Genomic DNA, 144,179 nt, shown 5'->3' with positions numbered 1-144,179 from the left:
CTCTTATTTTCTTTCATCCCATCCTTCTATTTCTCTTCCCTCCTATGATTGTGCTATTTTCTTTCTTGTCTCTCTTCCACCTTTTCTCATGCCTCCTGTCTCTCATCTCTGTCTTTTGTCTCTCTTCTCTTCTTTCTGTTTCCTCTTCTTTTCTAATTTGTATCTCTTTGTCTCATTCTCTCCTCTCAATCGCAAACCTTCTTCACCCAGAAATACTACTCCATTGAGAACCTCAAAACAAAAGCACTGAAGAGGAACTTCAAGAATACACAATTTATACAGCCTCATTTAACACCCTTCACTGTGTTTAAAGATCATGTCTTATTCCCTCTTAGTTCCCATATCCCTCCACATCCTTTTCATACTAACTTAGATGTGTTGTGGTTAGTTTTGCTTTTGACTTGAAAGGTTGATACTTTCAAAAGCTCGTCCTTAAAATGAAATGTTTGTCCAGTAAAAAGATATTATTTCATATTGCAGTACTAATTTATTTTACATCAACTTGAACTTAAAATGCTGTATAGAATTATATAGGTTAGAAATGTATAGGCTAGCATTTTATTTTCGCCTTTGGTTCCAATAGACTTTCTTGTTTATACATCTATAGAAGTTCATAATTGGGTCCACTGGGAACAGGCAGTAAAAGGCAGAACTGGAATAAAATGCGGAGGCCAAGACTGGCCACACCAAGTCTGCATATCTATGGATAAGGCATACTTGGATGTGTATCCAACCTCTGCTGTATGTACATCATCCCCAGTCTATCCCTGTAGCTGTTGGTGTAATTGTCAAAAATCCTAATCATAATGTTTGCATCTATAAATTATTGATGTCAATCTCTAAATGAATGTTTAAATTATCCACCAAATCTAATTCATTACTTGAATATTGCTTACAAAAATCACCAATACTGATTATATCATCTTAATATCAAAAAATGCGTCAATAAAATGATTGACCAGAATATGTTGACATCTTTGATATTATGAAACATGAAACCTTTCTGGAATTATAAAAAGTGATATCCTTCAGGTTTTTTTTCACGATTTCTTTCTTTAAATGTGTACACCTGGGAGGTTTGACCTATTATTAACTGAACATCTATTTAGTGAAGTAGGGTTCCACCTGCCGTGATGTCCCTATTGGGAAAGAGTATGATTTACTCTGTAGAACCAGGTAGAGCTGGGAAGGTTCTTGTGCATCATTTAAGGACTGTCTAGTCATATTAAATAAAATCCCTGTATAGAATATGAAGGAGGCAGCTCTAGACTGTGCAAACTTTAGAATTACCATTTGCCCTGGGACCATCTCTTTGCATGTTTCCTGATTTCTATTTTGTAACTATATTTTTTTTTCTACAAGAGTACTTCAAACACTGGAAAAATGGATAAGGGACACATGGCAAAGAACAGACTCTATGAAAAAAGCACCAACAAAGAAGGGCCAGTTCCCCAATAAGCAAACACCTAGGGTGCCAATTGGCAGGGTATATGACCAGTGAGTGGCCGCATGGAGCAAGACCAATCCCATGCTAATGGGCCCTGCAGGATTTGAAGAGAAGAAAACACAATGAACATAAATGAGGTCTGCCAGTACAGATCTTTAAACCAGCCCTGAGATGCCCTGATCGTATAAAACTACTGCACTGTCTATACCCAAACTGTGTCTAGGACTGGCACTTGTGTGTCTAAGAGGCTGATCTGTTAAGCTGTGTGGAATTTATAAGAAAGCTGCTTTTCTAAATGAGATCAAATTCCTTTGAAGATTAAGCACTAATTCAAATAAACGTTAAACACTTAACAATTAGTGGGAACTGATTGAACTAGTAAAATAAATTTCCCCTCAGTTGCACATGTAAATTCAGTTTATATAAAAATGATTGAGGACAGAATTTACAACTGGTAGCAATTAGTAGACGTCAGAAGATCCTTGTGAATAGTGTGTTAAAGTCCCATTAAACTACCCTTTTGGCAGCCAAAGTTAGAAGCTGTTTACTGTAGCCCACTGACACAGTGATCCAGTCACTCACCCTCCAGCACTCAGAAAAGGATCACTCCAGGTAAGCAACGTGCCCGGCAGGCTCATGTTAACATACATTACATGAGTCCACAGTAGAAATGTAGAAGCTCTAAAGAGCAAGCAAGCTGCACTGAACATAAAGCCTCGATGAGAGGCAAGACGAGGAAGGGTAGGTGAGAAAGGGAGGGAGAACTGTGACGAGGGAGGTAGAAGAAAAGCTGTGAGTGAATGTCAGCGTACAGTATCAGAGTGACTAGGTGTTAGATCTAATGTCAACTGCCCCCTTCCAGCTGCAAAGGAAGGTGACAGACTTCCTGCAGATGGCCCACAATACAAGTGGCACAGCTTTGATATAACCTTATTAGTAAATTGAAAAGCAGCTGAATATTTAAGGCTTTGGGAATATTTATTTTGCTTTTTTTTAATTGTGTGGCACATTTCACAATTAATGTAGCGCATTTTGCCAGATCTTTTTAGAACCTAGAAATGGCTGTTGGTTCCTGGTAAGTAATTGTGAGAAAACACTGAGCTCTTACATTTTTAACATTTTACTCTCATGGCAGTTACATGTTGTCGCCAATGTCAGGCCCAGCAAAAATCAAGTTACATGCTAGGAATTCTGCCATGCCCGACACCTCTAGTGGTTAAATAGGTGCTAGAGCACTAATTACAGTAAGTGTTACTACAAATAAAGAATTGAGCTGCTTTCATTGCTGGTGTGGACCTCATAAGTACTTGATTTGTGACCTCCTTCATGCAAAAAAAAAGTGAAGGATGTATTTTTTTTAATTATTATATCTTAAATGGTGTTATGTTATGTTTGTTGTGCTTCTTTATCAAATGGTTTAACCTTAATTTCAGTGGTTGGGATGAGGACAAATGTTTTTAATGTGGTATTTCTGGCTAAAGCACAAAACACATTACAGATGCTCTGGTCTAATGAGAAGCAGTGATGACGTTTTAGGATTAATACTTTAATGGTACTTTGTTTTGGTTGGGAAACTACCATCATTTCCCAATGTTATTGATTTCATTATATTTTTTGTGTTTATTGATCGTTTACTCCATGCATGTGTAGATTTTGCACGGAACACTGTATTGCAGACATTAAGACAGAGGAGAGGTCTCACCAAGTTTGGACATGCCCCCATTCCATGTACTATCAGTGCCAGAAGGGGAGTGGAGAGGATAGAGTGGGGGAGACAGTTTGCTATTCTCTTAACAGTCACATGAAAACCTGGTGTAAATGATAAGCATGTGACACATGCACTGAGTGGATAAGAGGAGCCGTGAGGGCTGTCAGCTAGCACAAGATCATATAACTGAAAAAGGGATATGTAAGGAGAGGCGTGCAGAAAACAAAGTTGGATGGGTAAACTATGACAGAACCTATCCAAACCCAAGGATCATATCAGTTTTAAAGATAAAGTTTCTTTTAGAAGCGGGGACAGTCAGAGAAGAGGTCCTGGCAGGATGGCTGCCTCTCGTGGTGTGTGGTGTTTTCTGGTATCCTGTGTGATAGTGGTCCTCCTTGGAGTCACAGTCACCCTCTTACTTGTACTGAGGCCTCAGAGAACTGGGTGCTATGGGGGCTTCCTGCATGGAGCTGTTGCTGCAGATTCTGCTGTCTGTTCTAGCATTGGAAGGTAAGTGCAGACTGCAAGGCATTATTATTGTGTTATGATCATCCCTGATCAATTATATGTTTGTGCTATTATACAATAGTTCTGCGAATATGGTTTTTTTTCTGAAGCAGTGGTACCATGCTGTAGCTGCTGAAGTTAGCTTCTTATTCAAAATATAGAATGTATAATAAAAAATATAACATAACACCTGGAGCACGGAGCACAGAGAAGGTTTCGCTTCATCAAAATGGTCAAGCCTCCGCTCTCACCCTTTGCCAAAGCGGGGCTTTCTGTCTTGAGTCCCAGCCAGCCTCTGATAGTGGTGTCCGGATCATGAACGAATCGTTCATTTGATCCGGTTCTTTTTAGTGATCCGGATGAATCGGTTCACTAGACTGAACGATTCATTTGTAGCGGTTCAGTCTGTGAATCATGCAGCTGTAACCTGATCCTAGAGCTGTGAGTCATCTGCAGAGCACTCAGACACAGACTCCGGGGTCAGGTTACAGCTCATTAATTCACACAGGAACGATGACTCATAGAGTCAGAGAGTCGTTCAAAGAGTCGAATGATCCGAAGAGTCGAATGATCCGAAGAGTCGAATGATCCGAAGAGTCGAATGATCCGAAGAGTCGAATGATCCGAAGAGTCGAATGATTTGAATCTTACAGGGATCCGAATCTTACAGGGATCCGGATCTTACAGAGAATATTACTGATACCATACTTTTATAAATAAATACATTAATAATGTTCACACTGCCCCCAGGATTTAGATTCCCCTGAGTTTGCCCCCCTTTACCTATAACTGCACCTACATTTAACTTTATTAAATTAATTAAATTAACCCTCAGTCATCAGCATAAAATTAACCCTTATACCCCATCAACCATAACTGCCCCTGAAATTAACCGTAAAGATCCCATTAACCATAACGGCCCCTGAAATTAACCCTAAAGACCCCATTAACCATAACGGCCCCTGAAATTAACCCTAAATACTCCATTAACCATAACTGCCCCTAAATTAATTGCATGTACTCCAGATAAATTGCCTAATAAATTGGTATGGTTGATGGGGTCTTTAGTGTTAATTTGGGGGCAGTTATGCTTAATGGGGTGTTTAGGAATAATTTAGGGGCAGCTATGCTTAATGGGGTCTTTAGTGTTAATTTAGGGGCAGTAATGCTTAATGAGGTGTTTAGGGTTAATTTGGGCGCAGTTATGCTTAATGGGGTCTTTAGTGTTAATTTAGGGGCAGTTATGCTTAATGAGGTGTTTAGGGTTAATTTGGGGGTAGTTATGCTTAATGGGGTCTTTAGTGTTAATTTAGGGGCAGTTATGCTTAATGAGGTGTTTAGGGTTAATTTGGGGGCAGTTATGCTTAATGGGGTCTTTAGTGTTAATTTAGGGGCATTTATGCTTAATGGGGTGTTTAGGGTTAATTTGGGGGCAGTTATGCTTAATGGGGTGTTTAGGGTTAATTTGGGGGCAGTTATGGTTAATGGGGTGTTAAGGGTTAATTTTAGGGGCAGTCATGGTTGATGGGGTGTTAAGGGTTAATTTTAGGGGCAGTCATGGTTGATGGGGTGTTTAGGGTTAATTTAATGGTGAGGGTTAATTTAATAAAGTTAGCTTAAGGTGCAGTTGCAGGTAAAGGGGAATGTAAATCCTGGGGGCAGTGATTATTAATGTATTATTTATAACAGTATGGTGACATTCTCTGAATGATTAGAATGCCAATGAAGGAAGAGAGTCGTTCAAAGATCCGGATCTTACAATGATCCGGATCTTACAGTGATCCGGATCTTACAGTGATCCGGATCTTACAGTGATCCGGATCTTACAGTGATCCGGATCACTGTAAGATTCGGATCCCTGTAAGATCCTAATCTTTGAACGACTCTCTGCCTTCATTGACATCACTGGAGGCAGGGGGGAGGATTCATAATGAAAGGGGCGGGGCCAATCGTTAGTGTGCCTGCACGGAGGCGTCTGAGCGAGTGAATGAGAGCTCTGAGTGAAGGATGCTTCCACCAATCAGGAGAGACTTCTCAATTCTGATTGGCTGAGAGTTCAGAAGCCTCTCCTGATTGGCCAAGTCTCTTCTTCACTTAAGCTCAGTGTAAGAAACTTACTGCGTGTGATTGTGCGTCTATGTGTACTATGTAATGTCCGATGATAGAGGAGTTAATTTTCTGAAACTACTCATGTCTGGCAATGACTGTGTGGATATAGATGTTATTATGAATATAGTATTAAATCTGTAATTAACAAGGTTTTTAAGGCTTTCTATATATAAATGTATATAGAAGTATACAGCGTGTCTCAACTTAAAATGCAATTGTGCGACAAATGTGACATAAGATAATCAATGTAGATCCAATAAAAAGAACAATGTGTAGCCACCATTGACACACTTAACAAAATAGAGAGTTCAATTAATGTTTTGTCTAAAAAGAAAAAAATAACAATACAACAATTGCACACAATGCTAGATGTAACAACCCCAATTTGGAATACAAACCCAATATACGTGGTAGGTAAACTAGGACCATATGTATATCTAGTGAGAAGTACAACAAAATATACAAACAATATTTTAAAAAAATATATATTTATTAAAAAAAATATTTAAAACGTTTTAAAAGTGTAAAAATAAAAAGTGAAAAAAACTTGTACCATTTTGTAATTTTTTTGACCACTGGTTTTGGATGAGGGTAGCGGGGAAGTGAATACACTTAACTATGTAAAAATGGCAATTGTGCAATATCCTGGATTGTCTACGCTTTAGAAACAGGTAGTGGTTTTGAGATCTGTGAGTTGGGGCCCAGAGTAACAATTTTGAAAATATTAAAGTCTTAAAACAAATGCACACCTTTTAATAAATGCCCTATAACTGCTAAAATAACTGAAAATCCTGGGCATGTGAGGTGTATCCAAACTCAGGAGTGGTATCTCAATAAATGTGGGGGGTTTATTTCTCATTTGCACTGTGTACAATTTATAGGTAACACTTCTATAAAAATCACTGTTTATATAATTTTTTCATACTAAATGAGGAATTATATAGATTAATACAGTTTATCAAGAAAACCCTATTTGTCCACAAAATGTATATAATTTGTGTGAGTACACTAAGAAAAGGGAAATTGAAGGTGTAGAAATGCTCTTGTCCTTGTAGTCATACAAGCCACGTTATTTCTAGTACGAATGAAACCCCCGGATTTCTTATAATTCTGTACATGGTAAAGTAACTTCTTCTTGAAAAAAGTTTATTGTTATGATTGTGTAAATCATGTGAACTTTCCTCGCTGTGCTCTACACATTCTCACAATAACTTCACTTTACATTGCAAAGTTCAATTTTAATGCTAAGTTATGCTTAATGTTGCTGGAATTTTAGCTCCTGTCAAGTAAGAAGAAAACATCAATTATCATTTTCTTTGGTTTTGCTGAGTTCTTGTTTGGCTTAGTAAGTTAACTAGACATATACAGCAGTGAACTCTCACAATGTTTTCTTATTATCATGTGACATGTAAAGTGATATTATAGACTAATGTTCTTCCTTCACACAGAGATATATTAAAGCAAGGTGGGTCTCCTGTGGATGGGGCTATTGCAGCCCTGCTGTGCACCTCGGTAATGCACCCTCAGAGCATGGGGCTTGGAGGAGGTGTTATCTTCACCATATACAATGCTTCCACAGGTATGTGTTAATTAAAACAGGACATTTGTACAGTCAGGGAATCAATAGTATATTTGTGTTTCAAGGGCATTCGATCTTTTGGTTTAGGGGGATTGTAGAGAAGTGATCTGTCCCCATTAATGTGTCTCTCAACCCCAGGAAAAGTCGAAGTTATCAATGCTCGAGAAAGAGTCCCCAGCAGGATCATCCCAGACTTCATGGAGCATTGTACAAGAGGTGGCTCCATGAAATTAGGTGAGCATTGCATGCAGTGGTGAAATAAGTAGCTTTATGGTATTTCTAATTCTGCTTACCACATCGTTTCCAATTATTATAACAAAATGATGGAATCTCTTAACAAGCATTTCTGGCAGAAGGATCGAAAAGTTGTTCATTCCATCAGTTGCCCCTGCTCACTGGACCTTTAAATTGGTTGCTGAGCTGCTCTTTGTAAATAACAACTGGTGTGCAAATAAGATGGGTCATGCACTCAAAGGAGAATTACATGTATTTTTGATAAATTGTGGATTAGAAATGTTTACTGGGATTTATAGTAAAATGTGATTTCCTAATTATCGTAAAAGTGTTTTTGAATGTGTTTTTGAATTTTACAAGACTTTACGAGAATTGTTCAGCGTAGCTGCCAACATTTGAAATGCCACGCTCTACTTTTAAGTGTGGCTAGACATGTGGCCAGTAGTGCAGAATTTGTGACCCATTATTTATAGTTTAGGACTTTATGTAACTGAATTAGACATTTAGAACAATTTCAGAAACATATTTACTATACACATTGGATAGGATTGCAGAACACTGTGATAGACTCATGCCCACCCAAAATCCCTAGAAAAGAGGGATATTAGGTGATTTAAAGACTGAGTGAGTGTGTCTTACTTAGTAAACGTGACCCAAATCCAGGTTTAATTGAATGAATCTCTTTTTAAAGAACAAGGTATGGCATGAATGTTCAATACTTTGTGCAAGAGCACAGTAGAGTCATGCTTCATCGGCCATGTTTCAAGAACACATCAAATTTTTACAGGTCTGCACATGTTAAGTGTAGCTCTGCAGTCGTGGAAGGTATAAACTCATGGAATGGAATCTGTTACTCAGTTATACATACCGTGTTGCTAGTCAGCAACATACAAAAATGAGATGTGTCTTGGTTAACATGGCCGAAGTGGTCACTCTAGGTCACTGACAGTATTGTAGGCATCCAGGTCCAGACTGGTGATTAAAATTGGTTCTGGGACATTAGGGCCAGTGGCTGACACACTGGACACATGTAGCTAGATTCTACGCTTTTACAGTTTTGCAGTGCTCTAAGACACCTGTCCACTGGCTATTTGCCCAGTTTGCCTGATGGCCAGTATGGGCCAGTAAGCATTCCTAGTGCATTTCTCACATTAATATGGGTTTAGATCTGAATCTACTGGTGTCCTGGCATCAGCACAAATTCTCACTACACAGTGGAAGGTACCAACGTAAGCAAAGGGGAAAGCTAATGCTTATGAGGGAAGCAATCCGTGAACACTTGGATTAGGTCTGCAGTTCTTTTAGAATAATAAAGATACGTATTTGAATTATTAGGTTAATTTTGTCTTGAAAGTTTTTTCAAAATTTTATATAGTTAATGCTTCAAAATAACACAAAATCTGTTCCACTGATATAATTTCTGACAGCAATACTTTTCTGTGTGCATGTCGATTTTGATGCAATTTGACAATATCTGTTGTTATATTGGGTAACAGGGGTCCAATGGATTGGGGTTCCTGGGGAGCTCAGGGGATATGAAGCAGCCCACCAAAGACATGGACGTTTACCATGGAAAACACTTTTTGAACCAACAATTAAACTGGTAAAAGAAGGGGTAAAAGTTCAACCAGTCTTGAGCAAGTACCTGGAGTACAACCTTATTAAAAAACATCTTCAGAATAGCTCGGTGTGGTAAGTAAGAGGTAAGGTGTACCCTGCCGGCACTTACAGAGGTGCATCCTATTGAGATTCATATAATGTTTTTTATCATGTGACATTGAAACATGATGATGCACAGACAGAAAAGAAAATTATCCTTGGGGATATTAACTAAAATTGTATTTAATGCTAATTCAGCAAGATGGTTACTTGGCACCCTGGAGTAAATCTCTACCTAAATAGTCTGTAGATCACAACCCACTGCGTGCTGTATGGTGGTTACTTGTGTATTGCAATTTAAGGAATTGGGGTCTTAAATTTTCCATGTATATATATAAGTGATATTGTGGTCACCCAACACATATTAGGCACATTTCTGTATGAAACGGATCAAGATGTGTCTGTCTCTCAGCCAGCTGTTTTGTAAGGACGGAGAAGTGTTGAAGTATGGAGATGCTGTGAATTTCACCCAGCTTGGACAAACTCTGAGTACTGTGGCAGATGAAGGAGCAGACGCTTTCTACCAGGGTATCATAGCAGAGAAAATGCTAAAGGACCTGCAGGCCCAAGGTGAGTGTTTCCAAATCTGAATACTAATTTACTACCCCAATAATTGGATATCTGATATCTTTTGGTTGGTCATTCTCTGGCAGATTCTATACCACTTGATGGAAAGACAACAGCAGTTTCAGTCTCCTGCTCTGTCTCTGAAAGATTGCTACTAAATAAATAAAGACACACATTCATTCTTTGTGTGGCGCTTAAGATTTTATATTATTATTTATTGTTTAATATAGCGCCATCATATTCTGCAGCATTGTACAAAGGGTAAACAGGACATGACAAGCAGTATATAACATAACAATGGGACTTACAGAAACAAAAGGTGATGAGGATTTTATAAACGAAATATTTGTATCTGACGAAAAGCTATTTTTTTCACATGTTAAATGAACCAATGTCAGGCAACTGCATGTGAAAATTAAAAATCTGATTTTAGCGTTTGACCTCTGTGTCATGCATTCTGTCCATGAGTGCAAGTAAAATAGGCAAATTCCTCAAAAGGATGCTTTCTGATGGTAAGGTAGGTGTTGGATAGTTAGCAAGTGTGTGGCTGGAAGAAAATATGATTCCAATGAGACGCTTGGATATGTGGACTAGATTTCCAGGAGAAGGGGCATGTTAATACAAAAGGGAATTTGGGTATGCGCGGGATAGGCATAAGGGTATCTTGGACATAAGACAAGACCAAGTAAGATTTGAAGTCAAAATATAATCACCTTAACATATGTACTACTAAAGTGCACCATGATTTTTTTATTGTTGGTGCACATTATGCCCATGCCAGTACACATAACTGTCTATATAGGTTTCTTTTCTAATGAGTTTTCAAATTTGTTTTACTATATTAGGTAGCAGTCTGACCCTGGATGACTTCAAAAATTACAAAGTGGAAATAGTGAAAGCCCTAAACCTGTCTTTGGGTGACTATACCTTTTACACGGCTCCTCCACCAGCAGGGGGTGCATTACTCAGCTTCATCCTCAATATTCTTGCTGGTAAGATTTCATTACTCTCTGCTTGTTATTTTTAAAACCCTTTGTGGCAAAGTTCCAAAATGCTGCTAGTCTCTTGATGCATGTTATAAAATTTGCCAAAATGTTTCTAGAGGGACTTATCCAATGATGGAGTCATCTAGATATAGCTGCTTCCTATAGGGTTAATAGAACAGTTGCTCTAATATTGAAAAATATGATGAATTACCTATTCACTAGAATGTCCAAAAAGAGTATTATTGTTCTTTAGTTGGAAGGGCAGTTGACAGCATGGCATATCTTGGTTGTCTTTATGTGTCTCAGTTACTGGATCAGCAAGTCTTCTCCATTATAGTAATTATCCAATTAACAATTGAATGCTTTAGTTGTATTGCATTTTAGTTTATAAGTAATAAACGTAACTCAGCTTATCAGTGAAACCCATATAAGAGTTAAACCAACACTTGCAATGGCAGCAGAGTTCGGAAATTAATGAAAAAGAGAACAAGACATCACTGTGAACCCAGGGCCAGCTCTGTTGCCCACAGCTACTGTTTTTTGTTCAACCTAATGCAACACAAAAGCTGATAGAATTGAATGGCACATTTAATTTATGTTGCAAGTATTTAAAGGAACACGAGTAACTTGGTTCCACAGTGACATGCAGTCTATGGTAGACTTAAAATACAATTGCAAAATGTTTCAGATATTTTCTTGTAGGGTTAACCTTTTGTGTAAAGATCCCCTCTTTGGTATTGATTGACTGTGCAACACAAACATTTGTTTTTGGTGGTAATGGGTTGTTTTCTGATCAGTGGAAATGTCGAATAGCTTAATGTATGTTTTTTATTAATATCAGAATTATTGAGATAATTAAAAAAATATGTGTAGCACTGATCCAGTTATTTTGATTTTGATGTGTTTAATAGTTCATAGTCTAATGACATTGAGTCTGCCATTTTTTCGGCCATCTAGAGATATTGTTGTACCTTCAAAAATGTATTTAAGAACTTTGAGTTATCTCAGAATCATGATTTCTAGCATTTTAAATGAGTATTAACGGAGGCCATTATGTTCCCATGTTGTAATATTTATATGGAATAAGCTACATCTACAAAAAAATGATGGAATTAAATAATTTAATGAAGACATGAATATTCACCCTCAAAAGTTTCAGCGCTTCCAACTAGGCTGGGTCGATAGAGCGAATGAGCTTTTCAATGTAGCTATGTTGCAGTCAGCCATAATGTTGTTTTAGCTTTAAAATTTCAGCCTAAAATGTGAACTTTATCCTGCTTTTGTTGGAACTTACAGTGTAGATGTACATTTTTAAAAAAATAAATAAGAAAACTCAGTTAAAATAAGTCAAAACAATGCATTGCAGTAAATTATTAATAATCCACAGGTCATAACTGCCTTGAGGTCGAAACTATGTTCAGGTTCAAGAGACTTATTGGGTTGCCAGGTGTATGCTCTTTGTTATAATAAAAAGTATGAAAATATATGGTGCATCTGACTTTTTGTAGGGTATCACTTTTCGGCAAACTCCTTGGAGGATGACAATGCCCGAATAGAGACTTATCACAAAATTGCAGAAGCTTTTAAATTTGCTAATGGGCAGAAGGCAAGACTAGTAGAATCTCTGAAAACTCGGAACATTAATGAGGTTTGTGTGTGATGGGAGGGTCACACAACAACATAAAACACAGCAAGAACTCAGCACATTTCCAGTGAATACCATTAAAAAAAAAATCTAAGGCATAACATATTAGGGATTCCGTCACACTATATGGCCATATATTGCTTAGCCGGCCACTATGTCCTATCTAATTTTTTTATGGCTATATTGCTTACCAAGGAACTGAATCAATGCAACTGATACTTTTTCTACAAATGTCACCAAACAATTGCTCTTACAGCAGGATTGTTGTATTTCATGCAGTCACACATGGTTAAAAATACATAAAGTTGAAATAAAAAGTGATTATTTACCTTTCCTATCAATATATGTTCATCTACTCTTGTATTCTTTTTTCAGTTTACCGCCTCTCTGCTTTCCCAGAGCTTTGCGCAGAACATACGTGGACGGATTAGTTCCTTTGGCAATAACTCTCTAAGTTATTATGATGTCTCTGTTCCACACTTGGACACTTATGGAACATCTCATCTGTCTGTCATTAGCAGTGATGGAAGCTCAGTGTCTGTCACCAGCTCAATTAATTTTATGTAAGATATATATATATATATAGATATATATATATCTATATATATAGAGAGAGATATATATATATATATATAGATATATATAGATAAAACATGCATTGATTATGTAACCCAGAAAATAAGTGTTGCTAATTGTCCTTTCTCTTTCAGATTTGGTTCTATGGTGTATTCTCCCAGCACTGGGATCATATTTAATAACCAGCTTGCAGATTTCTGCTCCTTTTATCCTAATAATCAGACTCCCAATGAGGGTGAGCATACTCGACCCTGGTCTCTCTCCAGTCTCTGTCTCTTTTTTGAGCACTTATACCTTTTACTTTTCATTAAGTAGTCCATGGATCAGCTCAACAAGGCCCCGTGATTCACCACAAAGCCCTTAAAAAAACAGTAATGATTCTATAGAGGGGGCGAGCGGAAAGGCCACCTCCCCTGGGCCGGTCTTCAGGGGACTGCCCATGCAGCGGCACGATTGTTCTCTCCCCAACCAGCCCTGCTCATCAGGCGCCCCCGTGGGCAGTGCGCACCCAGGCACCATCAGTGCTGGTCTGGGGTGGAGGTGTCCGATGAGCAGGGCTGGTTGGGGATATCACAATCCCCCTCTAACCGGCCCAACATTAGGCAGCGCGAGGTCTGTCAATTTAGACCTCTGCTTCCGTTCTGCCTAATCACTACACGCTGGGATATGATGCAGAGCGCCAGGATATGACATCGCCTCAGTGCTCTGCATCAATAGCCGGCGCATAGTGATGAGGGAGCAGAGGCCTGGAGTGACAGACCTCGTGCTCCCACCACAGGATGGAAGATAGGAGATGATGGAAGATGAGAAAATTAAAAGATGGGGAGAAAGGGGTATAAGGGCTGTGTATATGTGTGTACATCGGCAGTGTGTGTGTGTGTGTGGGCAGTGTGTGTGTATGGGCAGTGTAGGTATTTGTGTGTTTGTAAGCTAGTGTGTGTATATATGTGTGTGTGTGTGTAAAGACAGGGAAGTGTGTGGGCAGTGTATGTGTATACGCGTGTGTATGGACAGGCTTTTGTAAGGGCAGTGTATGTGTATAAATGTGTTAATGGGCAGGTGCGTGTAAAGGCAGCATGTATGTGTATTTATGGACAGGTGTGTGTAAAGCAGTGTGTAAGGGCAGTGTAGGTATTTTTATGTTTGTAAGCTTGTGTGTGTTTATATGTGTAAAGGAAGTCGTGTGTAAGGGCATTTTATGTGTATATGCGTATTAATGGTAAGGTGGGTGTAAGGGCAGTGTATGTGCATATGTGTGTTTATGGCAGTCGTGTGTAAAGGCAGTCTATGCGTATATTGGTGTTAATGGGCAGGTGGGTGTAAAGGCAGCGTGTATGTGTTTTATGTGTGTTTATGGACAGGTGTAAGTAAAGGCAGTGTGTAAAGGCAGTGTGTAAGGACAACCTCTGTAAAAAAAAAATTTTCATTCTTGCTTCGGGTGCAAATAGATCTAGCTACGGCTCTGTGTATTGCCATACTCCTATTTCTAGCCTTTTTTCAGCCTTTCTCCCCATGTTATTTGTTATTGAAAAGTTTCAATGTAAATAGTAATACAACAAAAAAGAAGAGAAAAAACAAGTGTACTGCTTCATATGAAAAAAAACTGAGCCAGTATTTTAATTCTCAAAATAAGCATCAAACAGTTCAAACAATACTGGCAGTGCTGGGTTGTGGAGCCTGATTGTAACTTTTGATTTCTGAGATTAAGGGTAGTTTAATTTTAATTTTGAACTAGAACATCAAGACAAATAATCATTCATGTGATCTGTAAATGTTAGTATGGCAAATACCCACAAAAATGGCAAGCAAAAAAAAAATTTAGAAGTTATAGCGTCATTTCAGGTGTTAGTTTAGATGGTTGCGTTGGGTGAAGACAAAAGTTCCTTTCCAAGCTATATATGAGGGCAGTTCCACCAGATATGCAGCACTCACCCTGATTCCCTTTTTGGGAAAACATTCAGAAACATTTTATGTAATCAAGTGGGGCATTAATACCAGAGAGATAGAACTTTCTTTGTCACCTCTAAGTGGTTGGTAGATTGTGAGATGCTTATTTGTAATTTAAATCTATTTGCAGCATATGACCCATGATTGTGTAAGAAGAATGTCAAGACAGACCAATTTGGCACTAACCGTCATTAGATGTCGTGCTTTATTAGCACTTGTTGATTACTTTTATGCTTTGTATCCTAGGGGAACATCCACCGTCTTCCATGTCTCCTAGCATCCTCCTGTCTCACAACACAAAGTCTCAGTTGGTGATTGGTGGGTCTGGGGGAAGTATGATCACAAGTGCTACTGCATTAGTAAGTAATGATGTATCTGTGAGCAAACTGACTTTAAACTGACTTTAACATGAGGGTACCAGTGCCTACTGAAAGGTTGCCTACCACCCCTTTGGACAGTGGGCCTATTGGGTGTACCACCAATGGATGCATAGCAGTAGCTGTGCAGGCCACTGTAGTCGAGAGTTGGTGGGCTGAGTGGGGTCATGTTATGTGCCCCCCAGCCCTAGTCCTTAATTCAGCACTTCTTTAAGAAATGAGATCTTAGGAATTGAGAGTACAACAATTTACTTATCCCTTGGAATTATTTAAGAAAAAGCCACCCTTGTCTACAATGTTCCCATCTTAACTTTTTATTACATTTCAAGCATTACAGTCTTTAGTTTTAGGGCTCACACCCTGTGTAACATAGTAACATAGTAACATAGTTCATAAGGTTGAAAAAAGACCAAAGTCCATCAAGTTCAACCTATATACATATTGTGTCCCTACTGTGTTGATCCAGAGGAAGGCAAAAAAACCCTTATGAAGCAGATGCCAATTGCCCCATACCAGGGGGAAAATTCCTTCCCGACTCCAAATATGGCAATCAGAATAAATCCCTGGATCAACGTTCTGTCCCTATTAATCTAATATCCATAACTTGTAATATTATTGCTTTCAAGAAACACGTCCAGGCTCCTTTTGAACTCTTTTATTGAGTTTGCCATAACCACTTCCTCTGGCAGAGAGTTCCATAATCTCACCGCTCTTACTGTAAAGAACCCCCGTCTGTGCTGGTGTAGAAACCTTCTTTCCTCCAACCGTAGAGGATGTCCCCTTGTTATAGATACAGTCCTGGGTATAAATAGGTCCTGGGAGTGATCTCTGTACTGTCCCCTTATATATTTATACATAGTTATTAAATCCCCCCTAAGCCGTCTTTTTTCCAAACTAAATAACCCTAATTCTGATAATCTTTCTGGTTACTGTAGTCCTCCCATTCCCCTTATTACTCTGGTTGCCCGTCTTTGAACACTCTCCAGCTCCACTATATCTTTCTTGTACACTGGTGCCCAGTACTGTACACAGTATTCCATGTGTGGTCTGACTAGTGACTTGTACAGTGGTAGAATTATTTCCTTGTCGTGGGCATCTATGCCCCTTTTGATGCACCCCATGATTTTATTTGCTTTAGCAGCAGCTGCCTGACACTGGTCGCTACAGGTAAATTTACCGTTAACTAAAACTCCTAAGTCCTTTTCCATGTCAGTTGTCCCCAGTGTTTTCCCATTTAATACATATTCCCAGCCTGGATTTTTCTTCCCCATGTGCATAACCTTACATTTATCTGTGTTGAACCTCATCTGCCACATCCCAGCCCAAGCCTCCAACCTATGCAGATCCATTTGTAATCGTGCACTGTCCTCTATTGTGTTAACCACGTTACAGAGCTTAGTATCGTCTGCAAAGATTGATACTTTACTATACAATCCCTCTACAAGGTCATTAATAAATATATTAAAAAGAATAGGACCCAAAACTGACCCCTGTGGTACCCCACTAGCAACAGTAACCCACTCAGAGTATGTACCATTAATAACCACCCTCTGTTTCCTATCACTGAGCCAGTTACTTACCCACATACACACATTCTCTCCCAGCCCAAGCATTCTCATTTTATGTACCAGCCTTTTATGTGGCACCGTATCAAATGCTTTGGAAAAATCAAGATATACGACATCCAGCGATTCACCCCGATCCAGTCTTGAGCTCACCTCCTCATAAAAGCTGATCAGGTTAGTTTGACAGGACCGATCCCTTGTAAACCGTGCATTGTATGTGTTTCTTGGTTTCCCCAGCGGATTTCATATTGTTTCAGGTTATCATATTTATAAGTAATAAAATGGAGCGGTTCTAGTGCTAAATTTGGAACAAGCACCAGAGAAACAAATTAATGTCTATGTTCACTGCTTCAAATTTGGCACCAGAATTACAACAGTTTCCCATTCATTAGCATTTTAAATAGTATGCACCCACAGCAGTCCAGGCTTTAGTTTTGAGTGATATATGGTCAAGGACACAGTGTGTGCATATGCTTGAAATGAAGGTTCACACACTACCTCTTTTGTGCTATCCATGTCCCTTTTATAGTGTAACTCAACAATAGCTCTGCTTTAATTTTTTACTTTTGCTTTGTAATCAGTTATATTGTTTTTTTTTCCTGAATGCACTGATTTTACCTATCATGTTGTCTATGCTTTACATTAACTTCCAATACTGTGTATGTATGAGAATAAGAACTTGCTCTATCTGTATTATACCAGCCTGTGTTCTGCGTGGTTAGCACTGCTCCTTCCAGCTTGGTTTGTTTAGGCTGACAGTCAGTGTTTGCACAAGACATACCTGCGTTTGATAAGTTTTCTGTACTTGCCTGTCAGTTCTTGTCATGTTGGGCCTGATTGCATATTGTCAGTGAGAGGGAAGTTTGGCACTCTGTACTGTTGCATCATATCGTGGGGGCTTTCTGTATAAAGAAGCATGTACGTATGTAACCTGTAACACTTTTTTTTAGGCCATAATGAATAAACTTTGGTTTGGCTTAAACCTCACAGAAGCCATCGCCTCTCCAATTCTCCATGTTGTTAATGGCAACAATCTCAATTTTGAGCCTTCTTTTAATAAGGTAAGACTAGTGGCGTAACTACAGGTTACGACCACTTGTTTCTCCTCCTACTGGTTCAAAATAGTTTAGAAAGGGCCCTTTGTAAGTTATTTTGAACTGGCACAGGGAATGTATCAGGGTCACGTTACATCATGTGACTCCATGGTGTGAAAGCAGCTGGTGCGGTGAGAGGTAAGTGAGAGTACAAGGGAGAGGGTATGTTTGTATTTATGTGATCATGAATGTCTATGTATTGATGGGTAATTGTTTGTGTGAGTATGGATGTGTAATTGTGTTTGAGCATGGTTGTGTAATAATGTGTGAGCATGGATGTGTAATAGTGTGTGAGCATGGTTGTATAAGTGTGTGTGAGCATGGTTGTGTAAGTGTGTGTGAGCATGTATGTGTAATGGTGTGTGTGAACATGGATGTGTTAGTTTGCATGTGTGTGTGAGCATGGATGTGTAATTGTGTGTGCGAACATGGATGTGTTAGTGTGTGTGTGTCCATGGATTTGTAAATGGTGGGTGATGGAGTGTGTGTTAACAAAAGTGGTTTGAGAGTGGATGTGTGTGTGTGTTAGTAAGTATCTGTAAGTGTTTTTACATATGTGAGCTAGAGTGTATGTTGGAAGGGGGAGGCAAGGGTCAGAGAAGACACAGTCACAGACAAGTTGTTTAAGGGTAATGGTGGCACATACAAGCCATTTGAGGGTAATGGTGGCACAGACCAGCTGTTTTGTGGCAAAGATAGCACAGGTAAGCTGTTTGCGGGTACCGACAAGCTGAGGGCAAAAGCATTCACAAGCTGTTTGAGGCAAAGGTGGTGCTCACAATCTATTTAGAGCAAAGGTGGTACAATGGGACATGTTGCTTGGCGAAGTTTGGGGACCCCAGGACACTATTCCCACAAGGGCCCTGTTGTTTCTAGTTACCCCCCTGTGGAAGACAAGTCATTTAAAGTGGGTAGGAGACAAGGACTTCCCAGGAGAGCTTTTATTTTTTATGAGAGAAACACCTAGTGCTACTGTTACATTATCTGTAGGCTATCCATATAAGATACTTTGTCCCTTCACACTTAATTATTCTTGGACCCCAAAAACTTACCGATTATTGTGCGTGCACAGACGCTTTTCACAGAGCATGCATGAATGGCAAAGTGAGTGCCTGCCACATTATACGCTTCCCCAGCCAATCACCCCCAAGACTGGACTCCCAAAAGGTTAGAGATATGCCATAACATTTTAATATAGTACCCGAACAAATATTATTCCTACTATTTTGATTTGAAGAATTAAGAATAATGTGAGGTTCTACATCTGTTGTGCAAACAAGTGGTTGTATGGTCTTTGCCAATTTGACTTAATGTGAGAAAACATGCATGAAGAAACAAGAAGCTTATATTCACTGTGGTCTGATGTCCAATGGGTGGAGTGTCCTTGATTAAAAAATAATAGTTGTATAACCAAACTTTGCCTTAACATCTGTATCTTGGATGTTTCAGGCTGTACAAAGAGGTCTTCAAGAAAGAGGCCATCAACTCGAAATTAACCCCTTTTTCATGAATGTTGTCCAAGGAGTTTCCCAAGAAGGAGTTTGCTTGTTTGCCCATTCTGATCACAGAAAGATGGGAAAAGCCACTGGATACTAGACAATAGACTTGGAAATACTAGGCGGACTCAGAATTGGGATATTGACTGATACAAACTGACAAACGATCCACATAGACTACCCCAACATGTTTTCTAGTTACACCTTTAACCCCTTCAATCCCCTATAGACGTACCGGGACGTCCAAAAAACGCCCACAAAGAAACCCCTATGGACGTCCCGGTACGTCCAGCCCTTCGTGCAGCGTCAGGGACACATCCCTGCCGCTGCATGGGAGACCAGGCTGTCGTTTGACAGCCTGGACTCCCCACTGACAGCAGAAGCCGGCTTTGCCGGCTTTCTGCTGTCCGATCGCCTGTAACAGCTTCCAGCATGAAAGCCGGTAAGCTATTACCGGTAAACTGCCCGATCGCGCAGTTGCAAACGCGCGATCGGGCATTCCCTTCCGGGTTACGTCACTGCTGACGTAACCCGGAAGGTCATCAGAGGACAGGATATCCCCTGCGGGGATATCCTGCCCTCCGATGAGGCACAGAGACGCTGCGATCTCTATGCAGGTCTGTGAGGACCTGCATAGAGATCACAGTGTGATCGGTGCAGGGGGATCGCGGGGAGGGGAGTGAGAAACCATCTCTCTCACTCCCCCTCCCGGCCTGTAACAGAAAAGCTGGAAAAAAAAAAGGTTAGTCATTTAAAAATAATATTAAATAAATCATTAAAATAATAATATAAATAATACTAAAAAAAATTATAATATGAGCTGTGATGTCACTGTGACATCACTGGTATGTTCAGGAGGTCCCTAGGAGGACCTCTAACCATTACTGTGTAAAAAAAAAATACAAAAAATGTAAAAAAAATTAAAATCAAAAAAAATGTAAAAAATATATATAAAAAAAGATAATAAAAAAAATTCTTAAAAAAACCTTACATCCCGTTGCCCTAGCATAACATCTAGCCAGTATAACCCTCCTGCCCCCGTTCACAACCCCCAAACCCGTTAAGCCATAGGCATAAAAATTATACAAAATTGTACACCTGATAGTATGCTCCCTGGTGCTGGGAAAGTCTGGAAAATCTATATAAATTAGGTATTTATGAAATCAGGACACCTGAATTGATAAACTTGGAGGGGATTTTCCATCACTTTACCTAATTTTGTGAGGATTCAGAGGGAAAATGTAAAAAAAAATTAGTTTATTTTTCTAATCTTCGCTAGTTTTTACTAAATTTCTCATTCTAAATTTTCAGCTAATCATCCAACTATGGTATCAAATGAAAGCTCTATCTCTCCTTGAAAAAACAATATATAGTTTACATGGGTACACTATTCACAGGAAAAGAGAATCATCGCTAAACCGACATACCCCAAAAATGGCAAAATTGCTCTGGGCTTTGAGGTACCAAAAACCCCTGGGATTGAAGGGGTTAACTGAAAGTCTAACATATCAGATATATTTTTCTTTACTTACTGAATTTTGTAGGTTAGATATCATGTTAGCACAGATAATCAGATGATTTTTTTTTGGTTTTCTTTGTTCTGTTGAGCAAATATATTTTGACATTTTATAATGTATGTCTGCAATGTGATCATTTGTTCATGTCCAAAACAATGCATTTTTCTCATTTAAGAAAAAACGCTCTTTTCATGCATTATAAAGCATACATAATAAAAAGATCTGTGAGGCCATCTAGTGTTAAGAGAAGGAATTGTATGAGCTTTATTTCAAGAAACAGTTCTTAAGAGGTCCTTTTATTATTATTATTTATTATTATCTTTTATTTATATAGCGCCAACAGTTTACGCAGCGCTTAATACAATACATAAATTCAAGGGATATGACAAGACAAGAATTGACAGACTAAGACAAACCGATACATTTGGTGGAGAGAGCCCTGCTCGCAAGCTTACAATCTAGAGGGAAATGGGGTGACAAACATAAGGCATAGAGAAAGGGTGACGCATGCCCAGTAGAGTTAACATTCTAGTCAATGGAAGCTGAACACTGATTTTTGCTAGCATGTGATTGCCATACCTGGGAACTTCTGGGCTCCGGCCACCCGGAGCCTTCCCTTGCGGGAAGCAGCCAGCACTGCACACTGACATCGGCGGACGGTTCCACTGACGTTAATGGGAGTTCCTGCTGACGTTGAGGGCCTTCCCGCTGACGTCGAGGGCGTTCCCGCTTACGTGAGGGGAGTTCCTGCTGACGTTGGGGCGTTCATGGTGACGGCAGCAGGAAACACCCCCATTTAAAAGAAAATTGACGGGGAGCGGGGCGTGTCAAGACCCCGCTCCCGCGGCGCTCACCCGGCAATCACCAGGTATGGTGATTGCTGCTGAGTTAAGGAGTGTGGCTTAAATTGGTGCCTACCCCTGCTTCCTGCTTGAAATGCCCTTTCTAAATTATTTTAAACAGGAATGTATTGGGGTCACGTTACATCACCTGACCCTGCTGTGAAACCGAGGCTGCTCGCATACTGAGAAAGCTGCATGAGAGGTAAGCGTAAGTGGATATGAATGCTTGTTTGTATATATATATATATATATATATATATATATTTATTTATTTATACATATGTGTGCATGTATGTATGTGAGCATGGATGTATAATTGTGTGTGAGCATGGATGTGTAATTGTGTGGGAGCATGGATGTGTGGGAGCATGAATGAGATGGAGTGTGTGTTAGAATGAATGTGTACGTGTGTGTTAGTATGTATAAGTGTGTTTTTATATGTATGCCAGAGTGTATGTTGGGGAGCAAGGGACTAAGAAGGCACAGACCAGCTGTTTTGGGGCAAAGATGGCACAGATAAGCTGTTTGGGGGCACTGACAAGCTGGGGCAAATATGGTACAAACAAGCAGTTTGTTGGTTAAGATGCCACTGATAACACCCTGGTTCAAGTCTCCTTACTAAGACGTATTATTGGATATGTGGTATAAGCCGCCAAGATAAGTATTAGGAGTTCATACAGTGAAGGAATTTAAACATCCATGTCATAGGTAAATTAGCTAACAATAATTGGAATGGCAAGGACTGTTCGGGCTAATTTAAGGACAGTGTTTTTCAATGACTAAAGTAAGCAGACAACGCATATTCCTTAACTCTTCTTGGGTTGTTTGTAAGCGTATTGAGTGGGGCAGCCTCTACAGGAGGCCCATGCAATACCCAACAGAAACGTTCATTCACATCTAAGGAAGTCTAACAACTAAGTTTAAATTATATATTACTTTAATGGACGGAGACAATGGATTCAATGTTTCATACAAATGTTCCCGATGGGTGAACTGGAAATGTTTTTTAACCACCTTTTGCATAAACTCAGAGAGAATTCCTACATTTTGACAAATAGTGAAAAGTCCATAAAAGGCACAGACTGAGGGCATGGCGTTTTGGACCAGCTTGTTCAATGTCTCTTTATCATTCATAAACATATTCAAGTATTATCTTTTGAGCAAGAATCTCTTTAGCAGGAGCTGGGATTCGTTAAATTTTCTAAACAGTCAGTGGAATCTTGTCCCTGAGCCAAGTTGTAGTAAAATGGTTTAGAAATCCACTGATGTAGAGTAGAGTGTTAAAGAACACCAATGACTTAGCCAGTAGTTCATCAGAGGTCCTTGGTCAGTATCCTGCTGGATAGCCTCCCTTCCGAGTATCAGATGCTGCAGCCCATTTACTCCCAGTCCGTAGAACAGCCTGGACTACTGATCCTGATCTTGCAGAGTACACTACATTGTGGTGACGTGCCAATAGCTCCTTTTCTACAGCCTGCAAAACAAGGTTAAAGGTGGGAAACGTTAACTAAAATGCAGAATATCATGTAGTTTTCTAAAGGAATATTGCCAAAATATTCTGCTACTCACAGGATGCATAGTATTCTCCAGGGTAGTGTCATTGGGGAAGAGCTGATTATGCACTCGTGCCTCCTCCACTGATTTCTTTACATCATATCCAAACCAGAGGGCATTCATTATGACCTACAAGAAAGACGATCATACAATATACATGCACTGCTATTTGCAAAGCTAAATGCAAGTTAAATTTAGCTGCAACTAAAATGATTTTTTTTCCTAAAATGACCCTTAACAAATTCTTATTTTACTGGAGAAAAAAAGTGTGTATGCGTTGGCAATATACATACTGTACATTCTGTGGTTACATTATAACATTGGTAGACAAGACATCATTGGCTTCGGAACAGGGGCCTGAGAGTGGCTACTGCACCTTTGTCCCAGATGTAAATGAATCTGTGATAATAGCAAAATAAAAACTAACAATAAGGCCGTTACTGTTAAGCCAACACCTGCAGCTAGTCACAGCAATGGCAGGAATCAATTGGTGCGTTGTGTATGTACAACCAGTTGGCATGCTGTTTATAACACTATTGGACCATACCACACAAAACATTGTGAATCTTGAGAAGTATGAAATAAATGATTATATGTGGGGAAAATATAAAAGCATAGGAGCACTGAATTTGACAGCAGATAAGAACCATTTGGCTCTTCTAGTCTGCCTCTGTTTCCTGATTCAAACATAAATCGGTCCTTGGACTCATCTGAGGATAATGCTATATCTATCCCATGAGTGTTCCTCACTGTATTAGTCTCAACCACCTGAGGGCTATTTCATCTATTTACCACCCTCTCAGAAAAAGTTAAAACATCTTTACATTATATGACAGGGGCATCCAACATGCGGCCCGCGGGACCTCGAGGTGCGGCCCGCGTGAGATCGGCAGCCAGGATCACAAGAGCCCTGCTGCTTACTTGTGGGAGGGTCTATTGTCCTGTACAGAGGAAGCGGGAGGCCACGCCCCCTACTGAAGTCTGTGAGCGGCATCGAGAGCTGTAGTGCAGGTAAGGGGGTGGGGGAGGGTGTTTGAATGAGTATGCGTGATTGAGGGAATTAATCTGTGAATGAATGAATTTGTGTGTGTGATAGCATGGATGTGTAGGTGCTGGAACCTAGGCATGATGGGACTGTGATTGCTGTTATCAATCACACTCCTATCATGCCAAGTCAGCCAGTACATGCTGAAACCTGGCTAGCTGCCCCCTTGTGTATTGATGCTGCCAGCAGTATGGGGTCTGCACTTACAGACACCCTGTACCAGCATGTACTGGCTGACTTGGGATGATAGGAATGTGATTGCTAACAGCAATCTGCTAACAGCAATCACAGTCCCATCATGCCTAGGTTCCAGCATTTACTGGTTGTCTGGGTATAAAAAGAGTGTGTTTGCTGTTAGCAATCACACTCCTATCATGCCAAGTCAGCCAGTACATGCTGAAACCTGGCTAGCTGCCCCCCCTTGTGTATTGATGCTGCAAGCACTTACAGCCACCCTTTACCAGCATGTACTGGCTGACTTGGGATGATAGGAGTGTGATTGCTAACAGCTAACAGCAATCTGCTAACAGCAGTCACAGTCCCATCATGCCTAGGTTCCAGCATTTACTGGTTGCCTGGGTATAAAAAGAGTGTGTTTGCTGTTAGCAATCACACTCCTATCATGCCAAGTCATATTGTTGATTTTTTTTTTCCAATTGTGGTGTGTTAACGCACTAAAATTGGACAAAAAATACAATAACTATTAATTTATATATGATTGTTGACAGCACTCCTATCATGCCCAGCCAACCAGTACATGCTGGAATCTGGGTATTGCTGTTAACAATCATAATATATAATTTTTTTGTACAGTTTTGGTGTGTAACTTACTTTTATTAAAAGTGTGGGATTTTTTAACATCTTAACAGCTTACCAGGGCAGTTGCTGTGGTAATTTTGGTCCCTCCAGATGCACCAACTACCATATGCACTTTGTTGTCTTTGTTCAGAATTATGGAAGGACACATGGAGGAGACTGGTCGCTTCCCTGCATTAATAAACATATGGATTTAATAAAAAATATATATCTACTTACCAAAGAAAGTTCCGCAATCTGCCTTATTTACATGTTTGTGAAAGTATATATAAATGGCAAACATTCTCTCCAAAGAATGGACATATTATACTTCTATGAATGAGAACCAGGTTTACAATTTCAAAGCTTGCTGTGCCTACAGAATGGGTTTGTCCGTCTTTACATTTTCAGTTGCTACATGATTCTACGTGCAATTGTCACAAATAGTAAATAAAGTCCTCTTTTTATATAACATCAATGCTGTAGCCCATGGAACCAGCATAGCTAAGTGAAAGGGGCCTTGACTGGGTGAGGAGGTGGGCTTAGGATAATGGGGTTAAGGGACATTGGTTAGGGGACTTTGGGAACTCCTGTAAAAAAGGTCCCTCCATTTTTAATTAGCTTTTCTTATCTGAATGTCCCACCCTCCCTCCCTATTATTAGTAGGATGATTGAGGGTCTTCTTGTCAGTGTCACAGTGATGGGGCTGGTCAGTGTAAGGTGGGGGTGGAATAATGGTTAGTTAATAGGAAAGAGTGTGTTTCTGGTTTGGTTGGTGTTGGTGGTTTCGAGCTGGTCGGTGGCTCAGAACCTGGTGTGGTAAAGGTGTGCCTCGTTGTGCTCTTTCCACATTGGTTTTGTTGTTGTGGTTAATGGACGTGTTATATGTATGGGAAGGGGGGTGTCATTGTCAGGGGGATGATTGGAAAAAAATGGGGAATGTGTGGTATTTGGTGGGTTAAGGTATTGGATATCCGGGGTCCACGAAATTGGCGATTCCACAGTCAAGACTAGCAGTGAAGGGAGAGGTACCTGGTCTAATGAAATTTGCAGGTGATGGGGGAACTCCAAATCCATTAGTAATGAAAGAAGAACTGAAATCATCCATCTCATCATTATATATGATTCCTGTCACATTGGAACGAACCTTGGACCCAAAACTGTAAACAAAAAAATATATATATATAGACATCAAGATGTATTCACAAAAGAGAGTTTTGACAGTAGAGTTTGTGAAAGGGTTGTGGTTGAACTCCTTGGCGTCCTTATATTCCAGCATTAAAAAAATACAAATTTGGAGGGTAGACTATTGTTTTCAGGCAGAAAGTCAAATGAGCTTTTGAACATCCCCTGAAGAATGCTGGTCAGCTAAAAGTTATCACTAACATTTTTTTTATTGTGAAAGAATACAAGGAATGGTGATTGAGGATAGATATGCGGCACCAAGATATTTAACAATTCTTATCCTTAAGTGTGATAGCCCCAGGGCCATGCCAATATAAGTGTGATGAATTGCAATTATTGCTTAAATATTTGTGGCCATGTTTTCACATACATGTTCATTCACTCATTCACAGATATTCATTCATTCCCTTATTCAGATACTCATTCATTCACTCAATCTCACATACTCATTCATACAGCCTCCCCCTTACTTGAACTGCAGATGTCTCTGTGCTACTCCCAGACTTCTGCAGGGGCCTGCTGCTTCCACTCTGTGCAAACAACTTGTGTTTTAGCTGCCTTGTGAAGTAGGCGTGCAGCAGGGTCATGTGATGTACGTGATGTGCGAGACATGACTCCGCTGGGTACCTGCATTCCCTTGGCAGTACAAGTGAGCAATGCACAGGTAAGTAGCGGGCCCTTAGAGTCGCAGTTGCGACCCCCGCGACCAGGGTTGCTGTAGGCTCAAGGAGCAGCTGCCCCTTTTGCCCTGCGTTAAAGACGACCTTGGTAGCTGCATCGGCCACGCATAGACCCAGTCAGTCCGTCCCTGACTGGGCCTTTCTTCAGGTAGGGGCCTGGAGCTGCAGCGCCATCAGCCCCTATGTTAATCCGGCCCTGGCAAAAGGGTATTAAGGCATACGTTTGTAGACATCCTTAAAAACCTTTATTTTTACTCCTTCTAGATTGTAAGCTCCTTACATTTTGTTTCTGTAAGTCAGATTGTTATGTTATGCAGTACTTGTGTCCTGTTTATAAACGCGCTACAGAATATGATGGCTATATGATCGCTATATAAACTAATAATAATAACCCCTGCCTGTCCACACAAGTGTGTGTGTGCAGTCCTGTGAGTTAAAACAAAGGGGCAGGTAACATATTTTACTAGCGTTAAAGGACAAAATCTCCCACAACCACCACTCCCTCCCCCAGTTCTTACTAGAGGTTGATAGTGCTGGTAGCAGAGACTGCGTTGCCATCCTCATCTACAATCGACGCATGTGCAGTGCCGTGATTGTCTGGTATGTAGAACATTGGCTCGTAGTAATCTGATGGGTGAGTGGTATTATCTGTGATCTTCTCTCTCAGTCCAGAAGCAAAGTAATCAGAAGTCAAGTTCTTTATCACCTGTGATGGAGAAAAAAAGCTAACCTATATCGTCAGACCTCTGACACAAAAGCTATAAAACACCCAAAAACCATTCAACACACCACGATTATTTCATGTGTGAATACCTTACAGCTTTTGATCACTATGTTTGTATAAAATGTACAACTAAATGTAGCCCTTGTTACTCTGGTATTGCCCTCCCGTGAACAACAGCATTTTGACAGTGAGCCTGTGAGGAGAAACAGCTTACATGGCCTAAACATCATACAGGAAAACCATGAGGCTGCCTTGGGCATTAAATTGGTAGGTGGCACCTCTACGGAATCTTTTCTAGGTTAACAAGCAAGTATACACAGGAGGTGTAGTACGCCGTCGGGGTCCGTCTAGAAACTCTAGGCTGACCCTGATGGCGTACTGATTTACAGGGACATGCACCGGACATGAAGAAAAAAAAAAGGATATTGAAAATTACCTCAGTAACATTGGCAAAGTTGGGATCACCTAATAAAGTTCTCTTTGCATACGCAAATCGGAAAGCCTCTACAATACGATGATAGGTTAGCCCACGGTCACTGTCTGTCTCAATGCTTTTACTAGAAAAATTAAAACCTGAAATATGATAAAAGGAATTGGAGGATTCACTTGAATAAAATATTACTATAGTAATATGTTTGCTACAGACAGGCTGGCCTGCCATTTAGTTTTCAAGAACCAAATTCAATAATTACATTTTTAAGAAAGTTTTTCTACTGCAACAAAGACCTTCTTCTAAGACTCACTTGAGTTATGCAGCTACAGACCAGAATTAATATGGTCTGTCGAAAATATGAGGCATTGAATAGCTTTATGTCAGGACAACATACTTTAAATGTATGGTAAAGTCTCCAATCAATGGAGACATGTTGCAATCAGTTGAGGAAAGGTAGCTGCTCTTTGAAATTTAACTGCTTAAAAAATAATAGATGTATTAAATATAAGTCTCTTTAGCAACCATTAGTGTTTATGAACTAGAAACCCTTAAATTTCAAAGTATCAGGAATGGGAAATTTATCATTGAGGTAAAAACAATTGTTGCTATTAGGAATGTTTGGTTGGGTTTGAAATAAGACTGAATCCCAATGTATTCCTTTCTACATAGAATGGTAGAAAGCCTGATATAGTTCTCTTTGGCACATCAAGCCAACTCATGCTATGCCTAGAGGGTAGTCACCTTTCAAAATGTTGAGTATGAGGCCGAGAACAGGTCCACTCAGTGGGGAGGTAGGACTAAGCAAAGTAAAGTCTCCTAGTTGGAAACGAAGTGGACTTTCATAGAACTCCACACTATACATTTGCAGGTCTTCTTCTGTGATTATTCCACCTACAAGACAATGTTAAGAATAAAAGAAAGATCTCTCCACCACAAAAGAAGGTTTTATTCAACAGTCAGTGCCATGTTCTAGGTGCCTATCTTGGTAGCTACAGTGTATCAAACTCCCTAATTGCCACATCAAATAAAAACTATTGAGATGAGGCTCCCTTGATTTCAGATGGATCATGAGATTCCACTAGAATTCACAGCCAAATCCCAAATGCACTTAAGTTAATGTTTACTATTAGCTAATACTATATTTCACAAATATTGATTGTGAAGCAATACCCCCTTTGGTTTAGTGAATAAACCATCAGATGACTACTCTACAATGCCCGCTCACATCTGGTGCTTGTTTATTCTGCCCCTTTTTGCACCAATCCTTTACTAAACATTGTTGGCATATGCCTCAAGCCTCAATCCCATCCCCATGGTCTCACCTGCATCTTGGATGTCTTTCACCACTTGCTTGGAAAGGGAACCATTGTAGAAGGCATCAGGTCCTTCATCTGCCAGGATTTGCAGAGTCTGTGCAAGTTTGGGTAACTTCACAATGTCTCCTTGCTGTAGCACCTTGCCCTGGGCATTACAGAACACCTCACTGTGGGGAAGAGGCAAGGGACTGGATTACAGTATATTGTATGTATACTGTATTACAGTATATGTTCCATGTAATATATTCAACAGTACTTATATACAGTATATGCCAGTAATACTGGAATACGTATTGTCCTACTGTATTCCTCAAATGAAGTTGAATTACCGTATATAATGAGAAGGCAGTTATTCTGAAGAAGCCTTTTTCAAGTTCAGTTTTAGGCCAGAGCCAAGGGCGCAGTTGGATATTTTTCTTTTTCTGTCATTATTTCAATGTTTTTGGGATTGAGGGAAAAGTAATTTAATAGTAGTTTAATTAAAAAGAGTTGCGGAAAGCATGACAGAATATTAAGCAGGCTGAGGAACCATTTTGGATCTGAAAGGTATGGGAACATGTAGGATAAATATTTATACCATAATGGAGAACACTTAACATTTGAAGCAAGCGTGGGAAGAGACCTTTATGGGCAGAAGTATTGAGTTCTACAGAGTGTGCAAAGAAGCTTGCAGTGGAGATACAGAGGATCTAAAATTCCTTACCAGAGCGATATGTCCGACTCAATAACAGCCTTGCTTGAATTTAGACCTTGGAAAAGTCCCAATCCAACAGAGAAGCCTTCTCTTGCCAGCTTAATGCTAGGTTCAAACAGCCTTTTCCATGGTAACCTTCCATGCCGTCTATGTGCTTCCTGGTACCCACGGATCTCTCCGGGAACTGCTATTGACAGTCCTCCTAAAAGAGAAAGCAGCAATGGAGGAAACCAAGACACACCAAAACACCAAAACACCAAGACACCAAACAGACAAAGGGGCACAGAAACAACTACTGAAAATGAAGTCTATGACATGTATTGGTGTTAATATGCCATGAATGCTTGTTAGAGGTTTTTTAAGATCTTTAAATTAGGAGGGACTACATTATGTTATTAGGCAAGTATTTTCTTAAAAATGGATCCTGAGATATAGTTGAATCCCAGAAAAGAGAAATTAATCATAATGTGGGTCTCGCCCCCATGACTTTTTCATTCTTTTTTAACTCCTACATTTAGAACCATATATTTTTTTGCTCTTGTGATATACCGTATTTGCTCGATTATAAGACGAGGTTTTTTCAGAGCAAATGCTCTGGGGTCGTCTTATAATCAGACCTCAAATAGGTCTGACTATGAGACGACTAAGATCCAGATCCCCCGCAGCTGCAGGGGACCTGGTGTCACGTCCTTCCCAGGCTGCGGAGCTGCATATCTCGCTCTTGTTTCAATTTCCCTGTTTTGCTTCAATCCATTCCTGGATTTTCTTTTGCTCTGTTCTGATCTTCCACTCCTTGCTTCTGCTTCAGCTCTTTGCTTAAGCTCTGTTTCCTTTATAAGGTGTGCCCCACCTGTGTGTTCTGTTTGTCTCAGTCTTCAGTCTAGGTATGTCTCAGTGCTATGTGTTTGGATTACATGTTTAGTTTGTTTCTTACCTCTGTCAGCAGGGATTAGCGTTAGGACCCACCGTCATTGGAGTACTTTGGCGTAGTGGTGGGCTAAGCATACTATGGCCATAAGATGTGACAGAATCTCCAATAGTTATCATACAGTCCTAGGCTAGTTTCTGTATTTATGTGTGTCAGTCTGTCCTGTATCCCCGGCCGCGGGGTGTCCTGTCTTGTTCCCTGTTGTGCCCTGTGTTTATGTATATCTTGTCTGGTTATGTTTATTCCTTGTCTTGTTCACTGTTGTGCTCAGTAACATGTATATCTCGTGCCTGGTCTCCCTGTCCCTTGCTTATGTGTCTGCTATATTTCTCTGCTTAGCTTCCATACTCCCAGCCTGCAGCATCCTGCATGTGATTCTTGTGTGATGCCTCATGCCTGATCCAGGGTGCCTGCAGGATTTCACTTTGTTCTGGACTACATCCGCTGCCATATCAGGGCGCTGGTGTTTGGCTGCACTACCCTAGGTGCTCAACACCTGGGTGAGTGTGGTCACCCTGCAACCAGGCCCTGTCCAAACTCCACTACTGCATACTGAACTCCTGAACACAATCTTTGGGCGCGCTGGGTCTTTTAGTCATCTGTTTGGACCCAGTCCGTGACACCTGGATCCTCCTGTCTACCCCCCCCCGCCCCACTTACCGGTGCTTCTGAGTCCCCGGTGTATAGCCGGGGCAGTGTGTAGATGTCTACGCGATTCGCGTAGACAATTTACCGTGCAGCCGATGGACACAGACAACCCCCGCTGCTAGCCACACCTCCTTCCAGCTGCAGCGTATGTTGTCTACGCGAATCACGTAGACATCTACACGCTGCCCCGGCTGCATGACGGGGAGTCAGAAGCACCGGTAAGTTTGGGGGGGCGGGGGAGTGTTAAATGGGGGGCATAAGGCATTTCTGAAATGCCTTTTTAACCCCCTTAATGCCACTCTGCCTCCTGAAATGCCTTAAACCGCCTTATATGCCACTCTGTCCCATAATATGCCTTTTAACCCCCTTAATGCCAGAGTGACATATAGGGGTATAAGGCATTTCTGGAGGCAGAGTGGCACATAGGGGGTCAAAAGGCATATCATGGGGCACAGTGGCATATAGGGTTAAAAGGCATATCATGGGGCACAGTGGCACATAGGGGGTATAAGACATTTCTGGGGCAGATGTGCATAACTGGGGGGGGGCAGGCTGGAAAATAGAAGGAAATAAAACCAAAATATTTTCCTCAATCATAGCTTTTATTTAAAAAAAATAGTTTACATGAATTAACATTTACTGTAAAAAAACTTTTTTCCTATAGGATCGTCTTATATTTGGGCTTTTTCTTTTTTTTTCCTAAATTAATATTCAGATTTGGGGGGTCGTCTTATAATCGAGCAAATACGGTACATTGTAGACCTGTGGAACATTTTAAGACCAGGATAAAGGGTTCTTTGTGTAATACGCATTACTAATTCAGGGATCAGATTATGACAAGGTTTTTTGTTATTACAGATCCTCAGATGAGATTTGGATATATCACATTTTCGTTTGACTGCTCTGGACATGAATGACATGAAACTCTTTATTTCTGAGCACTGCTATGTTAATGAGGGCCATAGTTATAATTTGCTAACCATTAACAAGGTGCTGATGGGTATCATTTAATTTGCCTGCATAGTATAATATTCATAATTTAAACAGAAAAGAATCTGTTGCTACAAGGTTAACCAGGTTAATCCAACATATGTCCACAGAAGACTCCTGTCAGAAACAAACATTTACAGGCTGAAGGCAGGAACATGAACACGTGATCACATACACACTAATTCACTTATGCACACACTGTCACATACACATAAAATGCATTTTATATTATGTACCGGTATATCTCACTGATTCACGTATGCACACGTCACATTCACATAAAATACATTTTACATTATATATATATCTCACATACATACTGATTCACATATACATACCGTCACATACACATAAAATACTTTGGTCATGTGGTCAGCCTAGTCCAAGCCTCGTGAAAAAAAGTAGTATTGTGGTTTTCACAGGTCTCCATAAAAGCTACACAGGTCTGCCCTGTGGTTTTATGGTACAGTCATTTTCGCCAGATGTTCCTGACCTGGACATACGTTGCAGGAGCTCATGCTTTAACCTCTCCTTGATATACAGTAGATGTATGAGTGACTTGAAGAAGAAGATGGTGGAGAGAGACTTTCTAATGTTTGATTACTGAAGACTATACCTTCATTTGTTTATTCACATGTTATTTATATTAATGAGATTTATTTTTCTACTGTGTAGGTCTGGTGTATGGTAAAGTTTTTTTTATATAATCAAAGTCTGTTATTATGCTCTGATATGTGCTCTGAGATGTTATAGTGTCCCCTGGCATGGGTCCGCTGGGGCACTCAGCACTTGAGTGGTGTGCGGGGGTACTTTTTATTTTACTCACAGTGCACAGGTTGGTAAGAGCACTATATTCACCAGGATCCCTTTGCTTGATGCACTTTTTATTTTTACCCACCCCTAAAATTGCCCTGACCTGTGGCTGATGGAAGGGGGATTTTTTTACTTAGTTATTGCACCTGCACCTTCAGAAGACGAAGACTGGGGACTCAGCTTCTACTGTGGCCCTACCGCTTTTGGAGAACGATCACCCTTTCTTCACAAGTGCACGGCAGTAGACGGACAAAGAACAAATTAATCCTATAGTAAACACCTAAATGCCTATTTCTGGCTTTTATATCTTGAGAGGCTCAGTCTTCCCCAGTCTCCTTACCTTTCTGTGCCAACTGGCTGTTATTCCCAAACATATTTTCCGTGGCATTTAATGGGGCCACTTCTCTGGCATTGATAACCTCTGTCTTTCCTGCAAGAAAAGGGAGAAGATTATAGCGTTTACATGGAACGCGGCAACACATACTTCAAAGATGCAAATCTTATTTGTCGTCTTGCATTTTTGATTGCTTGGGACTGGCTACATATTTTAGGGCTGGACATTTTATCATACATTTTAAAGGACGACAAACTATAATCAACTGCTATACATGACGTGACGTTATTCATACTGCGCTCATTAATGCATTTTTTGGAGCATCCTACTTTCAGAAGCATTCAAACTCTTGTGTAAAATTGATTATTTTGTGCTATTAATTTATTAATTTGGCCTTGCTTCTGTGGTTTGAGAACAGGCCATGCTGGCCAGGGGAGGGCTGGCAGCCTAAGGCCTGGGGGGCAAGTCTAGTCAAGTGGCCCATTGCGCCACCAAAGCGGCTGCGAGCGACATTGATAGCAGTCACTCCACCGGCGCCTAATGAAATTAAAGCGGCCGGCGTGCACGCACCTATATACCCATGAGACATATACTTCTATTTTCTGGATTTCATTTGGATGCAGCTGTAACGTTTTGGAACTGTTCAGTTGATTTGTTCATTAGTATAGTAAGCAAAATAAAAATATGAAATATATACTTTTGGAAATATGGATATGTTTAAGGTAGGAATATAAAGACACAGGGTATGTCACTTTTTCATTATTTACCCATTGCTACTGGGCTTTCTTACTTGCATCCACTTGCTGTTTTGGACACAGCTTTGAGCAAAGCATAGTGTCTGAGCATTCTACTTACATATACAGCTGTTAGGGCCTTATTATATTTCATCAGTGCAGGAAATAAACTACTCTGGCTCAACAAGTAAATCTGAAAATGTCAAGTAGCCACAGATTCAGTATGCCTTTAGCAATTCTAGTAATTCTTGTTAGCTATGTAAATGTTGAGTAAGTCAGATACTAACCTAGCGTTGGTTAAGAAACTAAAGAACGTTAAGAATTGAAAACAGGGCCAGACTGGGACTGAAAAGCAGCCCTGGAAAAATTTGGAGACCAGCCCCATATAGCTTATCTCACGGTGAAGCTCTTATACCCACACGCACCCCTTATACATACCCGCGTCACACTATTCGCCATTCTTTTTATCTCATTATTTGTCACTCTGCATCCAGAAATGCCTTATACCCCTATATGCCACTCTGGCATATAGGGGGTTAAAAGGCATATCATGGGACAGAGTGGCATATAGGGGGGTATAAGGCATTTCTGGAGGCAGAGTGGAATAAAGGGGGTTAAAAGGCATATCATGGGGCACTCTGCCTCCAGAAAAGCCTTATACCCCCCTATATGCCACTCTGCCTCCCTGATATGCCTCAACCCTCCTATATGCCACTCTGTCCCATGATATGCCTTCTAACCCCCTATATGCCACTCTGCCATATAGGAGGTTAAAAGGCATATCATGGGACATTTTTGTTTACTTTATATGGCAAGCCGATCCAGCTTGCCATATTAAATAAAAAATAATATATGCCACTCTGTCCCATGATATGCCTTCTAACCCCCTATATGCCACTCTGCCATATAGGGAATGTCACGGAGCTGGCTAGTCCGACTGACTACCTCCGCTGTCTCGTGCTCCCTTAGCCTGGGACAACACACTTTCCCCGGTTCCCCAGTCACTAGCCGAGACTCAGTGTAGGGTAAAACCAAACGAAGACTGATTTATTTTGGACACACAGGACTGGATATATCCAGCAACACACATTAACATAAAACAAGATATTGGGACACAAACCGCCCCCTTAATCTGCCTCTCAGAGACAACAGGGGCAGTAACGGGATTAACAATACAATAGGTGTGTGGGGGGGGGGAGACTGATTTATACAACATTAAACATCAAAGAATGGTGGTCACTCCCTGGTGGCAGATCCTGGCTGTCTGCTGGAGATAATCCCCTCAGCCAGTGATGAGATGATACTGCTGGGGGTAGCCACAGAAGTCTCTACAAACCCAGGGCCCATAGTCAATAGGGAGGAGGCTGGCAGTCAGGCTTCTCCAGTGGCCCCAGTGATGGAGGCTTCCGTCACAATTCTTCCCCCTCCGAATTGGACTGACATAGGATGAGACCCCAAACGGGTTGACTCCGTAGTCAGTCAGTTTATTTGGCCCATCAATGCCCTCCCAAAATTGTTGCTCCTGCTGCTGCTGGGAAGATGGGCCGGCTGCGCCATCTCCCGGGTACCGCTGGGGAGGGATGCCTCCTGCATCCCCTCCCTGGTGCTCCTGCTGCCGTTGAGGAGGGAGTTCAGGTTGATCCGGTCCCAGAATTAGGTTCTGCCGCTGGGGAGATGGACCGGCTGTTCCACCTCCCTGCTTCTGCTGGGGGGGCAGGTCGGCCGCTGTATCTCCCTGAATTCCTGCAGCTTTGGTAGGTGCTGGGCAGAGGCCAGCGATGCTCTGCCCTGTTGCCAGCACTTCAGCTGGGGTTAGGGCATCTTGTGGGTCGGCCTGCCGCTGGGGAGGGAGGGCCGCTTCCTCCGCTCCCGGACATGTGAGCTGCCGCTGGGGAGAAGGGCCGGCTGCCACATCTCCCTGGATCCCTGTAGTGATTGCAGGTGTGGGGCAGTAGCCAGCAGCGCTCTGCCCTGTTGCCAGCTCTTCAGCTGGGACTAAGAGATCTGGGCAGACTGCCCAGCATTCTGAGGACCCAGGTGTGGAGACTGCAGTGTTATCCACCCTTCTTGGGTTAACATCCTCAGACAATAAATCAAATAAATCCCCAGTCTCTGGTTGTGGTGTAAAGTCGCACAGCTCCAGTATTGGATCTGGATTAGCTGCCCAGCATCCCTGTGACTCAGGGGTGGAGACCGCAGTCCCATCCACCCCGCCTGGGTCAACATCCTCAGCTGACCACTCAATCACATCCACAAAATCCACACAATCCCTGGACACTGGGGCATTCTGTTGAACGCGTTAGAACAGTTTTTTATACGCCTTCTCCAGTTCCCACTCCTGTGTAATTAAAAAGTCTAAATCACCTTTAAATTCTAGTGCATCTGGGAGGTCCCACTCCCTGAAATCCCGGATGTCCTCAATCCGCCACTCCGCTGTGCTGCCGAAGTCTGGATCCTCCTGAAGACTATCCCATAATAATCCCAGGCCACCGAAGTCATAGCCCTCTGGAGAACATTCTTTCGCAGTTCCCCAATATGCTTTCTCTGTATACCACTGCAGAGCCCTATAGTGATCTTCCAGCTCTACCTCCTGTTGGACGAGCTTGTCCAATTCGGATACCCATTGCTCCTGGGGTTGCTGTCCCAGGAATGACATCCGTAGTTCCCGCTGGTCTCTAATCTTTTGTTCGGAGCTTGGAAGACACTGACCCCGGCGTATAACAGCCCTCTGCCATACTGACCGTCGAACCACTTGCCTCAGGTTCTGGTATTGTTCTGTAGGCAGGGCAGTGGTGTAGCAGGAGAGGATGGCCCGCAGCAGCCCCTGGAATTCTGATACCACATCCATGTCCTCGTCAAGGCGACCGAAGTCTGCCGTCCTGTCGGTTAATCCCGGTAGAAAGTAAGTGTCCCTCGGACTAAGAAGCAATCCCACCGCTGCCACCAATGTCACGGAGCTGGCTAGTCCGACTGACTACCTCCGCTGTCTCGTGCTCCCTTAGCCTGGGACAACACACTTTCCCCGGTTCCCCAGTCACTAGCCGAGACTCAGTGTAGGGTAAAACCAAACGAAGACTGATTTATTTTGGACACACAGGACTGGATATATCCAGCAAAACACACATTAACATAAAACAAGATATTGGGACACAAACCGCCCCCTTAATCTGCCTCTCAGAGACAACAGGGGCAGTAACGGGATTAACAATACAATAGGTGTGTGGGGGGGGGGAGACTGATTTATACAACATTAAACATCAAAGAATGGTGGTCACTCCCTGGTGGCAGATCCTGGCTGTCTGCTGGAGATAATCCCCTCAACCAGTGATGAGATGATACTGCTGGGGGTAGCCACAGAAGTCTCTACAAACCCAGGGCCCATAGTCAATAGGGAGGAGGCTGGCAGTCAGACTTCTCCAGTGGCCCCAGTGATGGAGGCTTCCGTCACAGGGGGTTAAAAGGCATATCATGGGACAGAGTGGCATATAGGGGGTATAAGGCATTTCTGGAGGCAGAGTGGCATGAAGGGGGTTAAAAGGCATATCATGGGGCACTCTGCCTCCAGAAAAGCCTTATGCCCCCTATATGCCACTCTGCCTCCCCAATATGCTTTATACCCTCCTATATGCTCCTCTGCCCCATGATATACCTTTTAACCCCCTTTATGCCACTCTGCATCCAGAAATGCCTTATACCCCTATATGCCACTCTGGCATATAGGGGGTTAAAAGGCATATCATGGGACAGAGTGGCATATAGGGGGGTATAAGGCATTTCTGGAGGCAGAGTGGCATATAGGGGTACACACTTACATACACACACATGCCGATTTTTTTTGTTTTTAACAAATACAAAAAACATTATACAGTACAAAAAATACATTATTTTACTCACCTTCTACTTCTCTTGACTTCCTGGTAGCTGCACACCGTTCTCCTCTATGCTGACAGGATGCCACTGACCTGACATCCGGTGCTGCAGCAGTCTGAGTGCGAGGGGGCGGAGCTTCCACCTCACGCTGCTCCCATCACTATGCAGCCATCAGACTGCTGGGAATGTAATCTAAACGGCCGGTGCGTGCTGATGCCGCCGGCCGGAGCTACTTTAACACTTTTTTTTTATTTATATGGTAAGCTGGATCGGCTTGCCATATAAAGTAAAAAAAAAGTATTGAAGCAGAGGCGGCCGGCGGCATCAGCACGCATCGGCCGTTCAGATTACATTTCCAGCAATCTGATGGCCGCATAGTGATGGGAGCAGAGTGAGGGGTGAAAGGTCAGTGCGAGGTGGCGGAGCTTTCACCCCTCACACTGCTCCCATCACTAGACGGCCATCGCACACGGCCGCTGGGTGCTGATGCCGGCCGGCCGGCCGCGTCAGCACCCAGCGGCCGCTTTGATTAGATTTCGGGCAGCCTGGGGGGCAATTGCCCCCCTGCCCAGCCCGCCCCTGGCACCGAGGGAGGCGTTCAATGCCATTTGCAGCCGCTCAGCGGCTGTCTTCATGGTTAGTCTGCCGGCCGCCCAGCCCACGGACCTTCCGGCCCACCGGGAAATTTCCCGGTATCCCGGTGGGCCAGTCCGGCCCTGATTGAAAAGGTAATTACCCATTATTTTGAGAATAGTTTACTAAGACCATAGGCTTTATTCACTATTAAGATGAGGTTGGCAGGAGAGGTTTCAGAAAAGGTGTGATTTCAACTCCCTGGATTCATTATTAATTATACGGTAATTAAGGAGGCTCAAGAAACTATGGTTCATAAGGGGCCTTCCAAGCTATTCTTAGAGATGGAACCCACTGGGGTTGGCCCTTCATAATGTTAATCCAATGGGCTAGATTCCGTTCTGAGGACAAATCTATCATAGGGAATTCAATTAAAGATGTATTGGCCATAATGCATTAACTGAGATAAAACTTACAACCCATTACAATCTATGGAAAGAATAATATTCAGTTGAATGATTGATTTATTGCAGGCACTGAATCCAGACCAAGACCTCCAGAAGCCTTAGGTCCATGCTGACTACTTCAATGCGTGGCTGAGGTCTAAACATAGAGCACACTTGAAGAGATGGGGTTTGTTGTAAAAAGAACCCCTAATATTATGGTCATATGCACTAATAACCTTAGAACCTGAAAAGTCAGTGGTTTTCAGCTTTTTAAACTGTGGTCACTTATGGTTTATTTTGATCATCCAGAAATGAAACACATAGCCTAATTATACGATTCCTAACAGTCACCTAAATATACGCATGAAGGATTTTGGTAGTGATATATGTGTTTGCAAAGTAGTTATGATGTGTTGTCTATTCAATTGAGAATAACACAACTCTATTTGTGCATATTTGTCACAATCAAATGTTTCAGATAATTAAACTAATTTCAATATTAGAGATAACCCGAGTAAACACAAAATGCACTTTTTAAATTAAAATAATTCAGCCAAGAAGAGTGGGCTAAAATTCCTAAACAGCAATGTAACGCTCATTGCTACTTATCGCAAACATTTGATTGCAGTTGTTGCCGCCATGGCGGTACAACCAGTTATTAGGTTTAGGGTACAAGTTTTGATGAACTCTTTACCTTTAATAAAGAAATGATCACATTGTCTTTGTCTTATAATAAACTTAGCTGGATGATCTGAATTATTAAAATGTGACAAAAAAGCAAATACAGAAGAATTTCGGAAGGGAGCAAATACTTTTTCACAGCACTGTAATCTTCTTGTAATACCAAGTCAAATACAAAAGCTCTCTATATATGTTTAAAGACACATTGAAACTATAATGCAGTCTGGAACGCGTCTGCAATTTAAGATTACTTCCACTTCTATGAAACCTACTGTGAGTTCCAACAGGTGAATGCATCTAAAAACAGGTAATTATCCCACTCCTTAATCCATTACACTATTTTACCTCTCACCTGTTTTGGAATCATGTATAGTGAAGATCATACCACCTCCAATGCCCATACTGTGAGCGTTGAGAAGTCCAACACACAAAAGTGAAGCTATAGCTGCATCTACTGCTGAGCCTTTCTCCTTGAGGATATCCCTGTAACAGTAACAAATAAGTTATTAAAGTATATTCGAGTATATTATTATAGTGATATATATATATATATATATATATATTTATACATATATTTCTACTGAAAAAATCTAAGCAATTGTCTCGCACAATAGACGAAACATTGCAATCTGATCACAATGACAAGTGAGCAGGTCACTTGTAACAAAACCTTGAAATAAACCCATGGTCATTAAACACTAAAAAGATCCACAATAAGTGTCTGCAGGCAAAAGGTGTATACCTCTTCCAACAATCTGCAGGCTGCCTTCCAATGGCTACTCTAGTGGACATTAAGATAAAATACTAAATGATTTTAGTTGGCTAATTATTATGTATCTTTTTGGTTGTTTATTTTACGTATATATATGTTGTATATAATTTATACAGATATACATAGTAGCTTAAGGTTTATTGTATGGTAAAGGCAGTGTAAGACAGTACTGTTATGCAGACATTTACATTAATTTTACTATTAATTCAAAACAATTATATGGGGACTCACCTTCCAATTTCTGAGCACTTTCCAGCATCTGTAGCTACAGCAGCTCTTGCATAGACGTGTGAACTGGGACCAGACTGAGAACGTAACCCGAAAAACAGACCAAGGAACAGGACAAGAGCCACCAGCAAGCCAGAGAGAAATCCTATAATCAGTGTGCGATTCCGCATGGTTCTGGGATGGGACACAGACACACAAAATAAAAGATCATTCAGCTGTTGCACTTGATGACGTGTTGTCTATTGACATATCAGTTCTGGGAGCCGAGCTAGTTTACATGACTTCAATTGCCAGTGTTCAGAGAGAGGGAACTGATCTGCAGCCTTTGGACAAGTAATTATCAGAGTTCACTTCACAAATTAAGGTGGAAAGAGCCAAGTGCCCACTTTTCCCTGTCACATCTCCCATTATCTGCCTTTATTTTAGCCTGTGCTGTGTTTATACAGCATTATTAGTTTTCTTGTGCTTTGAAGCAGTTCACATTGCCAGCATGTCTTTGTCTCTCTGGAATTCAATCAGCAGTGGCACTCTTTAAACCACTGTAAAATCACATGAGCACCATGTTTTCCTAAGGAAATCATTCTTCTCCTACATACATTTCCAACTCTGTTCTGCCTTATTCATCTTGTTTTTTTTGGCAATCACATTTTCATGACACGACATCTTTTTGTCAAATTACCCAAATCTGATCTTTTATTGTGTTTGTGCCAACAGGAACTCTGCCCAGAGGGTTTCACCATCTAAACACAGGCCTAATGAGTAGGTTGGCGAGCAGCCAATGCCGGACTTTTGATAAATAAGGACAAATTTACTCAGATCAAGACAATGCTTACTAAAATTCTGTTTTAAAATGATTTTGTTAAACTACCCATTCTGCTTGGAGGCTATTCATCTGCCTATCCTGGACAGAGAAGACTGTTTTTTTGTTTTTGTAAAGGATTATTTTGGAAGTAGATTTCCCAAAACAGGGAAAGAAGAGGTCTCCTTATTAGAAATATATTTGAATATGTCAGTTAAATACCATAGAATATGTTACAAACAATTATTACAGCATATATTATATATCCATTCTTTTTATACTGAGAAAAAAAACATATTATTAATTCCAGGGCAGCATTTGCAGTGGCTAGATTTATGATGTCAATAAAAATAAAGTGTCTTAGCTCATAAAACAATGTCCATGACAAGGCGTCTAGAAGGCAATGGTACCTACGGGACATATATATGTAAATGTATTCTACAACCTAGGCATGGAGGTAGAAGCCATATATACAGTCTCTATTGGGACAAAATAGTTTGCAACTTCTGTTCTAGAAGTTTACAATACCTAGACATTTTCCAAACCATATGAAACTGATTAGCATGAGAAATAGAGGCGCAACATTGTCACATTTATAGGCTGGATGTATAAAAAGCAATATTGTTGCCATGTTATAAATGTGGGGACACCACTTTACACATGAATACCTCTTCCTTCACTCCAGTTAATCCAAACCTAATACAGTACCCCCTAAAAAGAGTCAGAGAACTGCAACTTTCAATATATAGTTACTTATTATATGAGGATCAGTAGCATACTCCACCAATAGAAGAGTGAAAGCACAAAGTGAAGTGGTTGATCAACACACATTTATTGTAAATAAAAATCCATGAGCATGGCAGGTGGATGGGCAAAGTAGGCCAGTCAGTTTTACATATGTTGTGTTAAGCCAGTATATACTGTTAACTATTGCTCTCCTAAACCTTTACTAATTACGGGCTTCTCTGTATATGGCACATTCTACTGTTCTGTGCCTGTCCAGAGCTTTAGACACGATTGTCAGCTGGTTGCCAAGTGTCCCCTCACATTAAATATACTGTATGTCTGGAGTGTCAAATAAAAAAAACCTTGCCTAATGACTGCTAGAATGGAGCACAAGTTGAACTTTCATTGCTGTGCTGATAAGTATGTATTCAATTGTTCTGAGATTACTTAGCACTGTTTACCCCACAGCGATCAAAATAATAAATTGATGAACACTTTCAGGTTTAGTGACTGGTGAACAAAACTACCACATATGGCCTCCAACAACTCTTTTTTGTTGTTCTCATGGAAACGCCAATCATTGTCAAATATACAGATTTTTTTTTAAATCCTCCATAGAATTATTAATAAATTAAATTTCATTTTTTTTGTTGCAATCAAATTTGCATCAAATCTAATCTTAAAAATCTAAACAAATTGATATAAACATTTGTCATCCATGGTAAGCAAACAACTTTTTGCTGACAGTTGCCATAGGAGCAAAGTAACACTTGGAGTTGATTATTTAAAGCGATAGTGATGTTATGTTTAACATAAAGTTAATTTAACAAAAAACTTCCTGGTGTCCTTAATCTTACAGAAAGATATAACAAGGCTGATAGGTATAAGAACCTGACGTGAAGCCTTGCAGGCCGTCAACGTCTTGTTGTCCACATAATGCAAACACAAAAATCTATCTTTGTAAATGTGCTGTGGAACATTACAAATGTGTCCATCATCCAAAACTGCATAAAAAAGAACTTAGTTGAGATGTATTAAACATGTATTACATATTCCATTTTGGGAGTCAGTTTTACCCTTTGCTGAAAAGTAACCATTTAATAACTCTGGGTCTTAATTTGAATAAGATACAACTTTACTTTCTTACTTTTTATTGTTTTGTGTTGTTCCAGACTTTCAGACCCTACAGGAATCTTTAAACCATGTAAACATATTGCCTGTGATCGCTTTCCCCTGGTTGTACAATATTTTATTTTGCATCAAGTAGGACCCCCTTTACCACAAAGGGGGGCAGATTATTCTTTGCATGATGCGAGTTTCTCTGGCAGAGCATGGGTTATTGCATCTAAAATACTGTGAGGATGCTACAGATCCCAAATGCAGTGCTATGACAAGCACACTGAGTGGGTGGCAGTGCCATCTGTTCTTTCAACGTGAGTACTGACAGCTCCCCTCGCTCCCTATGCACCCCCCCCACCTCACCCTCATAGGAAAGAAAATGTTGAAGAGCCAATGAAACAAGAGGAATATTTTGCATTAAATTAGGAAACGGTTGGTGGAAGAAGAGAACATTAAAACAACCTAAGGCAGAGGAACAGTGTGATCCAGATATTAGCACTGGAAAGGCTGGGGTTTTTCAGCCTAGAAGAGCAAGCCCAAGCAAGAAGTAATATAGTAATGTAGTTTTCCAAAACTGTTCGCTAACAACATGCTCAATCTATTTTAGTTATTTTTCTCTTAAAGCAGAGATATGTACATCACTCTCTTTTGTCCAGATGCAGAGCATGGGAGTCTCTGGTGGGACAGCACTCAGCGGCAGCTGTTGAGCCACCTTTTGGAGACCCCTGGTATAAAGATCCCTGCTGATATCAAGACACTTCCACAAACATACAGTTTTAATGTAGTCGGACTGTACAAAGTAAACGACTACTTCTGTAGTGAATCACTTTTGCATAAAGTAGCTATAACTGTTATGCAGGGTACGGTGATAACGGGGGAACCGGACCCATAATGCAGAATCGGTTAATTAATACTAAAAATTGGTGGTTTACAATCACTCTCCCCTAGAGGTTGCGCTCTAGGTTCGAGCAACCATTGGGTCTTGTGCAGCCCCAATAAAAATACAATACAGAAGGAGTAGGAATAAGCCAAAGGCAAATAAGGAATTCCGAGGTCGGGGCTGGCAGCACAGGTGCAAAGTCAAGGGTTTCCAAGGTCGAGGTAGGTGGCAGGAATTGAGGTCAGTAGACAGGCAAAGGTTTGGTACACAGTAGACACAAGAACAGCAACAGCAAGCAGACAAAAACACAGAGAGTAAACCTCAGTAAGACTTTTTGATCGGGACTGAAAAACTGGAACTCAGCGTTTAAATGATGAGAAAAAGATGAAAAGAACCAATGAAACAAAAAGTCAAAAGTAGGTGACGTCTTCACAAGCGTGGCGGATATTTAGCATCATTGCCCGCGTCATCACTCAAGCGTTGCGGACGTATAACATCACCATGCATGATATATTGCAAAGTTTTCAGGCACCGCGACATAGCATGCATCACTAATGCGTGAGAGGCAACCCACGTCCGGCAAGGTGTAACATTAACAGAAGTGATATGGCTGTACAGTTCTATTTAGAAGCTTGACGTTTCAGGTACCAACCATAATAAACCACTGATATTTATTAAATATATATATATATATATATATATGCAAAATTATTATTTGTAGGAAAGTGATATCCTGACTATAAGACAAGACCAAGGACTGAGGCTCACCAGGGCTAAGGAATATTTATATGTTTGGATGCCATCCAAACTGCTGCTATTGCAGCTCGTATTCCTACAACTGGGTGTGTGCCACTCACAAATCCCCTCTGTCAAAAATTTAAAAGCTGAGGAAAGATTTCCTGCAACCTGTCTGCCAATATTTTCGCCATTATTTTAACTTCTCGATTTATTAATGTGATTGCCTGATAGGAGTTTACCCTATCTGCCAGCTTGTTAGGCTTAAGAAGAAGGATTGTTCTCGTAGTGGTCAGGGTATGGAGGGGCATTTCTCTCAACACAACCCTATTAAATAGCTTGGTTAGCGTACCCATCCGGTGTGATCGTAAGATCTTATAAAATGTATTAGTGTATCTATCTGGGCCTGGGGATTTGCCATTTTTGAGTCTCTTTTTATGGCCTGTCTCACTTCTATTTCCTGTATTGGGGAATTTTATATTTCTCTTTGCTCGTTTGCAAGCTTGCACTTTGTACCTTGCGTTGTATCATCAGGGTAAGCTTCACACAGCGGCTGATTAATGAAAGTATACAACATAAACTCAGTTTATACAAATTACAATGAGAAGGTGTGGGCACTATTCAAATCAAAAATACGCAGGTGACACCAGCAATATAAACATAACGTAAATGGAAAAAATATCACTATGTTTTGCCAACCTGGATAACAAGTCCTTTCTTTACTACATGGAAAATCTGATGGTTCCCCACATCTGCTCGGTTTACTAAGATGTCACAAGCACGAGAACTTTTGGAACATTTCAGCATTAGATATAACAAACAGCAATTGTATAATATTGCAGTAAGATGTAAAGCAAGATGTATCAACATAAGCAATAAATTGAGGTTAATCAGAAACGTCTAAATTTGTGTCCACATAAAGGATAACAGATCTATCTCCATTTGATTTAAAGCATTGTAGCATGGAGAAAGAATTTGTGGGGGTACGTAAAGTTCTTTTTAAAGAAATAAAATGTAGATTTTAAAGAACAGATGTTCTTTAACACCATTAAAATAAAACATGAAACATGAACACAAGAATGTGCTGGACAGGATGTACTTTTTACTAGGGTTCACCCACTGACAGTTTTTGAGGTAAGCAGGGTAGTAATCTGGTAAATGTCAAGAAGAGTATTCTGTCTATCATTCTCATATACTGTATAGTTTCTGTGTCTGGTACTATCGTGTTTTAAATTAACTTGCAGGTAGGCAGAAAAAAGTAAATGATATACAGTAGTTATCTTCATCTGAAATAAAGAAGGTTAAACACTATTGGGGAGAAGGACATAACATAGGCCATAACTGAACAGGGAGGCTTTGTACATATATTTTGAATTGTGTAGCAGTTTCAGCGATGTTATCCAGAGTGAATAACTTAACAAAGGGGGACAAAAGGTTTAATATAGAACAACTGCTCCACTGTCAGAAATCGTGGGCCCAGTCTCAACTTAGGTGCCATCTCTAACTCTATCACAGCCTTTCAAGTCCATCTCCCAAGGTGCCATCCATGTTACAAATCCCCCCAAACTGCATCTCTCATGACCCTCAAGTCCTTACACTGAATACAATCAATCTTACCCCCCCACCCTCATTACAGCACCACTTGGAGCGATAATGGCCAGACTATGTTAACACAAATTTAAAGATGCTGTTCTACTTGCTCTTATAAGTGGACTGACCCATCGGGCATTCAAGCATGGGCCTGCGAGGGTCAGGGAAGTCTGCAGGAGCAGGGCCGGTTAGGGGGAGATCATGGATCTCCCTCTAACCTGCCTAAACAGTCATGACCACTTGTTCAAAGGGCCCATTCGACACACTATAGGCTGACACAAACAGTCTAACACTGTACACTGACACATATTGTACACAGTTTCATTTGTACACTGTCACCCCCATACCTATTCTAACACTGTATATTGACAAACACATTTAACCCTGTACACTGACACTCACACACACTCATTTTAACCAAGGACAAGCACAAAAATGGTTCATGGCAGACATTTTCACAGTTGCTGGACTCGCCCTTACGAAAAAATTACTGCAGTTTTTCTGAAGTAATACTGCAGTTTTTTGGACATGAAAAAACTGCAATACTGCACTTTTACTGCAGTATTACTGCACATTGTACTTCTCTGTACTGCACTTTTACTGCATATTTACTGCGCTTTTTTTTATATTGCAAACCTACAGTTGTACTTCAATGTACTGCAGCTTTATTGAATTTGTACTTCCGTACAAAAACAACTGCAGTAAAAGTGCAGTACAGTGAAGTACAAATGCAGTACAACTGCAGTAAATGTGCAGTAATACTGCAGTAATTTTTTCATAAGGGCGGCGAAGGACATATACTTAAAACAATACTAAATACTAGTGCCCCTGAGTTACAGGTGTGCTACAGTGAATCAATATATTCCCATTAGGGCTAAAACAATAATAGTATGGATAGACTGTCAAAAGCAACAAATATACACACACTGCCCTTACAAATCCCTGCCCATACACACAAACATACTGGCTCACACTTGCCTTTGCAGCCACATAATTACTTGCCCTTAGACATACTTGCCCTAACATTCACACACTCCAAACTCTTGCTTGCTACCCCTCCCCGATTTTCTTTATCCTTTCTCCTTATCTACTCTTCAATTATTCTTTATCTATCCCTATCTCTCTTATTTCTCTATATCTCTCCTCTTTCTCCCTCTCCTTTATCTTCTTTAAGTCCTGGTGTGGGAGAGTGAGGTCTGTTTCCTGAGACCTCTTCTTCAGTGCTCCCTTGCGGTGTGTGCGGCTTCAGTGCTGACCACTGCTTAAAGCAGCATGACATAATACTATTAATATGAATTTGGGGACATACTATTTCATCTTTCATGATGAAGGGGTTAAATGAAACTTCTGGTCGCCCTCCTGGTAATACATGCAGAAAACTGCACCTCCCAAAAGAAGCCCGCATTTAAGTGATCTATTTGCCTTGGAAAGAGAGGAATAATTGATTAGGGCCAAATAAATTGTTGCCCGTAAAACATTAACCAGAAACTGCAATACTACTAATCAGTAAAGGAATGCAAGTATAATGCTAAAAAAAAAAAACTGTGTTAGGGATTAAATAAATCTGAGCTCTTTAATCCCATCAGAAAATAGGCACAGTATGAGTGCCAAATGGACAATAACTGAGGCATGATTTTTGGTTTCTAACCTACACATTTACAGCATATGGAAATGAAAAAGCAGAAGTGTCATCTTCACAGCTTTAAGTATAACTAAATGAATTGGTTAAACTACCCAGTGAGAGATGATGCCTCTGTAGTACTGGATTGTGAGATGCCTGGCTCCGGGTCATGCAAGGGCTCTCATTGCTCGGAAAACTGAATTGTGCAATACCGATCACTGCTGTATCCTCTGATTACTGCAATCTAAATGTGTTTTAAGCACCGCTGTATTACTGGGCCATTTGGCTGAGCTTGCCCTGTTGGCAAAACGTATGTATGTGATGTTAGGGCACTGGGTCACAATATAAAAAGTTTGAAGAACACTGCAGGTCTATGATCTTGCCAACAAGCACACAGTGGATGTCTATCTGTCCTTGGTAAAGTGGGGCGAGGCTGCCAACCCAAGACCCGCCACCATACCTGGAGACAGAGACAATTTAATGGGGAGGAATACTCATGCAATTCCTGAAAATAGGAAGTTTATTCCTGGATTATACACATAAATTGAGTCTAATTTATGAGTCTAATTTTGAGTCTAATAAATCTGTAACCCCAATTGCATAGGATAATTTATCGTACTGAATTTCAAAATGTAGATTTGAGAAAAGCCCTGGATTTGTTTCAAGTCTGGAATTAGCATTTTAGTGGTTGCTATGGTGATAGCACTTTTAAAGCATTGCATCAGAACTAATCTTTATAAATAGCTCCCTGAGTGTAAAACAGCGTAAGAGACCTGGACTCCCAGATGGAAAAATAAGAAAAAGTAGTTTGATTGTTTGAGAAAGTAGATTAAATGACATTATCACATTACAGTTTATTTGTAGAGCGCCAGCAGATTCCATAGTGTTTTTCAATAGGGTAAGAGTGACAATGAACAATCCAAATTGTATTACATTAACACAACTTAAGACATGTAATACAAAAAATAACCTTCTGGTCTTGAAAGCTTACAATCTATTAAAGTAGAAAAACTAAGCATTGAGATTAATATGCAAAAGTCAGCAGTCAGCAGGCTATGTACAGCAGAGGGGGAGTCATTAATTAAGGACACCTAGCAGTGTAAGGGAAAATTTTCAATTTAAAGTGAGTTAACTAAGAGAGTACAAGTGAGTCCATAATGAGAGGTATCAAGGACTGCGAGAGCAGGAGGGAGCACCTAACAACACACACTCAGCAAAGTGACTAAAGGCAAAAGTCCTTAAATAAAGCGGGACTGCAGGTAAGAGCTGGAGATGATGCCTACCTAGAGGCAGAAGGCCAGCAAGCAAGGGCACCAAAGAGGTACAATAGAAGAGATTACCAACTGTATGACACCCTGCATAGTCAGAACAGGAGAAAATGCCTGGCATCAACTGGATGAGAACAGAGACACCCTAAGAAAAGGCTGAGATCATGTCAGAAACTGTATGGAGATACAGAGCAGGGTGAGAGCAAAGGGAACTTTAACTAGAGTGACAGATCAGTCTAAAGTCTACCTACTTATAAGCATCAAGCAGGTTGAGTACAGGACAAAGTTCCTGATTAATGTGACCCAGCAAGGTCTCTTTTACTAAGATCAACAGGCTGTAAGAAAAGGTCTATAACACACAAGCAGTGAACAGTGTGAGAGTGTCAATAAGTTCATAACTTAAAGCATGTAAGAGACACAGAAGTGCAGATATACACCTATACAGACTGTAAGAGAGAACGCACCTTTAATACAAGTTGTGTATTAACCTGTTGTTGTCAAGGTACATCATTTATAGCTACACGGAATAAGGATATACAATGGACAGGTAGTGTACTATACAAAGAGACTTATAAAGTCATCTAAATACCATATGTGATCTAGCCTAAACGTGTAGTGCTCCTACAGAAAACCAGAAATAGTTATTACTCACCCTCTATTTAGTACCGCTGGTAGCGGGGAGGAAGAAGTAAGGATGGCAGACACTTGAAACTACAACTCCTTAAGTTCTTTAGGGACTGGTTATAGAAAGGAGGAGGAAGAAGAGGAGGGACAAAGTCAAGTATCCATTCCAGAGAAACTGAATCAGGTGTTTATTTACTCAGTTCCTACTACTACCCTAAACCAGGTATTGGCATCAGTTAACATACTAGAAGATTTAAACTACAACTCACAATACCCTCAGCTTTCTGTGACTATGCAGGCACCTGTTACCATATGTAAATTAGGCAGTTGTTTAAGTGCCCACTGAAAAAACACACACAACCTAACTATACACTGGAGGTAATAGCAACAACCTGACTTACAATAACAAGTCGCGCTGAAGCCGGAATGGACCCTCCACTTACCCCTGCAGAAGAAGACGCAAGGATCACTCAGCTAGGTTAGCAGGAACAGATAATTCTCCTTCCACGGACCCCATTAGGAAACAAGGAAGATGAATCAAAGTTCATTGCACATGGAGGTTGTTATTTCACAATTAGAGGAAGAATGTGTGCGTAGATAGCTGTGTTTTGAGCAATCCAGCAAAAATTAAAAACAAAAAGCGAACATGCAAAACCAGAATGAAAAACTGCATTTTTTCATTACTTTTGGTTTACCTGGGTGAGCTCAGTCCTTGATTACAGGTGTGGAACAGAGCCAATGTCTAGGATTAGCAACCAGAAACTTCACCAAGCCCACTAAATTCCATCCCAGAGGAGACGTTCTCAGTATAACTGCACTCTGATACAGGTTTCTCATATAAGTACAGTATATACACCTATCCTCAGTACTACTGCACTCTGATCCAGTTCTCTCATATAAGTACAGTATATACACCTATCCATAATATTACTGCACCCTGATCCAGTTCTCTCATATAAGTACAGTATATACACCTATCCTCAGTATTACTGCACTCTGATCCAGTTTTCTCATATAAGTACAGTATATATACACCTATCCTCAGTATTACTGCACTCTGATCCAGTTCTCTCATATAAGTACAGTATATACACCTATCCTCAGTATTACTGCACTCTGATCCAGTTCTCTCATATAAGTACAGTATATACACCCGTATTACTGGACTCTGAGCCAGTTCTCATATAAGTACAGTATATACACCTATCCTCAGTATTACTGCACTCTGATCCAGTTCTCTCATATAAGTACAGTATATACACCTATCCTCAGTATTACTGCACTCTGATCCAGTTCTCTTATATAAGTACAGTATATACACCAGTATTACGGCACTCTGATCCAGTTCTCTCATATAAGTACAGTATATATATACACCTATCCTCAGTATTACTGCACACTGATCCAGTTCTCTCATATAAGTACAGTATATACACCAGTATTACTGCACTCTGATCCAGTTCTCTCATATAAGTACAGTGTATACACCTATCCTCAGTATTAATACACTCTGATCCAGTTCTCTCATATAAGTACAATATATACAACAGCATTACTGATCCAGTTATCTCATATATGTGCAGTATATAACCTATCCTCAGTATTACTGCACCCTGATCCAGTTCTCTTATATAAGTACAGTATATACACATATCCTCAGTATTACTGCACCCTGATCCAGTTCTCTCATATAAGTACAGTATATACACCTATCCCTAATATTACTGCACTCTGATCCAGTTCTCTCATATAAGTACAGTATATACACCTATCCTCCGTATTACTGCACCCTGATCCAGTTCTCTGATATAAGTACAGTATATACACCTATCCCTAATATTACTGCACTCTGATCCAGTTCTCTCATATAAGTATATACAGCTATCCTCAGTATTACTGCACCATGATCATGTTCTCTCATATAAGTATGTAACCTATCCTCAGTATTACTAGACTCTGATCCAGTTCTCTCATATAAGTACAATATATACAACAGCATTACTGCACTCTGATCCAGTTATCTCATATATGTGCAGTATATACACCTATCCTCAGTATTACTGCACCCTGATCCAGTTCTCTTATATAAGTACAGTATATACACATATCCTCAGTATTACTGCACCCTGATCCAGTTCTCTGATATAAGTACAGTATATACACCTATCCCTAATATTACTGCACTCTGATCCAGTTCTCTCATATAAGTATATACAGCTATCCTCAGTATTACTGCACCATGATCCAGTTCTCTCATATAAGTATGTAACCTATCCTCAGTATTACTGGCCCCTACCTTAAAATAGACCCAGTAAGGACCGGACTGACTGTGCCTATGCAGCCTCTATGGCCGCATTAACGCAGGACATAAGGGGCACCTGCCCCTTAAGCCCGCCGCAACTGCGACCGGGTCCGCCACTCTAAGGGGCCGGGAAGCCCCCACCAGGGCCGGCCTTACGGGAGTGCGGCCGCACAGGGTTTAAATTAAAACATCAGGTTTTTTGGTTTTTTTTACTTTATTTAACATCCTCCATGTTAAATAAAGTTTTTGTTAACTTTATTTAACATGGAGGATGTTAAATAAAGTTAAAAAAACCCCCGATGTTTTAATTTAAGCCCTGTGCGGCCGGAGACCCTTAAGGCCGGCCCTGGTGGGGTCTTCCCGGCCCCTTAGAGTGGCGGACCCGGTCGCAGTTGCGGCGGGTTTAAGGGGCCCTGCGTTAATGCGGCCGTAGAGGCTGCATAGGCCCAGTCAGTCCGGTCTTGACTGGGCCTATTTAAAGGTAGGGGCCTGGAGCTGCAGCTCCATCAGCCCCTAAATCAATCCGGCCCTGCCGTGGGCCCAGTCGCAGTTGCTGCTTGCTCCGGCAACAAGGTAAGTAGGGTGAGGGAGGGGGGTGCAGTGAGAAGGGGCAGAGGGGGGTTTGATAGTGAGAAATGGGGAGAGGGGCAGGGGAGGGCTGGCAGCCTAAGGCCTGGGGGGCAAGTCTAGTCAAGTGGCCCATTGCGCCACCAAAGCGGCTGCGAGCGACATTGATAGCAGTCACTCCACCGGCGCCTAATGAAATTAAAGCGGCCGGCGTGCATGCACCGCGCCACCCAATAGCCGTGCCTCAGCTCTTTATCCCACCCCTTTTAAGACGTGGGACGAAGAGCTGAGGAATGGCCATTGGGTCTGACTGCCGCATGATGCAGGGGGGTACCTAGAGTATTTGGCACCTGTGGCAGATCCTGTATGTGGCACCCCCCCACACACACACTTTAAAACTGCATAGTTTCTATGGTTAGGCAAACATTGACAGGGGTACAGCAAAATTGTTATCATTATATACTGAGGCACACATTGACGGTGGTACAGCATAACTGTTATCATTATATACTTAGGGATTACGCTGTACCACTGTCAATGTGTGCCTATACATTGAGCCAGACACTGACAATACTGCAGTACAACCCCTATCACTATATACTAAGCCAAACATTGATGTGGTGTAGGCCAACCACTTCAGTGACCGGCTTAGTATATAGTAGGGATGCACCGAAATTAAAATTCTGGACCTAAACTGAAAATTCAGCATTAATTTGGCTAAAACCGAAAATAAAAACGTTTAAAATACTTTATTAAAAGTAACACACCAAAATTAGACAAAAAAAAATCAATAACAATATTAATATATATATATACATATATATATATATATATATACATATAATTAACAGCAATCACAATCCTATCATGCCCAGGTTCTAGCATGTACTGGCTGACTGGCTGATTGCTGTTTGCAACCATATATATCTATTAATACTGTTATTGAATTATAGGCCGAAAAAAAAAAAAATTGATAACAGCAATCACACTCCTATCATGCCTAGACAGCCTCCCTATGCCATGCTATCCCCCCACACTTCCATGCAATCTGAAACCATCATTCACAAACATTCATCATAAACTACAGCATAACACCCATCACTCTCACACACTTACTAATATTTTCCTACCTTTCCTCTGGCACTGTCACTTTTCCTCCTCCTCTTCATTCTTCCTCTTCTTCTTCCTCTTCTGTGTCCTGTCCTTCCGGTGTGCGGAAGACGGTGGGCGTGGCTTCAGTGTTGTGCGCCGGGATTTGACATCAAGTCCCGACGCATAGCCACAGTTGCCGCGCGCATCGTTTTCGGAGGAGTGCCAGCACCCCTCAGTGAGCGGCACTCCAGGCGGACCACCCCCCACCAGGTACGCTACCGGCACGGCGGGCAATCCCGGTGGCAGCCGCTTAGTTTTTAACTTTGCGGCTGCCATGAATGGTCGTCTGCCGGACGCCCGGCCAGCCTGCCGGCCCGGATTCAGGGCGGCCTGGGGGGCAATTGCCCCCCGGCCCAGCCCGCCCCTGGAGAGGGGATAGATAGTGAGAGGGGGTACATATTGAGAAGTGGGGAAGGGGGTACATAGTGAAAAGGGGGAACATAGTGAGAAGGGGCAGATAAGATGGGGAGAGGGGGTAGTGTGAATGCGTATGAGAATGAATGAATAAATGTGTGGATGAATTGTGTGAATGCGTATGACAATTAATGAATTCATGTGTGTATGAATTGCTTGAATGATTTGTGAGACTGCATTAATGAATGTGTTAATGATTTGTGTGAATTAGTGAGTAAATGCAAAGATGGTACATGAAGGGTGGGCTTTAACAATAAATAAATAAATAAATAAATAAAAATGGGCTGCTCAGGCTTAAATGCCCGGGCCTATTTTTTGTCCCAGTCCGGGCCTGCATATAAGTATATAACCTATCATCAGTATTACTGCACTCTGATCCAGTTCTCTCATATAAGTACAGTATATACACCTATCTTCAGTATTACTGCATTCTGATCCAGTTCTCTTGTATAAGTATATAACCTATCCTCAGTATTACTGCACCATGATCCAGTTCTCTCATATAAGTACAGTATATACACCTATCCCTAATATTACTGCACCCTGATCCAGTTCTCTCATATAAGTACAGTATATACATCTATCTTCAGTATTACTGCACCCTGATCCAGTTCTCTCATATAAGTACAGTATATATACACCTATCCTCGGTGTTACTGGACCCTGATCCAGTTCTCTCATATAGTGTATATGCACCTATCCTCAGTATTACTGCACCCTGATCGAGTTCTCTCATATAAGTATATGCACCTATCCTTCGTATTACTGGACCCTGATCCAGTTCTCTCATATAAGTACAGTATATACACATATCTTCAGTATTATTGCACTCTGATCCAGTTCTCTTGTATAAGTATATACACCTATCCTTGGTATTACTGCACCCTTGTAAGAAATGAAGGGTGCCTTAAAAAAAGTGATATTACATTTGATACATAATGTTTTTGGGGAAGATTTGGGTTTCTGTAAGTTGAGCTATCTGGTTTTACAATGTAAGGTAATTTGCACTACAAAGGGTTTGAAACAAAGGCTCCAACAGAGGTGGGGTTAGACACCTGACGCAGAAGATGTATTAGATGTGTGTATTTTCACATAGACTTTCTGTCTCCTCCATAAATGGGTCATACAGGAAATCTCTGGAAAAAGGGATCGGGTGAACCACTTTCTGTGAGGTACAAGAAATTCTGGATTGACTAGTTAGGGGCTGCAATAGTCAGAAGACTATCCCCGGGAAGGGGAAATGGCTCATTGGACTATTCCCAGGGAAGTTTCTGTCGCTCAGGGTCCTGATGTCGGATCACGCCGCTTGGAACATAACATCCTCGGACCTTGCGCTCTCAATTGGTACCAGGATTGATGCTACTTCCTTGGGATCACACAAAAATAGTGGCTCTTTGTCGGGTGGGCATTGCTGGCCATAAAACTGTATGTCGGCGCTGGGCTGTCTGGTGGTTGATGAGATTATACTCCTAATCCTATTATGTGTATACATATCTGTGCTATCCTCAATAAACTCAGTTCTGTTCTACCCCTACACTAAGTCTTGACTAGTGCTTGGGGAGAGAATTACAGAGCATCCCTTGAGCAACTGAGCATTCACGGCAAGGAGGATTTCTATGGCAGAGCCACTCAGTCCAAGTACGGGTCTCCGTCACAGTGGGCTTTATTTGTTAAGTATGTGAGAACACACTCACACATTTTTATTTGTAGAACCTGTGTTTACCTATGGGAGACAATTGGTGATTCTAGGGACAGAGGGAGTGGTTGGGTAAAATGGTAAAACCTATAGTGTATATTGAGTGTGGTGGGTTGGACTGTGGTATGAGGGAACAATGTCCTCCGTGGGTGAACCAAGTCCTTCATGCAGGGGCAGCACAACATGACCCTAAATACTGGTACTCGGCCAGCTCAGGTAACACAATTTTAAATAGCTCCTTATTGGTGGGGCACTTAATGACAAATGAGTAGCCTCACGCTACCTATACTTTTGCAGGGAGCAACTGCATGTATCCATCAGGTGAGCATGCGCTAAAGGATCACATCGGCAACCAGAATATATTTAACATTAGGTGGGAGGTGCTATTGGAAATCAGACTTTTCCCCGGTGTGCCTGATGGCCAGTCTGGGCCTGCTTCTATGAAGGCCCTCAGAGAGGTTCCACAGTGATGTGAAACCTAGATAAACGCCATCCTCAGAGATAATTCTTAAGTATTATTTCTGTTCATGTTATTGCTTGTGTTGTGTAATTTTACTGTACTCATTGTGTTTATGTGGCAAAGATTTTAACTGATAGACTGTAACACTGGGCTAATTTAACTATCAATATACTTATTTTGTACATTAGTGTGTGTCTTATTTTGTCACACATTCCCTACAGAACAAACTTTGTAAGGGGGTCATGATTTCCATGTAGGTGAAATAATGCCATGTAATTAATATGTATGTTCAAATGGTAACCAGTGGCAATGACTTATTTACACTTTTTACACATGAAGTCAAATATGTGGACATTCATAGATTATTGTTCTGAATACCTTACTCAGTAGTTCAATAGGACAAACACAGTAAGACATTTTTTTCTCTAAAACAAATTAATGTATACCAAGGGTAACATAGGATGCATTGTCAGAAACCAAGTTTGGATATTGTGTTGTGTCCCTATAGGGTATGAACATTTTTTTCCTGTGCACTTTAGGCCCGAGTATAGTCTTTTTTTTTTTTATTTACTGCTGCTGCCTATGGTGCAGAACAGTATTCCAAATTGTGGGCACATTACAAAAAAAGTGCTTTGTCAACATTATTTTAAATAATAGAGGAAGAAGAGAAGATAGACACATTCAAATACATAAAAGGGTTCAACAAATTTTAAAAATCAAGTACAGTCTAAAACTGGAGGGTCTGAGTATTAGACCTAGCATAAGGAAGTTGTACTTCACTGAGTAGGGGAGACGATTGTAACAGCCTTCCGACAGAAGTCGTAGATGTTTATATGGTGAGGGAAATCAACAATTCACAGGACAGGCATAAGGATATCCAAAACACAGGATAACACCAAAGATCAATTAAGATTTGAGGTTTTCATAGCAGGTCAAAAATGGGCAGATATGAAATAAAATATTTTGGATGAAACATTTTTGTAAGAGGGAGAACTACTACATGTGACGTTAGATACTTATTTCACAAGGACACCTGGAGCCATTTAACATAGCATATTCTTAAAAACTAAGACATTAAATAAAATACAGTTTGTGAGAGTCATTATTTTGGAAGTTAAGCACTGAAACGATTGTGAACTTTATGGTATTGACAAATACAATATTAATAAGTTAGAATTTAGCACTTGTAGGGATTCCTTGATGTTGCTGATGAGCATTTATGCTGTGGGCAAAATACAGTACTAAAGCCTCATGTTTATTGAAAGTGTGACTTTGAAGGTTTGGAACTGAGTGCTGGTTGTGTCCTTCTTTATGGTATTGTGGTTACATGCAGTCTACAATATGTTATCAGAGACAATCTGGTAACTGTATCAATGTGATCTGAAAATATAGCACTTGTAAACACATTTGTCATACACAAACTACAAACTACTCATGGTCAATGTCTACTGAGTGGACCTGTGTGAGACACACTCACCAGTAGATACTGCCTATAGAAAGCCCATAGAATGAGCCTGAAGAGAGTGTATTTTACACAATGACGTACACATAATCAGATGAAATAAGGTTAATAAAAATAAAATTATGGTTCTGAATGCCTTATTTAATTGGTCCTAAAAGAGTTCTTCTAAATCTGTGTCCCCTAGCCATGCCATATATATAGCATCTGCACAGTTCTAACCAGGGCTACCACGAAAAATCTCAGGGTCCAGTACAAACCTAAAGAAAGCTTGCAAAGGGGTCACTAGACCCAAATCTCCAGAAAGGGGCCACCTGGGGCCCAAAGCTCAGACAAGGGTAGGGGCTAACAAGGGCTCAGTCCCATGTAGAGGCTGCAGAGGCCGCTTGCCTGGGCCCCATACACAGGTACTGTTTTTTCTGGTTGTTGACACAGATGGACATTTGAAGCTGGTAATGATAACTTCTGCTACCAATTATTTAGTATTATTTACAACCATAAGGAGTTTGATATCATATAACAGGTTGCTCCGTAATAAAGTATCTGTTTCAAGAGTAGGCAGTTACATATTCAGAGAGGCATGGATTATACGCAGGAAACACACACACATACTTGCCAGTAATTTAGAGTTATGTTACAAGCACCCATTTCAAAATGGTCAGAAGTTTTTACATAATATGTATTAAACAACAGTAGCTATTTTGTAACAGTCTTCCTGCGCACAGAAGAAATATCTCAATGACAGTAAAGACATGCTGTATTATTTCTACCAGTGAATATGATGTAATTTGCATCCAACAAATTACATGTAATGATAGCGTCCAACAAAATGATCCTACGGTTTGAACCACTCTATCGCTATGGTCTTAAGATCATGTTTCAAACATTGCTCCATAATGACTTTTTGTACATAATCCCCAACATGTCAACAAAACAAGATTAAAATAACTTCATGGAAATGGCAGGCTTTATATTTGATGATTTAATACATGTATCCTTGGGTCGGTGGAAACACTTTGTAACTGAAATTTCAAGAAATTCTGGAGAAGCCCCAAGTGAAAAATCCATGCAATGAGGGGGCATGGCTAGCACTCGATGGAACAACACATGTAGCTGCTGAGCTCCGAGGCTTTCGTGCTTTTAAACTACTAAAAGGGTGGCGATTTCCGACATGGGCAAGCACTCGAGGACCGCCACTACTCCCAAACCCTCCGGGGCTAAGGAGAAACACTCCAACACCTCGGTCGGGTCGTTTTTCCATACTTTTCCCGAGGCAGACAATCGAGGCCTACGGCATCCAGCTCTTGTTACTTTAATGAGAGTATGTTTTCGTTTGTTATTTGTTGATTTGTTTTTTGCTCCAGCACTATTGCTCCTACTGATCTTTATTGCTGGTTATTTTGCATTGCTACTGTCTTTCCACGGTCCTGCCAGACTCAATCCATATGGCGCTTGATCCTATTACATTGATTTCCCTCAATATCAGGGGTCTTAACAAACCCGAACAGAGGTCCAAACTATTCGCTGAACTCCGTCATACTAAATCCAGAATAGCTTTTATTCAAGGCCACTAAGGAACCCAAATTGACTAATAAATACTTTACCGCCTCATTTACGTCTAGTAGCCCGGATTCTAAATCTAAGGGGGTGGCTATCCTCTTACACAAACACTTGCCATTTTGCATATTGGATCGCTGGCAGGACTCTGAGGGCAGGTGTATTTTTATTAAGGGGTTTTTGGGTACTCATAAGGTCACCTTCGCGAACATCTATGCCCCTAATTGTCGCCAATCTAAAGTTCTGGTTATGATCTTGAAGAAATTGATGGACTTCCAGGAGGGTATGACGGTTTTAGGGGGCGACTTCAACTTGACTTTCCTCCCAATGCTAGACAACTCCTCTGGTACTTCGTCTATCCCCCATACTCAAATTAACCGGGTCAAGAAGCTGCTACATATGGCGCAACTTATTGATGCTTGGCAGACCCAACACCCTACTACTAGGGACTACACGTATTACTCTGCCCTACATGACCGCAGTGGCGTCGCTACAGGGGGGCAAGGGGGGGCAATTGCCCCCCCTAGGTTAATCCTTGCCCCCCCTGTTGCCCCCCTGCCGAATTTGGAATAAAGTCGCATTGCGACTTTAAATCCCGTCTTTTTTTTAATTTTTTTAATGCGGAGGAGAGAGAGGGGCGCCTAGCAACCGCTCGGCGCCCCCCATTCTCCTCCACGAGGCCTCTACCTCCGTCGCGGTGCCGGTTTTCATGCTGAATGCCAAAATATGACGTCATATTTCGGCGCTTAGCAGTGAAGCAGCGGCCACCGTAGTAGAGAAGGAAGACAGAAGCCTCGTGCTCCCGTCGCTGGGCCTAAAGGTGAGAGAACTACAAATGGGGAGGGTAGGTGATGAGTAGGGAGAGGGGTTAGAAAGTGATAAGGCAGGGAGAGGGGGTAGAAAGTAATAAAGGAGGGAGAGGGGGTAGAATACTAGAAAGTAATAAGGCAGGGGCGTCCAACATGCGGCCCGGGCAACCGATCTTACGCGGGCTGCACCTCGAGCATGTACTGGCTGACTTGGCATGATAGGAGTGTGATTGCTAACAGCAATCAACGTCCCAGCATGCCTAGGTTCCAGCACTTACACATCCAACCAGTAAATGCTGGAACCTAGGCATGATGGGACTGTGATTGCTGTTAGGAATCACACTCCTATCATGCCAAGTCAGCCGGTACATGCTGAAACCTAGCTAGCTGCCTCCCTTGTGTATTGATGCTGCCAGCAGTATGGGGTCTGCACATCACTTACAGCCACCCTGTACCAGCATGTACTGGCTGACTTGGCATGATAGGAGTGTGATTGCTAACAGCAATCACAGTCCCATCATGCCTAGGTTCCAGCATTTACTGGTTGGATGTGTAAGTGCTGGAACCTAGGCATGATGGGACTTTGATTGCTGTTAGCAATCACACTCCTATCATGCCAAGTCAGCCAGTACATGCTGAAACCTAGCTAGCTGCCCCTCTTGTGTATTGATGCTGCCAGCAGTATGGGGTCTACACATCACTTACAGCCACCCTGTACCAGCATGTACTGGCTGACTTGGCATGATAGGAGTGTGATTGCTAACAGCAAGCACAGTCCCATCATGCCTAGATACCAGCATTTACTGATTGCCTGGGTATGATAGGAGTGCGATTGCTGTGTGGCAGTGTGGACGCCAGGGCTGGCTTTGGGGTGTGCAACCTGTGATCTATGCCTGTAATTTAGGGGGTTTTAATTTAAATATACCTTTTAATGACGTGTTTTTATGTGAATTCCAATTGATCTATACCTGTAAAGCTGGGTTTTTGTGTTATTCTATAGATCCATATCTGCTATGCTATGTTTCCATACATTATTTATGTGTACCTGCAAATACAGGGTTAATATGTCTTATTCAGTTGATTAATACCTGCAATGCTGTTTCCATGTATTTATTTGATCTATACCTGCAATGCTACATTTCATATACTATTGTATACCTGCAAATACAGGGTTTGTATGTCTGATTCTGTTTATTTGAGATCACAAGTGAATTTCAGTTGATCTATACATGCAAAGCTTGGTTTGTGTGTTAATGTGTTGATCTATACCTGCTATCGGCAACTGGGGCTAATATTAATATATATGGGCAGCAGGGGCATCAATACACAAGGGGCAAAAACACTAAGGGGGGTATAAACGACAATGCAGTGTGCAGTGATGTAGACGTCTGTGACGTAGATTGTGTCCTGCTGTTTGTGTGTTTTTGGTTATCAGTGTAGCAGAGCCTGTCCTCGGGTGTGTGTGTATAGGTGTTGGTGTGTGCAGAGCCTGTCCTGGTGTGTGTTTGGGTGTTGGTGTGGCAGAGCCTGTCCTGGTGTGTGTGTTCGGTTGTCAGTGTGGCAGAGCCTGTCCTAGGGTGTGTGTTTGGGTGTCAGTGTGTCAGAGTCTGTCCTGGTGTGTATGTTTGGATGTGGGTGTGGCAGAGCCTGTCCTGATGTGTGTGGGTGGCTGTGTGGCAGAGCCTGTCCTGGTATGTGTGTGTTTGGTTGTCGGTGTGGCAGAGCCTGTCCTGGTGTGTGTGTCTGGGTGTCGGTGTGACAGAGCCTGTCTTGGTGTGTGTCTGTGTCTGTGTGGCAGAGCCTGTCCTGGTGTGTGTGTCTGGGTGTTGGTGCGACAGAGCCTGTCCTGGTGTGTGTGTTTGGTCATCTGTTTCCTGGCACTTATTTAATTTATATTTATACAGAGATAAAATGCCCTCCTGAAGTTGTAGTGACTTCAGGGGACAAAACGTTCAAGGCCCTGAAATCATTTAGTGGAAAAGTTATTTATTGTGTTATAATATTTATTTCAAGGATTAGTCGCACTCAATTGTGGCTTCAGGCTTTCCATGTTGAATGATCAAGTATTATTTTAGCCCAATAACAAAAATATAATTCCATAGCACATTACTTTTGGAAATTATTAATGCCCCCCCAGTTTGACTGTGGTATCTTGTGTGCCCCCCCTATATATTGTTTCTAGAGTCGCCACTGCATGACCGTTATACCCGTATTGACTCCTTTTTCCTATCTCATCACCACCTCCCCACCCTCCACACCTCATCCATTGGCCCTCGTGTCCTCAGCGATCACGCCCCAGTCTTTATGACCATCAAACTTGTTTCGTTCCCTGTTCGGCCTTGGTTGTGGCGCCTGAACGAAAATATTCTTTCCGACCCGGCGCTTTCTTCAGAGGTTGCTGACCATTTACGCCTTTATTTTTCCGAAAACTCTACCCCTTGAATGCCCTTGCCCACCATTTGGGAAGCCCATAAGGCCGTGGTGCGGGGGAAGTTTATACAATTTGGGACTCGCCTTAAAAGTATCACTCTTGACCTAATTAGGAAAATAGCGGAGCTAGAAACGCTCCATAAGTCCCTCCGTGACCCCTCTCTTTTGACCCAACTTGACTCTCTACGTGCCCAATTGGCTTCTCTCACGAATCGTCGCCTTAAGCGGCAGTTTCTTTTGACTAAGCAACATTTCTAGGAATACGGGGATAAGCCCGATAGACTTTTGGCTAGGGCGCTTAGAGCTCAGACAGCTAAAAATGTTATAGCTCGGGTCCGCACGACCGATGGTAACCATGTTTCTTCCACCCCTGAGATTGCGGAATTCTTCCGCAAGTATTACCAGGACCTTTACAATTTGCCTTCCGTCCGGGACTCCTGTCCTGACTTTCAGACGGTCCTTGACAATTATTTGGATAAGCACTTTATTGACCTTATTAATTTCGCTAACCGTAATCATCTCCCTCTTACCCTGGCTTCGCTCGACGCGGAGAAAGCCTTCGACAGGGTGGCCTTACCTCTTTCGTGTGCTGGAGCGATTGAGGCTTGGCCGTCACTTTCTAAGTTGGGTTAGGGCCCTATATCATAACCCTATGATTCCTGTACCTCTTCCAGACCTTGCCCATTTTTCTCCCTCGTTCGTTTTTTAAGAACTGCCACCGGGTTTTTCGCTCCTATGTTTGGTGCTCTAGGTCCCCTAGGCTCTCCCATGCCCACTTAATTAGACCTAAACTCAAGGAGGGTCTGGGGTTGCCGGATTTGGAAAAATATTGGCAGGCGGCCCATGTCCGTAGAATTGTGGAGTGGTCCATTACGTCCCCTAAGCAGTGGTTGGAGATTGAGGAGTCGTTGGTGGGCATCTCTCTTTCTTGCCTTCCTTGGTTACTGGATCCCAAAAAACATTTTGTTGCTGGGGCATCGCTCGCGGTCAGCGCTACTCTACGTGTGTTTACCAGGATCCTGAAGGAGGGTTCTTTGTCCTCCAGTCCTTGTCCCCTCTATCCGATTGTCCCTAACCCTGACCCCTAACCCCGCTGCAGCCCTCCCTCCCATGGCGTGTCTTGCGTTTTCACACCATGTATGTAGGTGACAGGTTTGTTTCAGCCGAGATCTTTTACGGTAAGCAATCCCTGTCTCCGGCCGAACTCCTGTTTTACATTCAGACTCGCCACTTTGTGCTGTCCATCCCCGGCCATTGTCCACTTTCGAGTCGCTCTGTTCCTCTTCTTCAGAAGCCCCTCACCTGCTCTCTGAACTCTATGCCTTATTGTTGGACTCTGCCTCCAGGTCGAAACCCTATTTTCTGAGCTTGTGGGAGGGGGGATCTTTCTGTCGCGCCGTCCCCCCAGGACTGGGATGGGGTTTTCTTTGCCACTCATCGGGGCTCCATCTCCAGCAGAATACAAGAGTGCTCATACAAGCTATTGACGAGGTGGTACAGGACACCCGTGGACCTTCACAGGTTCTTTCCCGCAGTCTCTGATGTTTGTTGGAGATGCGGATCCGACAGGGGGACGCTGTACCACATATGGTGGCTATGTCCGGCGGTTCAGCCCTTCTGGCAGGTAGTTTTGCGGGTAGTGGAGCGTGTGGGTGGCATGGATCTGTTGGCCAAGCCGGAAGCAGCTCTATTACACCTTACCTCACTCTCACCACAGTCTTATAAACGCACACTCACCGTACATCTCCTCAATGCGGCCAAGGCCGTGATACCCATATTTTGGCGTACCCCCACCCCTCCATCGATCTCTTTGTGGCTTCGGAAGGTGCAGTTCCTCGAACAAATGGAGGACTTGGTGTGGTAATCCAGGGGTAAGGGTTACCAGCATGCCAGACGCTGGTTCTGGTGGCAGGAATTTGTTGCCTCCGCGGATTTTAGGGCCTTTCTGGGTCAGTACCTTCCAGCTACTCCTCCCCCCGCTCTCCTCCCTAGTGACTGTTCCATTAAGTTCCCCTGTTGACAGGTAGGGATGGTTGACATTTTCTGTTTTGGGGTCCCGGGTTTATTTTCTGGTTTATTTACTTCTTCACGGAATATTTTCTTTAGGCCATTATATGTCCTAGGTAACGACAGGTCACTTCCACATTGTTTCTGCCATCCCTATGGGTTATTGATTTGACGCCTCATCTCTATGGGCGCGTATACTTACCCGGAGTAACTGGTTGCGGAGCTGTTTGGTTTTGTTTGTATTTGTATTTCTGTTTCTTTTTCTTGGCTCCGTTTATTCGATGTACCCAACTCTTATTGCCACCTTACTTATGCCATATCTTACACGCCTCTCTACCTACGGTTGCTGAGCTGGAAGTGCCAGGTGGCACCCCTGCTTTTCTTTCTTAAGAAACGGCGAATTCATGTCACGGTCGCTATCGTATCATGTACACCATTTCGATGTAATTACTGTGATCCTTTGTACCAGTGCTTGATGCGTTATTTATTGTCATTTATTTCATATGCCTGTGTATCGTACATGGTCTCTGTATTTTACACTGTTCAATAAACGGAGAATGATAAAAAAAAAAATCCATGCAATCCTTGGTTCTCATACATATAATTTTAGTGCTGATTCCTAAAAGTCATCTGAGTGGGGAAAGTTTAAAGAAAGTGTAAAGAAAGCTCTTTCACTTGGCAATAGATTAAAAGCAGAGATGTAAGTCTATGAATAACAATAATGAAAGAGATGACGGGAGAGAGATTACACAGATAATGTACCCATATATAGTAATTGGGATACAGTTGGGATAAGGAGAGGCTGATGAGTTCCATGCTACCTTTTGCAAATAAAATGAGGCCCAAACTCACATCACTGTGTTTGTTCTTGAAAAATAAACATATATTCAGATAGTTCATTCATAGTACATGTCTTTAAACAAAGTACAGAAAGTACATCATGATGTGTTCATTGGACTTAAATTCTGACATGTGTCTGCAACAGTTAAGAGTTGAGTGTTACATCACTAATCGTATTATCACTGTTGTTTATCCGGTATTGTTGTATGTGTGATGACAATTAATGACATAATACCATATACAAACACAGTTTAGACTTTAAAAAAACAGGGACAGCAGGAGTAGGCTGGCCTGTGAGGAGTTGTCTTGAATAAAATATTTAATGTGTGGGTACAGTAAATGAGAAAGAAGAAAATTACGACTAAAAACAAACACAGCAGAAATGTTAAAACAGCCATTGTCACGAAGGGTACAAAAATTAATTTGTATTAAGTCCAGTCACAAAGGGGTTAAATATGTCAATCTTATTATTCATGTTCAGTTTCCTTGTGTACTTCACCTATCCTAAAATATGTCTTTATAAACCATGCCCAGCCTAAATATTCATCCTCTATAATACATTTTTTGCCTGTATTTTTTGAGACTTTTCAGCAGCTGTATTATTTATTTTGTTGGTCTTTGGCAAGAGGTGGATCTCTTATAAGATAAGGAGGGGCAAAACTGTGGTTGGCAACAAGTAAGCAGCTAAAGGCATTCGGAGAACCCAGCTGTCTTGCATGAGACAAGTGGAGGGTTCCATATTAGCTGAAGGAGAAGCTGAGACAAATGGTCCGTTTGCATGACAGCCCAAAAAATTAATTTGGCTCATGCAGGGTACCACACGGACCACAATACAAGCATAAAGATATCCTTGAAACATTATTGAAAATAAAAACAAATTTTTTTGAAGGTGGTAAAAAAAAAAAGTCAGGAATGCACTTTTCACAAAATGTTCACTACATTTTGAACAAAATCAATAAATAACCAGTTGTAATAAACATTTATTGATGAAAATAGGAGGGACGTTCGAAAAGTTTCCGCACTTTTTTATATATTTTATATTAAGAAAATGCCTCATTGACTTGATATTTGGGGAACTAGAGAATTGCTTCTAAGCGGTCCTTCTTTGGGCCCCAAATCCATCCCCTGACGTTCCTCTGTGTGGAGGTAGCAGGCAAACTATGTCAAGACACTTTAGGGAGCATTATAACATATTTATATTAAAAATATAAATTACAGTCATTATAGGTGTAACAGGAGTTAAAGTGATCTGACCTAACTTAACAACATTTGGCCAGTGGAATTCACATGCTCACAGAAAGGACAAGCGGAGACTTTTATTTAAATACAAATATAGCCCCTGAAGCCCACATAAAAAGGCAACAGTACAACTGTAAATATTGTATTGCATTGTCTGTGAAAGCAGTACTATTGTCTGTTCGTAAATAATGTGTGATAAGATCTGTAAAAGAAACCTGAAGCTTTTGTTTAGTGTGTTTGGTTTTGTTTAGTGTGTCTCCCCCAATACCTTTGTTACAATCTTTACATTCTTGTTGACGTTACTTATCTCTGTTACATCCTTGCTACCATTCATCTTCATTACCAATGTAACCCTGTGTGTGTTCATAGGCTTCCTCACATCAGTAAACCCTCCATTTTCTTATCAAAGAAGCATTTTCTTGTGATTATTCGAGCTACGTTGATTTAAGCTATTCAGCCATAGACGAAGGTGTGTCGGCACCTGGAATCCCCTTTTCCCAAATATATTCAATTTCTGACACTATGTTCTTGAAGCTCAGAATTCTTGTGGATAAGGGTGTATCAACGTGCTGTACAGCTCCAAATGTTGTGGAAATAAAAAACAGGAAGCAGTTCATGTAAAAAGGCTCAGTAAAGCCTTTCCATCTAGACAAACCTCTAACCAGTAACTTATGAAGGTATCGATGGCAGCACCACGGGTTGTCTTCCAGGCAGTGGTGTATTCTGGCCTAGAGGGGACAGGTCCATGGAGCAGAAGACCCTCATTGACAGAACAAGGACCCAATCGCAATCTGCATCAATCAGGCTCCCTGTAGCACCGCTGTCCATTGGGCCAGTTAAAAAGTAGATCAATGATTTTCCCAGTTGGCCTATTATAACAAATGAGCTTGCAATCTAGAACTGTTTTACAAGTAAAAATGTTGGGAGATATACTAGAGAAATGATTGACAGAAAGACGTTTGCAGACTGCTGAACTATGAAGCCTTTAGCACCATTAAAGTATAACTGATCATCCATGCAGTGCAAAGGAATTAACATGCTAAAGGTCAAAGGAGGTCTGGCAATAAACTTTCAGGGAATTTCCACCTGTGCTTTGCCAACAGATGTATTTATTCCTTCTTTAACACGATTCTCCAGAATTACAGGGTTATACACATCGCTCATGGTGGACATTTAATAATGTCCTATGGACCTTCACAAACCTTGCCACGGACACTGGTGTTCTTGTACAGACACTTTGCCGATCCTGATCTTTTAGGCTTAAAATGTCACTGAGCTGATTAGGGATTCTGCAGCCAGGTTCTATTGCTAGAATAAGTGGTGCAGAACACACATGATCTGGTCTTATTCTCTTCCTGTGTTGCAGATTATAGTCATACAACAGCTCAGAGCTGAATGCGGATGACAGCATAGATAACTCAGGGCAGGGAGCACCGGATATGTAATCCTATTTGAATTAGCATAGAGATGTAAACCACGGAATAAATCAACCATTGGGTTAGACCTGGTTTGTTACCCCAAGTGCCTTTTTTGGTTTAGGGACATTTTAAAAATCAAGGCAAAACACCTTAATGCTCTCTACCTTATTTTATTATACTAGACAGCTCTCTGTTTTTACATAGAGACAACAGGAGATGTCCCAAGCATGTCTCTCAGGTCTGTCCTAAACAAATCAGGACTGTGGGTAAGTAAGCTTGTATGTATACTGTATATTGTCTGGTCAATAAATAAACTCTGCTGTGGCTGCCATGAACGTGTCATTTGCACACATAATCAGCTTGAACCCTAGAGACTTTAATGATTAGTCAATAGAGTACACAGGGTTGAGCTCCATGTGGTAGGTCTATCTATCTCTGAGGTTCTAGGTCATTTAGTCACATCACACGCAAAGTGACAATGCAATACTGTCCACATTACGTAAATGAGAGCACAGCATCACAATATCCCATTCTAATATTGCAAATGGTTGTCATGATTATAGTCTGGGAACTCCAATTTCATGCATGCGGAGGTGCCCAAAATTGGTATTGTATTTTCACAATTGCCAGCAGTCAGGATAATGATTAGGACAACCTGCAATCAGGTCTCATTGTACCAAATCGACATTGTTGGTATAATGATTTTCCTCTCAAGATAGCAGCACTAGTCAGGGTTTTTTAAACCCAAGTTCAATATTGGTAATTTTACCATAGACCGGTGAGATTTTGAACACCTTTCCACACCTCCTCTGTATTCATATGCTTATGGCAATAAAGTATATAATCTGAAGGAACATTCTATTACTAAACTGTAATTATCTTTCATGGTTCATTTATAATTTTTGCCCAGAACACATCACATGGCACAAAAGCAGCCACTGATAGGTTGTTGCCATAGAAACTGAAACATTTTCCTGAACGTTTATGTGTTGTTTAGAGGAAAAAATAAAATGACAACCCTGCTGCTGATCAGCACCTTTAAGGAATTGTCGATAAGATTATAAAGCTGTTATTGTGCCTTGCACACCTTCACAAATTGAATATATGACTGACATTACATTGCTTACAATGCTTACTTTTGGTTTCTGATGTGTGGCTTTTATGACTGTTTACAGCCGTGCAGAGATTATAATAATCGTACAAATGTGCGCTATAATCGCACTGTGCGAGGCAACATTTCCAGTGTGGACTTTTATTGTATAAATATAGTAACCCCAGTACAAGGGGTTTCAGTACCAAGCTGTTACTATCTTGTGAAGCTTATTATTTCGGAGATCTTATAGTGTGTTCTTCCCTTCCTTTGCTGCAGATGGAAATAACTTAGTATATGTATATATGGGTAGTATATGGGTAGTAGGCAAGATATATAATCAGTGTATTTCTCGTGAAGTATAAATGATGAGAGATTAGAATATTAAAGAATAGCTTTAAAAAGAACATAAAATATCAATTTCAGGAGAGCTTATATGAATTAGATCATGTAGCCATCAAACAATCATTAAGCTTTTAATATTACTACCTAATATCTATCAACCTAAGACGTCAATTGCCTGGATAATGGATTCCTAGTTAATAGCATCGCCTTACTGAGAGGTCTCCCCTTAGAGGTGGTAGAGGCTAATATAGTGAGGGAATTTAAACATGCAATCTGAATCAAAGACAAGACTGATTAATAGAGGTGTGCTTTTTGGGTTTTCACCATATCTATCTGCAGGCCTGGACTGGGACAAAAAATAGGCCCGGGCATTTAAGACTGAGCAGCCCATTTTTATGAAAAACAAATTAATACAAACACACACACCAGGACAGGCTTTTCCACACTGACACCCAGACACACACACCAGGACAGGCTCTGCCACACCAACACCCAAACACACACATACCAGGACAGGGTCTGCCACACCAACACCCAAACACACACGCCAGGACAGGCTCTGGCACACCGACATGCAAACACACACCACAGGAAAGGCTCTGCCACACCGACACCCAAACACACACAGGACAGGCTCTGCCACGCTGACACCCGAACACACACACACTAGGACAGGCTCTGCCACACTGACACCCAGGCACACACACACCAGGACAGGCTCTGCCACACTGACACCCAGACACACACACCAGGACAGGTTCTTCAACACTGACATCCAAACACACACACCAGGACAGGCTCTGCCACACTGACACCCACACACACACACACCAGGACAGGCTCTGCCACACTGACACCCAGATACACACACCAGGACATGCTCTGCCACACTGACACCCAGACACACACGGCAGGACAGGCTCTGCTACACTGATAACCAAAAACACACAAACAGCAGGACACAATGTACAACACAGACATCTACAGGATCGCCTCTAGCCAGCACTATTTGTTTTAATGCCCCCAGCAAGCCCCTTCCCTTTCTTATTGATTTATGTGATGGCCCCATCACATATACGCATTAGACATGCATTTTTAACTGCATAATAAGTAGTTATCTTTTGAAATTGAAATATGATTTCAAAATAACAGCTGAACTGGCAGTTTCTTTAATATTAGACCCTGCTGCCGATATATATATAAATATTAGACCCTGCTGCCCACATATATTAATATCAGCCCCATGCCGCCGATATATATATATATATAAAAATATATATATATAAATATTAGATCCTGATGCAGATAGCAGCTATAGATCAACACATTAACACACAAACACAGTTTTGCATGTATAGATCAATTGAAATTCACTTGTGAATTCCGCACTGAAGGTATAGATCAAATAAACTGAATCAGACATACAAATCCTGTATTTGCAGGTATACAATAATAATGTATGGAAACATAGCATAGCAGATCTGGATCTACAGAATAACAAATAAACCCAGCTGTGTAGATATAGATCAGTTGGAATTCACATAAAAAAACAGCATTAAAGGTATAGATAAAACCCCTATTTTACAGGCATAGATCACAGGCTGCATACCCCAAAGCCAACCCAAATCATACAAATAGGACCTGCCCCAAACAGCCCAGCACGAGTCAACTTTGTCACCAAACAGCCCGGCCTGTGCCATCTTTGTCCCATAAACACCCTGCCAGTGCCATTTTTGCCTTTCCACAATTATACACCTGATTCACACAAACACTTTTACAGTCACTTACTAATTCACACTTTCATTCACATAATTCATTCACACAATCATTTATTCTCTCACACATTCACACAAATAATTTTACACATATTCATTAATACATTCTGACAAACTCATTAATTCTCTCCCTCATTCAGACAGTTCATCCACACATGAATTCATCAAGTCTCGCCCTCATTCAGACAATTCATCCACACATTAATTCATACTGACTCATTCACACTTACCGTATAGGCCAAGTTTTTTTCTTTAAAAAAGCACCAAAAAAACATGCTGCCACTCTGTCTCCCCCCCGCGAGATATGCTGCCACTGTCCTCCCCCCCCGAGATATGCTGCCACTGCCCCCCTCCTCCCCCCCCGAGATAATCCACTAACCACTAATCAAAAGGACAGTAATAATTTAGATATAATTCAAAGCAAGACTAGTATTACTATTTATTACTTTATAAAGCACTTACATTCTTCAGTATGATTAAAATTAAAAAAATGAAGACTATTAAAATATGAAAGAAATTATATGTATGAACTCATAAGCAGGGGCAGATATACATTTGAAGTTCTCCTATTTGCACTATTTGACCAAAAGTATGTGGACAAAGTATGTGATGTTGGATACAAAAAGGTCTGGCTCACAGTCTCTATTCCAGTTCATCCCAAAGCTGTTTGATGAGGTCAGGGCTCTGTGCCGGAAAGTCTAGTTCTCTTCACCCCAAACTCATCCAACCATGTCTTTATGGACCTTGATATGTGCACTGGGGCACAGTCATGCTGGAATAGAAAAAGGGCCTTTCCCAAATTGGCGCCACAAAATTGTATAAAATGACTTTGAATGCTGTAGCATTAACATTTCCCTTAACTGGAAAAAGGGGCCTGGCCCAAAACCTGAAAAACAGCCCCAGACCATTATCCCTCCTCCATCAAACTTTACAGTAGGCGCTATGCATTTGAGTAGGTAGTGTTCTAGCATCTGACAAACCCAGATTTGACCATCAGCCTTTTCAGAAAGTGTATTTCAGCAGAACACAGAACATTACACTTCACACCACTTGAGACAACGTTTGGCATCTTCTGCTTGTGTGCAGCTGAACACCCATTTCATGAAGCTCCTGATGCACAGATGCAGTTAGGAACTCTGTAGTGAAGTGATTTTGCATCCACTACTGCCTTCATTGAACAGCCCCAAAATCTAAGTGTGCGTTGTCTATCTCTTTGTGGCTGAGCTGTAGTTACTCCAATGCAATAATAGCAGTTACAGTGGACTGGGGTAGATCAAGCAGGGCAGAAATTTCACAAACTGACTTGTGGTAACGGTAGCATCCTCTGCCATGTTTAAAGTCACTGAGCTCTTCAGTATGACCCATTGTACTTCCAATGTTTGTCTATAGAGATGGCTGTCTGTGTATTTGATGTTATACCCCAGTTAGCAATAGGTATGGCTGAAATACCCAAACTCAATAATTGGGAGGGTTGTCCACATATTTTTGGTTATATTACTGGTGGGAATGAAAAGTAACTTTAACTTAGTCAAAATGGCAAGTGCATAAGCAGGGTTGGGTGTTTTAGCATTAAGCGCTTCTCCTTTTAACCCTCCAGTCCCTTTGGAAACATTGTTTAGGCGGTGAAGTTTGCACCATAGAGATGTACCAAGTCATTGCAGCACTGGTTTTCTCTGGAAACAACCAAAGCTCTCCTGGGCCTCAGCCCCTCAATGTGTGGAGTGTAAATGCATGCTGGGTACTGCAAAAGCATCAGAACTTCAGAAGATCCTTAAAGTGAGGTCAACAATAGCCAAGATTTGAAACAGGTGGTATGTGTTCATACACTGGGGCACAATCTATAGATCAGGGCAAGTGGAGGTCAATCATAGTCAAAATAACGAGTTTGGTTTATAATCAGGTAGGATAATACAATATAAGATTACAACCAAGAGTGAACTGCACTACCACATGGAACGGACAAGAACTTTGGGGTGGGAATGCAAAGGTAGGAATGGTCCATCAAACCGACAGAGCTATAGGAAGACCTGGCCAATAAATCAAGGGCCATTGTTTCGAGATTGTCTAAAATAAAAGGTGACTGAAGGTAACATTAAACAAGGGAAAGGGGGTTAAATAAAAGAGTGTGAGAAAGTGGTGCAATAAAACACATTCTAGATATGATTCTCTGAGGACTACAAACAGGCCATCAGAAGGACTGTGAGGGTGTTTACATGGCCCTTCCAGGTGTAGATATGTATTTCCAGGGAAAATATGATGGGTTGATTAAAGTGCACTTCTTGCTGCAGTCACTATAGAAACCGAGTATTCCTGTTGATCTCTCTGCTTTGAGCACTTTGCACTATAATTGTTCTTTATATATTTCTTGCGGTCTCCAGCCGTTGCTGTTACTGCAGATCCATGCGGCCACCCCACTGACAGTGCCGTGTAGTGATGTCCGGATCATGAACGAATCGTTCATTTGATCCGGTTCTTTTTAGTGATCCGGATGAGTCGGTTCACTAGACTGAACGATTCGTTTGTAGCGGTTCAGTCTGTGAATCATCATGCAGCTGTAACCTGATCCTAGAGCTGTGAGTCATCTGCAGAGCACTCTGGGGTCAGGTTACAGCTCATTAATTCTCACAGGAACGATGACTCATAGAGTCAGAGATTCGTTCAAAGAGTCGAATGATCCGAAGAGTCGAATGAACCGAAGAGTCGAATGAACCGAAGAGTCGAATGAACCGAAGAGTCGAATGATTCGAATCTTACAGGGATCCGGATCTTACAAGGATCCGAATCTTACAGAGATTCGAATCATTCAGAGAAAATCACTGATACCATACTTTTATAAATAAATACATTAATAATGTTCACACTGCCCCCAGGATTTAGATTCCCCTGAGTTTGCCCCCCTTTACCTATAACTGCACCTACAGTTAACTTTATTAAATTAATTAAATTAACCCTCAATCATCAGCATAAAATTAACCCTTATACCCCATCAACCATAACTGCCCCTGAAATTAACCGTAAAGATCCCATTAACCATAACGGCCCCTGAAATTAACCCTAAAGACCCCATTAACCACAACGGCCCCTGAAATTAACCCTAAATACTCCATTAACCATAACTGCCCCTAAATTAATTGCATGTACTCCAGATAAATTACCTAATAAATTGGTATGGTTGATGGGGTCTTTAGTGTTAATTTGGGGGCAGTTATGCTTAATGGGGTGTTTAAGGATAATTTAGGGGCAGTTATGCTTAATGGGGTCTTTAGTGTTAATTTAGGGGCAGTTATGCTTAATGGGGTGTTTAAGGATAATTTAGGGGCAGTTATGCTTAATGGGGTCTTTAGTGTTAATTTAGGGGCAGTTATGCTTAATGAGGTGTTTAGGGTTAATTTGGGGGCAGTTATGCTTAATGGGTCTTTAGTGTTAATTTAGGGGCAGTTATGCTTAATGAGGTGTTTAGGGTTAATTTGGGGGCAGTTATGCTTAATGGGGTTTTTAGTGTTAATTTAGGGGCATTTATGCTTAATGAGGTGTTTAGGGTTAATTTGGGGGCAGTTATGCTTAATGGGGTGTTTAGGGTTAATTTGGGGGCAGTTATGCTTAATGGGGTCTTTAGTGTTAATTTGGGGGCAGTTATGCTTAACGGGGTGTTTAGGGTTAATTTAGGGGCAGTTATGCTTAATGGGGTGTTTAGGGTTAATTTGGGGGCAGTTATGGTTAATAGGGTGTTAAGGGTTAATTTTAGGGGCAGTCATGGTTGATGGGGTGTTAAGGGTTAATTTTAGGGCAGTCATGGTTGATGGGGTGTTTAGGGTTAATTTAATGGTGAGGGTTAATTTAATTAATTTAATAAAGTTAGCTTAAGGTGCAGTTGCAGGTAAAGGGGAATGTAAATCCTGGGGGCAGTGATTATGAATGTATTATTTATAACAGTATGGTGACATTCTCTGAATGATTACAATGCCAATGAAGGCAGAGAGTCGTTCAAAGATCCGGATCTTACAATGATCCGGATCTTACAATGATCCGGATCTTACAGTGATCCGGATCACTGTAAGATTCGGATCCCTGTAAGATCCGAATCTTTGAACGACTCTCTGCCTTCATTGACATCACTGGAGGCAGGGGGGAGGATTCATAATGAAAGGGGCGGGGCCAATCGTTAGTGTGCCTGCACGGAGTTACTGGAAAACAGTAACTCCGTGCAGACACACTGAGTGATCCGAAGATCCGGATCATGAATCGGATCATTTCAGTGAACGAATCGAAATGATCCGATTCACTTTAATGATCCGAACTTCCCATCACTAGTGCCGTGAAACACACTGCCGACTCAGACAGCACTACTCTCCCCCAATCCCAGACACTCTTTGCCGCAGCTCCTGATTGGACGGATGCCGCAAGCTGGAATATAAACAAACAGAAGACAGGCGGCTCCAGACAGACACACAGTTCCGATACACACGACAGAACCTGCAATCGAACCGGGCCTCGCACCTGATCCATCAGACACCTACTGATTACCCCGATCAGGTCCTGCACGGATACCTCAGGAGTCTCCCCTCCCTAACCCCGGTATCAAGGCAACCAGCGCTTCCCAAATTCAGCACCAGAAGCGGACAGCTCCTGGCCAGGGGGTGGTGGATAGGATTTGGCAGGGGGTTAAAGTACCGTAGAAGCCGAGTGTTAGCGCGCAGTGGGTGGCCGTGTTACGGAGGGGCATGGATAGCGGGGGGCTGGTGTAGGTCAGTGGCACGTAGCACGTAGTTACTAAGCTCTACTCGAGTCTGAAGATGGGGGGCCGGCTGAGCAGACAGAGCAGCCTGGAGGATGAGCCGGAGGACGGGGGTGATTTCGGGGGTATCCGGGGGGATACAACTGGATCCCGAGGAGACTTTGCATTCACATCGCTGATCCTGAACTCGGAGCGAATCCCCGGGGTCCTTCGGAGAAACAAAGCGTCCCCCTACGTGAGGCGAGTGGCCTGGCTCAGGGACATCCAGGCGCTGATCCGGGACCACAAGCAGGAGCGGGCGCTGCAGCTGCTGAAACTGCTCCGCAAGGTGAGGAGCCCCGGAACCAGCATGCACCGCATGTACCCTGTAAACAACCTAGTTACCCCCGAGCTAACCCGCTCAGCGCTAGAGGGAGGGGCAGTGCTACGTGTTGCGCCTTGTGGCAGTGATATGATAAATACCGGCGGGGGGTCGCTGTCTTCTCTATGCACTGGGTGTGGTAAGCAAGCTTTTGGTGTATCCGCAGGACCTTGGCCTGGAGGGAACATTCCTCAATGACGTCCTGTACAGACATGTCACCTTCCTGAACCTGGTAGACCCCATATCTCATGAGCTCTTACTAAGTCTGGCCAGAGAGCTCCAGTGTCCCCGCAAGGTGAGTGTTTAATAAGAGTACACCTTTCTTCTCACTAGAATCGCGTAGCCTCTCCGGCTGTACTCCGGCTGCTTTGTCTGATGGGGATGGAGTATATTTACACATACATGCTCATAGATACAAGGGAGTGAAAAAGAGAGACTTTAAATCCTGGCCAAGATGGGGACAATTCTGCCCCACCCCATCCGCTCAGAGGAAAATGTTCCAGAAAGTCTAAGGCTGGTCCTGAATATCAATAATCAGAGCCGGTTGGGGTGGGAGGAGGGTGACAGAGACAGAAGGACACGGAGAGAGAGAGGAGGAGGAGGAGAAGAAGAAAGGGGGAGGGAGGAGTGGATGCAGACCAAACAAAGGCAAGGAAGGGGTGAGTTGAAGAGTGAGCAGTAGGGGTTGGTTAGGCATGGTGTACGAAGCAGATAATCTTGGATTATGTACCATAAAATGCCATAAATCCAATAGTGATTAATCTGTTTTTGCTGTTACTTTGTTGTTTTTAAAACACTGTAACGTTCCATAATATTGTTAAGATGGAAGAAAAAAGTAATCCATGAAAAACGCACCAGAGGGTGCCCTGCCCATAGGAGCTTACAGTCCACAAGAAAGTGGATATATATGTGCAAAATAGTGGAAGTAAGGTCTAGATAGAGCGAAGTTAAATATCAATGGCAGGTCTGTTGGATAATGTAGTAGCCATCAGGTGAGAATTAGGATGTTACATCCAGCACAGCCAGCCAGCAGCATTGACAAAGTCAGAAGGATTACTCTGGACGTGCTAGATGCTTAGATGTAACATAAGGAAATATTGCTTTACTGAGAAGATGGTAGATAAATGGAATAGCTTCCCAACAGAAGTGGGAGAGGTTAATGCAGTAACAGTATTTAATAGGATAGAGATAAAGCTGTCCTTAACACAAGACAAGACCATGAACTGGTTAAGGTGTGAGTCTTTACAGCAGAAAAAAAGGCCAAATCTATGGTCAAATGCATTATGAGGATGAAGGATGGATCTACCATGATTTTGGTACACAAACTGACATGTTAGCCCCAGATTAGGTAACTTGACAAATTTCATTATTTTATGAAATGTAAAGATTTCAATATTTTTCTTTTTCTGGGTTTGGGACATCATAAATAACTTAGAAAACCACATTTAGGCCACATATTGTAATCTTACAAGAGCAGGGGTCCTCTTATCGTTCTGTACCCGTTTGTCATAAAGTGTATTAGTGTTACTCTATTGTATTAGTTTTGGTTGCGTCTTATAACCATATAATGTTGAAGTCCTGTTGGTAAGACTAGCTAAATCTATACACTTTTTATAGGGTGAGCATTTCTGTAGCAACAGAACATGTATTTACACTGGAGTAAGTCTGATACATATCAGACATTTGTCCTATGATGCTTGGGATTAGGGAAGTAGATTTGGAGATCTTGGGTTAGTTTAGTCTGCCAGAACTGCGGCCTGAGCTACCTTCTCAAAACATTCTGAAGTGAGCAACAACTCATACTAATCATATATAGAAATAACAGTACATGTGTACATATTATAAACACTACCATTCAAAAGCTTGGGTCACTTACAAATGTCCTTGTTTTTGAAAGAAAAAAAAATTCTGTCCATTAAAATAATATCAAATGGATCAGAAGCACCATGTAGACGTTGTTAATGTTGTAGATGACTATTGTAGCTGGAAACAACTTATTTTTAATGGAATATCATCATAGACATAAAGACTTTAATCAGCAACCATCACTCCCGTGTTCCAGGGGACGTTGTGTTTGCTAGTCCAAATTTAAGTTGAAAAGACTAATCGATCGTTAGAAAACCCTTTTGCAATTATATTTCAGCTAGAAATGTCCTTGTTTTCCATGTGACCACGCACTTTTGAACAGAGTCTATATACACAAATTTCTTGCAGGAGCAAGACCAAATGAGATCCACGGACCGTATCTGCAGACAACTCATCTACCATTTGACACCACATTCAAAGTGGCATCGACACAGCTTGTCACGCAGGAAGAGCCTGGCCAGGTGAGGATATTATATATTAAAGTATGGGCAACAGGGAAATAAAGAAGGGCACATAGATGAGGGAAATCTACTCCTTATTTATATTAAACCCCTGTCCAACTAAAGGAAACATTTTGGGGAGTTTGTTACCCATATCATACAGGAAATATAAATAGAGTCAAGTTAGCACCAAAGATAATAACAAGTAAATGCAGGTCAAACCCTGTCAATCCTTTCAAGGCTGATGATTGTAGATTAAAAAAAAGATAACTAAAACTAAATGCAGGACCAAGTGTTGACAACTTTAAAATTCAATTAGTTGTATATGACTTGATATGTAGGATTTGCATAAATTAATTTAATGGTATTGCTTTTAGGTGAATGCCACTGCTGAAACCATAGATAAGGACTTTAGGTACTAACAATATGTTTCATGCTAGGAGTGCCAACGTTTCTGCTAGTTTCAAAGTCATGTAACATCCCATCTTCAAGGCTACCTACTGCTTGTTCCTTTTCCTGATTTTCTGTGCTAAAATATTTCTTTGTACCCTTTGAACAGCCTGAAGAACAGCCTGCTTCAGAAGTCAAATATAGATGTACTAGATCTCTCTGGTATCCCATTGTCCCCCCGTGATGTACAGCGTGTGGCCCTTTACTTGCAGAGCAATGGAGACAGCCTCACCAGTGTAGACCTGAGCTTCACTGAACTCACAGATGACACTCTGGAGTTGGCTTTGGTCTCCCTTACAGCTCTCCCCAATCTCACGCACCTGGCACTCAATGGAAATCGACTTACTTGCTCGACCCTGAAGGACCTCAGCGAAGCCATGAAGGATAGTACCAACTTCCCCTCACTAAGCTGGGTGGACTTGGGTAATAATGTTGATATCTACTCCATGCCTCAGCCACTGCTCCTTGGGTTAAGGCGACGTCTGTGCCAGCAGAACCTTCTTCCAACAATCCCTGAGGCACAGGATGGCGACCTGTCCGAGGGTGGTGTTCCTATCCCTTTTCAACAGCTGCCCTGGGACAGGTGAGACCACTAACAGCAGCAATCATCGTTATAGCAACTGAATTCACCCTTCTTTCTTAAACCTGTGTTGAAACCACCTTAAACTTGGCAGGCTCGTACATTCACTGTGCAACAGGTGGTATGCCTCAGCCACAGAGAATGGCCATTAAACACAGATGCCCCATAGACCTACTGGATGTCACAGCCTGAGTAACAAACCCAGTGACAGGCAAAGGGCAGCCCATGACAACTCAGCTTCGGCCTCATCACTGTGTGTTTTACAGATTAATCTCTGAACAAAGGGAGGCAGGGATCACAGAAGTGCAGAGACAGAACTGCTGTGTCAGTGGAACTAGGAATGGGTACTAAGCACCAGGGGAGGGGGCATTAACAAGTATAATATGGTAGAATACTAAATGGATGTACAGATATCTTCATTTCCTGGACAAGTACAAACTGCACCAGAGAATGACGAAAAATTCACACGAAAAATAACTTAATTGTTGGTATCTCTTATTACTCCCTGTATTGATTTCCATTTTAATATGTACATGGGGGGCAGGGGGGCTGTACAAATCATTTACTGGAGCATATAAAAGTGAAGATCCAGAACAAAAAATCGTAACACACAAGGAATGTTTAAAAAACCGAGAAGTGACTTAGTTCTGAAAACCTTAAAGGTTGTCACAATACATGTGACTGAAGAGAATACTGCTCCTGTGTGACAGTCAACAGTCATGTATTGTTGGATGGGTTGTAAGAATCATATGTAGAACCTACTTTCCTAACGCGGATATGGCAACTGGCAAAAGGGCTACTGATTTGTAACAGGGCTATACTGGAGACAACCATATGGCACTAACCTTTCACCTGGTACTGAAAGAACCTATTTGGCTGACTGTGAGAGCCATTCTTAAGTCCCATGTAATAAAACAAACCATTCTCTTGGTAGAAAAAATAACCGTAAAATTGAGGGTTCAGGAAACTTTTTCAAATACTCTAAATTAGCTAAATGTGTATCGCTGGCTCACTGGCTGATTACTTAGTAACATCTAGTGCAATTTAGCTCATGTGTTTAAGGACTTATATTCTGCTGTTAACTACTGTCAACTATTTAGCTCGCAATCAGATATAGAACAAGAGGAAGGCAAGACGAGGGTCTCTCCAATAAATGACTTTACATCTACACAATAAGATAAGTTACACATCACAGATTTATTCTTATAAACACATATGGGGCACCCTGGTGTCCTGGCTTATGCCATCCACACATAGAATGGTACCGTCACAGCTTTGCTCAATCATAAATCGAACCACCAGTAAGCCAGCAGTAATCCAAATACATCTGGTTTGTCAGCCAAGTACCAAGATACAAATCTCAGTATTTCATATTAACAAGACGGATGTGGCTGTGGTAGTGACTACAACCAGACTGCCATTTAAACACAAGGCTGTTATACTATGACTGTTACAGTGAAACGGTACAGCCAAAAAAGAAACTAGAGTTATATACATGTGTGTCTATGTGTTTATATTACTATAGAATGTTATTAACTCTATGTAATAAAAAATCTTTTTCTGGTAAATCAGGAATTGGAGTTTTCCTCAGCATTCTTAAATCATTTTAAAAAGTATTGTAGAACAGGAAAAGCTGAGACACGGGTCTATTCACTAAAGAGGTCGTTTTCACGAGAACTGAGCATTTCATCTCTATGACTTCTCCCAATGACTTTCCCCAGTAAGTTGTATATAATGTATATACAATATAGGAGAAATTTCGACTGTATTTTACTGATGTATTATAGCCCCTTCATGACAAAGCCTGTACAGGCTTAAAATGCATTGTCATTAATGGGTTTTTTATTGTTACTTGTTGAATAAATTGACAAATGATTGGTTGGAAATACCTTTTTTTACATGTGAAGATTTACTTAAAAGGCCTTATTGTCCAAGAGGCGGTATTAAATATTGCCTGTCTAATTTTAATATTTGTTACAGAAACATGGAATTTGTTGACACAAGATGAAACCATTAGGCCCAATTTTTGTTCAATGCTTAACCTTCTCATTCATGCTTAATTCATTTACCTCACCCTATTAAAGGGACACTCCAGTAATCATATGCATTGAAGGCATATGAAAGCTGAGTGTCCCCTTTCAATTAAAGCCCCCCCATATATGCATGGAGATGTTCACCAGAACATTCCCCCACCATACTTTTGCTCTTTTCACACCCACCAGCTTGTTGGCTTGCAGGAGATGTCTTTGGCCAATACATGCCCTGCTTGCCACTGCGTGCACTCTCTATGCATTGCTCTGGCTTGAGCTAGAGTTCCAGGAGATCCAACAAGATCCCACGTGCGCATGGGCAAACACAAGAAGTAGGACAAATGTAAGCTGTGTATGGTACCTCAGGATGTTTGGACGCTTAGCGGTTGCCCTGTGCTTAAGACAGAACTAATAAAAAAGATTTACCTCCTTGTAGACATGTAAAGTGATACACGACATACTAATCTGTTTAGCTATAAGAGGGTTAAATGCACAAGTCCGCGTGCATGTTAAGATAAGCGAACAAGGAATCACAAGACAGCCCCTCTTTGGCTCCAGATACATAATTTGGCAACCTGCTCAGCACAGTCTCACCTTTGCGCCAATTAGAACCGATTTACCAAAAGAACTATACTTTATGCAATGAAGTTAATGTTGCTATGGTTACCTGCCCCATACTGTTAATTCCTATTGCACGTTTCACTTACAACCGCTCTGGGGAGAGAGAAATGCCAAGTGTTAAAGCTGCAGCATAATAAATGTGACGGCCGACATTCTCTACACACTTTCTCATATAAGGTCTCCCAATACAGCGCGGCTTTGTCTGAAACAGATGACATTAAAACACTTGTTTAAACAATTGATAGCTGTGAAAAAGTCAACTGCATGGCAGTTTGTGTAAAATGCACACAATGTTTAATTATTCAGCCATTCTTCAATCCGGTCTATGGGGGGTGGGGGGGATGACGTGAAACTCTGAAAATGACAAAGTGATAAATGTGTATTCATGAAACAGCAAAGGAGAGCAAATAAAAAAACCAAAAAAAAAAACAAAAACCAACCTGCTGTATTGTGAGGACATTAGTCTACGATTAAGTCCAGTACGGAGGAAAAGTGTGACTTTTTAATTAAAGTCCTTGCGAATGAATAAAGCTTGAGAATTTTGGATGAACACATACAAAACATGATTTATGTTCTTGACGTCGCACCCGATATCTGCTTGTTTCTTTTATGCGTCCACTGTAAATTCACATCATTTGTCACATATTTTTCCCACACTTTGGCTGTCTGAGGAATGAAATGCTTGTTGCAAGTCACTAGAGCGTTACCAGTGTGAAAACCAGTGGACGGTGACACCATTAACAAGGTCCTGCTTCACACCATTTGTTTTTTGGACTTGAAACCATGACTCCAGATTTCCCTAAACACCTTTTTTTCTCTCCTGCGACACCAGGTATATTGTACTACCAATCCTTACTGATAATGTAAGGAAATAAATGGCAGTATAGCATGGCAAGCAGTACTAAGTTTTTAAATATGCCTTGTAGCGCAAGATGTTAAAGTGCACATTCACCAATGCCTTTAAAGCCCAAAATAATGTAACTAACACACCACTTGTGCACAAGTGGTAACTATTGCTCTTAAACTGCTTGGCAAATTAGACACAAAAGGTCAAAGCCAGTAGTAAGCCATTATTTGTAGCCTGCGAGAACCCTCAGTCACGTTTGCCTTATACACACTTGGCACATCCAATTGATTCAAAATGCTTGTTTAGCAAATAAACCCACATGTTCCCCATAGCAAAAGCAAACAACTTTCAAAACAGAACTACGTTACCTTTACTAAATTGAAGCTTGCAGATACACATTTGTTCTGGCAAGCAAGTTCCATCTGTGATGTGGTAATCATATGCACTTTACCTTGTAGGATCTGGACAGAACCACTCATGAGAGTCATTTCAAAGACAAATCACAGGACAGTGTCTTCCATTCTGTATCAAAATCAATCTTTAAATTGGAAGGCTCTTCATTTTGTGTTGCAATTGCAAGAGCATCAATCACTTCTGTGACAGGGGTTTTAGGGAAAAGCCGACCCTCGACTGAAAACAACCAGCCCAGAAAGAAGAGGGAGAAAAAAATTAAACCCATGACAACTGGCATTTCACCATTGTCACAATGGTGCTTGTATACAAACAGATGAAAGCACAGCATTGTATCTACTGATTTACACAGAACACTCAGTGTGCTTGACATCCATAACCAAGTACAGACTGCATTAAATCTTCTTGGCCCTGTACTATTACAGTATTTTATGATTAAACATCACTCATGGGTGATCTGTATGCAGATTATCACACTTAAAAGTGCCCCTGTTTAACCACACAAGCGCTAGGCAAAGTACTTTATTTAATAGAGACCTACCAATATCACACCAGCCTATCTTAAAAATGTGTCCAGAATGTTTGCTTATATTTCTAAGCTTATTCTTTTGTACTATACTTGGCTGTGTCCCGAGAATTGAGAACGCCTACCAAAACATGACTCAAATCTAAAGCAGAATTTAGTGAATTCCTTATGCTTGTTTGCTCCGACCTTATTCCCCATAATATTTTGCATTCAGAATAAAAAACAATTTTACTGTTGGAAACAGATTTTATTCACCAAAAAACAAGTCACTTAAGCAGTCACAGAGCCAAAAACAAAAACAATACAAAAAATTAAAACTAGAAAATAGAAGTTATCGTCGCTTCTGGAAGATATTCCCACGTCCCATTCCACGCCCTCTGCCTCTTGCAGCCACTGAAGGATAAAAAAAAAAGGAAAAAAAAAAATTATTTTAACCTACATATAATGAAACCCATTCTGTTATGTTTTGTGAGAATTTTACCATTCTCTGTACACTATCCAATTACTGTTGTCCTAGAAACTTTGTACTGCATGCCCTTTGTTGAACTGTCCTCTGGTTTCGAAAATGCTGCACTTAGTTAACTACAGAGCCTTTTTGCACCAAAAAACTATTTTGGGCTCTGTTGCCATCTCCTTTCTACAAAAACAAAAAACACAACTGCGCCTATCCAGGCACCACCAGGATAGAGCAAGCCACAAAAAATGTAAAGGCTTTATGACAGCATTTGTCATGATTAACAGTATTTAACCATTGTAGGCGTGTGTGCAGGGTATTTTCTTAATTATATTTGTCCGTTTAGTTTTTTTCTCTCTACCAAGTACCCAAAATAATGGTGATCTGGTTATGCTTGGTTTTTACATTGGATGGTTTTCCATTATCTGGAGTATATTTTTTATATATACCGTATTTGCTCGATTATAAGACTAGGTTTTTCCCAGAGCAAATGCTCTGAAAAATACCCCTTGTCTTATAATCAGACCTCATTCCGCTGGGGCCAGGCTGCTTACCAGGCTTTGGTCGTGAGCAGTGTCGCTGCTATTAGCAGCAGGAGAACAGGAAGCTAGCACAGTCCTCACATAACTCTGCCTCCCCCCTCCTTCATCTGGGGCCGGGGCCAGAGAAGTTGCTCGCACAGCGTGGCATATAAGGGTATAAGGCATATCATGGGCAGAGGGGCATATAGGGGGTTAAAAGGCACATCATGGGGCACAGTGGCATATAGGAGGGTATAAGACATTTCTGGAGGCAGAGTGGCATTTAGAGAGTTAAAAGGCACATCATGGGGCAGAGTGGCAAATAGGGAGGTATAAGGCATTTCTGGGGGCAGAGTGGCAAGCCTGGGGGCAGATTGGCAAATAAAAAATATATATTTTTCTCAATCATAGCTTTTATTAAATATGAAAATTAGTTTACATGAATTAATATTTACTAGTAAAACTTTTCCTATAGGGTAGTCTTATATTCAGGCTTTTTATTTTTTCCTAAATTAATATTTTGAGGGGTCATCTTATCGAGCAAATATGGTAAAAAGACAGCATTAAACAAAAAATTTGTAAATATATATATATATATATATATATATATATATATATATCTATCTATATATATTTTTTTTTTTTTTTTAGATATATTAAAATAGCCTTTTATACATCAGATTAAGAGCACTTAGTCTGTACAGAAGTCAAATAAGACCGCTTAAATCACAGCATTCCCCTTTTGAAACAGTGATTGTTCCTTTAATCTATTCACATAGTAACGCAAAAACTGTCGTAACGTTACTTACAACCTTTCATAAGATTCTGATACAGGTTAAGTTACTGTAAATGCAAAATGCAAGTCAGATGTAGGTTTTCTGAGCCTAAGCAGCTAGCACTCACCTTGGGCTTTGAGTATAGCAGCTTTCCCTCTGCCAGCTCCTGAACCTTGGTTTTTATTTTTCATGCTCTTTAACATAGGAGCATTTTTCAACATGTCTGGAAGGATAAGAAATCTGATTTTGCTTCCTCTGATGTAGACCTGTTCCAGCTGTGCCACTCTGCCATCCCGGTAGGTTACTGTGATGTTGGACATCTGAAACAGAGAACAATGTTAGTGTCAGGTGTGAACCCTGGGTTTTAATATCAAATAGATCTGGAATTTCAAGAAAACAGCTAACAGCACCAAAAAGGTCAGAGGTTGGCTGAGCAGTGCTCACATTTGTGGGCTCTCTCAACTGATCATTACACAGGCCAAAACACTGTCTTCTTGAAGTACAAAAGATTTGTCCTTGTGGGACTAGTGTACCCACGGAGCAGTGCCTGACAGATTAATGTTTTGTAACAAGGCACAAAATCAGTAGTCAATAGACCCACAAATGAACAGATGTCACATTTTAGGAGCCATGAATACCTGGCTTATCCAGATCAATTGAAAGGTTTAGAAGAGGCAGGCTGAAAATGTTTACAGACATTTAAAAACACCATATGGCACATGGTTATAGTGCCCATACAGGGATTTTTGCACTACAGCACAATTGCCTTTGTTATTCCCATTGAAACTGCAGCAGTAATGAAGCATAATGTCACAATGCCTTAAAACTAGTTATAGAGCTATAAGAATTGCTAAATAACCACAACCTCAGAGATGACTCAGACTTGTCAAATACTGACCAGTTAACATTGCACTGTGTAAAACAAGGACAATGATAACTTGTTATAGAAACAGAAGTGGTGCAAATGTTTATTTGCTTAGCTTGCCCGACAGATAAGTTGCCATTTTCCAATTATACCATCACTTCCTTATTCTTTTCACCCGGGCATCAGTAATCTAAAGTCTGCAAAACCATTTGTTGTACCTAAATGAGGACTGCAGAAGTTACAGTACCAACACTTGCAAAACATTGTTTTGTGTGTGGGGGGGGGGTGTACCTTAGAGAAGGGGTATACTTACTAAACTGGATTTAAAAGTCACCAGGTCTACTTCAACACGTTATAACAATGGCAGTGCTCACTTAAAGTTGAAGAGAAAAGTGCTAGAAATATTTCTTGTACTGTGAGGGATCTCAGTTGGATTGCACTACACATTAAAAAAGAAAAAAATGGTTCTGCACTCAATTCCCAGGAAGCTGGGTGCTAGCAGGAAAAAAGGGACAGCATAAACCCTCTCGAAGCACAAAGACAATGAATCCCAGCACTCCAAACAGCTTCCACTATTTAGGATACTTTATTTAGAGAAAGCAAAAAAAAAACAAAAAGCAAAGTTCCAGCCAAGCTTGACAAAGGCCCTGTTTGGCCAAAACATTGCCTTTTTTGTAAGGTGTCCTAAAGATTGGAAGCCATTTGGAGTGCTGGGATTCCCATTCTTGGTTTGTGGATTCCACTACACAACATACAGACATGTAGCATGAGCAAATTGCGAACAATGAGCAGGAGTATTACGTGAATGCTACAGATGCTATAAATCTGCCGGGATTATGGACGCACAGGGATTGCAATTTTCGTAATTAAGCAAGGGCATTTGTGCTTCGCAATGGAGTTTAATGAAGTACAAGTTTGTGACCAACCTGGCAGTTCATGTTGTCCTCTGCCTCAATCAGCTTGCCCCTGTACACTTCTCCAGTGTTGGTCTCACAGGTTACAATGTGTCCCTCTGCTTCATGCAGAACCTTGATGGGTACTCCAATAGACATGTTGATTGATTAAGGAAAGGGGTCTCTAGAAAAATAAGACAGACAATTGTAAACACAAAGCAGTAAACATTCACAGACCACCCTGCACTGGACTCCCACCATTTTACCCAACAAAAGGGAGCACAAAGTAGTATTAAGCTTCCCCATTATAATCTAGTTCGGGGAGAGACCTGTTTACCCTCTCACTCTACACTATAGTCTGACGCACCACTTACCAAGATCCATTTACATATATATACAGCGCTACCGAATACACCAGCGCGATACAAATCAATGTTTTCTGACCATGATGTATTAGTTCTTATAGATTACATCCAAACCCTGCGCCAGCACAGATTAAGAGGCCAGAATATAATGCCGACTCAAGTGCCTGCCTTATTTATCTGTGCACATACATACACTAAACCCTGGGGGAAAACACCCTACGTAGTAGCCTCCAGTCCACACATTCACTTTTAACCCCACTTCCCACACTTTTCCCAAAGAAACGTCCCCAAATAACGAACCTGCCCATGCAATCCAAACACCACCACCCCGTGCAAAACACCAGCTTCCCGCTGTCGCTTACCTGATACACAGCTCTGGCACTAGCGTGGCTCCAACTGAACGAACTAATGGCGTCCCGCCTATTCCACAATGCACTGCGCGCAGGAAACGGAAGCAGCCGGGCACTAGGTAACTTCCGTAGCAGCAGTACAGCCCACTTCAAATTCCGCCAGAAAACAAAGTTCCTATCACAGAGAGCAATTTATGGTAGTCAGCTAGGCTGGGTTTTGGACAAAGGGAGGGGCAGGTCGAGCGTTTCCTCCTCCTCCTCCTCCTCCCCGAAATATAGATATATGTTGTAGTTCCTTCCTATATAGTTCTAAGTCTTGTAATTTAATTGTATTTTATCCCTATGTGTTGTGGATTTACCTTTTTTTAAGGATCTGACAATGAGACTCTTCTGATTATGCGTAGCCCCATTTTTATTAACATGTGAAATGTATGGAAAGGAAAGCACACAAGGTTAAGTTATCCTTTATAGCATAAAAATGTAAGTAAAGGAGCAATCTCTAGATCTGAGAATAACAGACTTTGGGGGTTCTGCATAGACAGTACTTTATTGGCAAACATAGTACAGAATCTAATTAAAACCCTGTGTTGGGAGTGTTTCTTTATGTTTAAATTACAATACATTGTATTTACTACAATGATGGGGGTATTCAAAATTAACAATAACATTAACACATGTAAGACATGCTGGTACAGAAAGAGATGAGGGCCATTATCTTGCAAGTATCCAGTGTGTTAGGAGGTTGAGTTCTTTAATTCAGTTATTTTACATATACCGTACACTGCAAAGCGTACCTCTCGTTAATTAAAACAAAAAAATTACTTTTTTTGTTGACCACCTTGATTATCAGGATAGCCAAAAGAGTAGGGTTTATGTCCCAATTGCTGGTTCTCCTAATCGTTGTTCTGATTTTCAGGACAATTTGGGGAATAATGCCTCAGGACTGTGTGAAAATATTAGCATTATGTGGGTTGGAACCTGGTGATACAAGTGAGGCATGGTGCAATCCACTTTGTTAACAAATATCTACCTGAACTGAATTGTTATACAACAGATATATGACATCTCCACGTCATCAAGCAGATAACGCCTGTAAATATGACTGGTGCTCATACTCCATGCCCACGCACAAATCCATGCTATCTCCTCTGCAGTGTCACCGAAACACGATTAGTGACGTAACTTTGTGACAGTCCAGAATGATCATTTCTACACAACCTGCGCTGCACCTGAGTGCGCGGAACCTCATGTATTATAGGATTGTTAGCTCATTTGAACAGAGCCCTCCAAAACCTTTGTGCCCGCAAATCCAAATCATGTAATACTATGACTTTAATAGATTGCACCATTTCAACCAATATATATATATTCTAATACGATATACAAAAACCACCAACGCCCTTTGCTTTTTTATTGGTATCGTGAAGATAATGGGACATCAACTTTAAACAGCACTCAAAATCAGAAAACAATAGCAATCCTACTGGCTTCTAAAGGCTGGTGTATTTTTTTTCTTTCTAGTTGCTTTGGTGGCTATACTACTGCTTATTAGCCGACTGTGTGGTGCTGTACTTTAGCGCCTTTCCGTATGATTTCATTCTCTATGTAAAGCTTTACTCTTTATATACGTATGTGTCCATCACTGCCTCACTTAATATAGCTGTATATACATGTATATCCCGGTACAGCCACACCGGGCAGTACAGTACAGTACAGTACAGTGCAGTACAGTACAGTACAGTACAGTACACCCCATGTTCTACGTGTCCCCTAATAACATAACACATTGCGCGCCGTCTCCACATCAAAGTTGTTTGTGTAGAACTGTCTTATTATCCACCCTCTGAGCTATTTCCGGTTCCGCCCCGGACACGCAGGGAGTCCCGGGCTAGAGGGGGAACCGGTATGAGGGAATCCCTGAGTCTACGAGGCACTGACTGACCGGCATGAAGAATCCGGGACACTCCGAGGGGAGCAAAGCTGCTGTGCAGCCAGCCGGTACCCAGCGCGCCGCCACACGTGTGTGATTATTTCCGACCCCATTTACCGGAGACGGGCTTTCGGACAGCGCCCTGTTAGGCCGGAATATAAGACTATCCAGCTCGTTAGAATAGGGTTTTAAGGTTCACAGACACAGAGCATACATTTAGTAGCTGTTATTAATGCACCGGGAGACTGCACACCCCCACACCGGGCTGCCAGGCACCGTCCGTGCCACAGAGGAAGCCTGTTCCTGTATACGTAGCTTACACGTCCTCCGAGTGCACCTCCTCCGTGTACTTCTACAGTCCGGTTTCCGTTTAACACCACTAGAGCTTCATTAACATAACGTATCTTTTAGCATAAACACAAGTCCTGTATCAAGGGCTCTTGAAATAGTTTTTCCATACACTTCATCCAGGGCACTTTCCCCAATCTATGCTTGGTAGCCTGCATGCTCTTAAACGCCCTACCGAATACTGTCCCGTGGAGACCCAATTCTCACCCGCATTGGGTTTGTGTATAAGGGGATCAGGAGTGTATGATATGTATCATATGCACTCTAATACGTATGGATGGTATTACCAGATTTATCCTTGCCTGCTAGAGGTGTGGTGCAGTCACCTGAGATGCAAGGGTATATAATTTTATATGTTTGGCAGTAAAAACATTTTTCAATGTGATTTGTGCCGCTTTTTTATCGTGTAAATCTGGTTAATTTCTCGCTGTGGCTGTTACATTTTGGTAAATTGTATTCCAAAACCATTTATACTCTGTTGCAATCATGGTTTTGCCAGTTTGTCCCCCCTCTGGTGTGAGGCCTGCGATTACTTTTATAAATCACCCGTAATAGGTCTGTGATGAGTTTTGCAATTGCACAACTTCAGTTAAAAAACATACGTACAACACACTAGGGATTGACTCTGGGGCTTAACTTTAGTGAATCCATGACTTTTATCTTGTTGCGTTCCCCAAGGTGACCACAGAAAGAAAACCTCAACATTGTATAATTACTTTCGTAAGATTGGTAGATTTATTGATCTTCATAGAATACCCAAGACAGACCTCTATAATGTTGCTGTGATGGATTTATGATTTCGGTGTTCTCCTGCAGGTGATCATGTCCAGCTGAAGGTTCCACTCATTCAGCAACTATATCACTGGGACTGTGGTTTGGCCTGTGCCCGCATGGTACTAAAGTGAGTAATCTCCACTCAATATTCAATAAATGGCATAGTATAATAATATATACATTTTTTTATTTGAGAAAAAAATGCTTACGTTTCCCAGCTCTCTCTTGTCATTCAAATTGGGGAAAATGTGAAGGGTGTCATAAGCATTAACCTGCAACTTATGAGAGTTTTACTTTAATAGACTCAGCAACTATGTTCCAATGCATTCATGGTGTATTAATTGCTACACATCTTTTTTAACAATATGTTAAAAAGTCTGTCCTCCCGTAGCCCGACATGTTGGTTTAATTTTTGTATTTGTCATTCCTTGATATGTTTGTAATTTGTTTCCCTCTTATTTTGTGTACCTGTGGGTAAGCACTACACCTTTCCACCAGTATTGTGCTCCCTTACAGGTACTTGAACCTCTTGCACGAAGATGACTTTCAGAATGCCATGGAAGAGCTGCACCTCACCAAGAGCATCTGGACGATTGACCTGGCCTATTTGATGCAGCACTTTGGAGTAAAGCATCGGTTCTACACGCAGACGCTCGGTGTAGATAAAGGATATAAGAACCAGGTTGGTGCTTTTCCATCTTATGCAGTTTAGTCTGGATTGTAACCTTTAAATAACACTCCAGCTAATATATGCACATATGCAGGGATCCTGAAAAAAATAGAGTGGACTTAAGTAAAACAGACATATTTATATAGTCAACGATAACAATTGATCCTGTTGATTTAGTCGTTCTATAGGAAACATTTCGATGCAGAGGAGAACCGAGTGAACCAGCTGTTTGCGCAAGCCAAAGCTCGAGGGGTGCATGTAGAGAAACGGTACGTGGAGAAAAAACTATTACACATAACTAGATTTTTGAATTGTGTATCTTTCCTACCATCAGCATTTCTAGAAGTTGCGGGATGTGACTTTTTATATGTAGACTATAGATGAAATCACTTGTACAGGAAGCATATATTACAGATAGTTACATTATTTGTTCAAAGGGAAGCTGACAAGCTATTTCCTTGTCTTATCTATATTGAAATCAGAAAATATGAATTATTTTGACTTGGATTAAGATAGCAGAAGAATTATTTCTTCTTGGATTTACCAGAATTCTAGGAACACAAATACTCCTTTGTTGGGTAATACTATTAATTTACTCCTTCTGTTTGTATGACCTTTTATAGTTTAGTGCATATCAGCATGTTTAACTATTAGAAAACAGTATCTGTTTCATGTTATTCTTACCTCCTCCTTCAGAGTGAAAAAATACCTTTTATATTAATGTCTTTCCTGGCCTGGAGTTCATAGGTGAAACAATAGTGTATAATAATGTGTAAATGTCATACTTAACTGGCTAAGGTGTAGAAATTCTAAGCATGCATTAAAAAGAACATCAGCACAAGAGAGGAGACTGTTGTGCCTCTTCTGCCCCATGCAGGCCCAATTCAGATGTGCCTAAGATTTGCTTTTTTTCTTCATCTAGATCAGTGCTGTTAGGAATCTTAGAGTAGAAGTTTGAGGCTTCTTGATACATGAGTAGTTGTCTTCCTCTTTGCAGCACTGTGATCATACAGGAATTAGAGGAACATCTTTCCCAGGGACATGTAGCCATTGTGCTCGTGAATGCAGTGGTGCTTCTATGTGACCTGTGTCCTAGTAGAGTCAAGTACTGCTGCTTCCTTCCTATTGGACAGAAATGCTTCTGTAGGAGCAGTGACTACCAGGGCCACTTTATTGTGTTATGTGGCTACAACAAGAGTTCTGGCAGTCTGTTCTACAACAACCCAGGATATGCCGACCGTAAGTAATGCCAATATGAAGTTCTTAACATTTACCGGTTTTCAGTGTATCTCATCAGCACATGGGTGACATCTCTAATACTTCCTATACTTAGGGCTGTGTCGTACAAGCGTTACAAACTTTGAGGAAGCTCGCAGCAGCTATGGCACTGATGAGGACATCTTGTTCATCTATGTGGACAGTTGACCTCTTGCTTTTGCAGCAGCTTATGGCGGAGCACCGGCTTTACTCCGGATGGAGTCACGCGGTCAGCAGAGCCTTCTCTGCATTCAGTGGGATTCGGAGACAAATTGTGTCGAACAAAAAAACATCACAGATTCTGAGCGAGAAATACAGTTCACTAGAATGGTGTTCACTAGACCCCGATAATGCTTCCACAGGAATATTTTTAATATGCCGGGTTATATGTTGGAGAGAATAGTCAAGCAGATAAATGGTTATGCTCACTGCAGCATGGTGTAGGTTGTGTATTTACACGATATATTATATTTTGTCCCTCTGCGTAACTACAGAAAATGAGAACACGATACCACTACCTAACTCCTTCATGGTATGCCTATTCTAGTTCACAAGGGTCACTCAGTGTTCTTGTGTAAGGGTGAGGCAAGGTAGTTTAATAGGAGACATACAAATAGTATGTTTAAGACCCCAAAAAAAAAAAACCCAACTAAAACTGGTCCCTTCTTGTATTTAGATAATCTTAATACATTGAAACCCAGTTTAATGATAATTCAAATCCGGTTGAGTTACCATATTTTGCAGGTCATATTAATTCATTTTAGTGGCCCGTGAAATAATTAACCCACCTGTGTAGCAGACAGTGGTATATTCTGGCCTAGGGTGGTAGACCCACTAATGCATAACAGATCCACTGCTTGAGATGCTGTTAAAAGGGGGATCTAGGAATCTGGTTTAGGGCAGCGCAGAAGATAAATACTCCATTGGTAGCAAGTGAATGGAACACAATCTGCGAATAAGCTGTAAAAAAACATGGCATTAACAGCCTTTTATGTTTAAGGAACAGAACTGTATTGCCTGGCAGAGGTATAAGCTGTGGTGAAGGTAGTTTTATTTGTGGGCTTTTCACACTGCAGGAGTCCACACTGGGTACACTATGCACAGGTAGTCTTCTTCAGGCGATAGTCCTGCAGCACTCTGGGTTTTACTGTTCTGATGCACCCAAACAGCAAAATGTCACTAGTGCATTTATAATAAAATATTTTAATATGCTCTGTATTGTTATGTGTTATCTGTTTATTCCATCTAAATACTCATAGTTATAATATCATTCACTACTGTCACATAATTCTTTACATAACTTTTTTATTTCATTACTTGAGGGAAGTTGAGATCTGTGGCAAAAGTTTGTAGAGTTAGTAGGTTGAGTTAATATGTAGATTAGTTTTATGTCCTGGCCTGATTATTATGAAAGGAGATGTGACCAGGATCACCTTCTCTTCCAAGTCAAGTGTGCTTAGCATACATTGCTGATTACTGTGCTGACAATACAAATATGCCACATACAGAAAAAAATATGGGAGTCCTTTTTCGTTTTTTAGGCCTACACCTAATTGTGCAGTACATAATCTAAAATCTGTAAATGTACCATAGATTTCTGTTCTAGTCGCACACTGTTCCTTCTGTATATATATAATATATGCACACACGCAAAATTACATAAGTTATGGTGGGTAAAGGTGGTTTAGACAAAGCTCGGGGAAGAGGTGCAGTAGCCAGATCAAGAAACAGCTGTCGGTGAGTGGTGATCTGGCTACTGCACCTCTTACCCGAGTTTTGTCTAAAGGCTGTCTTGTACAGCGGGCGATTACTTTCAAGGGATCCATGTGGATATAGAGGCAAAAGATCATTGTTGACCTTATTTGCATGCGCCTACCCAGAATCCCTTGTGGTTGTGGCAGCACCATGAGAGTTCTGAGGGGACAACAAGCCTTCTGGCTTGTCTGGTGTCTGTAGAGGATAATGCTTCTACTACTCTCTCTCTCTCACTCACTCACTCACTCACTCACATTATATATATATATATATATATATATATATATATATATATATATATATAATCTTACAGGGGTTAATATGCTGAATGCTCTACATATAATAATTTGCCACAAATTATGTTTATTAACATGCCCCATCCATAGAGCATGAACAACAATCTATACTTTATAATTATAGGAGTGCAAGTATATTGAAGGCGGTCATCATAAGATTAATCAGTCCCATATGGGTGAACTGTAATTACTTTCCTTATATTTATGTCACGAAGGAGAACACAGCACAGAAACAAAGCTCTGTAGCTGGCACTGTAGTTCATGAAAATAAGTATTCTACAGCACTGTCTGAGCATTCGCTCATTAGCAGATAACCTTCTGTGCAGGCCTGTGTCCTTGAAGCTTTTTTGAGATGAAGTACCATTTAGTTTATTTGCTTGTTTTGTGTTTATAGGTTGCTGACCAATAAGCTGTTGTAAGAACACCCTAGACCAGTATTTATAAGTAAATATCTTGATAAAGAATCCAACATATATATATAAAATCTTTTCCTTATGATTACTCACAAGGACTGTCTCCAAATCCAATTTTTATTGTGTCCTCTCTAGAACTCACCATTCTCATTTCGTTACTCTGCAGTATGCGTTTAGGTCAGTTATCTTTTTGGCCAATCTACTAAACAAATGCAAGAAGTTCTTAAAATATTGCCTTGTGGTAAAGTGTAGAATGTCAAGCCTTAAGGTAGAACTCAAGGGGGATAAAATGTGTTAATAGTGTGTGTGTGTGTGTGTGTGTGTGTGTGTGTATGTATATATATATATATATATATATATATATATATATATATATACATACATACATTCTAGTTTTGGAAGAATATTATGTTTTCATGCAGCTGCATATTAGCCATTTGTTTGTGTTCTAGCTCTTTTGTGTTGGTCTAATCTACTAGGCAAACCCCCTGACTCTATCATATTGCCCGTTGTAAACAATGGCTCAGTCTAAGTAACTAAGCCGGACTCTCTAATGAGTCTACGGAGGAAATGATTTCTTTGTGCCAGTGGGACTTCGCAGGCATTGCCATAAAGAATTATCTCAGTGTGACTGGCAGCAATGATAAACTCAGGTCTGCAGATTAGGGGTGTGTATTGGAGCAGAATGGACAGGGGCGTAACTAGACGCCTCAGGGCCCGGGTGTGAGAATCTGTTAAGACGCATGTTGGACGCCCCTGCCTTATTTAAAAAAAAAAAAAAACGGAAAAAAGATTTCGGGCGGCCCCTTGGCTTGGGCCCCCCTGCGACCCCGGTAGTTCCGCCACTGAGAATGGAATAAAACCAAGTTTTATTCAAAGATAACCTACATTCCCGTGTATAGCACTGTTTCTATGGGGAAACAAACCTCATTAGCATTGCTATAAACCATTACCTCAGTGTGGAATTTTGAACATAACCAAAATATAACATGCCTGTCTAAAATTGTGATCCACCAATAATGTTTTTTGGAAAAAATTACATTAATGTATACAACACTATTTAAAACTCAAAGAAAAATGTTTTTTTAGAGACTTCTACTTTTTATTAAGCTTAAAGCATGTTCCATATAAGACTTTTCTCATAGGTCCTTCAGATGTCATTAACCTGTCCTTGGCCATGTGCAGATCCTTCTTTTACCTATCATTTGTATTTGTGAACTTTTTCACTTACATACAAAAAGAACTTAATAAATGGAACTATGTATCCGTATGGATGTTGGGGGTGTTTCTATTACCTGGAGTAAGTAAAAGACAAAGCTGAGGCAAAGACATTTGTTTTTGCACCTTAATTATTATTAAAAAAATGCATTTCTATCTTTTCTTTTACATACCAATTGTCTTTACAAAGAAAATGGGTATATATCATTTATCAATGAATTTCAATACATAAACCAAACCGTGATGTAGGATGCAAGCCGAAATCATCAGATGGACCAACGATTGTTGCTGAAAGTGAGAATTATATATATTTGCATAGGTATTACTACATCAAAAGCTGGTAGCAGACTAATATTGAACGCTTTATATACCGATCTACCATAACCTGCTGTTTGGCAAATGGCAGTTCTGCTACACAGAAATGTCTCCACACCATCTCTTGGTCCAGAGTATGAAAGACAAGTGTCACTGTTGCTACTTAAAAATGTGTTGCTTCTTTCCATTACTCTCGCACAATGTTGGGCTGGAAATCTGGGCTGGTGGCCTGGGTCAGCTCATCTGCATACATCTCATAACGTCCAGTCATCTGCACAAGGAAGGAATTGATAGATTAATGGGTAATATACTTGCTTGAAATAATAACTTTTGCCTTTTAACAAAATACTAGAATGCCAAATAACATTTGGGATTCTATTCCAGGTGCTGTGAACTACAGTTCCCATGGTGCACAGCCAGGCATTTAGGAACCACGTTCCACAAACAACAGTTGTAATGTGGAACTGGGTGACAGTAGTAAGTTTATGCTAAAGAAAGTTGTATATATTGGTACATTTGTGAGCAAATACATGATCATACTATTATAAAGAGGTACAATACAATACTTAAATCTGTCAATCAAATGGCCAGGACACTAAGTCATCCATTTAATCAATCACTGTTAGCTATAATGTATTTGTGTTGTGTTTCCGTCAATCACTGTAAAGGTTAATGAGTTATTCCAAAAGATACTTGTATGCCATATTCTATGTACGGTATGTCAGTCCACATAAACCATGTAAATTTGTAAGCAGCAGTACACTAGATGTTTAAAAGGAGATTTTAATAGCCAAAATGATCCCTCATATGCGACGTCATTTTTAAATGGTATTGTTAAAGTTTTTTATTTGTCCTCTGGGTGGGGAGTATTTGGAGACCTTTTTACATTTTTCGCAGTTTTTATTTCCTTTTTTTTAAAAAAATTTCTTGCTGATCACCTGAAAGGCATTTTACCAGCAATGCTGGCCTTTTCTGATAGGGAACAACCTTTCTTACCATATATGTTGGTGCTTTAAATTTTACACACACCTATATGGTTCTTCTAACATGCTTATTATGTTAACTATGAACCTTAAATATGAAAATAACCAAGTCATAGAGCTAGTAGTATGATATCACGCAGCCTGCTTCTACAGGAACGTACCTTGAAGTTCCATTTGTCGTTGGTTTGTCTACAAAGGTTCAGGTCCAGCTCAGCCACTAGCAGCCCATCATTCACCCTGCTTAGCCCTGGGGTTCGACTCCCATCAGGAGCAGACACGTAGCTAGAGCCATAGAAATGGCCAAAGTCATGATGGGCTGAAAGTAGAGAATGAAACCTATAAGGCTGGATCCTCATTTATATGGTACATCAATACAAAGCATCACACCTGTTCACATGTAGTGGAAGGCACAGGTCTTTCCATGTTAAATGGTAGTTAAAGCCCATGGGTTAGTTCCTCAAATTGTAATCAGAGTTGGGGAGCTCAAGGACAAAAATGGTGGTCATACACTTAAGAAGCAACAAAGAGCTGTGAGTAAAAGACTTACATTAAAGGTGGAAAAGTCACGTAAACGAAAGTAAGAGGAATACATGGAACATCAAAATGCACCATTTTCCAAGAGTAAGTTTTCAAGCAACATGGGATTTACACACATTGATTTAAATAGGAACATATTTTATCAACAACAATTTTGCACTCCAGCGGGTAAACTGGCTGGGTCAGTGTATTACTATCCAAGTTAGGTACCTAAAAACATGGCCATGAGTCAAGTACAGCTTATTTGCACATCACACTACAGTTCATTGTTGACGGAGCAGTTAATATTTTCTCTGACCTTACTGAGTGCCCAATGACTTACATTTTGAACTTCTACCCTTTCTAACTGTAGAAAATTAATACACTTGGGAAAACACACTATAATCTAAAACCACCCCAGCTCATCAGTTGTTTTTAGCTAGTCCTTAATGGTTTTAGGTTGATTAAGCTTCTAGGTAATCTACTTATTTAAATGTTCTTCCTTGTTCAACATACCTTTATTGCCATCTCCAGAGGTAAACTCATTTTCAAAGTGCTCCTGAAAAAAAAAAGAAGTTGTATCATCTAAGCATAAACATTATATGAATTACAAAAACAGACAGGTCAGTATGTCCAGTAACAGTTCACTCACAGTTCCCACACGATTGATGGCACAGGTAAAACAATGATTGGCAATAGCAGCATTCCTGGCTTCTATGGGCCAAAGTGACTCACTGCAAGAGAATCAACAGGTCATGAATTACAAATGAGAGATGAGCACGAGTTCAAGAAGAGATTAAAAACAAAAAGAAAAACGAGAGATCACGAGAACTTTTACTTGTAGATAGTGGTTCAATAACAAATAAATGCTGGTATACAAAAGTATATATATATATATATGTGTGTGTGTGTGTGTGTCTTAAAATAACATGTACTTTTTCTCTCTCTAGCACATCCGTCTCTCTCCCTATCTTTCTTTTCTCCCACTCTCTCCCCCTCTCTTTCTTATCACTCTCTTCATTCTTCTCTATTCAGCAGGCCCTTATCCCCATACAACAGTGTGTAGCAGCTCCACCCCGCACACAACACTGTCCAGCAGTCACTTCCCCGCCCGGCACAGAACACAGGTCCTCTGGTAGGTCCTCTCTCTTTGCACATAAAACCCATATATATATATATATATATATATATAGCCCTGTCACTGTGGGTAGTGATGTCCGGATCATGAACGAATCGTTCATTTGATCCGGTTCTTTTTAGTGATCCGGATGAATCGGTTCAGTAGACTGAACGATTCATTTGTAGCGGTTCAGTCTGTGAATCATGCAGCTGTAACCTGATCCTAGAGCTGTGAGTCATCTGCAGAGCACTCAGACACAGACTCTGGGGTCAGGTTACAGCTCATTAATTCACACAGGAACGATGACTCATAGAGTCAGAGAGTCGTTCAAAGAGTCGAATGATCCGAAGAGTCGAATGATCCGAAGATACAAATGATTCGAATCATTCAGAGAATATTACTGATACCATACTTTTATAAATAAATACATTAATAATGTTCACACTGCCCCCAGGATTTAGATTCCCCTGAGTTTTCCCCACTTTACCTATAACTGCACCTACAGTTAACTTTATTAAATTAATTAAATTAACCCTCAGTCATCAGCATAAAATTAACCCTTATACCCCATCAACCATAACTGCCCCTGAAATTAACCGTAAAGATCCCATTAACCATAACGGCCCCTGAAATTAACCCTAAAGACCCCATTAACCATAACGGCCCCTGAAATTAACCCTAAAGACCCCATTAACCATAACGGCCCCTGAAATTAACCCTAAATACTCCATTAACCATAACTGCCCCTAAATTAATTGCATGTACTCCAGATAAATTACCTAATAAATTGGTATGGTTGATGGGGTCTTTAGTGTTAATTTAGGGGCAGTTATGCTTAATGGGGTGTTTAGGGATAATTTAGGGGCAGTTATGCTTAATGGGGTCTTTAGTGTTAATTTAGGGGCAGTTATGCTTAATGAGGTGTTTAGGGTTAATTTGGGGGCAGTTATGCTTAATGGGGTGTTTTTAGGGTTAATTTGGGGGCAGTTATGCTTAATGGGGTCTTTAGTGTTAATTTGGGGGCAGCTATGCTTAATGGGGTGTTTAGGGTTAATTTGGGGGGCAGTTATGCTTAACGGGGTGTTTAGGGTTAATTTAGGGGCAGTTATGCTTAATGGGGTCTTCAGTTTTAATTTAGGGGCAGTTATGCTTAATGGGGTCTTTAGTGTTAATTTGTGGACAGTAATGCTTAATGGGGTGTTTAGGGTTAATTTGGGGGCAGTTATGCTTAATGGGGTGTTAAGGGTTAATTTTAGGGGCAGTCATGGTTGATGGGGTGTTTAGGGTTAATTTAATGGTGAGGGTTAATTTAATTAATTTAATAAAGTTAGCTTAAGGTGCAGTTGCAGGTAAAGGGGAATGTAAATCCTGGGGGCAGTGATTATTAATGTATTATTTATAACAGTATGGTGATATTCTCTGAATGATTAGAATCCCAATGAAGGCAGAGAGTCGTTCAAAGATCCGGATCTTACAGTGATCCGGATCTTACAGTGATCCGGATCCCTGTAAGATTCGGATCCCTGTAAGATCCGAATCTTTGAACGGCTCTCTGCCTTCATTGACATCACTGGAGGCAGGGGGGAGGATTCATAATGAAAGGGGCGGGGCCAATCGTTAGTGTGCCTGCACGGAGTTACTGGAAAACAGTAACTCCTGTGAGTCACACTGAGTGATCTGAAGATTCGGATCATGAATCGGATCATTTCAGTGAACGAATCGAAATGATCCGATTCACTTTAATGATCCGAACTTCCCATCACTAACTGGGAAATGTTAGCCACGCAGGACTGGGCTTAAAGCAAAGTGCTCTATGATTGGACCTTTTATGTATGTATGCCTTACTAGTATGACCAATGCTCTGGCTGGTCTGTTGTTTGCATTGAGGGCCTGTTGGATCATATCGTATTATGTACAGGGGAGGGAGGATCTGAAAACGCAGGCTGTTACAAGTTGTCTTTTCTAGGTAACCAATCTTATTCAGATCTTAACTGGACTCTCTTTACCAATTTGGAGTTTGATATAAGGTCCTTCACTGCTTCTTTAAAATAAAAAAAATAACTGTTCTGTGAAATTTGGTGTATATATTGTCCTGGATACTCTGTAAATTGTTAAATAGGATAATCCCAATAATAACAGTTTGACCCAGGAATGCGGAACACCTCTGGAGCTCCATTACCTAAGCCCTCCGATGGTAGCTGAAGGATTGAAAATAATCTCTGCTCCGTTCATGCTGTACATGAACCAGTTCAGGGGATGGTGCCGCCCGTAGCAGATGTTTACGGCAATCTTCCCAAATGCTGTCTGGAATACTCGGTGGCCTGTGTTTCCCTCCATGTAATAACTGGACTGTAGTACAGGCACCAAGAATAACAGGTTATTTTAATTCACATATTACTTTTATTTTCCAACCCACACGTTCATGATATGTCTGAATTATTGTCATAAAAAGCATTATAAAGTGATATTTTGGATGTTCACCAGCATACATGAAATCAGCAGCCTGTGGCAGAGCCAGCATTCAATCAAGAAGGTTTTCTTCTTACCCATCATTGCATAGTCTGTCTTACAATAATACGAGATGACACAATGGAGAGTAAAATCATGCACATCCTGAGACTACAAAGTTAAGATACCTTTCCGCATCATGTATAGTTTTAAAAAAATATATATATATAGCTCATTTCAATCTGTAAACATGATTACATAGGGTTGTTTAGTATATAAAATATACAATATGGGTATTGTGACAGATCTGCTTTAAGCTTCTGCGTGAAAACCAAATACACAAGAAATAGGCATATTATGATACCATTCTCTAGGTCTTCCCCAAAAATATACAGTGTTGTAGTTAACAGTCCTTTATAAAGTGTCTAGCCCACCACTATGAAAGCCAGTCCAAGCATGAAGCCCCATAATCCAGACATCAACCCAAAAACCTAAATGATAAGACATTGGCTTGGGAAAGTCCAGGTTACTCACCTCGTTAAAGTCACCCACCCTTGGGATGTGGTTCTTTCTGCTTTTTCCCAGAACAGCTCCCGTGTTTGATATAACGACAGCTGTGTTCCACAGAGTATCCCCATGTAACTCATCTCTTTCCAAGATCGGAGATATGATGACCATGTTGTACTTTTTTGCTAACTGCAAATGCATGATGTTGAACAACAATGCGCTTAGCTCAGGTAATATGAGCACTGGAATCCGTGTGTCCATGCTGGAATTACATACTCCTTCACCACATGCTATGTAGTATGTACTGCATTGTAAGTCTTTACATACAACATTCTAGATTTAACAAGATTATTGAAACACGCAGATTTTATTTTAGACTTGCTCTTACTGTAGTTGTAATCAGCCCTTGCATGTACAGAAATGTTAAGTACATCCATATTGTGTACCAGGTAACCATGTCTTAGGAATGGTTTAAGTAAATGTACTAATTCAAGATAAGAACATTTAATTCTGAAAGAGACTGCTGGGTTCTTTCAGGTGTATCACATTGTTGTAGATAGATGCTGCTAATCATACAAGTGGAAGACCTGGAATTGTGACAGCTCATCCACCCAACAGATGGTCAAGCACCAACATCAACAGAAATGAAACTGTAAAAAAGTGTGAATGCCCTCTGTAGTGCTCTTACCTCCTGGCAGAATTTGGTGGTCATTCCATTCTCTGCAGATTCAGCAAACTCTGTCCATGGAAGTTTCTCCCTCGTACAAAAAGCGAAGGGCATTGCTGGAGAGATAGTCAGACGAAGGTGGATAGGACAACCTTTCATATAACTGAAGGGATGACCAAGTGACTCGTATGTGTAAAGGAAAGCAGCGGCTTTTTTAGGGTGCAGACTTAATGAATAGGGAAAGTGGGGCAAAGATGGTATATACTAGACTTGTGCATTCGTCTTCGGGCGAACATGAAAACGAGCACGAAGAGGCCGTTTTTTTGTTCGTTCCGAAGGAACGTAGAACAGAATACAGTGCCGGCAAACCGTAGGCGAAGACGAAGACTCACAATCACGAAGATTCGAAGATTCTTCGTGATCGTCTTCGTTTTTGCCGCGCAAACCGCCAAAATTTCAAACAGGAGTGAGCTGATCCTCGTCTGTCCAATCAGCTCACTCTTGTGACGTAACGCTAAGGGTCTCGTCCAATGCCTGTGCTGCTGTTTTTTTAATTCTGAAGGCGCCTTTATAAGACCAGAGCTTGCCTGAGAGATCCATTCATTTTTCGCTGTGACTGCTTTGGCAACACTGCTGTGCTGCATCCGAGCGTTACAGAGAGAGATTGTTCTGTTCTGTGTGAGACTGGTAAGCCTTAGCCTGCCATTTCTCACTGTGTACTTCATCCTCACTTCAGTGCTACTTAATTAATATATTTAATAATAATAATTTGATTAATTTAATTTTTTAAAATTAATTTGTCATCAACTTTAGTGTAAGTGCTGTTGAGTTGACAGTGCACCCAGTGCCTCAGTGGCACTGGGGTGCCCTTGCCCTGGGCTGGCACTAGTGCCTATTGCCTGTCCTGCTTAAATAAATTAAATAGAATTTATAAATTACAATTTAATAGAATCTATAATTTAATAGTTCATTATAATATTATATATATATATATATATTTGTCAGTCATATATATATATATATATACTATAGTATACTAGTGTAGAGTGTACTGTAGACATTCATCTACTAGTGTCTAATTTAAAATCAGTAATATTAATTAATATAATTAATAATTGAATTCATTATAAAATTATATATATATTTGTCAGTTATAGTTAGTAATAGTATACTAGTGTAGAGTGTACTGTAGACATTCAGAACATCTACTAGTGTCTAATCTAAAATCAGTAATATCAATAATTCTCTAATTCTTTCTTATCTTAATAGTTAATTAAATTAGCTATAAATAAAAGTAATAATATTAATTAATTACTACTAGCGTATAGTTCAGCTAATCTTATTAGTACTGGTGCTGCAGCTCTATAGTTTGTGCTTTGTTTTAGCAACAGTAAGAGACCAAGTAAATTTTCTTAATTAATCTTTCATTTTATTTCATTTGTTTTGCTCACCTCAGTCCATCAGTGAAGTGAACTTGTTGGGCTAGTGAGTGCAGCCGCATAAGTGCTGTGTTTTTTTTTGATCAGCAAGCAGTGACGTTAACTGTTTTGCAAAGATTTTCTCATTTATTTTACATTTTATTTCAATTTTATTAAAGTACCCTTAGTGTTTTGCTCACCTCAGTCCATCAGTGAAGTGAACTTGTTGGGCTAGTGAGTGCAGCAAGCAGTGAAGATAACTGTTTTGCTGTGACATTTTATTTTATTTCTAATTCTTTTCAAGAAAAATTGACTGTGACGAGCTGTACTAAGCAAAGCTTCAAGCTACTAGCTGTAGTACTAAAATAATTCTAATCTTCTTTAATCTTAATCTATAATATATTATAAATAATAATATTCTAATTCATAATCTATAATATAAGTAATTCTAATTCTAAATTCTAATTCATAATCTATATTCTTCTATCTATAATACATAATATATAAGTAAATTAGTTCTAATCTATTAATATTATATAACTTAATATTAATTAATAAATCATATACTGAATCTGATTTAACCTCACTTTAGCTTAGTGGGTTTGAGAGCGTCTGCCTAGAGGTAGACTTATAGTAAGGAAATATAGCTTTAGGCTAGCATAGTGGTAGGCTAAGCTCTTAGGCCCGTGTAAATTCAAATTAAAAATAAAATACTGCTAGTTATTAAATAGTTAATCTTGAGTTAATAATTTCAATAACTTTAGGATTTTGGCAGATTGCACACAGCACAGTGCAGTAGTGCATAGTTTTACTTTTTAAGCAGTAGCACTGAAGAGAACTTCCTCTAATTTTTTTGTCTTTAATTCGTTTTTCCTTTTTTTTATTTTTATTTTTTTATTTTTTTTTTTATAGTTTTTTAAACATTACACTACACTACACTACACTACACTACACACACAACACAAAATTTGAAATGGATCCTCCTTTTGGGACTAAGGAGGGACAAGCTCCATCTACCACCACCACCACCAGCACCACCACCAGCACCACCACCAGCTCTAAGATGCAGCCTTTGCGTCAGTCTAGTCGGCCAAGTAGGCCAAGCTCTCGCTTATCATTTGGGGAAGCATTGCTTGAAGGATCATCAAGTAAAGGAAAGGCACCAAAAGCAGGCAGTAGTAGTGCGGCTAGGCCCACAAGCTCTATGGTTTTTTACGGAAAGCCTAAAGCACCAGAAGCACGTTCAAAGTTAAAGGGTAGCACAAGTAGTACCAGCCCAGTGACTAAAAAGAAGTGCCTTTTGCCCCAAGCAGCATCTTCCCCATCCACCAGCAGCATGCAAGGTACCAAGCAGAGCCAAATTAGCAGCAAGACTCAGAGGGGTCCCAAACCAAAGCGATCTCATTCCTTTGTAGGGAAAACCACCACCACCACCACCCCCGCCTCTACCACCACTAGTGCTGCGCCTACTGTTCCCACTGGTACCCCCGCCACGCCATGTCCTCCTAGTACCTCTAGCAAGCCACCAAGTCCTTACAAAATTTTTGTAAAGACAGTTAGAGAGAGGGCTACACATAGTGGAACTCCACCTAGCGAGGTAGCAGAGGAGCCTGAGACTGAGAGGCCAAGTGCAGAGTCTATTCTTCCTGCTCGCACTACTACTAGTCACGAGTCTCACGACGATATCAGTCTTAGCTCCAGCCTAGCAGGAATTCCATTCGATCTGGCTAATGAAGAGCTAGACTATGAGCCAGAGGAAGTAGAGGAGATGAGTGGTCAGGAATCAGATTCCTCAGGGAGCAGTGTCCAAATGACTAGTGCACAATTTTCCCCTGAGCCTCCACCTTCTCCGCTACGATCATCACCATCACCACCACCAGCAGCAGCAGCAAAACCTAGCAAATCTAAAGCAATTAGCAGTCCCACTATGGCCAGTACTGTTACCACCAGTCCCACCACCACTAGTTCTGCCTCTGTTCATCCACCCCGAGCAGTAAGAGCAACACCCAAGGCACACTCCAAGGCTATGCGCGCCCCAATTTGGGAGCACTTTGAAAATGTTGAAGAAGGGCGCTATGGAAAGTGCAAACATTGTGGGAAGCTAATAAGCAGAGGGAAAGTGTCTGGCCATTTTACCAGTGCTAGCATGAAGCATCACCTCAGCACTCAACACAACGCTGTGCTATTGGGGAAAGATGCAGAGGTAAAACTTAGTGCAGGCAGCATAGCTGGTGGCCGTGGAAAAACCCCGACAGCTTCTTCTTCTGAGCCAATAGCAGCAGCAGCAGCAGCAGCAACTAGTGCTGGCAGCCAGAGACCAAGGCAGGTTGGAGCACTGCATGCCCAGCCCACCCTGGAAGAATTTGGGGCATTCCACTCCAAGAGAACGATGCCCAAACAGCAGGCCAATAAAGTAACGCGACTTATTGGTCAGTTCATTGCTGTTGGAGGGGCATCCTTCTCCATGATTGAAGGGGAGCCTTTCAAACAATTGATGGCGGCTGTGGCTCCACAATACACAGTTCCGTCACGTTCCACTTTCAGCAGGAACATTGTCCCCTCGCTGTATCGGTCCTGTGTTGCAGCAGTGAAAGAGGAGCTTTCCAAGGCTGCTGGTCAGTGTGTTCATTTCACTACAGATTTGTGGAGTGCACCTAGCGCCCAGCATGCCTTTCTTTCTTTGACAGCACACTGGTGGCAGCCCGGTGTGTCTAAGGAAGTTGCTGCAGCAGGCTACCGATCATTCCTTCTCCATGCAGAAGTGATGGATGAAAAGCACACTTCCCAAAATATTCTGCATGCGATTAGGAAAATGTTTAGCCTTTGGGTGGGAGCAGAGGCGGGCACCAATGTTGAAGTTGGTTTTGTGGTAACTGACGGAGGTGCCAATATGGTGAAAGCGCTGCGAGATGGTCATATTGTTGGTGTGCGCTGTGCAGCCCACATCATCCATCTTGTAGTGAAGGCAGCAATGTCAGAAGGAACTAATGTGGCAGCAGTAGTTCTGTCCCGCTGCAGAAAGATCGCTGGGCACTTTCACCATAGTGTTAAGGCTAGCCAACTTTTGAGGGAAGAGCAAGAGAGGTCAGGTCTTCCCGTACACTGCCTACGTCAGGATGTCAGTACACGGTGGAACTCCACGTTAGACATGCTAGAGAGGATTTTGGAGCAGCAGAGGGCAATCCATAATCTTGCCTCAGAGCACAATATTGGGATTACCTCTCCATTGAATAGGGAGGATTGGACAGTGATCGCCCAGCTAGTGGCAGTCCTTAAACCATTCAGGGATGCCACAGAAAATTTAAGCTCAAACACTGCCAGTCTGGCCCAGGTAATCCCAGTGTTCTCCCATCTAGGCAGCAAGATGGATGTGTTCCTTGGAAACCGTGAGGCTGTTCAAGGTGGCACTCTACATCCTGACGTAGCAGCCATAGTCAGGAAGCTGAAGGATCTGCTAAAAGTACACCTTCGCAAGCGAATGGAAGAGAGTCCCGAAATGATGCTAGCGTGCCTTTGTGATCCAAGAATTAAGGGAAAGCTAGCTTTGAAATTCAATGTTCTCAGTAGCTACCGGGAGCAATTGGTCAACAAGGTGCGTGACTGGCAGCGTAAAATGGGAATGCTGTCCGAGGAGGGTGAGGTGCAGGAGGAGGAAGAGATGATGTGGTCTGCTACCCCTAGCAGCAGCATCAGCAGCAGTGCCACAAGCAGCACAACACAGCTGAGTGGAGCAGCTGCGTTTTGGGAAGAGGCACTTGGCAGTATAGTTGGACCATCTGACAGAGCTAGCAGCAGAAAGGAGAGTAGTGCTGCTGAAATGGTCAAACTTTACCTCTGTGAAGTTCCTTCTGCTCCTAATGTTGATCCTCTTAGCTACTGGGATGAAAAGAAGAGTGTGTGGCCTGCACTCTCATGGGTTGCGCAGCAGCTTCTATCATGTCCGCCAACCACTGTTCAAAGTGAGCGCGTGTTTTCTATGACTGGAAACATACTGAGTCCACAGCGCTCACGCATGGCACCTCATCTGATGGAGCAGATTGCCTTTCTTAAATTCAATCTGCCCAAATTGGGTTACCCAGCTCTTAGCTTGGAAAGTTAAATTTTTTCTCTCTAATGTTTAAGGTAGTTTCTCCCCCTGGTTGCACTTGCTGCGGTGTGGCAATGCCTGCTACCTCCGCTGGTGTAGCCAATTTACGCTAGGGCCTAGTGTCTGAGCTCTGTAAGTCCGCTCCCAAACGCCTAGGACTGACAGTCTTTGGATGCTTTGCCCTGGGGTGAAACAGGTGAGTGGGTCGTCAATTGCCCACTCATTCACCTTTTTCCGTTTCCAACGCTGCTGCTGGTGGTGGTGCCAGTATCTTTTGCCAGTTCGCTTCCTGGCTGAAATCATGCCTCAGATGTCCCTAATGGAAAGGGTAGTTTCTCCCCCCTGGTTGCACTTGCTGCGGTGTGGCAACGCCTGCTACCTCCGCCGGTGTAGCTAGCTTATGCTAGGGCCTTGTGTCTGAGTTCTGTAGGTCTGCTACCAAACGCCAAGGACTGACAGTGCTTGGATGCTTTGCCCTGGGGTGAAACAGGTGAGCGGGTCGTCAATTGCCCACTCATTCGCCTTTCCCAATTCTGCTGCTGCTGGTGGTGGTGCCAGTGTCTCTCTTCAATGCCAGTTCGCTTCCTGGCTAGTGTCATGCCTCGAATGTCCCTGATGGTAAGGGTAGTTTCTCCCCCCTGGTTGCACTTGTTGCGGTGTGGCAACGCCTGCTACCTCCGCCGGTGTAGCCAGCTTACGCTAGGGCCTTGTGTCTGAGTTCTGGAAGTCCGCTCCCAAACGCCAAGGACTGACAGTTTTTGGATGCTTTGCCCTGGGGTGAAACAGGTGAGCGGGTCGTCAATTGCCCACTCATTCGCCTTTTCCAATGCTGCTGCTGCTGCTGCTGGTGGTGGTGCCAGTGTCTCTTCTCTGCCAGTTCGCTTCCTGGCTAGTGTCATGCCTCAAATGTCCCTTATGGTAAGGGCAGTTTCTCCCCCCTGGTTGCACTTGCTGCGGTGTGGCAACGCCTGCTACCTCCGCCAATGTAGCCAGCTTACGCTAGGGCCTTGTGTCTGAGCTCTGGAAGTCCGCTCCCAAACGCCAAGGACTGACAGTGTTTGGATGCTTTGCTCTGGGGTGAAACAGGTGAGTGGGTCGCCAATTGCCCACTCATTCGCCTTTCCCAATTCTGCTGCTGCTGCTGCTGGTGGTGGTGCCAGTGTCTCTTCGATGCCAGTTCGCTTCCTGGCTAGTGTCATGAATCAAATGTCCCTAATGGTAAGGGCAGTTTCTCCCCCCTGGCTGCCTCTGTCTGCGGTGTGGCAACGCCTGCTACCTCCGCCGGAGTGGCCAGCTTACGCTAGGGCCTTGTGTCTGAGCTCTGGAAGTCTGCTGCCAAACGTTTAAGACTGACAGTGTTTGGGTGCTTTGCCCTGGGGTGAAACAGGTGAGTGGGTCGCCAATTGCCCACTCATTCGCCTTTCCCATTTTTCAATGCTGCTGCTGGTGGTGGTGGTGGTGCCAGCATCTCTTCTCTGCCAGTTCGCTTCCTGGCTAGAGTCATGCCCAAAATGTCCCTAGTGGTAAGGGCAGTTTCTCCCCTCTGGCTGCGTCTGTTTGCGGTGTGGCAACGCCTGCTACCTCCGCCGGAGTGGCCAGCTTACGCTAGGGCCTTGTGTCTGAGCTCTGGAAGTCTGCTGCCAAACGTCTAAGACTGACAGTGTTTGGGTGCTTTGCCCTGGGGTGAAACAGGTGAGTGGGTCGCCAATTGCCCACTCATTCGCCTTTTCAATGCTGCTGCTGGTGGTGGTGCCAGCATCTCTTCTCTGCCAGTTCGCTTCCTGGCTAGAGTCATGCCCAAAATGTCCCTAATTGTAAGGGCAGTTTCTCCCCCCTGGCTGCCTCTGTCTGCGGTGTGGCAACGCCTGCTACCTCCGCCGGAGTGGCCAGCTTACGCTAGGGCCTTGTGTCTGAGCTCTGGAAGTCTGCTGCCAAACGTCTAAGACTGACAGTGTTTGGGTGCTTTGCCCTGGGGTGAAACAGGTGAGTGGGTCGCCAATTGCCCACTCATTCGCCTTTTCAATGCTGCTGCTGGTGGTGGTGCCAGCATCTCTTCTCTGCCAGTTCGCTTCCTGGCTAGAGTCATGCCCAAAATGTCCCTAATGGTAAGGGCAGTTTCTCCCCCCTGGCTGCCTCTGTTTGCAGTGTGGCAACGCCTGCTACCTCCGCCGGAGTGGCCAGCTTACGCTAGGGCCTTGTGTCTGAGCTCTGGAAGTCTGCTGCCAAACGTCTAAGACTGACAGTGTTTGGGTGCTTTGCCCTGGGATGAAACAGGTGAGTGGGTCGCCAATTGCCCACTCATTCGCCTTTTCAATGCTGCTGCTGGTGGTGGTGCCAGCATCTCTTCTCTGCCAGTTCGCTTCCTGGCTAGTGTCATGCCTCAAATGTCCCTAATTGTAAGGGCAGTTTCTCCCCCCTGGCTGCCTCTGTCTGCGGTGTGGCAACGCCTGCTACCTCCGCCGGAGTGGCCAGCTTACGCTAGGGCCTTGTGTCTGAGCTCTGGAAGTCTGCTGCCAAACGTCTAAGACTGACAGTGTTTGGGTGCTTTGCCCTGGGGTGAAACAGGTGAGCGGGTCGCCAATTGCCCTCTCATTCGCCTTTCCAATTTTTCAATGCTGCTGGTGGTGGTGGTGGTGGTGGTGGTGCCAGCATCTCTTCTCTGCCAGTTCGCTTCCTGGCTAGAGTCATGCCCAAAATGTCCCTAATTGTAAGGGCAGTTTCTCCCCCCTGGCTGCCTCTGTCTGCGGTGTGGCAACGCCTGCTACCTCCGCCGGAGTGGCCAGCTTACGCTAGGGCCTTGTGTCTGAGCTCTGGAAGTCTGCTGCCAAACGTCTAAGACTGACAGTGTTTGGGTGCTTTGCCCTGGGGTGAAACAGGTGAGTGGGTCGCCAATTGCCCACTCATTCGCCTTTTCAATGCTGCTGCTGGTGGTGGTGCCAGCATCTCTTCTCTGCCAGTTCGCTTCCTGGCTAGAGTCATGCCCAAAATGTCCCTAATTGTAAGGGCAGTTTCTCCCCCCTGGCTGCCTCTGTCTGCGGTGTGGCAACGCCTGCTACCTCCGCCGGAGTGGCCAGCTTACGCTAGGGCCTTGTGTCTGAGCTCTGGAAGTCTGCTGCCAAACGTCTAAGACTGACAGTGTTTGGGTGCTTTGCCCTGGGGTGAAACAGGTGAGTGGGTCGCCAATTGCCCACTCATTCGCCTTTTCAATGCTGCTGCTGGTGGTGGTGCCAGCATCTCTTCTCTGCCAGTTCGCTTCCTGGCTAGAGTCATGCCCAAAATGTCCCTAATGGTAAGGGCAGTTTCTCCCCCCTGGCTGCCTCTGTTTGCAGTGTGGCAACGCCTGCTACCTCCGCCGGAGTGGCCAGCTTACGCTAGGGCCTTGTGTCTGAGCTCTGGAAGTCTGCTGCCAAACGTCTAAGACTGACAGTGTTTGGGTGCTTTGCCCTGGGGTGAAACAGGTGAGTGGGTCGCCAATTGCCCACTCATTCGCCTTTTCAATGCTGCTGCTGGTGGTGGTGCCAGCATCTCTTCTCTGCCAGTTCGCTTCCTGGCTAGTGTCATGCCTCAAATGTCCCTAATTGTAAGGGCAGTTTCTCCCCCCTGGCTGCCTCTGTCTGCGGTGTGGCAACGCCTGCTACCTCCGCCGGAGTGGCCAGCTTACGCTAGGGCCTTGTGTCTGAGCTCTGGAAGTCTGCTGCCAAACGTCTAAGACTGACAGTGTTTGGGTGCTTTGCCCTGGGGTGAAACAGGTGAGCGGGTCGCCAATTGCCCTCTCATTCGCCTTTCCAATTTTTCAATGCTGCTGGTGGTGGTGGTGGTGGTGGTGGTGCCAGCATCTCTTCTCTGCCAGTTCGCTTCCTGGCTAGAGTCATGCCCAAAATGTCCCTAATTGTAAGGGCAGTTTCTCCCCCCTGGCTGCCTCTGTCTGCGGTGTGGCAACGCCTGCTACCTCCGCCGGAGTGGCCAGCTTACGCTAGGGCCTTGTGTCTGAGCTCTGGAAGTCTGCTGCCAAACGTCTAAGACTGACAGTGTTTGGGTGCTTTGCCCTGGGGTGAAACAGGTGAGTGGGTCGCCAATTGCCCACTCATTCGCCTTTTCAATGCTGCTGCTGGTGGTGGTGCCAGCATCTCTTCTCTGCCAGTTCGCTTCCTGGCTAGAGTCATGCCCAAAATGTCCCTAATGGTAAGGGCAGTTTCTCCCCCCTGGCTGCCTCTGTTTGCGGTGTGGCAACGCCTGCTACCTCCGCCGGAGTGGCCAGCTTACGCTAGGGCCTTGTGTCTGAGCTCTGGAAGTCTGCTGCCAAACGTCTAAGACTGACAGTGTTTGGGTGCTTTGCCCTGGGGTGAAACAGGTGAGCGGGTCGCCAATTGCCCACTCATTTGCCTTTCCCATTTCCTTTTCCATTTCATTATTTTCCTTCTGATACACAACCAACCAAACATAACACACACAATAACACGTATAACACATATAACACACAGTGACATCACACATAACACACATACACACACACTTACAATGCACAAAACACAAGGACCTTTTCCTTGTTATTTGCCCTGGCCTTCACTCACTAATAGCATTACATTAACACTATAACTCACACTTCACCCTATAACATTTTTCCATCCACATACCTGCCAACAGACCCAACTTTTTCAGGGACAGTCCTGCTTTTTTCCAGTCCTGTCCCATCTAATTTAGCTAAACTAGGTATGCAAAATGCAAATACACATAGGTAGTTATAGCTCGGTAGGTAACGCTACTATAAACATTTAATAAATATAATCAAGTACTAAATAATAAATCTAACTTTAAAATACATTTAAATAAACCCCTATTTTTTTTTTAAAAAAAACATTAAAATTAAATTATTATTATTTAGACATAATCCATCTTTAACCAAACCAGTGCACTGCTACTAATCTTAAACATAACCGTACATTAACCCTAAGCTATTTTTTAGTTCTTGTCCAACATTTTTCCATCAGCATACCTGCCAACACACCCAAGATTTTGGTGGACAGTCCTGCTATTTTCCAGTCCTGTCCAATAAGTAAGTTGGGTTGTTGCAAAGTATGCCATTGTAAATAGGTAGCAAATGTTAGGCATGTAAAGTGGTCCAAAATCAATTTAAAAATGTAAAATATTCCCTATTCTTTTATTAAACATCTATGGACAGTACACCTCGGTATGTGTGTGCAACTCTATTGGTCGTTTCGGCAGGGGGCTCGCCTGCCATCAACGAATGAAGTGCATTCTGCAGTTCTGCAATTCACTCGTTGATGCCAGACCAGCCCCCTGCCGAAACGACCAATAGAGCTGCACACACGTACCTTCACGGCAGCTGCTGCTGCTGTGATGTGTTATTAACCCCGTATTAACCCCTGCTAGGCAACCAGGAGGAAAACGAAGATTAAACGAGCACGAAGAATGTCCGCGAATATTCGCCCGAAGAGAAGACAGGAACGGGCGAATATTCGCGGAATACGAAGATTTTTTTTTCCCCGAAGACGAGCACGAAGACGAACACGAAGAGCCCCCTGGTGCCCAAGTCTAGTATATACAATGGATAAAAGCAGGTAGTGAGTGTACCCGAGTACAGTAATGGGGCAATATGAGTTAACACAGGGCTCAACAAATCCTGATAATTTTGTCCTGGCGCCTAGGTGTTTGTGAGCCAAACCTATAATTGGGTTTAAGATCCAGATCCCCCGCGGCGTTGCAGGGGACTTGGATCCTCCTTTCCAGCAGCAGCAGGCGTCTGTGCGATGCAGACAACCCCGCTGCTGCCGGCGGCTCCGCCCACCCTCCTCACTGAACGTGGCTGGCACCGCCCACGAAGGTCACTGAGTCGCACTGGCCAGCTGACTCAATTCTATTTTGGATCAACGGGGCCACCGGCAGCAGCAGCGGGAATCCAACAGAGTGCACATCCGGGTCAGGTAAGTGAAAGTAACTGGGGGATGCTTGGCAGTGGGAGGCTGGGACAAAGATTCCTATGGGAGACTGGAGGCAAAGGCAAACTCTGTCCCCAGTTTCCTATAGACATCTTTGTCCCTAAGTAGCTTCCCATAATCTCATGTTTAGTGACAAAGATGCCTATGGGAGACTGGGGGCAAAGACCAACTCTGTCCCCAGTTTCTCGTAGGCATCTTTGTCACGAAACAAGGGACCATGGGAAGCTATTTAGTGACAAAGATGCCTATGGAAACTGGGGACAGAGTTAATTAATGGGATTAATTAATGGTAATTAAAAGTATGCACTGGTGCTTTTTAGTGTGCGCAAAGTGCTGGGGCAAAGTGAGGGCTAGGGTAAAGTGTGAGACTGTGAGTGCTGGGGCAAAGTGTGAGTGTAGGGCAAAAAAAAGTCCTGGCTCCTAACTTTTTTAGCTGGCTCCTAGATTTAAAAACATTTGTCAAGCCCTGAGTTAACACAAGTAATAAAAGTGAGTGAAATGAGACACTCCATCCTGACAAACTTCTAAAATAAATATGGAGAGATGGAGCAATACAGAGGGCAGCAAAATGAAAAAGTAATATTGTGTTGATATGAGAAGACATTTTTGTTATCTCTGTTTAGTTAGTAAGGCTATAGTTTGATTCTTTGCATTGTGTACATTCATACGCACGTAACAGATACACTTTCCTGCAGTTTATAGAGTTAACAGTTAATGTGATTGTGAAAGGGACACTCCAGCCATCATATGCACTTTAATGGAGATGCTAGAGGAGAGATTAAATTTGCATGGTGCCCTCTTGCTATCCAGCGAAATACCATACATCTCATCACACGTTACTGCCAGTTAACTACTGCTCAGACTTGCCAAACGCTGCAGGTAGGGGGTCCAATGGGAGCTATTTCATGACTCCTGCATGCAGAGCATGAAGAATAACAGGAGCTGCCGATCTGCAGCTTCTACCTTAGGTATGATTTTTCTTTTTCCAGGTTCAATGAAAGCATCTGAAAATACTTACAAACTAAAAGTTCTTTCGTAAGCATTCATTGTCCACTGGAGAGTCCCTTTCATCTGTTTAACACTACACAAAAAACAAGGCAAATAGATGTCCCTTGCCTTGAACCAGCCTGTCCTTGACAAGAGGCACAGGCTGTTACAGCTTGTTACACATTTACCTGCCTGACCAGGCTCAGTCCTGTCTATATGTAACATATTACTGCAGATCATTTATCTGAGGAATTCTTAGACAGTCTAAATCCCTCTAGACTGTAAGCTCGTTTGAGCAGGGCCCTCCTCACCTGTTGTCTCTGTTAGTCAATTTTTTATGTTACATACTACTTGGCATGCCCTGTCTACCCATTGTACAGCGCTACGGAGTTTGATGGCGTTATATAAAACAATAAATATTAATAATCATTTCTAAGTGAGTAACATAAATGAAAAGAGATTTGTATTTTGCCTCTCCCCTCCCTGCCCCCCAAGCTGGTAGGCTTTCAGGAGACATTTTTAAGAGGAATAACGGCCCCTTTAATATATTCTCTGAGGGCGTGATTGGGGAATGACATAGGTTACTAGGGGTCTTACTGAAGGGGTAGGAATCTGGGAGAAGTGTGAATACCAGTTTATGTAATGTGAACTATTGGGGTATAAAGTTAAGAAATACTTACTCCAAGCTTCCTGGAAACACACAATATTAACACCATTCATGGCCGCTACCTCCACAATGTCAGCAATGCGCCTGTGCAAGGCGGTGACCTGTGGAGAGAAATGAAAAATGCAATGTATGGTCAGTGTATTGTCCTGTTCCTTATACACATGTACACGGCATGGGCGCAGCACTGTCTTTAGTATACGGCAAGCTGGCCCGTTACCTGGATAATGCGCCGTGCTGTACTTCCAGCCTCAGCGAGAAGAACGGCCAGCTGCTCTACCAGGCATTTTCCATTAATGTATGCAGCCCTTGATTTGTGTTACATCAGTGTTAAGTACCAGTTGTTCCGGTGATGTGTGTTGCTATACACTACACACTGCTCATCAATTTGTAACATAGTCCCATGACCTAGGTTCTCCAAAATGACATGGGGTTTTATGCTAAGTGCTATCCCCTAAGGGGTGACTGTACATAAAGAGCGGTGATGTAATATGAGGAGTATTGACACATAGTTCGCAGAGTGTGTCGGGGTGGACTGTATCTTCTAAATATATCGCACAATAATTGACACACTAGGACAGTACTAAGTCCCACACGGTGAGCCAGGAGTTAAGGTAAAGTGACCAGAGAGTTGATGCAGCTCCGCAGTGTACATTATCCATACATATAGGTGCCTGCATACAGTAAGCTGGAGATTCTAGATTGCTTTCCTACTCCTGCAAATTATTTGTTTATTATTGAGAATATACAGGTTTTCATGAAACTGTACTATACAATTTGGAGCACTGGTTCATGAAAAATGAGCCATATAGGAGGCTACGTAGAGAAATGCCGCTACTTATAGGTCCCATTAGCCTAGTTTGGCTTCTATGAATGTTTATACAGGTGTCTGAATGTGTTATATACATGAAAACAAAGAGGCACAATTGCAAAATAAAAATGGAGAAATTGTCACTGTGTAATGCACAACTTTTCACCAATACACTGTGTTAGCTTCCCAATTTATAGGTAAATCACTCGAATGATTTCAGCCTTACTAAGACTGACAGAACAGGGATAACCATAAAACGACAAATGTGGCTGCCAGAATGCTCGCTACATAGTCACAGAATGCTATGCATGTGTGGCCTTCCGTCAAAACACTGATGACTGCGAGTGCATGCGCCTGTAAACTTCTGAGCTCCCTTCATTCAAGGCTCCTAGCTTCAAAACATACTTGTGGTCACATTGTGTCTTAGAGGTTCACACAACAGGTGTTACCAGGGACAAAGTGACAGATTTCTAGTGTAGTAAACTAAACTAAATGCAATGCAATGTTGTGACTTTTTTAATGGCGTTTGTAACAAAACATATCTCTACTTTTTGTGTCGATTCAGACACAAAATTCCTAAATCAATCATCTGTATAAATGCATATGTAAACCTTTATGCACAGGCTCGTACGTAAGGCATTCACGTCTACACGTCTTCATCCTAAAACACACACACAACAACCTTATAAATCTCTCACCTGTTCCAGTACTGGTTTGGCGGTTGGCAACTGGATTTTATTCTGGATCAGTCCTACTCGGACCATACGAGGTCGTCGGAGTTGTTCTGCCGCTGCTTCAAAGATGTACCCCTTCAACTCAAAGTTCCTCTGAACGGCTGTTTGCGTAACATGATCTGGGATAGCCAGGTTCCTAGGAGAGAAAAGGGGGACATAACATCATTATAGGAGTCCAGTTCCAAACAATGTCTACACTCATGTACAAAGTAAAATAATTGTCGGACTGAATTATAAGGCTTTGTGTAGGGTAACAAACAATATATCTCACCTGAGCTCTTTCCCATATAAAAGCCTCCATACTTCTCTGAGCTTCTCTGCCGGGATGTGCTCCTGCAGGACCTGCTCCAAAGACACCAGCTCTCCAGACATGGTAACTTCTTTGAGCGTCAGACCCGAGGCCTGAGATCCATAAAGTCAGAGGCGTTACCAAAGAGATACGCCTTTTCCCCGAGAGCTGCAACCCCCTGAAATGACATTGCCCTTTGGAGCATGTACAGGGGAGGCACTGAAATAGATGCATGCAGAAAGGCCAAGGGGAGGAGGTAATATTAGTAGGAGGCTGAGCTAACCCACACAAGCATATGTTTGTGTGGAATTCCACTTCATTCAGTTGTAAGATGTTGACATCAGTTAAAGGGACAGTCTGATGATCCATGTGTAAGAATCCCCCTATGCATTTGCAAGGGGGGGCACAAAAAAGAGACCATGCATTACAGTGCATATGATGGCTGGAGTGTCTCTGGAAAAGGGAATACATGTGATGATGTCATATGTGTGCTTACATGTCAAAAGAATTTCCCTTGTCAGACATTAGACTTATACTTGTTTGATTTTATTACTGTTGTATTACTGCAGTGTAACAATGATATCCACAACTAAGAAGTGATTCATGCTGTAAATGGAATAGTATTTTTAGTAGAATGCATTGAGTGTATAATACTGATGCGGCTGCGCTAAATATGTGGTTGAGACATAGCCTCTTAGGGATATTTTACATTAGAGGTACCAGATCAGGGCCGGATGGCCCACCGGGATACCGGGAAATTTCCCGGTGGGCTGGCCTGTCTGTGGCGCCTACTGGCCCCTTTAATTTCATAAACGCCGGCCTCCACCCGCTGCCCCCACCAGACACCAGGGAGTCGGAAGCAGTGGTAAGTCATGTGTGTGTGGGGGGTGTTATATGGGGGGCATGAGGCTTTTCCAGAAATGCCTTTTAACCCCTTATATGCCACTCTGCCTCTAGAAATGCCTTTTAACCCCGTATATGCCACTCTGCCTCCATAAATGCCTTAAACCCCCCCTATATGCCACTCTGTCCCATGATATGCCTTTTAACCCCTATATGCCAGAGTGGCATATAGGGGGTATAAGGCATTTCTGGAGGCAGAGTGGCATATAGGGGGTTAAAAGGCATATCATGGGGCAGAGTGGCATATAGGGGGGGTATAAGGCATTTCTGAGGGCAAAGTGGCAAGCGTGGGGGCAAATCATAGCTTTTATTAAACATGAAAAAATAGTTTACATAAATTAATAAAGGAATAAAAGTTTTTTTACAAGAATATCGTGAAGAATAATGTGATCACTGTTTTGTTCCACTGAATAAAATGGAACTTTTTCATCTAAAAATGTTTGCAGTAGCAAATGTTTTGATTCCATTATGTCTAAAGTATTTCATTTATTAGGGCCTTTTAACACTTTTGCTCTCTGACATTTTAATACAGATAATGTGATAAAAAGAATGCTTTATTATTAGTTATTTGTATGGCAAATAGTGTGATTTGGGTATGTATTATGGGTACGTGTGGGTATAAGAGCTCAACCGTGAGATAAACTATATGGGGCTGGTCTCCAAATGTTTCCAGGGCTGCTTTTCAGTCCCAGTCGGGCCCTGTACCAGATCAACTGTTTACATTTGGGGGGGGGGGGTTGCAGGACCATATTGACATATATAACACATTATTTGGGGGCTAAGAATTTATTTTTTTTTAAAAACCACAATTTTACTTTAATAGATAACACTGCTAAAAGCAAATCAATTTATGCTGAGCAACATCCCCTGATCACAGTATTAACCCACATGCTTAAGTTTGCTTAACTTAACATGCTTATGTTTCAGGTGTATCTTATGGTTCATGTAAAGGGAAACACCTCATTTTTTATTTTCCTTTTTATCTAAACAGACTGCAGCAAGGTATGATTATAGCCATGACTTTGTAGTGGCAACCAAATCCAAATAATGTTCTGCCACTCTGCCGACACTTCCCAACCACCCTGGCAACGGTAGGGATTCTCATTCTGTGCCTTCTGGCTTCTAGAATGTTAGTGTATGTGATCAAATGAACAGCAACACCAGTAAGTAATACATTACTGCATGAGGAATATTGTAATGTTAATACCACTTTTTTACGTTTTTTCCAACTGTCAACAGTTAGAACTGTACAGTCTTGGATGGAAGAGAGAGTGTGAGACAGATTTGTAGAGTTAAAGTTTGAGATTAATTAATTTTTATCTTTTTACAAGCATATCAAATGAATCTAGGAGAATGATCTGCAGGGCAGTTCTTTGTCCAGCAGGGGGCAGCAAATTCCTTGCTGTTTATAGAGAGCCCTCTCATGTCTGCAGACAGTAGCGCTGACACCTCTATAGCCCAGAATCCTGGCCGGATGAGCAGATTGTTCTTTTCACTTTATATTTTTTGTGGAGGAAGTGACATAGCATATCGTATAGCTTGCATACAATATTGTTTCTTAAAGTGACCGCATTATTGCCCCCCTATGAGTATCAATAATTCAATTGACTCATTGTTCCTCTTTTCTCAGTTTCCAACTTTAGGTCAGCTTTAGTGGTAAAACAAAAACACAACACACACACACATATGTATACCAGTCCATATAGAAAAACTCACAGGACTTTGGTTTTCGATCCCAAGTTATTGACGTGACCTTTGTCAAGATGACCTTTGTCAAGATATATATATATATATATATTTTACTGATAGATGGTTCTGCATATAACATAGCTTCATAATAAAAAAAAATTTCAAAGCAACAAATACTCCACACTCATGACCCCATACTGTTTCTGGCATTGTATAATCCCACCCTGGCATCTGGAATGTATTGTGTCATGTCTCCTCTCTCATCTGTCTGTGTCACTGTCACACTTTAGTGGGTAGGGAAATGTTAATGTTACTTGGCATTAGAGAGAACACTCTCCGTGGGGCGATATGTACTTGTAACGCAAAATAATATATGCCAGAATAATAATATGTCTGAAAGTGAAATTTTGTGACCCTTTAGTGTAGGCCCCTTTTGATGACATTCCTTTGTTGTATTTGGGGCTTGAAATCAATGGGAACATTTTCCACGCATGTGTACAGGGGGTCTCATTAGACCCCAAACCAGCCCTGGAGCTGGCTGGTGGGGAGTACATGTGCTCTGGTAATCAGGTCGTGTGTTCAGCCAAATACATCTTCTGCATCCCTTCATGCATTTGCTTGCCAGAACATGACACCTAATCATCATATGTATTAAGGTGCATACAATGTCTTGAGTGTTCCTTTTAAAAAAAAATCCTTCTATAACAATGTATAAATTATGTGATGTACCCATCTCCCTTTTTTTTTTCTGTACCACAGTAAGATTAAAGTTGAAATAATAATAAAAACGATATTTACAAAAGAAGAAAACATTCTAAAAGAAGGAATTTTCTTTTAATGATAAATGCCTAGATCCCTACTGTCTGTATCAGTGGTATATTGTGATTAAAACGGTGATCTCATGTCCTATTGTTCCCTTTTCACAGTTCCTGGTCTCTTTGCTTTCAATAACCATGTCCAAAAACCACTGTTATTTTACGCCACATATGTTGAAAGTAGAACATTCCTCTTTTTATTTGTTTGTCCTGTCGCAGCGTCATAGACACACTAGACAATGCTCTAGGTTTGGTGACTTGTACTAGGAAATCAAAGAATGGGTGAGATTAATGACGGGAGACCTGGAACATTATGTGTTTGTGTCTGTGGGAGGCAGCGAGGCAGAACAGGGCCTAATGATCACATGTGTACACAACAAGGACTCAGAGGTCACCTATGCACATACCTTATAAAGAAAGAATCATTTATTAACACGATACAACTTAGAAACCCTTCGGTATATTTGTTAATACTAGTGTAATGAAAGATGAAGGATTCTAGTATTCTTGGTTGGGTTATGATACTGCTTGTGACTATACATCATGTATAGGTGTCTCACGTAAGATGGAGAGGAGAGAAGAACAAATAAATAAACAAATAAAAACATATTATCTGTGGATTATTAATCGGCTAAACCAGGGAACCGGTGAAACAGATTAATTTTAGAAGAGACGTGCAGATTAGCTGTATGTGTACAATAGGGAACCCCTTCCCCCACCAGCGGCTTCCTAAACTTCCTTCCGACATTTCCAGAAATATAGGAGATACAGCTGGTTCCAGTTCCCCCTCCCCCACCGCAAGTGTTCATAGGGTACACAAAACAAACGCATATGCCTACATAGAATAAAGAAATACGAGAATTTGTTCTATAGTACAAAGTCAGTACCCCCACTCACAACATTGCTAATAAGTATGGCTAGGGAACATGCGTTTAACAGATACTAGTGTCCTATTGACAATCATTTATGCAATGAAGCCATTTAGATGAAGAATAAAGAATTTTATTTCCACAAATATATAAACACATTTTCTGTTATTTAAATACACATTATTTTAACGTTGATGACTGTAGAACACTGAGATACACCGTGAATCCCACTAGACAATCTAATCTGCTGTAAAGATGGACATCGGGGACAAAAGAAGGGCAGAGTCATGAGTCATGAAAATCAGTCTTAAGGAGTGAATCTTCTGGGAGGTATGCCTGACATCAGATAAATGTCATCTCCTGAAAAAAACTACAGAAATACACAATTCTTGGCTACTGACATCACAGGTCATTCAGCTATTTCATGATTGCAACACTTATAAAATAGAATAGAAATACTTCTGTATGATGTCATAGCGTTCTAGTTCCATAGCGTTCTAGCACTGCTAGATAATGCAGTGAAATGATCAATATACAGCAGTAAATTAAGTCCACTGCTCTTAATAAGGGTTTATGTACACAAAAGGGTGTAGAAACGTAGAAAATATCTTTAATATTGCTGCACTTTGATTGCTGTATAAAGATAAACTTTGAGTAATTTCAGTTTCCAGAGCATAAAATATCTTACAATGAGGTTCAAGTTTCCAGAAGCACACCTGTTATTAGTTTGACTGGTTAGTTCGGTATATGTGGAGGAATGGACTCCGGTGGGGGTTGCCATTCAGCTGCTTATGCATTGAAAATCTGAGGCATTGCAGGGCAGCAACTGAGTAAATAATGCATGTGCAGCTCGTTGGTTAATTATGTGTCATATCATATGTAGAAAGCTTTGTAGGGTGGGAGAGGATTCTGCCTCTGCCTGCAAGATCAAAGCAAACCAGCATGAAACATGTGGTTGACTGCATACACCTCTGCACCTAACCTGTTGTGTATCTGGAAGGGACAGCTGCTCCATCTCATCCTGAATATGGTTTGTTTCTCCGATATAATCGTATTACACAGAATGTGTACTTCCTGCACAGTGAAAATGCACTTCATCACCTGGGAGCAATGCCAGCAAGTGCACTCTACAGCTCCTGTAATGCAGCTAGTGTTGTAAAACTAGCCCCTTAATGACATCTATGCACCTGTATAATATGCGTATGTGATGTACACTACACGTGTGTGTGTGTGTGTGTGTGTGTGTGTGTGTGTGTGTGTGTGTGTGTGTGTGTGTGTGTGTGTGTGTGTGTGTGTGTGTGTGTGTGTGTGTGTGTGTGTGTGTGTGTGTGTGTGTGTGTGTGTGTGTGTGTGTGTGTGTGTGTGTGTGTGTGTGTGTGTGTGTGTGTGTGTGTGTGTGTGTGTGTGTGTGTGTGTGTGTGTGTGTGTGTGTGTGTGTGTGTGTGTGTGTGTGTAGCTATAACTCACGTTAAACCAAGCTACCTAGGGTTGCCATATCTGGCATATACCAGAGATCCCAAGTTTAGAAAATGTGCTCCAGGGAGATTGGAGGGCAGTCAGGGTCGGAGCCCCAGAAGCTGGAAAGACTTCATACGTTTAATGCTGTTACACATTGCTGAAGACACAGATGTGTCAAAATTTACATACGTGTAGAGTTTATATAGTTTGTGAATACTAAGATTGTATGTTTCAGTGTGGTTATGCATATTGTTTGTTTTGCCTGATTATGTGTTTTTTTTTTTATGTGTTGGTTAATTCACAGAAAAATGTTCCCTTCTTTTTAAATTGTTAGAAACGCGTGTGGTATTGTTTAGTCCAAATTAGTCTTGTGCATTAGGTTTAATGCAGACAGATTTGCAGAGAAAGAGAGGTACAGAAATGGTTCTCCTTCTCCTCGAATCCATCTGCAATGATTTGGCATCTTGGAGTACTTCCCCAACAGGACAGGTTCCTTAACCCCTTCGTGACAAAGGCTGATTTTACTTTTTGTACCCTTCGTGACAATGGCCGTTTTAACATTTCTGCGCTGCTCGTGTTTAGTTGTAATTTTCTTCTTTCCCGTTTACTGAACCCACACACATTAGATATTGTTTTTTTCAGGACAAGAAGGGCTTTCTTTAGATGACATTGTTTTGATTGTATCATATTATTTACTATTAAAAAAAGTATAAAATATGGTGAAAAATTTAGAAAAAAATGACTGTTTCTAACTTGTAGTTGAAAAATCTTTTACTCATCTATAAAAGGTAATGAAAAAACCTGCTAAATAGATTCTACTATTTGTCCTGAGTTTAGAAATACCCAATGTTTTTATGTTTTTTTGCTTTTTTCTACATATTATGGGGCAAAAAGTACAGGTAGCGTTTTGCTATTTCAAAGCCATTTTTTCCAAATCTGGTAATTCTTCCCCCCATGTGCCATTTCAGGTATCTTTGAAGCCGGCCAATGCAATTTACCCCATCAAGTCATATATTTTTGAAAACTAGACAGCCCAGGGTATTCCAAATGCTAGTGTTTTAACCCTTTCCAAGCACTAATTCTACCATCAGCCTTTGTCAAACTTTATGGTAGTCATTTTTTTTGCATTTGTTTTTTCACACACATTTTACTTTAGGTATGAATAAACAGGTTCTGGTATATGTCACTATCATAAAACACCCCAATATGTGTTTAGCAACATCTCCTGAGTACAGAGATACCTCACATGAATGATTTTGCCTGGCTGTTTGGGGGCAAAAGGGACACATTTGGGGCATGCGCATTTTCAATGTTGAACTTTGGCATTTGGGGATCCACTGCCCATGCCCTATTTGGTACATCTTTGAGCTGGGCCATTTCAGTATGCCCAATAAAGCCATATATTTTTGAAAACTAGACACCCCAGGGTATTTCAAATGCTATTATTTTAACTCTTTCCATGCACCATATCTACCACCAGTCTTTGTCAAACTTTTTGGTAGTCATTTTTTTGCATTTGTTTTGTCACACACATTTTACTTCAGGTATGAATTAAAAAGTTCTCGTATATGTCACTATCACAAAACACCCCAATATGTGTTCAGCAACATCTCCTGTAGTATTTTTGTGTGTGTATTTTTCCCACACACACCTACTTTATGTATGAATTTACAGCTCCTGGTATATGCCGCTGTCACAGTTGGGGGAACTAAAAGGCCATATTTGGTACGTGTGCATTTTTCTAATTGGAAATTAGATGTGTGGCCATCCTTCCCCCCCGTGTTAATTGGGACCTTGTTGAATCCGGCCAATTCAATTTACCCCATCAAATCATACATTTTTTAAAAGTAGACACCCCATGGGCATTTAATATGCCAGTATTTTAACTCTTTCCATGCGAGAATTGTTTTAAGCTAATGTGCTAATTTTAGGACTTGCTCACAAAAATATATTTTTTATATATATATTTTAAATTTTTTTTGCCTTTTTTAAAACATTTTTAACATTTTTTTTCAACTTGAAGGTTCCCCTGATAGTGACATCAGAGGGAAATTATTTTTACATTTTACTGGTTTTTTACTATTTTTTTTCTAATTATTATAAATTTTATTTTTAATTTATTTTTTCTAATCACACTGTGATTAGAAAGCTGGGCTCCATTGACTTGCATGGTTGAATGCAGTACCTGTAATCAACCTGCAAGTGGAGCCAGAGTTCTCTAGAGGGTTTTTTCCCGGGCCGCCGCCATCTTGCTGATGGCGAAGATCACCGGCAGCTGCGGCTGTGACCGCTCTCCGGAGAGGTCACAGTCCATCAAGAGGTAAGTGTTTGGTGTCGCTGGATGCCTCCTGATGGAGCCATTCCAGCGACACCATTTAAGTTTAGGAGGTGATCGTTGATCGCCTCCTAAACGCTTTTAAAACGGGCGTCCGCCGCCATACATTGTATGGCGGATGTTGACACCCCGGGGAGGGGCCAGACATGGCCCCTGATTCCGATCATGGCGTTGCTGAATGCCTCGAGGTCGAGGCATTACAGCAACGCCATTTGGGTAAAAAAATCGATCACGGATCGATTTTTTTTTTTTTTTTTTTTTTTTTTTTTTTACCCGTTTTAACAAATGATGGTCCTGGCACGTCATTTGTCGTTAACGACATGTTTTTCCGTGACGTGCCCGGACCGGCAATTGTCATCAAGGGGTTAAATCAGATGAGAGGGTGTACGCGCGGAGGCTCGGCCCTTTTGAGGAAGCGCTCCGGGAGGCCTGGTTAACAGAGCTGATAGCGGAAAGAAGTGGAAGAAGACTCGGTGGAGAAGGAAGGGAGATTGAAATAGAGCATGCACCAAGGATATGCTTGCGTGCGCCAGGGAGACAGGAGAAAAAAATCGCATTTTGGGATACTTGGGACATCTCATATACATTTAACATGTTGTTCTCTGGTGCATGTAATATGCTGTCCTGAAGTATATGGGATGCATAAAAATGGGACTCAATCATTCAGTTACACATACTGCAGGGCAGCACTTTACATAGGCCCCAGGGGGACACTTGGTTGACTAACTCATAAGTTAACTAGTAAGTTTGGTAATAAATCATGGTACGTGTGTATGCACACATAACACAAAAATAAGAAACAATGCTGTGCACTCCTGGCTGACAGCGGAAATAAAAACTATTCCATTGATCTTCCACTTCCTGCGAGTCTACGGGGAGCCATGCGTAGCTACTGTTAGCTTCTGCAAGCATATAATGAGCAATAAGAATGTCGTATGAGATTACCAAGTCAAACTGAAAAACAGGAAGCACTTGTTGTCAGTCAGCGGTAGATACTGATACCCTTCCTACAAATGTGGCAAAAGTAATATGTAAGAATGCATATCCTCTGCTGAACAAAGAATATCTGTATGGCAAGGGGAATATACAGGTTAAATACCCCAAAGAGGCAGCACCTGCCTTACCAACAGTATTTTCTTTTAGGATTGTTAACATCCAACTTTGTCATTTAATTTTTCAAATATATATTTTTGTTAAATAGTAAACCAAAGAGTTGAAAGTTAAACCTTGTCTAGCTTTGGCTGTAACTTATGTGTTAACATATCCCTTGCATGACTTTCACCCTCTTAGTGGCGATACACGTTTCAGACCCTCATTAACCTGTGCTTAGAAAATGTACCCTTTGGCAAGGTTGTAAAAGCAAGAGAGTGAAGTAAACATACATGCAATACAATAAAGCACTTAGGCCATATCATTGTGAGTCCAATTGGGTTAGGGATGTCATTTTCATGGGGCAAAAATAGCTCTACCCAGGACCCACAGGTAATTATTTTGCATACGGACACATCTAAAAATAAAGAAAGAATAATGTATCCCAACATCTCTTAACACCTCTTTAGAGGCATGGGATTTATAGGTGGGGACCTCCAGCAGATGTTCCCCACGTTGTGGTTACAAATGACCCAAAAGAGAATTGTGTTATTTGTGGCACTGCTGACTACACAAAAAATAACTTTTTTATTGTTAGGTCTTGGTGTGTCCAACCATCAGCTCATATCGTCACAATGGTTTTTTTGACTTGTTGGTGAATGGTTTTAATTTAAGATTGTGGACCACTAACGCCCATGCTAAACATCTTACAGAATGGGCTGTCAATTGCTTTAAACTTTGCAAAAAAAGTAGACATCTTTGAAGACAAAGCAAAGCAGAATTAAAAAAACTGAAAGCAAAGTTTATTCTGATTTCAAGGCAAGACCACAAACCTGTATTAGTGGATATATAAACAGTAAACCCAGATGAATCCCAAGATAAAAATATGCGTGGGGAACGAAGTTCTCTTTTGGACAGGTACCAAGTTGGGTGGTAAGTGAGTATCGGGGATAAAAATTCATTATTTGTAGATTAATGTTAGTGTTTTGCCTATTCCCAACCTGTTCAATATTTTGCCAACAGATGTCTCTTCTCCAGCAAAGCTCCCACAGGGACTGCTCTTCCACAAGCCCTCTCACCCTTCTGCTCCACTCCGTTAACAGTAAAATTGTTATAATATTCTCACAATAGTCTTGAATCATACTGACAGATGGCTTTCATTAACTACGTGGCACTGAATGCCACAATTCTGGAACGGGTGATGTGCATACAAATAAGGGCACAAGCAGAAGATTCTGCAAGTGTCACGTTCCGACAGACTTTACCCCTTGGGTTGCAAGCATTGTTCTAACTATAAAAGCACTCTGTTGTGTACGGAATCGGTGGAAATCTGTTCAGTGTTAATGCCCAAAACCATGTTACTTTGCACAGTATTGAATTACAATGTAGTTTCCTTACTATGACATAGTAATCCTGGTATACGTGTCTGTAGAGAGGTACACAGAGAAGAAGATATGGCACAGTGCCCCCCCCAGGCTTGGACTGATGTCTCTACAGGAAGCTCTCACTGATAATGTAATAAAGTGCCTGGTAGGGGGTCTGGATGCTACATGTGGCTATAGTCTGGGATTTGTCACTGTTGTGTCTAACACAGCTGGAGCTGTGTAACTTCTTATCAAGATCAGGGACAAACTCTGTTCTACCCGATGCCTGGAACCTGCCCACAATTTCAACATAGACTTTTTGTTCCAAAATATCCATTTTCAAAAACATATAGCAGAGAACATTTCTAAATTTATAAGTGGTGTGGGTGGCCAGTGTAAATACTGCATCAGGCTAGCAGACCTGGGAAAATGTTTCTGCGTGTGTATTAACACTTACAATTGCTGCATATTAATAGTGCAGACCTATCGTTAAGGCAGAGCCAAACCATATTAGAATTGGAAACCCAATTCCTGGATGTAAAGCATCCCAGATTTGGATGAGGAGCAGTAATTGAGACTAGTGTTTGAGCGGGTGCTACAGACAGCATGACAGTTTGGTATTACTGTATGGATCCTACTATGTTGTAATGGCAGCTGTATAAGAATGCACGCTTCCTCCTTTTCAGACTGTGGGAAAAAAACTATTTTGGGAAACCTGATTCTCTGGCTCTGCAGCTGGAGGACATATGTCTGGGAAGGGTTGTGAGGTAGTGGTCTTTGTAGGAATTAAGTCATATGATGAACATTGTGACAGAATGAAAACACACAAGATATGGTATTACCGGATTACAGCCAGTGCTGTCATTGGTTAGTTGACTGACCAGAATGTATATATTTAATATTCAATATAAAAACATGACATGGAGCACAGTGGACAGCACCAGGCCCTGCAGTCATTAGACACCCCTGGGCCAAATACAGAGGTTTGCATAGCAGCTTCTGCAGATCACTGTGCGGGTGGTGCACAGTACAAGTCTCATTGCTAACACTGCAGATTCTGCAAATCCCATAAATAAATGATGAAGTTTCCAAGTAAAAGAGCTTGTAGTGAGCAGCACACACTCACTTCTATGTGCACAAGTCTACATCCAAGTGTCATTTTACTGGAGTTTCCATGAGTGACCTCAGTTGGGATTTCTCCAGCTTCTCTTTCTTCTGTTTTTCAAATTTATGACAGCCCGTCCTCTCATCTTTTTGTCCAGCTGGACCCCCATTTTGATGCAGTGCCTCCTTTAATTTGCAAGTGCTTCCATTGGCATGAGTGCAAAGGTGAGAGCCATTATGACGGATGTGAATGCTCCCTCCTTCCTCATCTGCTCCGTAGGTCAGTGACTTGGCACTGACCGTCCTTGATTGGAAAGGCTCCCCTCGGCCCAGTAAGTGCTGACGCAATATCTTTCGGAAAGTATGCCGGAACTCGCGTATGCGATACGCATAGATCAAGGGGTTCACCACTGAGTTGATATGAGAAAGGAGAATGGCGAAGTACATAAGCCACATTGGGGCACGTGCACACTCCTTGCACAAAAGAGTAAAGCAGTTAATAATGTGCAAGGGTAACCAGCACAGGGCAAACAACCCCACTATGATGGCTAAAGACTTTGCAGCGTGGACCTCTCGCTGCAGTGTGGAACGGGAGCGCTCACCACATGACACTTTAAGCTCCATTTGCTTCAGTTGGCGTCGAGCTGCCATGAAAATGCGCAGGTATATGCCTAACATGAGCAACAGTGGCACAAGAACACATGCAAAAAAATTATAATACACCATGTAATCCATAGTCACCACACTTTCAAACAGACACTCCAACATCTGGGGGCTGCACCGCGATGAGTTTATTGCTTGGGACATTGGTTTGTGCCAACCAAGCATTGGGGTAAGACCGATGATAAAGGAGAGTAGCCAGCAGACTGCAATTATAGCGTTGGCTCTTTGGCTGGTCACCAGGCTGTTATACCTAGAAAATGAAAAGAAAAAAAACATGGAAAGCTGAGGATTAAGTAGTAGCAAAAGCTTGAAATAAGAGCTTACAGTCTACAGAATGGGGGAAATATAGTATTATGGAGCACATGAAGATATATTACACTCAAATGCATTGTGTAGTCGAATCCAGAGAAGTAAAGTGGCCTTTATAACATTTTTAGTTTATTAATTATTTGAAATAGGCATAATAATACAGTTTTACTAGACTTGGTATTTTTTTTGGTTAATCTTTTAATTTAGCATGTATCTGTAGTAACAAGATTTAAGAGAGAGGGATGTTGAAATTCGCTACCAAAATAACTGCTGCCATAAATAGACCAAATAATAATACTAATAATAATACTAATAATAATAACAGTGTGTTGGTTAATGCAAAGTTGGAGTTAAGCAGCAAGATTACTTTAAACATTACTGAATGGGTGGAAAACTAGGAGTAAGGTCAGAGAGGTGAGGCTCCTTGGGAATACTGGCTGTTTTTGGGAGATATCTCAAGCTTCCTCTGTTCATGGGATAACAGCTGGAAAGCTTCTACATTCCAGCAAAGATGACGGTGGCCAAGTTTGAGAGACACATTAACAGGGACCATAATGTCCTGCACAGCACCCCTTGAGACCACCAGCAGCACCTGAACTTATAACTTGAACCAGCCATGTGTCACTTCAAGGATATGTTATGCAGAACATCTCCATATACAGTATATCCACCCACTGGGGTTTGTACGATAACAGCCTCATCAGAACATGGAGTTACCAGTACAGGAATAGGAATCTTGTTAAGGAGAGTCTGTGTGAAGCTACAAATCATTAATACATCAGTCTGAAAACGTACGCTCAGTATTTGAACACACCACAGGGATTATTTCAGAAATACATTCATATATGAAGTTATGAGAACATTTGAGAGTGACTTTTCTGAATTAGTAGATGAATGTGCATGGGTATTCTACAAAAAATATCTGCTACATGTAGGTTCTACAAAGTTGTTATGTAAGAGTTGTTCTGAGAAGCTCATATCAGGCAGAGCAGTGGGCCGGTAACATGGGCTTTGCGCAATAGTAAAGTAAATGTACTAATATATATATATATATATATATATATATATACATACACACACACACAATACCATTTAAAAAATTTTGTCACTTAGCTGTTTTAATGGAAAACAAGTAACTTAATTATGTGATGGTTGCTGATAAACGGTCTCTGTACACCTATGAAGATATTCCATTAAAAATCAACCTCTTTTGCATCTTCTCCATTTTCTATATTTTATAGCCGGTTCTTAAATCTGCTATATTGACTCTTCTATCTTTGTCCACACTTCCACGGACTTAGCCCGGCAGGAATTTTTGCAAAGTTTTACTTTGGATTGGAGGATCAGGGGGAGGACGTCACCAGAAACGCAGCCGTATTGCCCCGAGTTCAATTCAGCAAATGTACACCATTCTTAGACGATTAAAACCATGCCATATCTGCTCTTTCTTACAACTGTTGGGAAAAAAAGTTGGCCATGCAGTTATTAGAAAAATACATGGTTTACGGTGCATTTCAAAATCATCAAAATGTCTCTGTTTTACACTGAAATCACTAAGGTGTATATGTTTTCCCGCAATTCCAACTGGCCATTCTCGAGGACAGATCCACTAAACTGTGCAGTGAGAGACTGAAAATGGTTACTTTCTTGTGTGGAGCCCCCATAAGCAGGGTGATTGACTCCTTAGGATAATTTGGGCTTTGGCTTTTTCCAACTTATTCCTTCATTAAATTCCACCACCATCAAATGAATCACTTAATTTCTTGCAGGCCAGATGATGGATACTTGTCTTCCTTATTGTTCAAACTTACCACACTGGAGTTTTTGTGCTATTCTATATCCCCCTCGTTGAATTATTCCATAATTCAATCCAGCGGCACACAGGTTTTTTACGTTGAGTTAAAAATCCCCGCTGGCACCTGTTTGGGTTAATTAGTGTGGAACTGAGAGTCTTTTTATCCGGCTGTCAGTGAGGACACACATTTTTTTCACAGTTTTTACAACTTGTGGATAATTTACATCCGACCAGCTGAGAAATTCTTTTCATGTGCTTCAAACTGCTGATTTGATCTAAACGCCCCACAGTTAAAAGTTATCATCTCCTCTGAAACATTTGCCACACAATTGTAACCGTCCTTGCATGACTTTTTACAAGGCTCTACCTGCTTTTTTATGGCTTGAGACAAGGCTCAAACCATCCACTGGTAACTAGAGAAGATATTTACAATCCCACCCGCACACTGCCATATATTGTGGCATACTTATAAAGATCATAAATCATATATAAAAGCAGAGGAATGCACAACCTAAAAAAGCATAAAAGGAATACAAATCCAGATTCCCAGGTTGCTGCTAGAATAATAATGACCAATGAGTACACATAACAAAGCAAGAATTCAGCGCATGCCCAGTGAATACCATTAAAAAATCTTGGGCATAAATAATATCATAAAGAGCAGTTTAGTGCAATCAGCAGAACATGCCACTAAATTCCATGGCGATTGCTCTGCATTTAGAACTTTGTTGCCTAACTGCTGTTTATCACCTTTGTCCATATTGCCCCACCATAGTCTTCAATGCTTTAAATATTGTGTCCAGGATGATAAAGGGCAATTCTGGAGCTAAATTCTAAACGAGAATAATAATCATGCACCCAGAGGAGCGTTCTTGGGCTTTTCAGTCTTGTGTATGCCATGTTGTTGATTTGCCCTGAGTGACCTCTTATACAATTCAAAACAGCAGGCTATATATATATCTGTATATTCCTATGTGTATTGGCTACTCAAAATATGTCAAGTTAGCTTCTAACGATTTCTGACTGGTACTTGAATTTGTAGTATTTGTAGTAGGAGATATATACACCGATCAGCCATAACATTATGACCACTCCCAGGTGAAGTGAATAACACTGATAATCTTATCATGTCAGTGGCTGGGAGATATTAGGCAGCAGGTGAACATTTCATCCTCAAAATTGATGTGTTAGAAGCAGAAAAATGGGCAAGTGTAAGGATCTGAGTGAATTGACAAGGGCCAATACAATGATGACCAGACAACTGGGTCAGAGCATCTCTAAAACTGCAGCTCTTGTGGGGTGTTCAGTACCTATCAAAAGTGGTCCAAGGAAGGAAAAGCGGTGAACCGGCGACAGGGTCATGGACGGCCAAGGGAGAAGGTTGGCCCGTATGGTCAAATCCAACAGACAAGCAACTATAGCTCAAATAGTTAATGCTGGTTCTGATAGAAAAGTGTCAGAACACACAGTGAATCACAGTTTGTTGCATTTAGGGCCACGAAGTAATGGAAGCAGGTGGCCTGGTCTGATGAATAATGTTTTCTTTTACATCACGTGGATGGCCTGGTATGTCGCTTACCTGGAGAACATATGGCACCAGAATGCATCCATGGAGGTCTCACCCCACTACTTACAGGACTTAAAGGATCTGTTGCTATTGTCTTGGTTCAGATACCACAGCACACCTTCGGGGGTCTAGTGTAGTTCATGCCTCGATTGGTCAGGGCTGTTCTGGCGGCAAGAGGGGGGCCTACACACTATTAGGCAGGTGGTAATAATGTTATGGCTGATCAGTGTATATATACCATAGGATACAGAACTTCCCTGCTCTACACTGTGATGGATAAGTGTTCCTATCAGTATTTGTATCATTTGGGAAATAAGTGCTCTCAGAATTTTACATTATCAACCCTTTCAAAGCCTGATATACTAGGAATGTAGCTGGTACATCTCTGTCAGTAAGAGCCAGCATTGGCTCTGAGCAGATATACACAGAGTGACTGCCCTGGGTATGGACGTGCAGGCATTCTCATCCAGCAGTCTCACCCTGACATATGACAGTTTCTCTGATGACCCCCCTCCTGTTTTGATTACACACACTGTGGTCAGGAATGCAGGGCTACACAACAGTCATTTTACAAAACCACAGGGGCAAAACCAAAAGAAAAAAAAAGTGAATGCATGTTTAGGAACACCAGTGATGCCACCAAAGCATCATAAAACACACCCCTACAGTTTCCAAGATCCCTGGGGATAACTCAAGGGGGATCTCTTGTCACGTGACACAATTCTTTGATATATATATATATCGTATATATATATTGCACAAAAGGGGTCTTGAGAGTTTATGCAGCTTAACAGTATCCCAATAATTACCTTTTATTTAGAGAGACACAATAGTGTCCACAGTTCTGTACTGTACTGTTCTGTGTACTCATCATGTACTGAAGCCGATGAGGTTGGATCAATATAGATGTCAGAGTTAATAAAATTACCATTTCTTAATGGACCTTTATCTCTTGACTTGTTAAAAAGAACATTCAGGTTTTATTTGAATAAATTGCTGGAAAGAATAGAACGCTTGGATCGATTAATAATAATCTCCGTAGAAATAAACGGTACTGTGTCGATGTGTCCACCCTATATGGAACATCTGAAGAGCTTGACCCATAAAGCAAACTATCGTGTTCAGAACAAAGACGGTAGATACAGATCCCACAATTCCTTGAGTAAAATGTAAAATTAGTTTTACATCACAAAACCACTCCGTGCTCTGCTAGTCAACTAATATACACCTTGTTTGCGGGGGTAGTGTCCCACGTGCATTCAGGACTGCAGGGTGCTATTCACTAAAATGTAGAAGCTACACTAATTTCGAAAATGGAATTTACTCAATAAAGCAAAAGTCAGCAGGAGAGCTGCAGTTTCACTATAAATTACCATTTTACTTTATGAAGGGCCAGCTATGGCAAGTTCAAGAAGAGCTTAGTTAGCCCAGTATAGCACTTAATTTAATCATTTCTCGAAAGTTGCCTCACAGATTGAACTATGCATTATGCAGGGTGAGCTAAGGGATTCTTATAGGAGAAATGGGCCAGGATCGGCCCTTTGTAACGAACTGTGAATTTGAAAAACGACAATTATCATTCAGACTCTTCAGAACCCAAAGCATCCAGTTTGAAAAATGAATTGAAACGTATAGGCTATCTATCTATCTATCTATCTATCTATCTATCTACATCTATGAACATCTATCTTACTCCCACTGTTAAATAGGTATAGACCATATTTTGCTTTATGTTTATAGAACATAGTTTTGTTTTATTTTTATATTAATCAGAAAAATGTCACTAAGTAGTGTAGTATCAGACGTTAAACAAATACTTTGTTTCTGTACCGCTGTAGGCCACACAATTTGCATGCTCACAATCACAAAGCTTTTTAATCAAGGTTAGACATTAACATGCTTTTTACGCCACTCTTCCACGGGTCGCTCTAATTTGGATCTTCGGTTATAGGGTTTTTGTGGACTTTATATTCTTCTCTTTGGAGGAATGCTGTCTTATGTGTTGAAACATTAACAATTTGGCGCCTTGTTTTATTGGCTGTAAACATTTTGTTGATTTCGAATTCTGCATCTAGGGATACATTTTGTTCGCAGGAAATCCGGGGACATTTTGTTTTAAGAAATACTGCGAGCCTTAAAATAATTAGAATTTTTTGACTCATCTTTTTGTTCTTACATTCGCTATAGATTTTGATATTTAATAAGAGAGAGGTTAGTGAAGATATTAATAAGGGCCATTGACATTCTGTGGTATCCAAATACTGCACCTCAAGTTAGTCATTATGTATTCTGTGCCTTTAAATGGCCAGTAAACTTTATTTTTAACACTTAATAAAATTATTAAGAAACTTAACTCACGTGAAAAGTATGGTTTGCACAGCCAAACCATACTTACCATACAGCTCTACTTACCATACCACTGATCACCATTCCTGAGAACTTCCTAGGGCAGGCTACCAAGTGAACTGCCCAGGGAACACGGCTAGCCAGCCATGTATGTAGGGCTAGCTATGCATTGGACTGGGCTACATGTGCATAGAGGGGCCGCTAGCCCCAATCAGTCTTGAGTAGGAAGGAAAGTGGGGGGGGTGAGTGTAGATAAACACAGCATCCCCTACCCGGAGAAAGATGAAAGTGAACCGGAGACACAGGGAAGCAGCGCTTCACCCAGGGACTCAAGGCCAAACCTGTAGAGTTCCTAGGTATGCTGATCATTTCCTATCACCCACTTTCCATCATCATCTTTAGGTTACCAGCGCCTTCAGAAGAAAGGATCCAACAGTAAATATAGACATTGCAGATGGCGATTGCATTGACTCGAACACTTGTTTTACATCAAGTTGAAAAACGTATACAAAATGTTTGTGTAGACTTTGTTTCATAGTAAGGTTTGCCTAATCATTTTGTTAACGATGGAACATTTACTGGCTTTTTAATTGTGATCGTAACATTTGATAGCAGTAGCAAAAATTGCCTAATTTAGCTTGAGGACATTAGTGGATGAGGAGCCTTTATTAATCTGTAGTTATTATATTCCAAATCTGCCAGAATATAAATGTTGAAATAGCTCCAGTAGACCAGGGCATTATACCAGCTATATTGTTTTGCCATAAAACCATGTAAACATCTTAAATATTGTCTTGTTTTCTAGTATTTTAAGGTTTGTTTTTTTTTAATTTGGGATTTCATTTGCATTTACATTTTTGGTTGAGATGTGATACTAGATTCAGTTTGGGCAGGACACTAGGTTATTGGCAGTGGTATATAGTATAAAGTGATGCTATGGAGACATGACAGATAGTGGCAGCTGTACAGGTCAGATCACTCACCTGAGTGGGATGCGGATGGCAATGTAGCGGTCGGCAGCAATGGCGAGGAGGCTGAAGATCGAGCTCTGTGTCAGCACCAAAACAAAGCAGGCAATGAAAAGGCAGGAGTAGAAGGTGGCACAGAATCCAGTGCTGATTGAGATAGCAAATGGAATGGCAAGGACACCCACAGCAATGTCCGCCGCAGCCAGTGACACCACAAAGTAGTTAGTGGCATTCTGAAGGTTGCTATTGATGCATACGGCCCAGCACACCAACACATTTCCAAGAATGGCCAACACAGCAGTGACCACCTCTAGGACAATGTAAATCAGGTCCCAATTTTTTAACATGGTGTTGACATGGGGCAGGAGAGTGGGGGATCCTCAGTGGTCATAGTGGCAGCAGCACCACCTCCTCTTAGAGTGGGTAATGTTGTTTTCCACAGTTACACCAGTCAACAGTATGTTATGCCCAACAATGGTGCAGAAACATAAAATCCAAATCCACAGATATTCTCACTTGGGTCGGGCTTCTTCAAACTAATTTATTTCCCATCGGGGCTGATGTGTGCTTCTGGCAATTGTTGTTGATGGATGGAAAGGCTCACGATACAAGCAGATGCAAAGCCATTCAAGAAACTGTAAGGATCTCCAACCTGTAAATTGTAATTAGAACATAATGAAGCATTGCTTTTAAACAAGGCTGGGGTGGAAGTTACAGATCAAGTTTCGTACATCGCCCAAACTCTTTGGGATTATTTCAGACATGAATATACTACACAAACTAGAGGTTTGTATTAACAATCTGTAACTAGGTGACAATGCAGAATACACATTTACAGTAGCTCACCGAGCTGGATGTGCAGCTCACACCTGTATGTAGGTGTCATCGTGAGATCTAGCGGTTTCACAGCTGCTCGTATAATTTAAGCATAATAATTTAAGGTTTTTTCTTTTCATGTTCATAGCTCCATAGCATATTATTTATCAGCTCGGAAAACACCCAACCGTCCCCAGCCCTCTGACAGGTGCAGGGCAAAGACAAACCCTATGCCACTTTCCTTTGAACATACGATATACACTATCTAACATACGCACACTAACACACCCAGCAGAACTAAATACAAACAAGTATGCTGTATGTAAACGACAGGGTCACGTATAGGATGAATATCACGCCTGTTGTACTATTATACATATATGTGCACTGTATGTTCCTTAAGCACTACATGCAAACATCATACACCCCATATAATCTTAATCTGACCCTGTTTCTTAATATAATACCTGCACTTCTTCCAATGTCTATATTCCCTCCAGCCTTCCCCAAGCAAGCATTAAATCACCAGGTTACCATCACTGAAGCCTAGCTGCACACCCTTACTGCCCCCCATCTCAACTCAATATAATTTAGATTTTGTACCCCTGAAACCCTTATACAACGAATACTGATTAATCCAGACCCCTCATGGTCACCCCAAAGAGTAACACTACTTTACCCCAGTGTAACCCCAACTCACTCAGTGATCTACAGCCACACAGCAAGCTCTCCCCTCCCAATTGCATACAGACCACATTGAAATGGCCCCACTCATATATAAAATACAGCTAAACCTCGTTATGTCTTCTTCATCCCAAAAACTATTCAACATGCACAATCTAAAACCCCCAAAGCAACCATACAACCTAACTCACCCGCGATCCTCAATCCTCTGGTCACCCACATCACACCCCACGTATTCTGTTTAATCATTCATCCAGAAAAACTATAAAATAAGTCTCGCGGTCTTCATGAAAGTTGGCATCTACGTGACTCCGAGGACAGACGCGTGAGGGAAGCGCTCTAGAAAGCAGCCGGCATTGTTCTGGAACCAGCCCCTTCCACAGATGCCCCGTCGGTTCCTCACCTATTTCGGGCGCTCGCAGGAGAGACCTGCAGCGATCGGTCTCCCGCACTCAGTGTGTTTCCTATCTCCTGCTCTGTGTCACGCTGCCGCTGGGGTCTCTCCTCCTCCCTTTCCTCTCCCTCCTCCTATGCATGCGCTGCCGGTCCCCTCTGTTACTTCGTCTCACACACGTCTCGCACCGTTTTCATTGTCACTCTGAGCTGTGCCGAGCACCGGCCTGTCTCTAGCCCGTTAGTCACTGTAACATTCCGCCATGTCGCCCCGAGCCTCCACGTCCGTGTCTTGTCCCGAGGCACCTACTGCCGCCCTCATTGTCCGTTCTCATTGTTATTTTGTGACATGTAATCTCTCGCTCGCACACATTGCTGCCCTTATCTCTTTCAGTCACACCCTCGCGCCCTGTAGTTGCATATCTTTCTGTGAGTTTATTTCTAGAGTTTTAAAAGCATATTCCCCGTCACCCCGTGTCTCTAACTGCGTAGCAGAGCTTCTGTCCCGATTATCTTCCACTCGTGTTGTCCTGGAAACGTTGACCTGACGGACCCCTGATCACCCTCTAATTATCCTATTCTTTTGTGAATTAGTTCATGGGGTAGTGAAATGGCGGGAGAGGCAGAGGAGTTAGTGTAGTATTTCAGCCTGGGATGCTTGTTTCATGCACACAACGATGCTGATTTGGAGGCTGCTTAAACCTGTGCAGGTGTCTTATTCACCGCAGGAATTTTCTTTTCATGAGAGAGATGAATTTTAATCCTCTTAGTGGTCACCACGTCTGCAGTCAGCAAGAGGTTACATTTGGAATAGATTGTTTGGACCGGGTGAACCCCTGGGCTTAGCATGTGGCGTTTGCAACATCTACTAAGTTCCTACCCAGCCTCTAGGGTCTGCAATCCACATGCCCAAAATCTCTGTCTCTTTCTTGCTGGGGCTTGTCTTGACTCTGCCTCAAACTGGAGGGAAAAGTCAAAGTTTATGACACCTGTAACCCTTTTAATGCCACGGGACCTGAATGGACAAACCAGAAATTTAAGGCAAAAGGAGAGCAAGCTGCAACTTGCCATGGGGGTGGAGATGACACCAGTGGTATTGTGTAAAATGCCTGAGATGCAGCGAATACGATTGTGTCTCGCCTCCGAATAATTCTTTAATTCAGACTTAAGTAATATTCCATTCCGAATTTTATTTTTGCTTTTAAAACTAATAACCACATAAATTACTGGATGACTAAAGGAGACACAGATTATCAGATCTAAATCCAGCTGTGCATCCCCGCTTCATATCGGAGCCAAGCTGAACATTAGCGTCTACGCTCTGAGCTCAGTTGAGTTTCCAACAACAAAAAGTAACCCTAAAAGCAAACAGAAAAAAAAACATGCCTTTTCTAGAAGACTCCAGAGAGACAGATTTATGGTGCCAACATCAGTTTTGCACTCACCAGTAGTACAGACACAAATAAACAGCGAACACCACTGATCTATAAAGCACACACACAATATCTGACACATGGAAAGTTTGGGAAGTTTCCCATCCTTAGCGTGAGAATAGGGAATATGTGCTCAAGAGAATGGAGATTGGGTGGGGACTGCTGTACAATGCTTGGTAGAGACAGCATTTAATCTGAATTACCGTATATCAGCTAATTGTTTATCTATCACTATAAATGTCCCCGCTTTCTGATTGAGACTTCTGTCCTCGGTTACGATTTCCCACAAAATGCCATGAAAACCTATTCAGCCCAAAGGTAACATAACCTTCAAAAGCAACTTGCACCTTTTTTTCTTCCTAAAACCTCATTAAATGTTTTCAACTTTAATTTGTGTTTTATGTTTGTATACCAGACAATGTAACTTAATTTCTGTTTATACTTTATTACTGATGCATTTCTTTTTAAATTGCAGCAAGTAAACTATCATGGCAGGACATTTCACCACTTGGACTATACATTATGCGGGGCCACCTCACCCTTTCCTTCTAGAGAAATATTCCTAGGTTGGCCCATCATAATGTAATGTTCCCCCTAACATCAAGTTAAACTTTAACAAAACAAAAAGCACTTTCACTTTTCAGTTGTTTTGTGAATAATATACTGTACGTGACATTTATTTACGGTATATAGTACCAGCAGATTCTGTAGTGCTGTTCCAATAGAGTCAGTAGAATAAATAGAATATGCTCCCCAACTCATTTTGCGTCATACAGGCGGCTTACATTTATAGCAGGCTGACTAATGAATTTTACTATATATTACACAAACTTCCCAGAGAACGTGATTGGTTGTGAGTGAGATCAAATGTTATCACTTAATCTCATGTGAGTAAAATTGTGTGTCATAGAAGACCACGTAAAGTCACAGAGCTCGGTCACCGAGTGCTGAGATGCATGGTGGTAAAAGGTGCCAACACTGGTTCCATACCTGAAGAGTTCCAATCTTCCACTGGTATTAATATCAGCACAAAAACTGCGGCAGGAGCTTCATAGAATGGGTTTCCATGGCCAAGCAGCTGCATGCAAGGCTCACATCACCAAGTACAAAGACAAGCGTCAGATCATGTGGTATAAAGCACTCCGCCACTGGACTCTGGAGCAGTGAAAATGTGTTCTGTGGCGTGACGAATCACGATTCTCTGACAGTCTGATGGGCAAGTCTGGGTTTGGCGGATGCCAGGAGAACTTTACCTGCCTGACTGCATTGTGCAAACTCTAAAGTTTGATGGAGGAGGGATAATGGCATGGGGCAATTTTTCAGGGGTTGGGCCAAAATGAAGGAAAATCTTAATGCTTCAGCACACCAAGACATTTTGGACAATGCTAAGCTTCCAACTCAGTTTGGGGAAGGCCCTTTTCTATTTCAACATGACTTTGTCCCAGTGTGTAAAGCAAGGTCCATTAACACATGATTGGATACATTTGGTGAGGAAAACCTTGACTGGCCCCCAGAGAGCCCTGCCGCAACCTTATCAAACCTTTGGGATTGCAAGCCAGACCTTCTTGTCCAACGTCAGTGCTTGACCTCACAAATGCTCTACTGGATTAATGGGCATAAATTCCCACAGAAACACTCCAAAATCTTGCGAAAAGCCTTCCCAGAAGAGTGGCAGCTGTTATAGTTGCAAAGAGGGGATCACCTACATATTAATATCTATGTATTTTAGAATATTTAGATTTAGAAATCCCTGTTGGTAAAATGGTCAGGTGTCCCAATACTTTTTTCCATATAGTGTGTGTGTGTATATATTATGTGCAGGGCTGGATTAACGGTGGAGAACATGGAGCAATTGCTCCCTAAATAGAATGGTGGGGCAAATTTACACCGGTGGTATTTTAAAGGCAAGGCATTGCTTTATAGGGGAAAATGATTTTTCTCACTGTTACCACTGTTTATTTTTCTGTTTGCATTGCTGGGTTCAAGGATCAGAGATCAGTGCCTCTTGGTCCAAGTCTCACGTGCACAGCTAGTTAAAACCTTTGGATTTTGTTTGTTGAGATTAGAGAAATATTCATCACATTGATACATAAATTCAAGCATC

General features: G+C 41.6%; 7 protein-coding genes across 7 annotated transcripts in view; 3 read left to right on the top strand and 4 right to left on the bottom strand.

Annotated features, from left to right (window-relative positions):
* LOC149290308 (glutathione hydrolase 5 proenzyme-like) overlaps positions 1-19,596 on the top strand; it is a 23,043-nt gene extending 3,447 nt beyond the window's left edge. Inside the window, exons 4-15 of the mRNA XM_089489480.1 lie at positions 3,542-3,665; positions 7,220-7,350; positions 7,489-7,584; positions 9,081-9,276; positions 9,656-9,813; positions 10,656-10,802; positions 12,305-12,444; positions 12,817-13,004; positions 13,152-13,252; positions 15,211-15,323; positions 17,857-17,967; positions 19,450-19,596. Coding sequence (XP_089345606.1) covers positions 3,542-3,665; positions 7,220-7,350; positions 7,489-7,584; positions 9,081-9,276; positions 9,656-9,813; positions 10,656-10,802; positions 12,305-12,444; positions 12,817-13,004; positions 13,152-13,252; positions 15,211-15,323; positions 17,857-17,967; positions 19,450-19,596 — 1,652 coding nt within the window. The remainder of the gene's footprint in view (positions 1-3,541; positions 3,666-7,219; positions 7,351-7,488; positions 7,585-9,080; positions 9,277-9,655; positions 9,814-10,655; positions 10,803-12,304; positions 12,445-12,816; positions 13,005-13,151; positions 13,253-15,210; positions 15,324-17,856; positions 17,968-19,449) is intronic.
* Positions 19,597-23,182: 3,586 nt separating this feature from the next.
* Positions 23,183-41,483, bottom strand: LOC149290307 (glutathione hydrolase 1 proenzyme-like). Its single transcript, XM_089489623.1, has 12 exons — positions 41,302-41,483; positions 40,651-40,781; positions 34,001-34,090; positions 30,291-30,483; positions 29,594-29,754; positions 29,013-29,162; positions 28,275-28,411; positions 27,633-27,820; positions 26,282-26,409; positions 25,329-25,441; positions 23,425-23,538; positions 23,183-23,329 (listed from the first exon to the last, which is right to left on the bottom strand). Exons 1-12 carry the CDS (start codon positions 41,466-41,468, stop codon positions 23,183-23,185), a joined length of 1,719 nt encoding a protein of 572 aa, XP_089345749.1. The 5' UTR covers positions 41,469-41,483.
* A 35,530-nt stretch (positions 41,484-77,013) lies between these two features.
* On the top strand, positions 77,014-80,659 carry LOC149290306 (leucine-rich repeat-containing protein 75B-like). The gene is made up of 4 exons (XM_089489479.1): positions 77,014-77,283; positions 77,483-77,611; positions 79,531-79,643; positions 80,182-80,659. Exons 1-4 carry the CDS (start codon positions 77,014-77,016, stop codon positions 80,657-80,659), a joined length of 990 nt encoding a protein of 329 aa, XP_089345605.1.
* Positions 80,660-85,418: 4,759 nt separating this feature from the next.
* Positions 85,419-88,755, bottom strand: LOC149290305 (small nuclear ribonucleoprotein Sm D3). The gene is made up of 3 exons (XM_089489572.1): positions 88,630-88,755; positions 86,966-87,158; positions 85,419-85,480 (listed from the first exon to the last, which is right to left on the bottom strand). The coding sequence occupies exons 1-3, from the start codon at positions 88,753-88,755 to the stop codon at positions 85,419-85,421; spliced, it is 381 nt and encodes a 126-aa protein (XP_089345698.1).
* A 2,502-nt stretch (positions 88,756-91,257) lies between these two features.
* Positions 91,258-94,458, top strand: LOC149290304 (protein GUCD1-like). The gene is made up of 6 exons (XM_089489571.1): positions 91,258-91,330; positions 92,406-92,490; positions 92,880-93,045; positions 93,211-93,302; positions 94,031-94,272; positions 94,367-94,458. Exons 1-6 carry the CDS (start codon positions 91,258-91,260, stop codon positions 94,456-94,458), a joined length of 750 nt encoding a protein of 249 aa, XP_089345697.1.
* A 4,016-nt stretch (positions 94,459-98,474) lies between these two features.
* LOC149290303 (beta-ureidopropionase-like) lies at positions 98,475-119,558 on the bottom strand. The gene is made up of 10 exons (XM_089489646.1): positions 119,458-119,558; positions 119,151-119,322; positions 117,658-117,745; positions 104,550-104,644; positions 103,889-104,050; positions 103,086-103,255; positions 100,439-100,520; positions 100,303-100,345; positions 99,432-99,586; positions 98,475-98,558 (listed from the first exon to the last, which is right to left on the bottom strand). Exons 1-10 carry the CDS (start codon positions 119,556-119,558, stop codon positions 98,475-98,477), a joined length of 1,152 nt encoding a protein of 383 aa, XP_089345772.1.
* Positions 119,559-131,152: 11,594 nt separating this feature from the next.
* Positions 131,153-139,096, bottom strand: LOC149290302 (adenosine receptor A2a-like). Its single transcript, XM_089489477.1, has 2 exons — positions 138,765-139,096; positions 131,153-132,014 (listed from the first exon to the last, which is right to left on the bottom strand). The coding sequence occupies exons 1-2, from the start codon at positions 139,094-139,096 to the stop codon at positions 131,153-131,155; spliced, it is 1,194 nt and encodes a 397-aa protein (XP_089345603.1).
* Positions 139,097-144,179: the final 5,083 nt, after the last annotated feature.

The sequence above is a fragment of the Sceloporus occidentalis genome, unplaced genomic scaffold (assembly GCF_023333645.1).
Source record: "Sceloporus occidentalis isolate IW3139 unplaced genomic scaffold, rSceOcc1.0.p SCAF_40, whole genome shotgun sequence".
NCBI classification, from domain to species: Eukaryota; Metazoa; Chordata; class Lepidosauria; order Squamata; family Phrynosomatidae; genus Sceloporus; species Sceloporus occidentalis.
The sequence above is the reverse complement of the archived record's forward strand: the minus strand, read 5'-3'. Positions and strand labels throughout refer to the sequence as shown.

Excerpts from the sequence above, each read along its gene's own strand:
- LOC149290307 (XM_089489623.1), bottom strand. The coding sequence starts at position 41,468 with ATGCGGAATCGCACACTGATTATAGGATTTCTCTCTGGCTTGCTGGTG. Across the intron at positions 28,412-29,012 it reads CATACTCAACATTTTGAAAG|GTTTTAATTTTTCTAGTAAA; the intron begins GTGACTACCCTC and ends ATCATATTTCAG. Across the intron at positions 27,821-28,274 it reads ACTTTGCCAATGTTACTGAG|GTGATAAAGAACTTGACTTC; the intron begins GTAATTTTCAAT and ends TCTCCATCACAG.
- LOC149290306 (XM_089489479.1), top strand. The coding sequence starts at position 77,014 with ATGGGGGGCCGGCTGAGCAGACAGAGCAGCCTGGAGGATGAGCCGGAG. Across the intron at positions 77,612-79,530 it reads AGCTCCAGTGTCCCCGCAAG|GAGCAAGACCAAATGAGATC; the intron begins GTGAGTGTTTAA and ends AATTTCTTGCAG. Across the intron at positions 79,644-80,181 it reads CGCAGGAAGAGCCTGGCCAG|CCTGAAGAACAGCCTGCTTC; the intron begins GTGAGGATATTA and ends CCCTTTGAACAG.
- LOC149290305 (XM_089489572.1), bottom strand. The coding sequence starts at position 88,755 with ATGTCTATTGGAGTACCCATCAAGGTTCTGCATGAAGCAGAGGGACAC. Across the intron at positions 87,159-88,629 it reads AGGACAACATGAACTGCCAG|ATGTCCAACATCACAGTAAC; the intron begins GTTGGTCACAAA and ends TCTCTGTTTCAG. Across the intron at positions 85,481-86,965 it reads TGCTATACTCAAAGCCCAAG|TGGCTGCAAGAGGCAGAGGG; the intron begins GTGAGTGCTAGC and ends TTTATCCTTCAG.
- LOC149290304 (XM_089489571.1), top strand. The coding sequence starts at position 91,258 with ATGAAGAATCCGGGACACTCCGAGGGGAGCAAAGCTGCTGTGCAGCCA. Across the intron at positions 91,331-92,405 it reads TACCCAGCGCGCCGCCACAC|GTGATCATGTCCAGCTGAAG; the intron begins GTGTGTGATTAT and ends GTTCTCCTGCAG. Across the intron at positions 93,046-93,210 it reads ATAAAGGATATAAGAACCAG|TCGTTCTATAGGAAACATTT; the intron begins GTTGGTGCTTTT and ends CTGTTGATTTAG.
- LOC149290303 (XM_089489646.1), bottom strand. The coding sequence starts at position 119,558 with ATGTCTGGAGAGCTGGTGTCTTTGGAGCAGGTCCTGCAGGAGCACATC. Across the intron at positions 119,323-119,457 it reads TTATATGGGAAAGAGCTCAG|GAACCTGGCTATCCCAGATC; the intron begins GTGAGATATATT and ends TTTCTCTCCTAG. Across the intron at positions 104,645-117,657 it reads GTGTTTCCAGGAAGCTTGGA|CAATGCCCTTCGCTTTTTGT; the intron begins GTAAGTATTTCT and ends CTATCTCTCCAG.
- LOC149290302 (XM_089489477.1), bottom strand. The coding sequence starts at position 139,096 with ATGTTAAAAAATTGGGACCTGATTTACATTGTCCTAGAGGTGGTCACT. Across the intron at positions 132,015-138,764 it reads GCCATCCGCATCCCACTCAG|GTATAACAGCCTGGTGACCA; the intron begins GTGAGTGATCTG and ends TTCATTTTCTAG.